Genomic DNA, 144,179 nt, shown 5'->3' with positions numbered 1-144,179 from the left:
GAAGGTAGAGGAAATGCAAATTTCCATCTTACATGATAGAAATTTAATAATATCTAAATCAAATATAAAAATAATATAATAATATTATAAACATGCTCTTTAGAAATAGGAAGAAACTGTAAGAGGAAGTAGCTGAAAGAATTGAAATTGGTTGTCTCTGGGGAACAGAAATCAGGGTAAGCAGATGACTATACTTTTTGATTGTATGTATTGTGATAGTATTTAGATTTTAAAACCAGTTTGGCTTATTACATTAATGGAAGCAAAAAATACAGATAGACATGGATAAGTAGGTATTATAGATATATAACAATAGTACTAACATTCTAGGGCTGCCATGTGTATCTTAATGGGAACATATTTTCTCATAGTTCTAGAGGACAGGAGCCCAATATCAACATGCTGGCTGGTGTGTTCTCCTCTGGACTGTCTCTCTTTGCTTGCAGATGCACCTTTATCTTGTCCTTGTATATGGTTTTTTCTCTGTGTGCCCATTCCTGGCATTCCTGGTGTCTCCCTCAATGTCCTAAGATCCTCTTCTTAAAAGACAAGAGTCATGTTAAATTTGGATCCACTCTAATGTCCTCATTTTAACTTTCTCTTGACTGATCTTACTTCCAAATTTAGTCATGTTCTGAGGCACTGGAGTTTAAGGCATCAAAATAGAAATTTGGAGAACACAATTAAGTCTGTAATGTGACATCCACATATATTTTATATAATTATACAATTACATAATTATGATCTATATTATACATACAAGATTTATATGTATATATAAATATAATTTGTATATATTTTAAACTGTATAATGCTTGTTTTCCCTCAAGTCTTACAGCTTTAAATTATGGCACCCTTCATTACCAATCTAAGTTGACATTTTTATAGGAAAGCTGTTTCTGATTTTCAAATATTTGTTTCTTGGCTAATAAAACAATTTTGTGTGGCTTGTATTATATATATATATATATATATATATATATATATATATATATATATATATATATATATATATATATATATATTTTGTGTGTGTGTGTGTGTGTATGAAGTACGTAGCCTAGGAATTCTACATAGTAAGTCATCTGGGCACTCATTGGCTCTTGCACATAACTGGTAGCCATAATAATGATATTTATATCATTATTTATATTTATATCATGGTATAAACATACATAAATTTATTCATAATAGCACCCATTTCGAACTTAATTATTGTACCATTAATTATATTTCTGACACTCCCCTTAGAATTAAATATGAATAAAAATATTTCTAAATTAATATTCAATGAAGGATAGAAGATACAGACTGAAAGAAAAACACACATTTATGGTTGCTGTAACAGAAAACTCAGCAATACTCTCAGGATATAAAGAGTGACAGGAATGAATCTACCTATTGGGAGAATGAGGACAGGAGGTGGGACCAATAAAGGCTTTATAACAGAGATGATAGGAAACTTAGGACTGAATTGTTAAATATTATTTCACAGAAGGAAATAAATAAAATTTAAGTAGTGCAAATAGGAAAGCAAAACAAACCAGAAATAATGATAAAAGTTTACCCATTTAGAGAAATAAAGAGAATAATTGGAATAGATAGCAGAGGGTGAGTGTCAAAGAACAGTTTTTCTTGGCATTATTTTACTTAGTATTGATAGAAACACAATGAAATAAGTATTTTTTTCACCATGTTATGAGTTAGGAAAATAAATTGATAAAGATTAAAGTCCATTGCTGGATATCACCCTTCCAGCAAGGGATAGACTCCTGAATGGATCCAAGAACCTTGTTCTTAGTCATTACTGATAAATTCATGCTTATTGAATGAAGCTTTGCATAAAAGAATGGCTGATTAATGAATGCCATGTTCATATGTTGAGGCCATGTCTACCTGGAAGTGAAAAGACATTTTAACAGTAGAAATCATTCAAGGTTTGTCTTTATGTATTTGACTTATTTCACTTAATATAGTATCTTCCAGATCCATCTGTGTTATCACAGATGACAGAAATTTATGATTTTTGTGGCTTCAAAGTATTCCATTGTGAATATATACCATATCCAGTGATGGACTTTCAGGATGATTCCACATCTTGGTTATTGTGAAGAGCATAGTAATAAACATTGGAGTGTATGTGTCATGCTAATTACCCTAATTTGATTATTGCCTACATGTACATGAATCAAAACATCACATTGGGCCTGGGGATCAAGATTAATGGGAGAGCACTTGCCTAGTATGTTCAGATCCCTCAGTTCAATCCCAGGCACTAAACAAACAAACAGACAGCACATTCTACCTCATTAATATGTATAATTATGTGTCAATCAAAAACAAACAAGCAAGCAAACAAAGAAGCTAAGGTTTAACTAGCAAATTGAAAGTGATGTTTGATTTGCACTGTTAAAAATATGTTTTGGAGAAAACAATCAGTCTGATTTGACATAATTATTATGTTTTTGTTTGTTTTCCTTCTTTAGGTCAAAGTATTGTGCTTAAAGTGATTAGGTATTATTAGGACTTAGTGATCATATTCTCATCATATTAACTGGACAGGATGATAAAAAATGAAATACACTTCATAGATGGGATTATTCATTTTTTCCTGCAATCATTAATTGAGATAGATGTGTCAAATTATTTTAAGTTATTATGCACACAAGAGGAAAATCAAACTAAATTCATAAAACTTGGTTTCAGGCATTACAGACTATTAATTATGTTTAAAAAATATACTTTAAACAAATATAATCACAATTATTTAATTTGAATGATATGTCTTCTCTAACGCTTGAAAGAAATATCCCATTTCATTGTTGTGTCTCTTTCTTATATAAATTAGATGGAATATCTGATTATTCTATATTTTTCTCTTTCCAAAAGAAGTATATGTAACTGATGCCTGTGTCGTCTTTATATTCCCTGGTTCTCAGAACCTGTGCAGAAGAGTGAAAGCTGCACTTCAGGACCCCCAGTGTTGTTCCACTCTGGGGGCATCATGCCACTTCAGAGGTGCCAGGGCAGAGTGGCGTGAGAGTTCCACTGAACAGGTAATAAATTAAATCACTATGCAGATTTTCTATATAAAAGTGCCAAATGATCAGCTTTTATATGACAGTAATGTCTTTGCTTATTAATGGTGATTACTTCTCATTTTTTTTGCAAAAGACTATAGTTTTACAGTTTACAAATGATTTGTGGCACCAAAAATATAATTGGACCAAAAAAGAGAATGATGTGTGTGCTAAGGTCTAGAAGTTTGGAAATTAACCATTAGAATCTCTTTCTCAATCTCTTAATTATATTTTTAACTTCAACTCCATTGTCATTGTCGAGGTACTTTGAAGAAGTTCTATGAGTTTTAAGCTTGAAATTAATAACATTTCAGATAATTAACAGAAGAATAGAGAAGCTTAAAAGCTAGGAAGCATGAAGTCTATAGAAAGAAAGAAAAAAAAAACTTTAGCTGAAGTTGCCTTGGGGTCACATTAGTATTTAATTGGCATGTGAGGGTTAATGGTAATTTAGTAAGGCTGATTGGTTCCACAGTCATGGAAATTATGCATTAGAAGTTCATATTTCAATGGCAGATAATGCTTTAAAAGTTCAATAACACTTTCCAGGAGTTTCTTTTATTTTGAAATTAGAGGCATAGATTATAACATAGTGGAAATTAGTCCTACCCTAATGAACCTACAGTAACAGTCCATTAAATTCAGAATCCTGAGCTCTGTAATTGATAATTTAGCAAACTTTAACCATCTAGATGTGTAATTCTATAAACTTTGGTTTTATTATGAAAGTAAAGCAAAACTCCTCTTTGAAGCAGTAAATCAAGTGTGCTGTGCTGTCCCTAAGGGGAGGGAAGTGGGATTCACTGTCACATCCCTGCATCAGTACCTTTATTGCTTCAGAAATGACAGAGATGCTGGCATGCTGATATGCAAATAACATCCCCTTCCTGCTCTGCAAGTGACTTCATGACATTGTGGTTTATTCTGTAACCTTTAAAGACCTTTCCTTCTATCCATCCCTCTTGCCAACCAGTTCAGAATTATGCACTCTCTTCTCTACTTTCTTGTTCACATCTACATTTTGGCCTAGGAATATGCAAAAAGAGGGTTGGTACTGTATTCATTATTTGATTACTATGTTCCAAAACACTTCTGGCCAATGATTCATTATTTATTTAATGTGCTTACTCTATTTGTTTACTATTGATCCTCTCCACAAAAATGCAAGCCCCCTAAATGTTTCTTTCATTGTTCATTTGCTTGCTTATCTGTTTTTGTACTATTGTATCCCTAGCATCTAGAACAGTGCCAGGAATATATTAAGATCCTACTACATATTTGTAGAAGGAATAAATAGATGAATGAATAAATAAGTGAATGGATTTATATTCTTGTTCTGCCCGACTTTTACAAATACCATGGTTACTAAAGTGCATCCATCCTTCCTTTGTTGTGTTAGAGTTGATATTTCTTTTGTGTGATTCTTTGACCTAAAGATACCCTGTCTGCTCATGTGCTATATCAGCAGCATCCTAAGTCTCATCAGAGCATCACATGATATCCATCCTACTCTTTCTCAATGCTTCAAAGTCAGTCTCCTCTAACTCCATGAGTCAGTTTGATGCAGCCTTATGCTTCTTAGTGCCTTTGCCAACTTCCCATCACTCCTCCTTCCTACTCATATGCACATTCAAAAGAGACAGAGCCTGGAACTCAAACTAAATCCCAACCAATATCCTGGGGCATATGATGCTCTCACTTGGTTCCTGGAATCCTGGATCTCCCAAGGATGCTTTTACTTTTTGCCTTATAGTAAAAAGCACTCCTGGTGATGACCTGACCTCTCACTTGATGCTAAAGGTAACCCTTTCCCAGAAATCTCAACATTGAACATTTTGGTCACTGATGTCCCACCATATTAAATTTACCATTGACACAGAGGCAGGTTTGCATTTGGTTGATGGACAGTCATGTCTGTAGCCAGGTGTTGATCCTATGGGAAAGCACAAGTGGCATCATGCTATTTATCAACTGTTTTAGCATTAGATAAATTTATCTGATGGTTAAGAAGAATAGGCTTTAGGTAAAGATTAATTGGCAATATTGAACTGCTTCTATTTGGTCTAATTTAAAATTAGATCAATTGGATGTTAGTTTGATTCTCAAACTTATATCATTAAAAACACAGTGATCAAAATAGTAAAAACTATGTGTTTCTGTGGTTCATGCACAGAAACTCTGTTATGAAAATCAGAGAATTAAGCTTATTAAAACCCAGCTTTGAAGATATATTTCTTTGGTTAAAGCCTTCTGACACTCCATTACTCACCAATTGAACTCCAGATGTTTTAGACACCAGTACAGTGTTCTGCCAATTCACCTCTCCCTCCTGTTCTACGTTTTCCAGACACCCCAGTGGAACTTCCACACACCATCCCCCATATGCAGTTGGTGTCTCACTACTTTTGCCCTATGCTATTCTCTACTTGCTAATCTCAACTTTTCCTTTCATATGCCAAAAAGAAACTGGGTAAATTGGAAAAGATTTTATTTTACCTAATGTTTCTTGAAGAGAATAATAACACCTCTATAAGGTTAGTGAGAATACATTGGCAGATAAATAGGTAGCTCTATCCCTAATATAAATGATATTTATTACTTAGCTTCCTAAATAAATTGAACTCCTAAGCATTTTTGATTTAAGTAAGGCTGAGCAAAGAGGACAGGCTACAGATGTGGAACTGATACTTAAAATTTTTGCTTTGGAATTCACCTACTGGAAATCTCAGACACATACTTAACTATTTAACTTATTTACTTATCTACAGAAAGTCAGAGTCAGTAACAACACTGTCATGAAATAATATGCAAAAATGACTGCCACACAATTCTTTTTCTCTCCTTTGAATATTTATACAGCATTGTATATAGATCTCTTATGACAGTTGAAAAGTTCTACTTTGTGTACTTGTCTTATTATCTAAATAGTTTACCTTTCATTTGCATATTTTTATTTTAATGCTTTACTTTAAATATATATGTTACATAAATTTTGGATCAACTGTAAAAGTTTGAGAAGGGTGGTAACAATTATGAATAAACCCTTTCTAAAATTATTTAGTCAGATCAGGGGATAATTTCCAAAACTCTGGGAACTAGCAAATTGAACAGAAATGGTCTAATGGAAAGATGAGCAGGAATAAAATGAACAAAAACATCTATTTCTGTTCCTGTTGCTATAACAAAATACATTAGTGTAAGTAATTTTTCCAAAACAGAAATTTCTTTCTCATTGTTCTGGAGGTTGGTATGTCCAAGATCAAGTCACCAGCAAAGTTGGACTCTCATGAGGGCTTATTCTACTTCAGAGCTTGCTCCTTATGGCTATATCCTCACCTGATGGAGGAGGGGAAACTCACTTCCCTTTGCTAGTTAACAAGGGCACTAATCCTGTGATGGAGGAGCCCCTAGGAGCTGATCATCTCCCAAAGGCCCTTCTTAATGCTTTAGCTTTGGAGAATAGGTTTCAACTAATGAATTACAGAAGGACACATTCAGACCACAGCAGGTGGCATTCAAATAAAGGAACTCCAGCTGAAGTTCAAAGGCATAGTGAACAAAAAAGTGCAAGGGCAAAGATAACAAAGGATAAGTTACAGGATAGTAAATAGTAGATTGCTTGTTTTACTTTAGTTAATGAAACACTGATCTTTTTCCTTGTCTAACTCACCAAATGTTCTTTTTTTCAGTGTGGCTCAGCCTGCAGATTGAGAATTGAGGACCCCCCCCCCCGCCCAACACACACACCAGAACCAGCTTCTAAGATATGAATTCACAAGCAAGGCTCTATTAAGAGCTGGAAAGGAACTGGGGAAGCAGAACATGAAATGTGTAAAAAATGGGAAAAGTTAAGTGAAGTCCTGCCAAGGGTGATTAACAAGGATTTTCTAGAATGTTCTGAACTGAGATGGATATGTAAATTCCTAAAGGCTTCCTGATTGCTGTACAAGGCAGCAAAGGGGGTTCTAGTAGCCTAAGGAGAATCCTCTGAAGAAGAATTGTATATGTTGATTATTGGTAGTAAAAGCACAAAATGTGGCTCCCTCCCATCTGCCCCACATCTCTGGCCAGTATCAAACTCTCTGGCAATAGCGCATCCATTGTCCAAAACATCAACAGAAATGGGTGGAAATTCTGATATCATGACCATTCAGCACTTTCAGTGGGAATATACAATTCTGGGGTGCTTGCCTTTTGTTCCTGTTTTATCACTACTCCATAGACAATAGTCTGAAATATCAATGCAACTTTCAAAGTTATTTGATTAACTTCAAGGGGCACAGGACTCAGTACTTGTCAATTTCTAATATCGATTCCTATGCGATTACTCCATTATTATGCCATAGTTTTCTGTGTGCAGAAGTGTGAGAAAACTATGTTAGTGCCCTCTGCAGCAGAATGTGCCCTTGTGAGTTAACACTGGCAGGAATGAGAGACACCAAAGAAGTTAGCACCGGTATTGCAAGCTTTTTCTCTGTGCTTTAATTTTGAAGCAGAGCATTAGCTTTGACATTTTTCAGTTGATAGGCTTTTTTTCTAGATGTTCTTTGGGGATTTCAAAGTAGGCCTAAAAGGCTTTTTGAAAAACGAGGAAATGAAGCTTTTATATTTGTTATTTCCATTGCAGCTATTATTGAGAAAATTAGCTCTATGGAAAGAGAACAGAACAAACAACACAAGATTACTTTTCAGTGTCTCAAACAAGACTTCTGAGAATGTGTTGTGCTCTTTGCATCATTCCAAAAAAAAAAAAAAAGAAAGAAAAGAAAGGAAAAGAAAATATGGGAGGAGATGATTCATTTTTCCCCCAAAACAGCATTAGCCAAAGCCAAAATTATCTAGAAGGGTAAATTAAGAACATTAGCTTTCATGAAAATATCTGATGTTAAAGATGAGCTAAACATATACTTTCATCTGGGAACGCAGAGCCCAAAATGACTTAGCTTACAACTCTCTAAAGCTGGATCTTTACATGGTATCAAATTCCAGAATAAGCTCCTTGTGAGTAACCTGTGATAAACCCACCATGGCAACATTCTTGGGACAGTTCAGACTCAACCTAAGTGAAGTGAATCCTCCTCACACCTGAAAAAACAAGAGGTAAGATCACGCAAGAAAAAATTTTTTAAAAAGTGCTTTAATCACTGGCTTAACATCTTATGCAAAATAGCTAGTCATGTTGGTAGATGCCTATAATCCTAGCAGCTAGATGCTCATCCTAGAGAATCACAAATTCAAGGCCTACCTACGTATCTTAGCAAGAAACTGTCTCAAGATAAAAATAAATAAATAAAAAATGCATGCAGCTCAGTGGAAAAGTATCCTTGGATTCTATCCCAGTAACCCTCCACATACAAATTATATAAAATAAAGTGAGCTAGCTATTTCCAAATGTAAGAGGAAATAATTTCTTCCTTTGCATTTGTAAATTCTGGACACAGTTCTGTTATTGAGCTCTCTCTCTATCTCCTTCTTAGCAACTTTCTTGCAAAATCACATTTGTCACACATTAACAAAGGGAAATATTTCCATTTGCAGCAAAGAACAGGTGACACAAAAGCGATATTGGTAGAAAGATTATAGAATTCATCTCTTATAATATCCAAGTAAGGAGTATTTTAGTGTGAATATGTTTATAATTCTTACAAGTTTTATGTGCATACACGTTATCATATATTGTTAGATTAATCCTGTTATTTATGAAATATCCCTTCTTGTCTAGGAATATTTTTATATTAAGTTCTAACTTCAGTGATATTTATATGGTAATTCCAATTCTTTTCCTGCATTTGTTTGTATAGTATATTTTTTTTATCTTTTCATCATATTTTACTCCTTCAACTTACAGTATGACTTTTTAAGTAGCATTGAGGAATTGTCATGATTTCCATTGAGTCTAACAATTTCTGCCTTTTGATTGAAGTATCTACCCCATTCAAATTTATTGTGATTATGGATAAGATTGGGTTTACATCTAATGTTTTGGTATTTGTTTTCTGTTTTCTATTGTGTATTTTTTATTAATTACTCTACAAATATTTCTGAATGTACAAGATTTATTCCTCTGATGATTTTAACTACATTGGTTTGCTATGTAATTAATTCTAATACAGATCGTAGTAGAAATATTTGATTCTTGTGTTTCCTTTTTTGTTTTTCTGTCAGCTTCTGCTGGTGGGTGATTTTTTTTTGATGTGCATGTGCATTAAACAAAGAAATTTGAGCTCCACTTTAGCTTCTCTGCTGATTTTAAAGTATTTTTGAAATACTTAAAAACAGAGAAATAAAAGCTATATAAAAGTATTCAATAGAAATTGTAGAACATTAAGGTGTTATAGTCAAAATAAAAAAATCTGCAAGAGAAGCTGATCAATAGATGTAAGAAATTGGGGTAATAATAAATGAATTAATTCTAAGTTTGAACAATACATTTTGTCCAATCTGAAGAAAAGAGAAAAATATTTAAATTAAAACATAGCAACATCAAACATTTCCATATAATGAAAACACGGTAACAAAAGAAAGGGGAAAAGGACTTTAAAAAATGATGGCTAACAATTTTATGAATTTGATGAAAAAATTAATCTAGAGATACACAAATCTTCACAAACTCCAAGCAATATAAATCTAAAAAGAATCACATTCAAGTTCATTATTTGGGAGATTGCTTTTTTTTATGAGTTTTGCACCTCTTAAATTTATTCCTAAGTGATTTATTCTTGACTAAATGGGATTAATTTCTTAATTTTGCTTTTAAAGTTTTCATTATAAGTATGTTAAATACAAAATTTTTGTACATTTTTCTTTTATCCACAACTTTACTAAATTGAAATATTTCTTCTAATAGTTTTTAGTGAATTTCTTACAATTTGTATTAATATATATATACAGGGTATCTATGAAAAGAGAAAAGAGATAATTTAAGTTGCTCCATTTTTACGTCGAGGTCTTTTATTTATTTTTGATGATCAACCTGACATTTTATTTTTCTTATTCTATCTAACATTTTTTTCATTTCTCCCTTGCTGCTTTTATGGTCTCTTTGGAAATATTTTTTAATTGCAACATTTTCTTTAATGATTTTTACTGTATTTTTTCAATTAACTTTTTACTAGTTTCTCTAAACTTTATGGTATGCATCTGAATTTATAGGACTTGACTTCATATTTATATTAAATTGATTCAAGTGCGTATAAAAATGTTGCTTCAGTATATCTCTCTTCTCCCTTTTCTATTTTAGTGCTATTACCACCCATAATGCATTCATTTACATTAGAAACACTAAGATGAACTATTATAATTATTAATTTACATAATTTTATGTATTTTTAAAGATGTGAGAACAACAGATCTGTACACAATTATCGAGGTTGTTATATCTCTCTTTTTTGGTATTGTGGATTAAACTAAGGGCCCCTTAACCATTGAGTCATATCCCCAGATCTTTCTTGTGTTTTTATTTAAAGACAGGGTCTCATTGAGTTGCTTAGGGCCTTGCTAATTTGCTGAGGCTGGCTTTGAACTCAATAATTCTCTTGCCTCAGCCTCCTGAGCCTCCAGGATTACAGGTGTGTGCCACTGTGCCCGCTTAATCATCATTGCTACCTCACCTCATTTGCTTCTGTGCATTTAAATTACTACCTTGTGTACTTTTTTACTCCATTGAACCTTTGCTCCTACCCACATCATTGTTTAATTTTAAGATAAAAAAAATCACTACATAATGAAAAATTGAACTCACTTACCTGTAGGGTTTTTGAAATAGTATGATTTTGTTTAAAACACCTAACATGATTTTTCTTCTATTCACTTGGGCTAGATCACTGAAAGAAAGTCTGGTGGCATGCAATACTTAATAATCTCATTTTTATTTATACTTGATTGTTAAACATGAAGCATGATACTAAATTCTGTACCTTTCACTTTTATAGTACTAATATTAAAGATTATTGCAAAAGATTGGTAAAGATATGAGTCATGCCATAGGAGAAAGTGTTCTAGGGACTAATATGAAACTAATACAGAAAAGATAATCGGTTCAATAATTCAAAAAAATGGCAGTGAAGATTTAGACCTCCTTTTATGTACAAAGGGGGTAGAAGTAGGAGTAATAGATAACTACAGGCTTAAGTTTCAGTTCAGGAAAGGTATTTTTAACTTATAAAGATAAATATGAGATGTAGTAATTGGTTTCTATTTCTAGTGGTATTTAAGCACATACTAATTAAACAAATGAATTAAAATGCATAGAGTAATTACACCGTTAAAGCAATAGCCAAACAATTCAGCTTTGGAAAAAGCTAAAAAAAGAACAGGTAGAAGAATCCAGGTAGCTGTCCTTTCAGGGATTCTTTTACACTAGGCACAAAGATCAAGATAAAAAGTTTCAGTGAGACAAGAGGAATAACTTGTGGCGACCTGTTACACAGTGTGGTGCCTATGATGAGTCATGATGAATGATGTATTTCAAAATGGCTAACAGTAGATTTCTCATTACCAAGAATGAAAAGAAAGAAACCTGATGAAAGTGCTAAATAGCCTGATTAAATTATTTCACAATGTATAGGCATATCACAACATCAAATTGTGCCCCATATATAAAATGATTATTTGTCAATTAGGATAAAGTTAAATTTTAAAAGATCAAATGTCTTTAAGAACAAGTTTGTTTTTTTTTTTTTGCAACTGATTTACATAATTAATATCTTGGTCATTTTAATTAACATTCCCTGAGATTCCAGACCCTCAGGGAAAGAGATTTTCTCTAGGGAGTGAATTGTCTTCAAGGAGGAAACACTCCTTTCTTCTTCTAATATTTTAGTGTCAGGTGTTTGTACAGTTCAGACATCAGGAATTATACAGACTACACAGTTCTTGGGTGTTCTTAGCCATATCTAAGTTCTAAAAGGGGGAAAAAAGTTTATGGCCCTTATCATCTATATGAGGCCTTGAAATCTCTTTCTATCTGACCTGGATGGAGAGGGAACATCTTTGAGGGAACAAACAAACAAACAAAAACCCTGACGTAGCTACATTGCATTCAGATAAAGCAGGTGGTATTACAGTTTGGATAAGTATGCCTCCCAAGACCCCTGTGTTGAAGTTTTCCCAAAACTCATGTGTTACAGTTTTGATCCCCAAAGCAGTAATATTCAGAGGTGGGGATTTGAAAATAGATTATCAAATCCTTTGTCTTCTGACATTGTTGGTGGATTAATCCATTTGATGGATTAGTAATTTAAAGGGACTACTGGAAGTTGATGGCAACTGTTGGAGGTGAGAACTAAATGGAAGAAGTAGACCACCTGGGGACATGCCCTAGAAGGATATTTTTTTATATTTGCCACTTCCACTTTTTTTTTTCTCTCTGTTTCTGCTTTCCTGACAGCCATAAGCAGAGCAGCTGCCCTCTGCCATGGCCTTCCATTATGATGTTCTGCCTGACCTCAGGCTCAGTGCAGTGGAGACAGCTGAGAATGGACTGAGATTTCTGAAACCATGAGCTACAATAAACTTGTTCTTTTTTCCATTGTTCATGTCAGGTATTTTGATCATAGTGATAGAAGTCTTCATATCAAGACACAAAGAGGGGAATTACATAATTGATAAATGGAATCAGTTCACTAAGAAGACAGAAAATCTTTAACATGTATGAGATTAACAACTGAAAGTCAGAGTTATTTGTTGTTATGGCTACTTAATCTTATCCTTTGGTTAAAATCTGAGAACTTAATATATGCTAATTATGTCTCCTTAAAATTGATATCGCTCTTTCCTCTCTACCCACCCAAAATAAAAGAAAGAAAATAGAATTAGATAAAGGAATTGGTGTTCCAGCGTACTATTACTTGAATCCTGGGGAACTACTGATTCAGGTGATAGCCAGCTCTTCTTGAGCACATGCTAACCTCACACTGTTTCAGGCAAAGTTGAAGAAGAGTTGATCCCATGTGGGCATCATGACTCTTGCTAAAACTAAAAACATGAAGAACCTTAAGTTGAACACACCCACAAAATCCAATACTTTATATTCTCATTTGCTTTAACTTGAACTCACAAAGGACAGATAATTGATTATTTTTGGATCTTTAATTCTTTCAGACATAAAAATATCTTTGGATTTATTACAAGTGTATTAGACATTTGTATGTTATCACATTACTGGTTTGATCGTACTATGAGAACTGCATGCACATTTGTAAAATTTGTGTTTTGCCTGTTTATATGATTAGTACAGCTTTTGTGATGTTATTTAAGATGAGTGCTAATTTTTAAGGGGGAATTGAATAGGAAATTGTGATAAACAGAATAATGAATTTCTAAAGATGTCCCTGTCCTAATCTTTGGAACCTAAGAATGTGTCACTTGACATAGCAAAGAGGTTTTTATTTATAGATGGATTTTAGTAGGGACATTGAGATCTTAAGATTGTATTGGATTCTGTGGGTGGACTCAGTGTCATTACAGAGATCTTTGTAAAAAAAAAAGGTGAGGGAGAAGCTGATGTAAAGTTGACAATAGAAACAGAGTCAGAATAGACAAGATAGAGGAGGTCAGAGTGATGTGAAGAAGGGATGTGGGCATTTTCTGGAAGCCCACATAAGAAGGAAATGGATGGTTTTCTAGATTTAAGGTGCTTTTATTTTAGTGCATTAAGACACCTGCTTTCCAAAAGTGTATAATAATCCATAAAATAACACATTTATTATTTTAAAGCCAGTAACTGTACAATAATTTCTTAAAATAGCAATAGAAATTGGCTCAGAAATGAAATTTAAGCCTTAGATACATTATGTCTCTGAACTAGATAATCCTCTGCTCCAACTCATTTGAGACATTCCTTAGAGCACAGTTGATATTAGAAAATGACCAAAGAAACAGGGGTTGATATTGTTACCATGGGAATCACTTAACAAGGTGAGTGCAGGAGAGTGAGGAGAAATTGATGATTTCCTTCGGGCACTGGGAAAGTCAAACACCAAGTTGATTGAGTGCAAAGGTTAAGCCCAATTAGTTACAAGAAGAAACACTTGTAAGTTACTAAAGAGAACATTTCTAGTTTCCTAATGATGCTTTCCAGATGGAGGATCTCCACCACTATACAAGTTGTAACAATCCTGACTTTGCACAACTCCCTGATCCTGATTACTGAATTGAAGTACATGTGACACTCAGAACCTACCTACTTTTTCTTTGTCCCTTTTAGGTATAAACCCTGCAGGAAGTGTGGGGTCTGCTTTCCTATAGGGCAGGCTTTGTTGTCACACAGAAAAACTGTCCTTTTCCAACAAAACCTGGAACTGACTGGGAAACTGGAATTCTGACTTTGAGAATCAGGAAATCCATTTGACTCCCACACTGTCAAAATCCTCCAAAAAGATTTCATCAGAAATATAGAAAATATTGCAATTTTCATTTTCCTTACACTTTTGTCTTTTTTTCTTAACTTGAAGAATTTAAGTAGGGAAAAGCAACACTAGCATGTGACCTGCAAAAGAAACCAGTAAGACTTACAGTTTAATGACATTAAAGTACATCATATAATTGGCTGATGTACTGAGATGTAGAGCATGTGCTTTGCATGCACCTTGCCCTGGGTTCAATCCAAAGCATCAAGAAGAAAATTGATCATTGAAATCCTGGAGGTATAGGCCAAAGCTGATGTCATTCTAGTTATTTTATCATGACTATACTCTGGGTGAAATTTTTCCCAAATATTTTTAATATATTTTGTTTTTTTAAAATTTGATTTACTTGATTAATTGAATTCTGTAGCATCTTTTCAAATATCATGCTCACTTAGCATTTTATTATATCCCCAATATGGTCAAACAAAACAAAACAAAAAACCCTATGCATAAAAACACCAGTCCATCTGTTTTATTAGCTCAATTAGATTACAAGAAATAAAGGATTTGAGAGAAAAGTTGTATGACCATATAACACATTCTAGGAAGTGAGAAGCAGAATTAATTATGAAGGAAACAAACAAATCAGAAAAACTCATAATACTTTTTCATCATATTTTATTACTTCCTGGCTGTTTGTGAGTGTATGTATTTTAACACTGAGATGTGGATACCATCTTACAGTTACTTTTGGCCAGGGAGCACTTGTGATATATTTGCATTGTTTGTATGTGAACAGGTTTGGCCATAGCTATTCACTCTTCTTCCTTTTAACAGAATTATGTGTTTGTTGTTATAATGCATGCTAAGTTTAATTGCTATTTAAAATGTACTTAAAGGATTACAACATGATTTGACATTACATTAAAAGTTACTGTGTATGCAGGAGAGCATGGGAAAAGACCAATTGGAGGTAAATTTGATATTCATGAAGCAGATATTCATCATTAGAGGACCGTAATTTCTTATTTTCTTGCAAGCAACTACTAAGTATTTATAGGCCCTCAGAAAGAAAGATGCCCTTAAGAAAGTGTTTAATTTTTTGCTTAGATTGATAGTAGAGCAGATTTCTCGCCACAATGCATCATCTGGAGACATTGCCCAAACCCAGAATAGATTAGAGACATACATACATCATACATACATCATAGATTAGTGACTGAGACATACATCAAGTATGATTATTGTTGAGACACTGAATGGTCATTGATAGCATCTTTTCCTTAATATGACATACTGGGTACATATTACAAGTAATGGCTTAGGACAGATGAAATACATTGCAATAAAACCTATCACAGCATTGCATAATTTAAAATTTACCCATTCTCTGATGGTTTCTTGTATATTATTTGTGAATGTATTATTTTTTATCCTTTTCAGAGATACTCTTCTTGTCAAGAGCTTTGGTCTTTGGCTTATTTTAAAATTACTTAGTTACATGTATTCCTCATGTGGGAAAAATAATGACAACAACAACAACAAAAATTAAAACAAAAACAAAACCTCCTAAGAACAATCAGTTAAATTTTGTAATATTAAATTGTTATGGTTTGGATTTAGAATGTCTCCTAAAAACTGTGTTGAAGACACAGTCCCCAGTGCAGCTATGCTCAGAAGTGGGACTTTTGGGTAATGATTGGATGGTGAAGGCTCTGACATCATCAATGGATTAATTCATGGAGGAATTCATGGCTAAATGGATTACTAAAAGGTAGAAAAAACTGTAAGAGGTGAAACCTAGTAAAAGGGAATGAGTTCTAGAGGATGTTCCCTTGGAACTATATCTGGTCCCCTATCCTTCCTCCTTTTCTGTTTCCTGGCCACCATGAGATGAGCAGCCTTGCTCCATCACATCTTCCCCTGCCATGACATTCTGCTCCACTATAGGCCAGAAGTCAATAGAGACCAGTCAACGAAGAACTGAAACTTCTGAAACCTTGAGCTAAAAGAAATCTTTCCACCTTGAAATTGTTTTTCTCATGTATTTGTCACAGCGACAAAAAAAGCTTACTAAAAAATAAGTGCAATGTTGAAACACTGTATAACTGATTTTGTACTTTCTTCATTCAAAAATATCCCTGGATAATTTCTTACTTGAATTGGTTTCATACATATAATTGTCATAAAATAGGGTCATAGTTACTACTACTCCAAGGAGTCAAATGTGCCATTTATTGTGCAAACTCAGTGTCTAATCCATCTCTGTTGTACGGCCCATTCAATCATATGCTCCTTTAGGAGTCTGGGAATTTTATTCCAGTATTTCTTAAGCTGAGGTGACAGGAAGGAAATCGAACTTGGCATTGAAAGATAATCAAAAGATACCCCATCTGCTAGTCACACTGGTATGGGATTGGGATTATCTAAAGCTGTCTTCCTTCTACTTCTACAATAAAGATAAAAGAGAAGACCTTTTTTTCTCTTCTTCCTTCTCCTTTTCCTTTTATTAATATATGGAGAATACAAACTAATCATTTATGTCAACTTAAGAATTAATTTGTTTCAATTATGTCATCTTCCTTCAGCCTTCCATTTGAGTCAACCTGTAAAGCACAATCTTAGTTGAGATTTGAAATTTTAATGACTTAGAATATACTAAGAAGCAGGAATGTTACCTTAGGTGGACTTTTCCCTTATAAAACATAAAGAAGAATATGTGGCAGTCAGCTCAGGCTTTGATTAATTACAGTTCGGATTCAATAGGAAATAAAGGCTTTGCTCAATGGGATTGTCCTATAAAGGTTATTTTCTTCCTCATATTACTAAATAATTGTGATTTTATTTTTTCAACCTTGTAGTTAAGATATAATTTGATCTCTTTGAAAACCCCTGAGATCCTCTTGGAAAACTAAATTTCCTTAGAAAGTGAAGGTGAAACAAAATAACTAATCAATGGATTATATATGTCTTGGCCAAATGAATTTTCAAGGGTAAAACTTCCTTTTAATTTTTATTTTTCTCAAATATTTTCATAAAAATCCTACATGCGGTTTTATAAAGCTGAGTGCGTAATTACTCATTTGGACTTAATTTAGTCAAAGAATTTATGGATTTGTTTATAGAAAATATAATGTAAAGAAGTATATACTGTGTATATCATGGTGAACTTAGCATATAAAATTATAATAAAAGAAAATTCTTCTCTAGTAGTTAACTGAGAATCTGCCTGAAGATCACCATAACCTGGCAATGACCAAGGCCAACCCCAGAAAAACCCAGATAGCTATAGGAGAGGCAGTTCTCATACAAAAAGAAATACCTTTCCCTGAATTTTAGCTTTGTCAATCCAACATTTTGTGCAATTTCAAAGCTCAGAGTAGTAAGGCACTTTCTTCATGGCCATCAGCTCCTCACCACTTCCAGAGCATTTTAACCTACAATTCATCTCAGAGCCTGCTTCCCTCCTCCTATCATGGTACTTAGGCCTCCAATGCTTGTTAGTTTTCCGGCATCAACTGCCAGTCTTTAATATGTGTTAAAGCAAAGAGTACGTCCACTCCGCTTGACATTCTAAGTACCCCACTCTCTCGCTTTTAGGTATCCTACTTTTTAAAATTTCCAATAAACTTTCATGATATTATTTGGCCACCTCCTTTCAATAATTTTTCACATTTGTCTCTTACAAATGCTACATTTACACCTTATTCCTTCATACCTGAATATCTGCAGAGTTGTGAAGGGCTGTGCCAGCCTGTATTCCATGGATCAATTTGCGCTGCATGATTGTCACCAGTGTGATATTATTAAAAAGCCTGTTTAATCATGTTGCTTCCTTGCTCATAAAGCTAGTCAGAGTTCTGGTTGCTTAAATAATAATAATCAGATTATTATGTCTATAATTTCAAAGCTTTTATAATATAGTTTCTCCTCCTCTTCCAAATTTGTGTAAAATTTTTCAGAACTTACAATACAACTTGTAACTTATTGCAATTACACTGAATTGATCTTCTGTTTTTTATACATTGACTTGGATTATAGCATGATTTATAGGTGAGAGGCCTTTCTGTCTCATAGCAAACTTTTCTCCTTCTTCCAAAATCCATTCCAAATCCTGGGTAATCCAATATAGTCTTTCATAAATATTTTGGATGAAATGATAGGGTTTTTTTGGTCAAATATTCAATTTTTTTAAAAAAATTTATTCATCATTTTAATTATACATGACAGTCAAATCTATTTTGATATATTTATATGAGCACAGACTACTTCTTATTCTAATTAGGAACCCAATTTTGTGAATGTATATGTTGGTAAGAGTCACTGTGGTGTATTCATATATGTACATAGGAAAGATATTTTTTTAAAAAGCAAATTGTTTTACACAAACTTGGCCCCTTAGTTCTAAAATTTTATGTTAGATTTCAGGGAATGTGATTTTTCATCAGGGAATTTGATATCTTTCTTTACGTAGTTGAATCAAAAAGTAATTAGAGGAAGTTGAGGGATAGTAGAAACAATATTTCTTTAGAATCCAAAAGTAAATTTTTCTGTTATTTATGAATATGAAATCAGTTGATTAGAATTGACAGAATGATTATTGGTGACAGAGGTCAGTGTCAGGTGGGTACTCAGGCTGAACATCTCTCTTTTCTGCGGAAAGAGATCCCTCATGTCAGCATTAAAGATCAGAGGCAGTAATGGAGATGTCTAACCTACATGTTTTGCCTACATGGACAACACCCATGCTGATGTTCAGAGTAAGTTCCTTGTCAGAAAGCTTAAACATGGTGCAACACCAGTGGCAGTAAAAGGACACCCTAAATGACTTCATTTAAATCACAAAAATATTTGCTTTTTCATGATAACGCTAAAAAAATAAAATAACAGAACCTGCTTCAGATCAAATACTTCCAGCCCACCACCCTAAAATTTACTTTGCTGAAATGGAAAGGCACTCCATGCCCTCAAATTCAAGAGCAAAATATTAAATTTTTAAGAGAAACTTGTTTTGAATGTTTCAGAGAAAATATTATTACTCTATAAGATTTATCAACTCATATATACATTTATACATACACATCTATTCATACATTTTAATCCAATTGATACCAATCAAGATTTATATATAGATTCTTCTACATAGTATCATTTTTCCAAAATTGACCAGAAATGTATCTTAAGTTGAAATCTGAAAAATGGAAACCATCCGTTTCTTCAATAAGCTCTTCATCTCCACTGCTACTGTCTTGTATGTATACTTTTCATTTTTTTTTCAGCTTCAGTAATGTCATAAAATTTCCACTGCCTGCTCTCTTGGTCCCTATACTTTTCATCTTTTCAACTTCAGTAATGTCATATAACAAAGTTTCCTTTCTCCCAGTTTTGCTGCTTTCCAATCTTTATTTTACACTGATACAGGAGAATTTTTCTAAAGGGCAAATCTTGTTATTTTACTTTCCACTAAATAGCTTTCATTTGACTAGGGGAGAAAGTCAAACCCCCTACGTTGGTGTACAAGGCATTTCAAGAACTGGCTTTTGCAATCCTTTCACCCTTTATTCCTCACCCTGTTCAGAACTGCATTTCATGTGGTAACTATTTAAAGCTCTCCTAAGTTACCACACCAGTCCTCACTGTTGCCTCCTTCTATGGAATGTGCAAGCTCCCGTCTCTTTCTTTTTCTGACCTATGAGTCTGGAAAGAATCTACTAATCTTTCTCATTTCAGTACATGCACCACAATTCAGACAGATATATGATTTTGGGGGGGTTATTTTTACTTCCAAAGGAAAATGAGCTACAGTTTTCTCTATAGATCTGATCTATACTGTTTACCACACACTTTATAATATGTTCTCTATTCCCCATTGTTCTTTGAGGACAATAGCTTTATCTTATTTTTATCTTATCTTCATGATGTACAATCCATGATATAGCACAATGATGATCAATAAAAATTACTGGTGAATAAATATATTAATTCATTTTAGAAAGTTCACACATGGAGATGGCAATTATGATTCCTGTGGAACACTTGTAAATGTCTTGATGATTAGTGTATGTTTATCAAATATCAACAAAATTTTAAAAATGCACATACATTATGAATAAAATCAACACAGGCATCAAACATCCATGTAGCATGTATAATATTAGTCACAATCATATGCACTTAAGGTATATTGACTCATCGAGATCTCTGAACATAATCAGCTCCTTGGGTTTAAAATCTATGTTCTTCACCTAAAACCTAGTATTTAGCATAGTGCTTGACTGTAGTATATGTTGGCCATACAAGTAAACCCTATTAGCATGTTTGGAGCAAAAAAAAATTATACTACTCAAGTTTTTAATATTGCTAAAAGTTACATGTTGTCCTATTAAAGTTTAATGCCTACATTCTTAATCTAGTTTAGCCAAATTTGAAGTATTTTAAAATATTTTAGAGAAAGATGCTGGGAGCCATCAGCCAAGTAGGTATGACAATCTCCTTGCCAGCTTACTTCCATGCTTTCTGTGGAAGGACTTCTGAAAGGTGACCTTGCTCAAGGACTAGGGCAGTTTAGCATAATAGGAGAGTAGGGTGTTCCCCCTTTAGAATAGGGCAGTTTAGCATAATAGGAGAGTAGGGTGTTCCCCCTTTAGAATAGGGCAGTTTAGCATAATAGGAGATTAGGGTGTTCCCCCTTTAGAATAGGGCGTATCCTGCTGCTGAGTTCCTCTTGAGTTCTTAAGGTCAGACAGTATATTTTGGGAGACAGAAGCCCAGGAGAAGTGGATTTGGGCAGAGAGTGGATTTGGGAGAAGTGGATTTGGGCAGAGAACGTGGATTCCCCCAGAACGTGCTTGTAGACTGCCGGTGTGAGTTCGGGAATAAAGAATTGCTGTTTGAATCTACAAGCTGTGTGGAGACTCGTGATTTGTGCCCAGCCAGAGACTGCGGCACCTGGTGGCTTGTACGCAGAACGCCTGAAGCTTGGGGGTAAGTGAAATTACTCGGCCCTGAAGGAGAGCGAAAGAATGGGTGAGCATTTCAAAAAACAGTATGTTCTTGTTTTGGTTTATTTTGTTTTTATTTCAAGTTGCCTGTTCCTATAACTTTCTCAGGCAAACTGGGGAAAATGGTTAACTCAAGGTTTGAAGTTGTTCACCAGCGAGGGAGAGAAATTGTTAGAGAAAAAAGGCACCCCAGTAAGACCAAGAACAGCTAGGGCGTATGTTGATACAATACAAAAATGCAGCCCATGGCTTTTAAACGAGAAGTTGGAAAATATATCAATGGGACCATAATGGTATCCTGTAGAAGAATTTTTCTTCAACAAGAAAGAGATGGCTAGTTCTGTTTACTACGCTTGTCTAAGATCTTGGTTTTTACAGACATCTGATTAATTTACAAAACTAGAGTGTTAAAATATCAACCACTAAATATAAAATCAAGTACTCTTTACTTATTAAGTTCCATAAGGTAATATATTTAAACATTATGTGTGTCTTCATAAATTGGTGAATGGAAAAAAGTTTAATATTGCTTTGGTCTGTGTCTTTGCTAAAACAAGGTTACTAAGTGTTAAGATTCTATCAGGTATAATTTATATACAAAGAGTATAAGAAGTTTCAGTTGGGTTTCAATTACAGTATTATAGTACCATAAAAAACATGAAAGTATTTCATCTTATTAAAGTGGAGTAATTTGTCTAATTCAGAAATTTTATAAGGGTTATTTCAGAATGTGAATTTATAAAAAGGGTTAACGGCTAGAAAAGAGATATTAAAAGATTCAATGTGGAAATATATTTTAATATGGAAGTTTAAAAGAAAAAGAAATGTTTCTAGATGAGATAATCTCTGTGTGGTAAAGTAGTACTTTAAAAGCTTGAGAAAGGAATAAAGAAAAAAAAAAAGGTATTTGTACATGGCAGATTGAGACAAAGCTTCTTAATTGAGTAAAAAAGGCCCTTGGTTGAAGGGCAGCCATGTAAACTACATTGAAGCGATTTAAACAGAATCTAAGCCTCATTTAAAAGAGTGAAGCTGTAGGTGGTGAAAAAGTATATTTAAAAGTACAGTAGAGATGATAATTGGAAGGCTTTAAAAGGTTAATTTGAAGGTGGTTAAGATGCCTTCATGACGGAGGAAAGATTGGGTCATTCGAAGCCTAGTTAATCTTAAAAATTGGAAAGGGGTATATATCCCCCAAAGATAAACTTAAAATAACCCTTTTTACTCTAAACTTTTTAAATTTGGATTCATCAGGACTTAGTGCTGCAGAAAGACATATGTATCCAAAAAATGTACATAAGCCTAAAGTACTTTGGAAAGATATTCTAACAGGACAATGGAAAGATCCTGATCCAGTGATTTTCTGGAGTCAGGGTTCTGTTTTTGTTTTTCCACAGGAAGAACAGCAGCCGATTTGGATTCCAGAAAGACTAACTAAAGCAATTTCTACAGATCAAAAAGAAGATGATTTGACTCAAACCCATAACAGCTGATATCCAGAACTCCAGCTTGGCCATTCTTACATCTGCGACTGTGATTAACCAGGATGCTTTTTTCAATATCTATTTTATTATTGCATTTTTCCACATCATAAGGTTCTATTTTTATTTTTTGAGCTCATACAAACCTAGGTTAATGTTTTTTTTTTATCAGTTTTATTTTTTGACTCTAGAGTTTTTAAACATTGCAATGGAGATTTCACCTAGGTAAAGCTACAAGGTCTTTATTATTATCTTATGTGTTGTACGTTTGTTTGCACAAGCTGATATCCAGAACTCCAGCTTGGCCATTCTTACATCTGTGACTGTGATTAACCAGGATGCTTTTTTCAATATCTATTTTATTATTGCATTTTTCCACATCATAAGGTTCTATTTTTATTTTTTGAGCTCATACAAACCTAGGTTAATGTTTGTTTTTTTTTATCAGTTTTATTTTTTGACTATAGAGTTTTTAAACATTGCAATGGAGATTTCACCTAGGTAAAGCTACAAGGCCTTTATTATTATCTTATGTGTTGTACATTTGTTTGCACATTTGTGTTTTGTGTTGTATGTCTGTGTGTGCATATTTCATATATGAGGAGCACTCATGAGAAAATGGATCTGAATTATTTTTTTTATTCACGTGATTTAAATGGCTTAATTTAAATTAGATAAACAGCTGTTAAAGATTGTTTTTAAAGGTGGTTAACAGATCTGCTTGTTTACTAATTTAAATCAGGTAAACAGCTGTTAAGGATTGCTTTTTAAGGAGGTTAACAGATCTGTTTGTTTACTTTCACCTTTCCTTTTCATTATATTTAATAATTCTTTTCAGGATAATGTCTTTTTAGCATCATTGCCAGAATTCCAATCTTCACCCCAATGAATATAACTCAACAAGTATGCTCAATCAAGGAGCCAACTTACTTTGGGAGGCAACGGACTTTGGGAGGAGATGGACGTATTGATAGATTCCTCCACTTTGAACTGCTTACAGAACTTGCCTAGACTATGTAACTATCGTTTGGTACAGCGAATTGTGGTAATGCTGGCATATCTTTGCTGATGGTGTCACCAGTGATCTTTGCTGATGGTGTCACCAATGATGCAATTTTTCCAAAGGAACTGTCAATTGGCTTGGTGTCGTGGCATTTCTGTATCCTCCTCCCTTCTGCTAGTGATGGTCTAAATTTGGGGGCCAATGGCTATATGCTGGACCGGTAGTCAGTGACGGGTATGATCCAATTGCAGTGGTATCAACCTAAGACAGGAGGCTGACGCCTAAAGGTCAGTTGCCTAAAGGTCAGTTTTCCGATGACGGGTAGGAACCATATGTTGAATTGGACAACCTACCAGGCACGGTCCTTAAGCCACATTAACCTCACTCCCCCACTGGCACCAAGGCCAAATTTGGGGGCCAACAGAGGTGAGGCAAGAACCTCACCCCCCCCACTGGTGCATAGACCTATCCACAAGTATGGCTGTATGCTGGACCGGTAGTCAGTGACGGGTATGATCCAGTTGCAGTGGTATCAACCTAAGACAGGAGGCTGACACCTAAAGGTCAGTATTCCAATGATGGGTAAGAGCCATATGTTGAACTGGACAACCTACCAGGCACGGTCCTTAAGCCACATTACTTGTTGTTTAATTAATCAGAAGGGGGGAGATGCTGGGAGCCATCAGCCAAGTAGGTATGACAATCTCCTTGCCAGCTTACTTCCATGCTGTCTGTGGAAGGACTTCTGAAAGGTGACCTTGCTCAAGGACTAGGGCAGTTTAGCATAATAGGAGAGTAGGGTGTTCCCCCTTTAGAATAGGGCAGTTTAGCATAATAGGAGAGTAGGGTGTTCCCCCTTTAGAATAGGGCGGTTTAGCATAATAGGAGATTAGGGTGTTCCCCCTTTAGAATAGGGCAGTTTAGCATAACAGGAGATTAGGGTGTTCCACCTTTAGAATAGGGCGTATCCTGCTGCTGAGTTCCTCTTGAGTTCTTAAGGTCAGACAGTATATTTTGGGAGACAGAAGCCCATGTGGAGTGGATTTGGGCAGAGAGTGGATTTGGGAGAGAGTGGATTTGGGCAGAGAACGTGGATTCCCCCAGAACGTGTTTGTAGACGGCCGGTGTGAGTTCGGGAATAAAGAATTGCTGTTTGAATCTACAAGCTGTGTGGAGACTCGTGATTTGTGCCCAGCCAGAGACTGCAGCATCTGGTGGCTCGTACGTGGAACGCCTGAAGCTAGGGGGGAAAGTGAAATTACTCGGGCTGAAGGAGAGCGAAAGAATGGGTGAGCATTTCAAAAAACAGTATGTTCTTGATCTGAATATATTATCTCTTATTATAAAGATAAGCCTAGTTCAAAAGACATGTCCTGCATTGAACATCCTGTCTTTCACAAATGGGGATTCATTAACTTTTCTTTGTTCTAACATTCTATGAAGTCATTGTTTATTTTTTTTTCAATGGTTTGCTCTATTCTTAATTATTTGCATAGAGATTTACTTATTAGATTTTGGTTCCTTGTGGGCTAGAGTCTAGCTGCAAGAATATGTTTCATCCACCTTCTCATCTCTCCATAGTAGGCAGTTTTGTGGGTAGTGTAAAGAAGAGAGACCTTCAAGAGAGGAGAATGGATACAGTCCCAGTTCTGCCAAAAATAGTCTAGTAACCTCCAATAACTTGCTCCCCGCCACCACACGCAGTATATACTTTATTCTTATGTGAAGAAAGGGTTGGGCTTCAATCATTTCATGGTCTTGCTCTTATTTCTAATATTCTACAACTCAATAAGATAACTTTATATTAAACAGTATTGTATCTATGAATGGATCCTGGGTATTTGAACAGGAAGTTAGAATGCATTTATATTTCCATATAAAATTAATTAAATATTATCCTATAATTCATTTATCCATTTTTCATTAACAACAGATTCCTAAAGCTTGAGTCATTGAGGTCAAGTTTGTAACCCAGCCTCCCATGCAATTTCTGATTCTGGCATAGTAAGTAAGTTTTAGTCAGTGGGATATTAATATAATATTAACAAAAGCAATGCTATTTCCCAGATTGTCCCACTAAAGCTATGCTCTTCATTTTCTTTTTACACTTTCTTCCTGGATAAGATACAGACTTACTAACATAAGAACAGTGCCCAATACCCAAGATGAGTTCATTAGCAAAATTGGGAGACCTGGGTTCCCTACCCTAATTAACTACTACATCACACTTGGATGTCTTATGTTACCTACTGCTCTACACATACACATAAAATTTTATCATGCATATTCCTTGGATTTTTATTGTAACAGCTAAACCAATATTATAACCAATATTTGAAAATCAGTTTCAATGGAATTATTATTGGATATGGTATAAATAAAGTATCTTAAACTGGATGTTTTGCATTTATTATACAAAATCTATACTCCACAATTGTCCAATGTATTGTGTAGGAGGTTCACCAGTGGAGTGTCTTGCTCTTTGAATTCTGAGTGAATTCGTCAAATAAAAAGTACTGGTAAGGAATTGAAGGCACACAGCAGTTTGAGACTGGAATGTTAATTATTTTGTCTGCTTCTCTACCAGTTTTTCCTAGGATTGCCTGCTTCTGTTGGAGCACAGCTCCTGCTGGGCACAGAGTCACTCAGTTGTAATCTCGGAGGCTTGGGTGGCTGAGGCAGGAAAATTACAATTTTGAGGACAGTTTTAGAAATTTAGAAAGATTTTTGTCTTAAAATAAAGAATAAAAGGGACTGGGGATGTAGCTCTGTGGTAGAGCTCTCTTGGGGTCCATTCCCAGCTCTGCAGGGAAACAAAACAAAACAAACAAACAAAAAATCAAAACCAAAAAACTCCTGCAGGCAGCCTTTTCCTTTGGGTGGAGTTTTGCCATTTCTTAGTTTCCCTCAACTCTCTCTAAATTTTTTTGAATGTTCTTCTTATTAAACTCCCCTTAATTTTGTCATTTGCATGTGCATTGAATGTTTTCTGGTAGGACTTTGACTAAATAAGTTATACAGAAGTGTAAGTGGGAAACAAATTCTTTTGGATTGGTTATTCAAACATTTGATATGTATATGTACAACAGTCTAGCTAGTGGAAATATGTCCCTGGCAATCCAGTTGTATGCCTGCCATTATACTTATTCAAATAACCCATAAAGCAGGGAATAATGGACAGTAGAGGACAAGGTAATGAATGACCAAATGATAGGGGTATGCAGTGGCTATGGAAATTACAGTGATTATAATGACCATAAGGTCAGCTATTGCTTTAATGTCCCTCAAAATCATACACAAAGTAAATGCAAATTAGAGACCAATTCAGAACACTCATGGATGATCAGAGAGTCTTTCTGGCATCTTGTATAGAAGCTCTCCTAAAAAGAAAGGTAGGGGTAAGGAGGCAGTTCAGATCCTAATTGTAAGGGTTCCAGAGTATGCGGCTCTATGTACTAAATCCTTTCAGCTCTCTTATGTTAATGTGCTGATGGGAAGAGTGGCACCTTAAGTTGTAGTTGGATGTTTTTAGGAAGATATCAATGAGCCTTGGAAATCTGAACTGCAAATTCTCCTAAAGTTACTTGTTGCTACAGTTAGCCTCTCTTGCATTCTCCATGATGCAATTCCACTGAGTTACTTCTTGGCTGTAGAAATGGAGAACATGCACTTTGATTGAAGGTGATGTTGTGTGGAAGTTCCCAAATAGTGTTTCTGGCAGAAGTGCTATAGACAGTAAGGCATAATTGCATCCCAGATAAGTATCTATCCCTGGTTCACTCTGCCTGATAAACAACTATATCCAGTTTAGATGAAAGCATATGGTAAGATGAAGATGAAGTGAGTGTTGAAAAATGGAAATGAAAGAAAGTATACTTTGAGAGTAAGGTTTTATATTGTTTCTTTTCATTCCATGGTAATAAAAGGAATGGTAGTGACTAAAGTTTTACTTGGGAGAAAATTTGTAGCACTATCAGTCCATGATTCCTATTTTGAATAGGAAATTTTTTTCCTTAAGATAAAGAAGAAGAGTAAATATTGAGAATGACAATGATGAATACTTTTATTTGCTTCTCTTCACCCTTTCCCACCCTTCTGTATTCTCATGAGTTTGGCCAAGTTGGCTACATCCATGAACTCCTTGGCACTAGAGTTGGATTAGATCAACAAAAAGTACCCACAGAAGGTTTGACAGAAGGAAGAGATTGAGCTTCAGGTACATATTCCTCCGATTCTTAATGGGTCTACTAGAGGTCCTGATTTCTGTTATAACCATAGTTATATTTCCCAGGTCATTGTAACTGTTCCAAAATCTTAACTGTTCCAAAACACAGAGTTCTAACAGCTCATAGCTCTCAGTAACCCTGAGGTGCTTCATCCAACCATGCTGGTCTTCCTTAATTACTCATATTTTGCAACTAATATTTCATTTAAATGTCCTCAGGTGTACTTCAAACACATTCTGTTTGACTGTACACTCCATTTCCTGTGAAGAACCTTAATGACACAAACACAGGGCAGGCAATATATTGCATGTCAGATATTATATTTATTTGCTCTCTTACACTCAAAATATTAAAAATGTCAAGAAAATAGATGTTATTATCTTAGAAAATGCCACCAATACCATATTTCCCTGTGGCAATTCAGTCCTAGTTTCAATGAGAGGTTAATATGAAAATATAAATGGATCTCCTTGCTTTTTGTCTCTTTGTGTACGCTTTAGAAAAATGACCTTTAGAAGAAGCATGTAGAAAACTAGCTTTAAACATTTTTGACAAGTTTAGTGCACTCAGAGACAGTAGTGTAAAGAACAAGTTTGTTAAATAATTTCTAATAGTCACTTATAATTACAGTGGACTTTATATTTTTTTAGTTCTAATCACTTGGTATATTTTTATCATACTTGTGAAGAAATTTAAACACATTTCTCAAATAATGAAATTGTATGTAGATGAGAAATTTACGATGTGGTAAACTAAAAATATATATTCTAAGTTTAATTACAAATTTGGATTATCCTGTTTAGTTTTTATCCACAAAACAGACTAGAAGACAAAGAAACATAACCAGTAAGTACATCCAAGTAATAGTTGGCAAATAATATAATAATGAATTTCATAGTAATTTGTGTCAAAATTTACCATTTTATGACAACTATGTACATGTAGAATTTTGTGAAACTTTTTGTTTCTTCATTGTTTTGCTTTGTTCTTACATCTCTATTAATGTTATGAGCAATTTTAAGTTGGTGTAGATATAGACATATTTACATAAATAACACTTTGCACAAAATGGTTTCAAGTGTTGAAGAATTTGCCCATAATCAAAATAATTTTTACTTTACGTGTATGAATTAAGCCTAAGTTTTAAATGTATATGTTTATGTGCACTTGAACATGTTAATTGGTAAGCATGTGTGGGTTGTTTTCTAAGGAATAATTACATTTATAAAAATTAAATATGTTGATAAATAATCATTAAACTGTTCTCAGAATCTTTTGGTATTGTGTATTAAGGTACATTCAAGGATGTACTGGCATCTGCAAGTAGAAGTTATGTGAGGATTTACTTCTATGAAATACAGGATAATGCTAGAAGAATCTTCTAATATAGGTAGGCAAAGAGAGATAGTAAAGCTCAATTAATTTGTCAAAGTAGGAAACCTAATCAACATACACTTTCAGAGAAAGAAATGCTATTATAAATTCTTCTTATGCAATTTAGATTTTATGTAAAACTTTCTGTCAACTTGTTCTGTCCCCCGCACCTCCTACCACTGGCTCTTGCCACCTCCCGGCATCCCATCTCTTCTTTGGATATCTAAAATTGTTATATCAGAAAAGAGAAAGACAGGCTACTTTATGGTAGTCTTTATTTTCCCTGTCATTCTGAGATCTCTTTCTGTTGAACTAATTCAGTATCTGAATCATTTTGTGAGCTGTTTTTACTGCTAATGTTGCCATATTTAGCAGATAAATATATAAAATTTACAGTTAAATTAGAATTTCAGATAAAAAAATTTTAGCATAAATATTTCCCAAGCAATATATTGGACATAGCTATACAAAATAACAATCCAATTTATTTGTTGCTTATTTAACTGTTTAATAGTCACATTTCACAAGGTGTTTTGTATTTTATATGCCATCTTATTTATTGCATATAAAATTAGTTTTTTATGTAATTAAATCTTTTTCATGAGTTCTGTCACCCTCTCTATTCCATAATTCATCAAAATTGTTTTTTATAAAAGCTTTTATGAAGTTTTGGAAGAGACAAAGGAGAAACACAAGCAGTAAGAGATGTTTTAAAATATAATTAAATTTCCCCATTAAATAAAATTTGAATTCGCTGTTTTTTGTCCCCAACATACATATTTTTTATTGATAATATTTTAGTCAGCTTTTTCAGTGCTGTGAGTAAAAGACCGGACTAGAACAATTTTAGAGGAGGAAAAGTTTATTTGAGGGCTCACAGTTTCAGAGATCTCAATCCACAGACATCTGGCTTCATTCCTCTGGGATCAAGGTGAGGCAGAACAATATGGTGGAAGAGTGTGGTGGAGTGAAGTGGCTAACATGATGATCAGTAAGCAGAGAGAATGAGAGAGCGAGAGAGAAAGAGACCCACTCACCAGACACAAATATATACTCCAGAGATACCCTCCAGGGACCCACCTCCTTCAGCCATATCCTACTTTCATTCAGTCTCAGGGGATTAATTCACTGATTGGGTTAAAACTCACATAACTCAATCATTTCTTCTCTAAAGCTTCTTAGATTGTCTCATACATGAGCTTTTGGGATGTGTTATGTGTTATGGTGTAGAGATGCCTAATCTCTACACCTTAACACATAATGAATTTTGATTATAAGGACAGAGAGGGGCTTATTCAGTATAACTTTGAATAAACATAAAATGTCTCTTTGTTTCCTCATATATAACACAAAAGATTATTGAAGGCAGATTATCATCTATCAATCACAATCTCTCTCTCATACACACACACACACACACGCACACACACGACTAAGACTTCAGAATTTCATTAAGACAAGATTTTTCAGATATCTTACATATGTTGATTTTGAAGAATAATATTTTTTTGCTATCTTGCTCTTTAGAATTAAGAAGACTGTATAAGATAAGGAAATAAGGAGTCATTTGTTAATATAACATTTTATAACTTTGAAAAGTTAACATTTCTTCAAGGCTGATTTGTTTTCCTCCAATATCCCCTTCTTTGGGAATTTCTAACTCTGTGGACTAGTGCAATTTTCTTAGACATTATAATGGGGACACTGTTTCCACATTTCATTAATTTAATAAATTTTTGATAACTTTTAACTTTTCTGAGCCCTAAGTTTTCTGATTTTTAGAACCCAATGTTTTCTTTGGATATTTACTCAAGTCAAGGTTTTGGCACTAAGACCACCTCTTACCATTTTACATAAAATTGCAGGGCAAGTACAAATTTATTTTTCTGCAGAGTACTGATCCTCATTTCTCACATCATGTGACCATTCATATATTTGCTTGTTTATTTTTGCTGCCTGTCTCCTTACAATGAGGGTTGTTATCACAATGATGAGGATTCTCCTTTTCATATAATCCCAGTACTTCAAACTAACACAGAAGGAAATTTAATACACATTTGCTGACTGAAAGGTGTTCTTTACCTATTTCTATATAGGTACCAGGGTTAATACAAATTACAGAAGCCTTAGAGGTTTATTGAATATAAAGAATTCCATGGAATGTCGAAAATGAATGATTAATTTCATTGTTATTAACACAGTACTGGCTAGCTAACATAGAGCAATAAATCAATGAATTTTAATACTCTTTCCTTTTCCTTCTCAATTCCTTTGATTTATATCCAATGTTGATTTCCTAGCTTTTTTCATCTTGAACAGAATCATGGAGAGGCAAGTAAAAAGAAAGAAAAATGAAAAGATTAAGTAGAGAAGTCAGCATTAATAATATGTGTTACTTGAATTATATATATATATATATATATATATATATATATATATATATATATATATATATAATTACATCAAATGCTTGGCAATGATTTGACAAAAATCAGAAGCATAATAGAAATAACACATGTCATGTTATTTTAAAATGTTAACATTTGCAGTAAAGTGAAAAAATACTCATTCAAATTGAATCCTATTGTCAAGGATTTATTTTGTAATTTTTTGATTGATCAATAAGAGGTAAAGTGAGTACTAAAAATCTCATAGAGATAAAAAATAAAGTAATTAAAAGTAACTTGATCATTTCAAACACAGACAAGTGAGGGGAAAATAGTAGAAGAAAATCATTCTTGTTTGTTTTAACAGGTTCTAAATATAAGTTGCTTTAGAAAAGACACACCTGTAATGAAAAAACAAACAAATAAACATCAACAAAAGCAAAACCCAGAAGACTTTATTATAAAAATGTGTGGAAAATATATAAGTGAAAAACTAAACAACAGCAAGAAATGACTTTAGAGAAGAAGAATTATTAGAGCTAAAAAAGGGGTTTATAACATGCTAGTAAGGTCAATATTTTAAGGAGGATCATCAATTTTAAATTTTTATGTATATAATAACAGGTTCATACCATGTACAGTAAAATTTTGTAGATATTAAAAATAAATAAACACTAACACAAAAATGTTGGGAAACTTTATTTATTTATTTATTAGTACCCATGATTGAGCCCAACCGTGCTTAACCACTGAGCTACGTCTCCATCCATTATATTTATTTTTATTTTTTATTTTTAATTATACAGGACAATAGAGTGTATTTTGACATATTTTTACAAACATGGAATACATCTTATTTTAATTAGAATCCCAGTCTTGTGGTTGTGCATGTTGTGGATATTCACTGTGGTGTTATTATATGTGTAAATAAGAAAGTTAAGTCAGATTTGTTCCACTGTCTTTCTTGTGTTGTGAAACTTTTAATACATCTATCTTAGTAATAGAAAAGGCTGGCAGAATATCAGTAAATACACAGAGAATAAAACAAAATGACTTTCAAAAAATGTACCTAACTGACATGCAGGTACCAAAAATAATGACCACAGAATGTGTATTACTTCCAAGTGTGCTTGAAACATTTACCAAACCTGATATTGGCAGAGCATCAAAACATGTATCAGCAGATTTAAGAGATCTGATATAACACTGAATAAATACTTTGAAATCCAGTTTCTTGAGTTGGAATATAGATCAATAGAACTAATATTTAGTTATTTATTGAGTAGATAAACAGAGAACACTTTCTATCTTATGAGGCCAGCAAAACCTTAAAACCAAAATCAGATAAATTCTTCTAAATAAAATTTGATTTAAATCTCTCTCATGAATAAAAATTAAAAAAAGCAAATGGAATCTAGTAATATATAAAATATGTTCACACAGCATAACTTCTTCAGATGTATTACATCAAAGAATATGTTGAGTAAGTGATCAAAAATTAACAACAATGGTACAAGTATTGGAGGAAAAATATGACATCTCTATATATAAGAAAATATAATGCAATAGTATTCATATTTTAAAAATAAATAGTATATTGGACCTAACAAATGACTTAACCTGGTTAGTGTATTTATCAAAATTAAGAAAAATATAATTGTTTATTGGACTTTAACACATTTTTCCTGTGAGATTGGACAAAAACAAATTAACTATGCCTACTCTCACCACTGTTATTAAATGATTTATAGATGATTTTATCCAGAGTGGACATAAATACAAGGTACAAGAATTGAAAAAGAAGAAACAATTGTCAATATTCATATATGACATGATTGTGTTCTTAGAAAGCAGAGAATATACTGATAAACTGTAAGCATTTATCAGGGAATTTAGCAAAATATTTGGATACAAGGGGAATAGAGAACAAAAGCTCAAATAAAAAACTATCATTTGGAACATTATTAAAAATCATGAATATTTAAGAATATATCTCAAAAATTATTTGCAAAATATCAGCATAGGAATCCACAAATTTTCTTAGGGAAAATTTAAAAGACATTAATAAATGGAAGCATGCACCACATACTAGTTTTAAAGATTTGATATTGTAAAGTCATTAATAGTGAGGGAAAAACAAAATAAAATGTAATAAAATGTATTCCCATATATTCATATAATTGGATACAATTTTAAAAAATAAAATCACTAATTTTTGCTAAGAATTCTCATAATCTTCTAGTTTATGGATAAAGTGATATATTTTGGAGAGTTATTTATATATGTTAGTCTAAACATACACATATATTATGATTAGAAATATATTCCTTAGAATGGAGGAACTTTGATTAAGCAAAGGTGGGGAGAAGAGGGGCCACAGGGGCAGGAAAGATGGTGGAATGTGATGGACATCATTACCCTAGGTATATGTATGAGTGCACATATGGTGCGATGCTACATCATGTAAAACCAGAGAAATAAGAAGTTGTGTTCCATTTGTGTACAGTGAACCAAAATACACCCTGTTTTTATATAGACATAATTAGAACAAATTTAAAAAAAAGAAATCTATTCCTAAATATGCTTCTCAAGAGCTAGGCATATATGTTCATCACAAACGATGTATAAGAATATTTATGGCTGTACTCTTGGAATGTTCACAAATTGGAAACAATCCTAATTATTATGAATAAGAATGAATAATGATATTACATATTCATTTAGTTAAATATTACAAGACAGTGAAAAGGGAAACTACTGCATAATAACACGGATTAATCGCTAAATAGAATTTTAAGCCATTGAAGCCTAAATAAATGAAACAAACTATACAATGTTATTTAAAAGAAGATGAAAAACTGGCAATATTAAGTGAAAATAGAGGTTAAAATGGTGTGTTTTGGTGGAGAAAATGCATCTGAGGAGGTAATGTAGGATTTGATAATGTTGCATTTCTTGATCTATCAGTACACAGGTCTGTTTAGTTTTAAAAATCCATTGATGTATACAGTTGTTACTTTTCACATACACATATATTTCAATAAATTTTACTTTAAAATGGTAAGACCAATGTTTATCTCTTCAGTCAGTCTCATTTCCTTTAATAATTGATAATGCTCCCAAATTCTCCTCTAATGAATTCATTGCCATTTCCATCTTTTTCTAATGCTTTCTGCTTCAAATATTGTTAAAAATTCATAGGGTTGCCTATATAGTTCTCTAAATCAGTGCTCTTTCTTAATGCAGGAACTCATTATAATCATTGTTTTGCTCCTAAATCATAGAGAGCACATAACTACATCTTTTTCTCTGGATCCAGATGTGCAGAGGAAAAAGTGGAAAATTATGAAAAAAAAAATTCACGCTCTAAATTTCTTAGCACGTGTGTATTTTAGGACCTGAGGTACTGCAAACTGGCAGCTTTCTGAGAAAATACCACTGTAGCAAATGGATTGCAAAATGGACATTTTAGTTTTACCTGTGTGTTACTTCAGGTTACTACAAAAGAATACCATAAACAGAGTAGCTTATAAAAAGCAGAAATTGATTCTCAAAATTCTGGAGGCTACCAAGTTCAAGGTCAAAGCTCTAATGTATTCAGCATCTGGTCAGGACCTGCTTCAGGTTCTTAGACCTTCCTCTGCTCAGAGTGTTTTCACAGTGGAGAGATGAGGATGTTCTCTAGGACTCCTCTACTACCATCACATTGGAGATTAGGCTTTCAACATATGCATTTGGGAGAACACACACACTCAATCCATAACACTCTGCTAATCCATAAAAAGTAGGGATAATTCTCACAGATGTTTCAACACCCAACCCAGTAGTTCACTTTTCTCCATTTAGGAAAAATAGAAGCCTAGCTACCACTGGGGAATTGGTTTGGCCTCTCTCTATAGATATGAGAATATACCTAATGTCTTTGTGAGAGTTGAAAAATTTTGAGACAATTTCACAAATGAGTAAATGGCATTTGTGTCATTTTTTCACTCAAAATAACACCATCACCTTTCTCTCACTTTGGTTTGAAAGCAGACTCAAATTTAGGTTCTGTCTTACAAAGTACTTATCAACAGCGGTAGGAAAATATTATGGAATCTGACTATGAATTTCAACAATCACTTGTTCTTTCCCAGAGGAAGTGAAAGAAATTAGAGAAAATTAGATTTTATTGAACTAATGAGGCATACTGGAAAAGGTTTAATTTTGCTTTCGCTTTTTCACTGAAGCAAGCAATATGAGATTGTAGCTAATTTTGCATTTACTTTCATCTATTTAAGTCATAAATCAGATAAATGTAAAAGTTCAATTGAAAATCCTGTAAATTAAAGAGGATGGGTGGATGGATCTAGCATTTACTGGACACTAATTATTTATATGTCATATTAAATTCTCATAAGAATTTTAAAGATTAAGTGTTATTGAAATTTTACAGATGAGTAAACTACATTCAGGGGACTCAAATACTACCCCCATGTTCACAAAGCTGGTGCTTTACAGAGATAGCAATAAAAGCCTATAGTCCGAACTATGCTGCTACTGCAATGGTAAAATTAGCTGAGTTTAACAAGTGGTCATTTTTTAAATTCATTCATTTTAGGTATAAACAATGGTAGAGTGTATTTTGACATACATACATGGAATATAACATTATAATTAGTATCATTTTGATTCTATCTTTTGTGTGGCCTTTTTCTATGATGTGTGCTTGAACCTTGTGTATATAAGTGTACACACATCTTGTTTTGTCTCTGGCCAATTAAGTCTTCCTGTCTGAAAAATGTGTGGAATATTATCAATTTTTTTCATGATTTTATATTTTCTAAATAGCAAAATATACATTTTAAGAAAGCAACTTTTGTCAACACTGGGAGTGCAATTGGAAAAGATAATGTTCATGCTTTTCCAGGTCAAATGTTGAACAAGAAAGAAGAGGGCTGGAAGTGGATCAAGCGGTAGCGCGCTCGCCTGGCATGCGTGCGCCCTGGGTTGGATCCTCAGCACCACATACAAACAAAGATGTTGTGTCCGCCGAAAACTAAAAAAAATAAATATTAAAAAATTCTCTCTCACTCTCTCTTAAAAAAAAAAAGGAAGAAACACTCCGAAATGAAGCTTGGCAATAACTTATAATACCATGAACGATGTTATTTTGTACAATTTAGTCCATTATTGAAAGGGATGGATAATATATGTCGCAAAAGAATTATGGATTTAGAAATCAAGATGACCTGTGGGTTGCCATATTTCATCATTTCTAAGACACTATTCAATATGATAACTAAGATTACTTTTTAATGAAGAAAGAAAGTGCTAATAGTTACTGTTCAGACACTATTGATGGAATGATTCCTAATTTCAAAGTTTGAAACTTAAAAAAAAAAGAGCAAGGTATATTTTAGAATTGATGAAACAACAAGCTATACTATAAAAATTGTCATAGTGTTTCTAATAGATGTTCCTCATTGTAGCAACATCCTCTAAGAAGTGAATCAGGGAACTACACTTTTTCCATATTGGGTCCAGTCCATGTTTACCATATGGATGAGTCCCCATTGATGATGGTAGAAGGGTAAAGAACCTGGGTACTATGTTTTGACCTAGATTTTCCCCCAAAGGCTCATGTGCTGAAGGTTTGGTCTCAAAAATAGTGTTTAGAGGTGGGGCTTTGGAGAAGTGATTAGATCATGAGAACTCTGACCTCATTATTGGATTAATCCGTTGATAGCTGAATAGACAACTGGGAGGGGCTGTGGAAGGTGGTAGCTGTTGAAGGAAGTGGGTCCTTGTGAGTGCCCTTGAGGACTGTATGTTGTCCTGGTCCCTGTATCCTTCTCTTTCTCTGCCTCCCCCTGTCACGAGCAGCTTTACTCTGCCTTACCCTTCCACCATGATGTTTCAGCCTTGCGGCCATCTGACCATGGGCTAAAACCTCTGAAACCATGGAGCTAAAATAAATCTTTTCTTTTAAATTGTTTTTCTAAGATATTTTGTTCACCATGACACAAAACTGACTAACATGCTGGGGAATTATGTATGGGAATATTCTATGGCCTAAGGCTGAGAATAAAACCGATCACCATGAGTCAAATATTGTTGTTGAAATCTATTCACAAGGCAACAAAGAGAGTTGGGAAATTTTATCAAGCTGTGTGTTTAGTAAGAAAAGGAACAGGTTTGCTGACGAGAAAAGCAGGCCATGCTACAACCAACTACGTTAGGCTAATTGTGCCCCTCAGTGCTGTAAGCTTTCATTCACTCAGAACACTTGCAAGACTGTGCCAAAGGAGTTGCTTTAAAAAGACATTAAATCCACAGTGGAAATTTTGTGTGCAAGAAGTAAGCATTTATCATCTTAATCTTCTTAAATTTGGGCCACTTTTGTTTGCTTATTACTGCATCATAATTTAGGCTAATATGATTGGTAACCATTTATTAAGACAGCAATGATTACCTCATGGAGAAGCTACAGAAGCTACAGGAATCATATGCCTTAAAACAGGACAGTACCTGGGATATGGCAACTAAATTATCAATAAAACAAAATTTATTATTATTTTTGTCATAAAATCATTATGCACTTTTGAATGAGGAATTTTTATCATGGTATGACATACATTCATGTGTAACTATTTAAATAATTATGCTCAGATCATATTTGGAAATAAATTTATACTTAAATTATTTATTTTTAAAAAATTGTCTAGAAAAATCCCCCTAACATACACCTTAGGTAGGATTAGAAGGGACAGAATCTCTCCTATGTTCCCTTCATATATATATATATATATATATATATATATATATATATATTGAAATATATACAAAGATGACCTATTTATACCAGGAAGAATGTTGGTAATTGGGACCTCTCTACCAGTGATTCAGTAAGAGGCCCATTGTTATTTGAATTAGAATGGGCACAAATTGATGAAAAGTACAATTTGGGGTTAGTTCAAAGAGTTAATTTTAAACATCAAGGCTTTGTAAAATTTTCAGGACCCATGAGAAAGCAGCAAATTCATTTGAGAAAGATGTCAAATAACCTTAGGCTGAAGTAGTTCTTATTTCCACACTCCATTCCATTGTGAGATCAATAGCCTCTTTTTATTTCCAGCGTAAAACAGGCCTTTTATTTTATATATGATGATAAGAATTTATGCCAATGTGAACTTGGGGGTAATGACTGTTCTATGCATTGAGAGTAATTATCTCATCATACATGAAAGTGAAGGGAAAGCATATCTTATGACAAGTTGAAAAATGTCTGCTTTTCAAGAAAAAAGTAAAAGGTTAAACCAGAACACATTTTTTTTGTTACTATGGACAAGGTAAAATTCTAAATGTTGAAATACAATAAATAGAACAAAATGAAAATTTAGGGTCAAGATATGTTTCTGCCTAAGATTTAGTTATTAAGTCAAAATCATAGATGAAGTTTTAAAGTTCTAAATGTGCACAACAGACATCATTCAAAGTTCAATTGTTATACAAAAGTAATTTCAGCTTATAAAATTCATTGTATCGCCAGGTATAATTTTAGGTGAATGTTTATAAACACAGGTGACTATCTGCCTTTGAAAAATTCATTGCTATTTATTCTGATTTTCTTTCTTCTTTGCTCTTGTGCTACCAACTTCAAAGTTGGTAATGATATTCAGAGGATGTGGAAGTTGATGTGACTCAGGCCCAGCATGGGTTGATTTCCAAATAGCGGTTATTTGCTTTAATAATACACAGGCATTGCACTATTGTATTTTTCTAAATGAAATTATGAAATTTAGAAATATAATTGATTGCTCTAACATTGTTCAAAACATGCTTGCCTTGTCTATGATTTTAGTATTTTACGGGAGGGAGGAGGTTTGATTAGAGTAAAATATTTCTCACTTTACAAAATACTCAGTGTTTAGGCTGGGCGCTTTAGTGCAACTTGTAATCCTAACAGCTCAGGAGGCTGAGGCAGGAGGGTTACAAAGATTCTGGCCAGCCTCATCAACTTAGTGAGGCCATAAGTAATTTAGTGAGACCCTGTCTTGAAATAAAAATAAAAAGAACTGGTGATGTAGCTCATTGGCAAAGCACTCCTGGATTCAATCCCCTGTATCTAAAACCAACAAACAAAAATGTACTCAGCATTTGGTTCAAATAACTAAACTATGTATATTCTTGATACTGACTCCTGAAAGATAAATTTATCTTACTCTTTACTTTGTAATAATTTTCTATAAGAGTATTATTTTTAGATTTCTAAAAGTTAGTCACTAGTATTGTAAGGATAAAGTGTTAACGTTGTAATTTTTATAAAGTTGTTACTTTTCTGTACATAGCAAATATAAAATATCTAAAAGAGAAAAATGACACATTTCATATATATTTTCATTTTTTATCATTGGATGTTTTAAAAGTTATTCTTGAAGCTTGTCATCTCAGACATGTAGGCATGAAATTGGTAATTGCAGATATACAATTTTGACATGAAAATGTAACTTCTGTCTTAAAACTAGTTCTTTATGTGATTATGACAAAATGTGATAAATTCATATAAAATTTAGTTTTTGAAGCTCTTCCTAAAGCTAATGACTAAAATCACATTGAAATAATGACATGAAAAGGCGTTTATTCTTTTTCATGTAAGAGTGATCTGTTGAGCTCCTATTGCTAAAATCTTCCCATTCTGGCTTACATTTATTACTTTCTTTCTGAATGTCAAATAATAATTAGCACCATTTTTAGTAACTAGAGATAAAATGATAAAATTCAAATCTGTATCCACTCTGAATAGTTTGTAAAACCATTAGAAATTGTTTAGTGAACTAATAAAACCTCAATTTCTGAGGTGATATACCAGTTAAAAGACTTCTCTGGACCCATCATCATAGGACAAACTGACTGTAAAGATTTCATCAAATATTTGTATTTTAATTTACTTGATGACTAATGATCATTAAGTACAATACTAGTTATCCTTTCCAATTTCTTTTTTTCATTAATTTTTAAAATTCTCTTTCTTCACCTATTCAAATTTCTGTTATATTTCAGAAAATAAATATTTAATCCAAAGGACAAATAGTGAGCTGTCCTTTTCCCATGAACTCCATAAATTTTCCAGGGAGAAAAAGTTATTCTATTTAATAATTTAAAACAAAACCAAGTAAAAATAGTAAAATCAACATTGAAATCAATATTGCCGAAATTAATTATTTGGTAAGTTTCCTTAAAGATCCTTTACTTATCTTTAGAATGGTGACCTTAAAAACAATTACACATTTTTGTTTTTACTCCCAAGGGCTACATGCCAACCACATTATGTTTTCCAAGTGGAGTCTCATTTTGTGGTTGCCCTTTAATCACTGAAGGTCTCTTTTTATCATTTCTGTACTAATTGGTGCTAAAACACTTGACAATTTATTGTGATTTAAGTTTCATTAGCTTGCATCTCTTTCCTCACTAGATGATTTATAGAGATGTTAAGGAAGATTACAACGTAATAACAATGCCCTCCCTATTCTGCCTGTATCTCTTCACAACTAAGTAGTAATGTGTTCTCTTGATGGAAGCAAAATGTAGTTTCAGTCTATGTCCTGTGAAGAATTAGGCTACTTATCATTGATAATTTGAGGAGTCAAAAGTTTTCCCTTCAGTTTATGGTTTATGTGAATTGAGAAAAAAATTCATCTTATTTAGTTGATATAAATCTGTTAGTATTTGCATGAAATCAAATAATAAATAATTTTCTCAATAATTTTACATTTTAAATATGAACAAAAATGCCATGTATAGGAATTTCACACCCACACCATCTTAAGACTAATTTGCAATTTTTAACTTATGCTTTTTAACTTCTTGACAATATCTTAGAGTAGAATTCACTGCAAAGTTTGGGCTTCCATTAAACTCATGTCAACTGACAATTTTTATATTATTTTAAAAACAGCTTTATTGAATTTGCATATTATAAAATTAATTATATAATATGTATAATTCAGTGATTTTTAGTATATTTATAGAGTTGGATAACCCTTTGCTTCATCATTTTCCTTAGCTACATAACATACAATACATACTCTGTCCTTGAAACATTTTTGTATAGTAGTTGGCTATATTACTGATTATAACTTATGTGTTTACTTACATCATAGTCATTTTATACAGATTTGTTTTCTCAATATGGTTGCAAATTTATTATTAGGTAGGCGTATATGCTTGTACTGGGATATTTAATAGGAGGCTTTTAAGGTAGCAATAAAGTAAATAAATGTGAACACTTCAAATCAAATATGAGATAATATTAAGCTAATTCTTATGAAGGAAATACCTCCCAAACTCCTTAGTAGAATTCATTTTGCCATGACCATGTACATGTTGTTAGGTAGAGACTTTATCTGTGACACTATGCCTGAGGGAGAACTATACTATGTTGAATTGTGTCGCTTCAAATTTGATATCTCCCCAGAATCTTAGAATGTGACCTTATTTATATCATTTTTGCTGGTGCCATCTAATCAATATGAATTCATAATGGATTATGGTGAACACTAAATCCAACAGGACTGGTTTTATTGTAAGAAAAGGAAATTTGAACACAGAGACTAGGAGAGGAGAAGGCTATGTGAAATCACAGACAGAAATTGATGTAATGCATCTAGAAGCCAAGTCACATCAAGAATTACTTGAAATCTCCAGAAGCCAGAAGAGGCAAGAAGAAACTCTTTCCAGATCCTTCAGATCATGTTGTCATGGTCTGGCCAACACTTTGATTTCAGGCCTCTTGCTTCCAACTGTGGAAGAAGTAGTTTCTGTCTTTTTAAATTACTGTGTGCGGTGAATTTTCATAGCAGTCTCAGGGAAATAATATAAAAAATCAACACTTCGGAACGCATACTTATTCTCTTTCCAGGGTCTAGGCACATCTGGGCTAGGCATGTAATCTAGACAGAATTTTCTAAGTTTATTTATTTCAAGTTCACACCGGGTAATGCTTGCATTAGTGGTCAGCAAGACAGAGTAACCACCCTTCAGACAAGTATTTGAACTAAATATTGCTGGGCAGAAGAATTGGTGATATAACATACATGATAATTTAATTACAATTAAGTATATGGTATTAGGCAACTTTAGAGTCAAGAAACTATTGTTTTAATTTAAACCTTGTCCAAAGAACCACTTCATTGTCTGGAATATTGTTACTACCTTTGTCTTTGTGGGAAGATGTGACATCTCCATACACATCAAATTCTATCTTGTTAGGAAAATATAGTCATACTTAGGGTGCTCATTATTTGCTGAACTGAGGCTTTGACTTAAAAGAAGAATCTTGTTTTGTTCTCTGATAATGATTAGCAATGTTCAGGGATTCCAAGAAAAGTAAGAGAGACAGATTGCTCTTCATGGTAATATTTTAAGGAGGTGTGGAAATGAAAAACAAAATCCATTTTGGTTATAGTCCATAATTTTGTTACTTAAAGATAGCTGTCAAAATTTGTTATAACAACATGGTGAACTGTACATTATGTTAAATGAAATAAACCAGGCACAGAAGACAAAGCCACATAATGCCTCAGTCTGGCTGGGCACAAAAATCCCGAGCCACTCAAGCAGGAACAAACTTTATTTCCAAATCTCTCATGAACCACGCACGCAGCGTTCTCCCAGGACATACACACCAACAGGAAATCCCTCCTACCGCACTTCCCCAACCAATGAGAACTCTCTGGGAGTCCCAAGAGCTCCAAAGTAGCAGGCTAAGGCGACAGCAGGGGTCTAATATCCAATTGAAAGCAGATCTTAACATAATCATTATCATCTCAATGGCTTGCTGGCATCACCTTTCAACCAAAGATGCCATGCATCATTCCTACTGGGCTATGGCTCTTAGCAACATAATCATGATTATATGTGGAATTTTTAAAAATTGAACTTATAGAAGCAGAAAGTAGCATGGTGGATAGACTAGAATAGTAGAATTTGAGATGGGTGCGAGATGTTGGTCAAGGGATAGAAAACTTTAGTTAGATGGGAGGAATAAGTTCAAAAGATCTATCCTGCAATATAGAAACTATAATTAATAAAGTATTACATTCTTTAAAACCACAAAGATAATGTATTTTGCATGCTTTCAGCAGATTATCACCAAAACAAACAAACAACAAAAATAAATGGTGAGTAGAATAAGGCATGCATCAATTAGCTCAAGTAGCTATTCCACAATGTACTTCTAAACATCATGTTTCACACAATAAATACATAATCTTAACCTGCCATTAAAAAGTTAATTATTTAAAACATTTTTCTACCTAATATAACACAGGCAATGCTATGATGATACATATCTTGATTTGGGTTATGCTATCAAGAGCTAAAAGGAAGGAAGATGCATTTTTCTGTAGTTTTTGGATTGCATTTTTTTTCTTTCTGTCTTATATTTCACAGTTGCATACTTCAAGTTTTCTCTCCCTGAAGAAATTCTAAACAACCTTGACCTTGTCTTTTCATCCCACCTGTCCTGCAAGCATCTATCCTTGAATAAATCCTGCTGCCTGTGTTCTCTTTGTCTGTACATGGACTTCTGAGACTGCTGAAAAAAAATCACACAACTGAGCCAACTGGTGACACTACACATTCATGGTCACCTGTTTGATTGGTGTTCTAACAGTGATTTCAATTGAATTGTGTTTCACTAAGCAATGTTCTTTCTCATTCCCTACAAGTGGTATTTTATCTTCTGCACTTACTTCCCTTTTTTTCACAATCCCCTTTATTCTCAATAAATCATGTAGCCCTTGACTTCACAAAGAGAATCCATCAAGAAGTAAAGTCCAATTTCAGCTTCCGTGAACCAACAAATCTATCTGCATCTATATACATCTGTTCTTTCCCTTAAAATAGAAAAGTTCTTTTATGAGTGTCAGACCTATGTTTGCTTCTCCATTCATGAGTAGTGATCTCAAATTTTGAGGACTTCACATTATTAATGAGCTCATATTCTTCTAGACTATCCAGGCTCTTAACCAGGAACCTTTTCTATCTGTGCGTGAACTTGTTCAAATCTCTTTTATCTAATATAACAACAACCACAGAAAATAGCAAAAAGCAAAAATAAGGACTTCCATAGAAAAGCAATAATAAACACTTATGCCAGAAAAAGACAACAGAAATAAAAATAAAAATTCAGTGGATACCCATTTATTATTTATAGTGTGAAATGATTAAACCTCCATTGGGAGGTATTTTTGGTGATTTCTACTAAATTTACAAAAGCATAATCCTTTTTCCTAGAAGTGTAAGTATGGAATTACAAAGATTCTAGTATACACACGAAGGGGAAATGCACAAATTTATTTATTATAACATCATTGGTGATAAAAATCAAATTTAAATCAACTTGGTCCTTTAAAATCTACAGTTCTGCAGTGGTTGCTGTATAATCTAGTCTTCATCATGGACAATTGTGCCTTCTTCTGCTGTGCTTTGGGCTCCCTGGCTTCTTATCTGTTCTTCAATTGTGCCAGGCATATGCTGGAATAATGCCTCTCCCCCATTTGTCATGCCTGCAATGGAATTTAGGTTTCCTCTACATGGGGTGAGCTGGCTGTGAAATTAAGCTAAGGAAAAGAAACATTGAAGAAACCACACTACCCAGAGAGTAATTTTGGAAAGTGGGAGGTAGATGTCTCTAAGACCTTAGGGGTCCAGTTTCCACAGTGGGAAGAGAGAGAGAGCAGGAACCTGTGTTTGCTTTATTATGTATGTATGGGGAAACTTCAAAGATTATCCATAGAATGTTCTTTGCCAAATAAGGCACGAGGTGGGCTGTCCAGGCCCAATGGGTCATGCCCAATTCTGGACCTACTAGAGCAGCCCCAGTGAAGACTGAGGTCAAGTGCATTGCATAATCCATTAAGTGGGATGGGCCACAAAATAGTATGCAATGCCAGACCAAAATCTCCTTGGCTCAACATTGAGGGATGATGCTAAATAGCTCAGGAGTGGCTGCCCACAAATGCCCTTCCCTTTGATGGGAACATTTTTCCCATATTATCTTCCTCTTCCATCTGGAATATAAATTCTATGAAGGTTTTGATCTTTCTTTCTTTTATTCACTAATAAATGTCTGAAATAATCTTGGTACATAGTAGGACTTAATATGGTTTGTTGAATTCATGAAGGAACCCAGATACTCTCTCTCTCTCCCCTCCCCCCCTCTCTCTCTAGGTATAGATATTGATATAGACACACATATATATTTAATAATTTAATTACCATATTCATACGTTGTTTTGCCCTTAATAATATGACAACATATAAGTGCCAGAAAACTGGAAAACATAGGCTATGTACAATTTTAGCTCTTCATTACAAGGGAAGAAGACAAAAATGAGATTTTATGGACAGCTAGAAGTTACTATGGTCTCTAAGAAAATCCCATGTGTCACAGAATACAGATATCCTGATTTCTCCCAGAATTTCTGAACATAGATTTTTTTTTGTAGTCTTATATTACTGAATGGCAACTGTTGCTTAAACCTTTAAATAATGCTCACTGCTGAAAGTTTCTGCTTGTCTCTTCCTTTGAATTATTTATAGCAATCTGCAAAGGTGCTGCTGTGGTTAAAATTCCAAAGTGTCTGCCCCAGGCATTTTGTAATCCTTTCCACAATTTTCACCCTCAACTTTTAAGTTTCCTGGCCTGTGAACCCTTGTATTTCAATAGCATTCAAATTCTGTATCTTGCTGCATTTGTCTGAACTGTAGGATCCGTGCTTTTGGGCGTGTCATTTCCTTCTGTTGTTTTTCAGTCACTTATAGCCATAATTTAAGCCTGGCTGCTTTTTTGAGGACACCTCTTCGTGTCCATGACTCTCAAGAAATATCGGAACAGGAGACAAATAGGTGATCTCACCTCAGGGTTTGACTTTCATGTCATCTCTTCTCAATTCTCTTTTCTAGAAACTTAGATCCTTTGCCACCTTGACAAAATCATCTCATCAATCTGCATCCTGTTTCCGTAACTATTCAGTGAAGATCTGAGCTCCAATCCATTGTTTTTCTCCACGACTCTTATTCATGTATGGATGTCCCTTTTGGCAGCTCAACATTTCAGTGTTTCTATAGGCTTATGGATTTGAGTCCATAGAGGAAACATTCACCCTTTATGCTCCATAAAAAGACATTTTATGGAAAGTACAATTTACAAAAGGGAAGACGGCTAAGGGTAATGGTGAACTAATCTGATAAAATATCAAATAAAAACAAAAGAGATACAGAAAGAACCATATAGACAGGCAAGAATGCAATAACCAAGAAAAGATGAAACAGGGAAAGAAGAAGGAGAGAAAGAGAGAGGGAGGGAGGGAGATAAAGACAGAGAGGGAAAGGAGAGGAGAGGAGAGGAAAGGAGAGGGGAGGGGAGGAAGAAAGAAAGAGGGTAAGGGAAGTGAAGAGAGGGGAGAGAAGAAAAGGGCTTTTATGTACCAGGAGTCAGAGATCAGATCTGCTGTTTTTTCAGCTATGGACTATTACTGTACCCTAAGCCTTGCTCTCTGCAGTTAGCCTTCTAGGCCCCAGTCCCCCAGTCCAGCTCTTCCTTGTCAATCTTGATGCCTCAGTAGCTCTTCTGGTAATGGGCTCTTTACCTGTGTCCCTACTTGCAGGCAGAAAAGGGGTCTGACGAACAGGTATGCATTTAATATTAGAGAATGATTAACTGAATGACTGCATGCACCTAGTCAGCTTGACTCACTTGTTGTAAACTTGTAGTTCATAGAGCATTTCAGACAGGAAGATTTTAAGGATATTGCCACACATCTGTCAGGGCCATGCTGCTGGTCACATGGTTCCAAACTGAGATAAATATTTATGTCCTCGCATACTCTCAAACCAGATGTCACAGACCCCACTGCTCTGTGATCATAAAATAATATTGTGTTCCCTTTTAATTACTGAGCTATGATTCATTCAGACTCTTTTATCCTTTTGTAAGAAATTGCCTCTCCAAGTAAAACAATGACAAAGCACTTTTTCTCCTCCTTTAGCTCGCACTGACCCACTTTGGCAACCTTAGTCTTTGCAGACACTCAGGCCACTCCTGAACTTTCTCTCCTGCAGGCTTTTTGAATCCGGTTATCACTCATTTTGGGGGTCACAGTTGGAATATCATCTTCTCAGTAAGGAGTCTCTGCCTATCCTTACTAAATTAGCTCCCTGTTATCCTGTCACACTGTAGAAGATCAAAGTAACAATGTTTAATTGAATTTGTAATTTGAAATAGTCGATTTTCTCTTTGCCTATTTTTTTTAATTTAGTTATCTAATGGTCTTCTCTTTACAAACTATAAGTTTTGTTTTGTTTACAGTGAAATTACAAGACTTACCATGTTAAACATTCTGTGTAGGTTTTTCCTATCATCTAGGTTGTTCTTGTCAGACACATGATCTAAGTTCTAAAATTATAAAATTCATCACTATTCTCTTCTATTAAATACACGTTTATACTTAGAAATTAGAAATACAAATTTTATATGCTCCTTACTTGGAAAAAAGTTTTGCTAATGTTTTAAAAGCATTCAAAGCAGCTAATACAGGTGAACTTGATGCATCTTCAACTTTTACTTGCTGAGTTCTGACTGAATTTGAGTTTTCAAACCCATCACTCCATCAGATATGAGACAAAGAAATTCTTGTTTTAATTCTCAGGGCTTGAAGAGTGGATATTTAGCTATTAAAATGTATAATATTATTTGGATGAAAAAGCAGCAAGTTGTGTTAATCTTCTTAAAAGCCTTGTGCTTTTAATAGGAAAGCACAGCAGCCTAACAGCACAATAAAAATTAGTGCCCTACTGATTTTCTGGCATCAAACATTTGCATTTTGTGTCATTTCCATTTTCTTATACTTGGCATAATAATGTCTGTTTATTCATTTACTCTATGACAAATTCCAGGGAATTATAACTTTTTTTTTTTTCAGCTGAGCTGTTCAAGTTGTTGTGGCTGGGAACACATAATATCTTCAATTGCTGTAATGTAGTCATTTCATGCCCTTGTCTCTGAAGAATTTGCCCCTAACACCTTGTAATCCGTGAAGGACTCTCATATAGCATCATAGAGATTTTAGGTCCTGAATATCAATAAAATCTCAAAAGGGGAATGTATGTTTGCTTTATGTCTCGGCTTTCTGATATGTCCCATCAGACCTATTTTATATTCTCTCTTCATAGGACTATATAACACTTTTCCTCCAATGCTACCTGCAATATTCATGCCATATTTCTCCTTAAATTTTTACTAACCTAAAGATTTAAGAAGGGAAATAAACTAGTAAAAACTGGCCTTCTGGTCGATGTCCATCTCTCTGTAATAAGATTTGACAAAGGCAATTTTATGATATCAGAATACAGCACAAATTGTCAACTACTGAAAAAGAAATACAAATAACTATAAACTGATAGGAAATCTCCCTGTGATAATATTAAATGAATCCTTTTAGCATAGATGCAGATGTTTATTTATGTTTAGCATCTTGCTAGTTTTTCTGCTCTGAATTTAAAAATTTATGGGAAAATATCAATATTTTAGTTGTGCTGCAATTAACTCTCTAACATCTACAAGGCAGATTTTCTATTGTAAAATCCAAGCTGCCCAGATGAGTTGAGTTTGACTGTGCAGAAAACCATTCCATTGGAAAGATTCAAGCAACTTCTTTTTAAGACGGATGAGGCGGTACCATCATTACTGACAGAATTACAGTCCAGTGTATTACATAAGTTGTTTGAATTAGACCACAAAGTTTCATTCTGTCTCTGATAGTGTATGGACTGTGCATAATATCACAAATACTCCGTGGCATTTTTTTGGGAGGCGTACTGGGTGTTGAACTCAGGGGCACTTGACCACTGAGCTATACCCCCAGCCCTATTTTGTATTTTATTTAGAGTCAGGGTCTCCCTGAGTTGCTTAGTGTCCCACTTTTGCTGAGGCTGACTTTGAACTTGTGATTCTCCTGCCTCAGCTTCCTGAGCTGCTAGGATTATAAGTGTGTGCCATTGCATCCAGGACCCTGTGACTTTTTATAAAACATGCTATTAATAGAGGCTAAAAACTAATGCCATTTAAGGATTGAACAGAGAGTATGTCAATACATTATTTCAGGCTTGTAAAAACATGCAACTATTGGTAAACTTTTAATAAAAATTCGAAAATTACTAAGGGCTTGAATATATGTTGCAACTTTTTAATATATTTTTCCTTTCTTTCCCCTGGATAAGTCCTTATGGGAATTTTGCTTATAGCCAGTAAATTGTAAGTCTAAGAAAACAAAAAAGAAAATGCTAAGTCAGGAAGTATTTTTTTTTAACACAAGGAGAAATGCTCTTATTTAGAGGAATACTGTAAGCTATTACCCTGAAAACGGATTTAGTGAGTGTCTACTTTCATTCAATAGAAAGCTTATTGAAACAATGGAACACACCGAAAGTCAAGTTCTGAAGCCTACAGATTATCCTTCCAGGCAATATGCAACCCAGTACTTGCAAATAATTATTAAGCATTTTTGGCTAAATTCCTGCTAAGAAAAGCATGCCTTTTTTGGACTGGTTTTGATTAAGCATATATAAAAAATTTGGTGTATGTTTAATATGGAAAAATTACCTAAAAGAACAAAGTTTCTTGCTTTTAAATAAACATGGCACAGAACATTTGAAAGTAAAGTTAGTTTGCATCAAATAGCATTGATTTACATACAAAAATTACTAGGATTTACAATGGCTTTGACTGTGACATCTTATAATTAGGGAACCATGCAAGTTTGGAGGTTAAGAATGTATCATGGCCTTCCTTTCTTTTTTCTTTTTATTGAGAGAGGATCAGTTCATATAATTGTAGTACCAGAGAATTCTAAGTTACCTAGTGATATGTAACACCATCCCCTAATTTAGGGGTATAAAACCACAATCATTTTACTATGCTTAGAGATCCTGTAAGCCAAGAGTTTAGGCTTGTGCAGTGGGGGTGACTTATTTCCATTTAAGATTTTAGAGTCTCAGCTTGAAAATCTGACTATCTAGTGGTCATTCAAGGGACTCGAATCATTTTGAGGCTCTTTCACTTGCATGTTTGGCACCTTGTCTTGGGTAACCCAGAGCTTGGGTCTCATTGATCTGGACTCCTAAGTCCTCTCCATGTGGCTTGGGCTTCCTCAAACTATGCTACCCCAAGGACAGTAAAATTTCTTGCATCATGTACCAGTACTTCAGAGAAAGCATTCAGAAGACATATAACATTGACAAAAAATTTTGACTTCATCTTTAAAAATCTCATTCATCTACTCTCTTTTCTTAGTCAAAACATTTTTAAGTCCACCCAGTTAAAGAGAGAGGGGACCCCCTCACAGTAGGAAGAGTCTCAAAAAATTTTCTGCCATATTTTTTAAAAAAACACCCTCTAATATCTAAGCTATTATGTCTATTAATTGATTTTTAATAAAGGCACATATGTTTCTACTAACTCATTAATAATGAACATATATTTAAAATTAATGGAAGGCTTTTTAATCACAATCTATTTCCATTATTTAATTTAACTAACTCAAGCAGTGCATCTTGAGAAGAAGATCTTTCTCATTAGTTGTCCTCATGGGTGAAATGCTCTAGAGTTATGAAAAAGTCTCTTGGTATCTTCCCATTATCTTCTCTTCCAGAGGGCTCTTAGGATCCATAATGTTTCTTTCTTTTCAAACTTTTGAAAATTTAGTAGTCTATGAAGAACTTTATAGACAGTGACAACTCTCATATACTCCAATTCATAATTTCTAATGATCACAGAGACATGTAAGACCTTCAAAATTAAAGATATTTACTTTCATACTGCGTTCTTGAAAATTAAATATCCCTTTAATTTCCAAGAAGATAACTTCAAAAGTCTCAAATCACATAACATGCTTTGCATTGTTTTGTATGATCCATGTCATTTGTGTGCATCAGACACATTTATTAGGGACATTGAATTAAGAAGTACAAAAGGCACTAAAATGAGCAGTAAAATAATAGTAATTTTACTAGATAAAAGGGAGTAGATCACACTCCGAATTCATCTTAAAATTTGGCCTCAACTAAAAAGCTACATTGATTGAAAAAGTATGAACTTATAATGTGATTTTTATACAATTCTTTATTGTTCAGTCCACTATAAGAAACCTCTCTTAATCCACAGTTTGTTAAATTAGACTACAATAACTTAAAAAATGATTCAAAGTTTTCACATCCAATTGTGATGTGATTCATTGTAGGAACTGGATGCATTAACTATAATATGTATATTTCTACCTAGTACTTAATTCTATATACTATATGCCAAATTTTGGTATCACAATTCTACATAAGTTAAATACACTGTCAATGAAGAATGAAATTTGTAATCTATGGTACACATGGTAGTATATTGTCCAGCTCCTGATTCAAGGAGGGATTTGATGAGCAAATGCCTTCCCAGAACACTCATGTCCAGTGTCTTATGGAGTTAGAGTATAAAGTCCTAGCTATTTTGGACAATCATGACAGGTAATCTGCACCAGTTTAGTCATGTAGGTTCAGTCAAGAATGTTGCAAGACCTGGATTTGAGCCTCTGCCCATTCATGCCTTTACCTTCTGGTGGGGTTGATACTAGCTTAGGTTACTCCCTAATAAATAGCTAGTATGTTTAACTACACCACAGATTCTGCTTCTAGAAAACACGACATATAATAAACTAAAAAAAGACTAAGGTTAATCAAAGCTGAATGGAAGGCATCAGATTACACTTAAACTTTTAAGATATGCAGGAACACATTCTACTAGGAAAGGAGTAACTTATTTTCTGTGTACAAGAAGTTCTTCTCCAATTGATTATGTCATTTTGAATTAAAATAACTCTCTTGCTGATAATAGAAAGTGTCAGTGTCATGTCAGAGCTTATTTGGAAAGCATGCTTAGACTAGTGTATTGAGTAGAGGCTTGATAGATGCAGATTGACTTGCTAGGATATCCTACTGCCGTATAATATACTGCTAAACAAAATGGTTAAAAATGTCATAAAGTATATAATAGTTTTCCTTTATGCAAGGTGAAAGAAACAACAGAAACACTCTTAAAAACCTTCTTTAAGGTGTACAGATTTCTATTCTAATAACGACAGCTAGTGAGTTACAGATTCTTTTCAGTGACTTAAAAATGAAATAGAAAAGAACAATCTGGGACTTAGAATTGGAATAATTGGCTAAAACAAACAGAAAGGAAATTATTTCTTTTTGTGCACTAAAAAAATGTCAAGTTTATGGGTTTTTTTCTCCTTCTCTCTTTCTTCTTAGTTAGGTATTATGTTGTTGAGTGTATGTGGATGTTGGGTAGATTTTTGGCTTGTCCAGCCTTTATTTTTAGAACAACAGAGTTCATATTTCATTCCCAAAACATTTATGTGTTTTATTCAGTTATTCACTTTTGACCTTCTATATTAAAGTGTAAATATACTCTGCAACACATAAAGACTTCATCATATCTAAAGAATTCTACAAAATTCGAAGTTATTAAATAAAAAATGCAAACTGTTTTCCTTTTTATAGTAATTAATGTATGCATTTTAGTGTGCAAAATGTCTCAAGGAGCACCCTTATTATTTTACTAAAAATAAACACCACTTAACACATTGAAGCTACAAATCTTTATGTTCTTTCTATACACTCTGGACTGTTTTAGCTGAGGATATAGCTGAGTTGGTAGAGTGCTTGCCTCACATTCACAGGGCTATGGATTCAATCCCAGCACCAAAAACAAATTCTAAGAGAAAAAAGCACCCTCTTCTTCTCCTGGGGTTGTGTTAAACTTGAAATATTTAGAAGGGAACTGGTCTATGTGTACTCATATTGCAGCATATTGGAAGTCATATCACCTGATTTCCAATGTTTAGTGGTCAGTTGAATAAGATGTGGACCTCAGATGACCCCTTTCAAAATGTATGATTTTCTTTTTTAATCTACAAATTATCAGTGGGATAACATTCTAGCATCATGGGAATGTATGCTTCCCCTCAAATCTTTCACTTAATAGTTTTAGCAAATATTAATGATCATAATTCTGAATTAAACATTTCATTACACTTTCCAAAGGGTAAATTCCTAACTCCATCATTCTTTACCTAAAATATGAAATTCTTCTGTAAGAGTTTCTGTTTCTCATTTGGGAAACACTATATTTCCCCATCTGAATGTATTATCAAAACTTAACTCTCACTAATATTCAGAGTAGGGAGTTGATGGAATAATAACTTCTAGTAGATCCAAGTTGAATGTTTTCCCAAGTTTTTAAACAAAGATTCAATCAATTACATTCAAAAGATCTTACAGCACTGAAATCGTCTCTTTTTCCAAGGAACCCTAACCTTATTGGTTAAAAACATTACTTAAAAATGAGGATCTGGGTCCTTGCTTGCAGTTTTTGTTTCTATGAGATGATTAGTGAACTATTTCATGGACAAAAGTAGAAGATAAGGGGAAATCATTTGTATCTTAAAAGAATTATTTGTTTTCATGTAGAGAATAGAAACAGAATAGAGAAATAAAAAATTTGTACAAATTTATTGCCAGTGAGGATGGAAAGAAATAGACAGATTGGACATATGTGAAAATGGAGAATTTACCACTTTTTTTGTCGTTCACTGGTTTGAGACAATGAAATTCTTGGAATACTCAAGGATTTTTTTCCAGAAAACTAGTTAATGAATCTAGGTGAATAGTGTTGTCATAGTGAAATTGGATGTCTTTAAGGTATATTACTATTGAGTTTCACAAAATCTGTATCAATTAGTAGTCCACTACGCATACAAATAATACACATTTGAATCTAATGAAATAAGAATATTAATTTACATTACAGTATTTAAGACTATGTTTATACTTAATCATGCTCCAAAAATCCTCCTTAATCATATCAGATTGAAAGTGAATATTTTAAGTGTTTGGTGGCATAATTTGTATGTCAGTACAGGGAAAGTTTAAACTTTTTTGTCCAATCAAATCTTTCATTGCTTAGAGAAAGCTCGTGTTCAGACACACATTTTAATATGATAAAATCCTTTTTAGAGGACATTTAGAGTACATCTAACTATGCTCAGTTCAGCCTGTTCTGTTCTATTATGGTTTTGACATGCTTTACTTGTAGAAATGATTGCTAGTTTATGAAGTAATTCCTTACAAATAAATTATACAGAATTTAAAGAGTATGAACATTTATAAATCAGAACTCTAATGTGAATTAAAATGTTACTAAAATTACAAAATTGTCTTTAAACAAAATAAATAAAACCTGTGAATATTTTTAAAATGTATACTCTACTAATATGTGAAGCATATCAAAAGGAATCATTTGGGAAGTATATGCCAAAACTACTTATGTTAGATTGAGAAATGAGATGAAAACACAATTTATTTTATATTTTTGCATACAACTAAGTAAATTATTCTATATTTTTTTGCTGACAGGTTAGTAGTTCTCTTATTTAATGTATTGACTTCATATATCTTCCTAAGGTATTAATTTATGTATCTCTTTGTCCATTAATATATCTTATACACTGCAAATGAAAAGATGTGCAATACTCAAGGAGTATTCTTCAAGACATTATTCTAAAGGAGAAAGATATGCATAGACAAAATATAACAGAGAGCTATGGGGGACAGTGAAAGAAAATATCAGGAGCTTAGGAGAGTCAGAAAAGTCTTAAAAGTAAGGTGTTGAATAATAAATAAGGCTTGAGTGACTGTGACAGAGACAGATAGTTCCCACAATTTTTCATTACCCATTCTCTTTTTATTCTTTGGTAAAACAAGTTTAAGCTTATTATATGGTTGTTCAGTTACAGATTGTTTGGGGGCTCTCTTGCAGCCCACTGTAGCCATATTTTAGGTACAGGCCAGTAGACTTGAGGTTAGTACTGTGGCAACCTCCAGGCTGTGCCTGTCAGAACTGGTCATGCCTTCCACTACTTTCCCTGTGCAGCAGATATGATGGAAGAAACCACAGTAGTCACTGTGCTCTGTCTACCCAGTGACAGTAAGGCACAAAAGAGCAGAATCTAGGCAATGAGTCTGGGTTCCAGTCTTCATCTAGTTGCCATAACAAGACAAATGCAACTTCAATATGTGTTTGTGAAATGAATATCTACCTTGTATGGCCCACTATATATGTTTTTTCTTCTTTTAGTTATAGGAGCTAACTCTATGTCATTTCTCTTGGAAAGATGGAAAGACTTTTTAACACCAAACACTTTAATGAAGGAAAAACATAAAAATTTGGAAGTATGATAAATAATGCTAGTAATTTTTCACTATCTCAGAGCACAAGAATTTATTAGAGAAGTATTAAATAAAATAGGAAAAAGTTAAATTTATCATATATGAATAAAATCCATGATTCAATTAATGAAAATAGTTACCTATAAATTCTCAAGAAAATAAATTTGCGACATGACTAGCAAGTTGTTATTAAATTCCACAGATCGTTGCTTAGAACATGTAAAGAATGACACCAGAAGAATTTTAGTCACAATGCAGGCTGCATTTGGCTTTTATGACATATTTAAGGAGATATATAAATTCAAAATATTTTGTTTTCTGAAAAGCATATGAGTTTTAGGTGTTTATTAATCTAGAACACAGAATCTTCCAATGCTATTTGTTATTCCCTGTAAAATTTATATTAATTTTTAAAATCTGAATTTATACGTACAAATCTTTGAAACTAAGTAAGTCAATGTCTTATTAAAATCACATTTAATTTAGCTTCTTGGATTTTTGTATAGGACTAAAGTATTATATTTTCTCAATTACAACATTACATTTAATGGTAATAGAATAAATGTATTTTTGTGTAGTCAGTCCTTTTAGAGTGCACATGTGTCTGATCAACAACAGGAAATTCCTATTCAAAATTAGGAATCAATTTCCATGATAAATAAGCAGGATGAAAACAGTAGTACTATTCAAAAGAAAAGAAGGAAAAATAAAATTAATGAAATCAGAGATCATTATGTCATTTCATTCATAAATGTAAGCTATTGGAGAAAAACATAAGTAAGTTTTCATCAGTATTTTACATTAAGTTTTTCCTATACTACTGGCATAGCATCAATGATTCAAGGAGCTCGAAGTAATAAAGACATTACTTTGAGTGAACCCGTCACTTCAGTGTCAGAAGCCAAGATCCATATAGGATAACTGATTAGGCCAAGATCATGTTGCCAAAATACTGAGATTAGGAAAGGCTTTTGAAGTTATCTTGTTTAAATTAACAACCTGGGATAAAATTCTCTCCCCAGCATTTCAAAAGATTCATGAATACTTTGTGCTGTTGGAATTTTCCTTGGGTGCAGGGTAAAGTGTTACCCAATATGGTTATTTCACAGATATTTAACACCTACAGTGTACCAGGGACTATGCTAAGCTGTAATGATATGGAAATAATACAAACAAGCCATACAGAAACTGGTCCCTACATTCATGGAATTTATAATCAAGATGCAGAAAACAGATATAAAGCAATAGTAAAAGAAAATAATTATAAACTGTGCTGAGTGCTATAATAGGCAAGGGTAGGTAATATCAGAGTATGTAATAGGATGACCTGGTTTGTGTAATTAATCATGGGGGTCTACCTTGTGATGTTTGACACAATTTGAAATCTAAACTTGAATGATAAAAGAAACAAAATATTTTAATTAAATGGATCAGTATTTAAAAACTATTGAGCCAGGAAAGAATATTACAAAAACAAATCTGAAATGGAAAAATGAACATGGTTTTAGGGCAGAATAGAAGATGAATGGCTTCAAAAGAAGCTTTGAATCAGCCTCTCCTATTTCACTTTTCTCAATAATGCCCTCATGCACTGAAATATCCTATTATATCTTCTCTATTTGTTGTCTGTATTTTCTTCCCAAAATACAGTCTTTGTGAAATACCACTTTTTGTTTGTTTCTAGTATTATATTTCAGAGTTCAAACAGGACCTGGTAAAAAATACTGGTTAATCCACACCTGTAGAATGAAGGATGGTAAATATTTTATAGTGAATAAAACAAACTACATATCTGCAGAAGAATATTCAGCAAGAAACCAAACTCATTCCAAGGATCCTAAAATCTGTGAGGAATTTGAGGTGATACCACAGAAGATGGGAATGAGCAGAATATGAAAATTTGCTTTGCTGGTGGATAGTCAAAGGCCATTGTAAGGTTTACACCAGAGAAGAGGAAAGAAGACCTACATCTGGATGATGATGACCATGCCTAACACATTGATTTCCTGTCCCATTACCCCTCTGTGTCCCTTTTATTCTATAAAGCTGTTTATGTTCCTAACATAGAGATTTGAGATTACAAAAATGTCTCCTCTATTTTCCTCTTGGCCAGTTTTAGTAAGCCTGTTTCCATCCAGGAACTCTTGTCTCCTAAGTTTTCAGTTGAGTGGTAAGCAAGCACAAACTTCTAATTCTGGTTGTTTCCAGAATCATACTGGTCATAGTTTTGAAAATAAGAGATCTTTTATTCACAGAAAAGTTAATGCAAAAAGAAAAAAAAAACATAGAACAAGAAAGAACTCTGGAAATGAAAAACATAATAAATAAAATATCAATAACAGCTATATCAGTTAGAGGAAGCAAAGAACAAATACAGGACAAAATCAAAAAGGAGAAAATGTTTTTTTAAGTTCACCACAGGAATTTCAAAAAGAATAAGAGAAGTAAATAGTCAAAATATCACAAATATAATATAAAAAATTCCCTAGAACTTAAGGTTCTCTAAATTGATAAGTTGCAACCAGTATTCACATCAGGGAACCTCTTAAACTTTCAGACTAACAGAGAAAAAATAATTTTTTAAAAAGGCTTAAAAGAGAAAAATGATAGGGTATTATACCTGTGAGTAGAATATGATGATTATTTGACTTTTCAACAATAATGGAAGGTAGAAGAAATTACAGAAATGCTTTCAAACTTTGTAGAGATAATTATTCTCATCCAATATTTCTTTATTTGGCAAAACTATAAACCAAGAGAAGGATAAAAGTATTTTTAAATGCATGATGTCTTGGTCTCTTACCTTCCATATCTCCTTTCTCCAGGAAGTTACTTGATAAAACTGCTACCAGATAAAGGCAATAAAGCAGACTAGAGAAAGAAATGAAATACATGGGACAGGTGATCCTGAGATAGGAATTAGGGAATAAAAGGAAAGATACCCATAAACCAGTAAATATGCAGAAAGCACAAAGGAAAAATTGTACCTCCTTAGCAACATGCCCTCAACCTGTGCTCTTGACTCATCCCCTTGTAAAATGAAGGCAATGCATAAGTACAGGGAAAATTTTTCATGAAATTTTCTGGGCCTACCTGGATCTACCTCCAGACTGGTGTGTATGTGTGTGTGTGTGTGTGTGTGTGTGTGTGTGTGTGTGTGTATTGAAAATGTATCTACTTCATAAGTAAACCTCTGTTTATGCCTTTGGTGCATGGTGAAATTCTTTTCCTTCCTGTTTGCCAAGAACCCCACTGGTTCTGAGTTAAATTCCTCTTCCCCTCTGGGAATATATCAGACACTTCTCTGGAGGCATCTCTCCTCCTGTGACAATCCCACAGAGGGGTTGGAATTTCCTCAAGAATAGTGGAAAGATGTCACAGGACAGAAGTTATAGAACAGATGTTGAAAAAGGTAACTAGCCCACATTGATAAAAAGATAATAGGTTTTGTAAACAATATCTCCAGGTTAAAAGAAAAACAACAAACCACAACATCAACACCACCAACAAAAAGATTGTGGATGTTTAGATGGTTTAAAAAGTTGATTGGAAGCCAGGGTGCATGCCTGTAATCCCAGGGGTTGGGGAGACTAAGACAGGAGAATCAAAAGTTCAAAGCCAGTCTCAGCAATGGCAAGGCATTAAGCAACTCAGTGAGACCCTGTCTCTAAACAAAATACAAATAGGGCTGGGGATGTGACTCAGTGGTCGAGCATACCTAAGTCCGATCCTCAGTACCTAAATAAATAAATAAATAAATAAATAAAATGATTGGAGAGGCTAAAAGCATATTGGGGAAAATTTAATATATTTAGGTAAAAAGCTAAATAAATTAAGAAAAAGACAGTATTAAATCTAAAAAATAAGACATTATAAAAGGATATGTAATTGTATTTTTTATTGTGTGTAGCAGGGTACTATTCATAATAATGCAAAGATTTGATGAGTTTCTTATTTACAATAAAAGAAACATTATTGGAATTTTAGGCCAGAGGCCTGATTCTGGGGTGTTTTAACAAATCAGGTCCAGACATTCCCTCAGAGCCCAAACAAGGAAAGTAATGATGGCATAAAGGATCTTAAATCAGTAAAGCTACACCAGGAGTCCAAAGGATTCATGTTTTCAGCCCTGTCTTTGGGGATACTGGCATGAGGTTCATGATTATACACATAAAGGGGACCAAAAAATGTGTATTCCGGCAGTCTCAGTCTAACTATAATCTAGTCATTATCTCAGGATTGGTCAGCAAGGTTTTGATGAATATGAGCAAGCTACCATGGCCTCAGGGATAGTTTGAATTCTGAACAAGGTGCTTATCCACCAGATCTGTGGTTCCTGGAACCAGAGGTGACTCTGATAAAAGACTTCCTTTTGGTTACTCATTGGTTAAATAACAGGCCTAAAAGAAGAGTGTAACACCTTGTTACAGAAATGCTGAATATTTACTTAAATGAGAGTAGGTATGGATACATTAAGAAACTGATTATAAGGAATTTTACAATACAAATATTCTATCTACAATAAAAAAAAGTCAATGAGTAGCCAAAAAATTTTTGCACAACCAAGACATATAACCAGAAATACGACCATATTTGGATACTTATATTTACTCTCAGACATCCCTGTTGTATCATGCACTATTATTTTTATGGTCCAGTAAGAAAGAAAAAAAAAGTAATGATTTAATTGCCTTTAATTGTATTATTGACCTATTATATCCCAATTTTTAATCCTGCAACTATTTCAACAAAATTGATGCAAAGGAATTAAAATAGGTTGAAAATCATAAATAGGAGTTTATATATTATTATATTAATTAATTTTATTACAATTATAGTAAAATTGCATTATCATGATATAATTATATTACATATAATATAATTATAGTATTTAATTTTCTATAGGTGTTTCCCACCTGGAACATTAAGACAAAATGGGTTAAGAAATTGTACTTGACCTGGGCAAGGTTGAACATGCCTTTTTTCCCAGTGCTTTGGGAGGCTGAGGCAGGAGAATGATAAGTTAAAAGCCAGCCTCAGCAATTTAGGAGGCCCTAAAGTAGCTTAGCAAGACCCTGCCTCAAAGTTTGAAAAATAAAAAATAAAAAGAGCTTGGGATGTGGCTCAGCCCCTGAGTTCATGTCCTGATACCCCGCCTCTCCCCCGCCACATACACACACAAATTACATTTAATAGTTTTTGAAAAAGTCCTTTATGAATTACTTAAAAAGAAATATTTCCTATATTTATATTGATAATGTATTCTTAGAAACATCTTTACAGTCAAAACTGATTCTCTTAAAACCATTTTATATTTCAGAGTTCTTGGTTTCTATATTTATTTTCCACACAATATGGAACTACATTATCAAGAATATTAGTGCTGTAATGTATCTAGAAAAGAATATTCTTCTGTTGTCTGGAATTTTCCCAAGTCAATAAAATTCCCTTCTACAAATTTTAGTTATCCTGAATATAACAAAAGAAAGTCCACGGAAATTTTTCGAAAAACAGTGAAGACATATGTCTTCTTCAAGTTGTCTTTTACATCATTTGTTCACTGAAATGTCTGCTGTCTGAAGTTAGAAATGATGTCTCCAGCAATAACAATAATGTCATCATCTGTAAAGCATTCTTATTTTGAAGCTGTTAAAATATGAAAACAAAATGTGCATATTACAGTTAGAACAGTATATTAGAGAACTGGTGACAAAACTACTGCCACGCTTAAAAGAAGTTGATTCTGATGACCAGAAACAGTGAGTGTGGAGAATGACTTGAAATAGATTTCTTAGAAAGCATCTCTCTTGTTTAAGTGACATAATCAAAGAGGGGTCTGAGGAGAAGGGAGTTGGGGAAACCTAAACAGAGCAGAGGAAGACATTTAAACCAGTTTCACCTTGATTCTAGAGAATTCTAAAACAAGCTGTAGCAGAACACGTCTTCTCTTGAGACAGGGGTTTGCACTCTGTATCAGGTGGTCATTAGGTAGAGAGATGTGAACTCTGGGGCAAGGCAGTTTTTATTAGGTCAAGGTCAGTTCCACTGTCAGCAACTGGGAGTGTGTTAACAGGCATAATGAAGAGGGCATTGTCAGGCAACAGAGCTTTTCAGTTTGTTGTTTGTTTCAATAAATATTTTAAAATATTTTGCTATTTTGAACTATATGCTTAAAATAGTGAAGTAAATGTTTTTAATACACTAAGGGAGAACAGAGGAAGGAATTTATGAATTTTATAAACTTAGGGAAGGTTTTATGAACAAGATATTTGAACTGGGACTGGAAAGCTGTGTCAGTATAATAATTTCTCTGCCTACATCATAAAGTTATAAGTAGCAAATGAAATCATGCAAAATAAAGTATTTTTAACTGATCAGAAATAGCTCTGGTCTGCTTTAATGAAGATAACTTGTGATGGCATTAGGAAAATCATCCTTTTTCCTAAGAATTATGTCTTAGTGTTAGCCAAGATAACTGCCTCCTGAGTTTTTATATTTCTGAATGATTTTAGGCCAAAGACATTGGGATTATTGTTATTATTTTTTAAAAAAGTTTTTGTTCACATCTTCTATCCAGACTAAGAGAAAAATAGACGTTTATACAAAACAAGTTGATCGATAAACATCAAAGTGTTCAGGGGAAAAAAAACTGGTTTAAAAAATTTTGTTTTAAATTTTTATAAATTAAAGTATTATTTTTATATATTATTTGTAAAATAATATGTAAAATATGCTAAAGAAGTTGGCCCCCTTTTAAAAAAAGCTTAAATTATCTCAGTATTTTAGAAAATGTGTTTGCTTAAGTACAATACTTTTAAAAAGGTATTTAAAAAATAATACTTTAAAAAAGTGCTGGCATTGATTCTTTATTTTTTACTTTTTTTCAGCACTACATATTGAGCCTATGGAAGCTGTGTCACTGATCTACATCCCTAATCCCCTTTTTTGGAAACAGTGTCTCACCAAGTTGCCCAGGATGACCTTGAACTTGTGATCCTCCTGCCTCAGCCCCCTGGGTACTGGGGATTACAAGTGTGGGTCACTGCACTCAATGGCATCATTTTTTTTCCCCTCAAAAGTAAAAAAAAGGTTTTTTTAGAAAATGATTTCTAACTAACATAGGCCCTCTTAATTGGGGTACATCTTCTCTTGAGGGTGGATGTTGAAGTGTTTGAATTGGTGTTCTCATGACTTGCCCCCAAATATTTCAATTCTTGCTCATGAATGTGATAAATGGCAACACACTAATTATCACATTTTTCTCTTGCAATCAAAGTCCTCATTTGTAAAAGCAAATGATCATTTGTGGTTTATTAAAAATTTCCCAAACTGTTAATATTTTGTAAAAACTTAAGCAAAAAAGAGAACACATTACAAAATACATATATTTCATTTTTCCTGACAACTACTGTCAATTTTAATGATTTATTATTGTATTTTAAAGTACACTGCTAAATGAGCTGTTACATTTATGTTTTGAAAAATATAAACTCTACATGATATCTGATCTCATTGCTGCTTACTATTAAAATAATAGTAAGATTTTTTAAATGTTATTATTTTCTGATAAATTTAAAGATATTTAACAAAAACTTTGATCAAGAATACATAATAAGGTAGAATAAAAGTGAACCCTTCTCCAGAAAAATTGATCTGTCTGGGTTCATTTAAATCCAAAAGATAATGTCCCTTCATTAAGAAGAAGTTGACTATTTGCCTTAACTTCCCACATTGACATTGTACAGTATTTTGACTCGCAAATGAGTATATTAAAAAAAAAAAAAACTGAAAACCTTCCATCTATAAAGCTAAAAAAAGTATGGACTTGATTTTATAAAGGATGCTTTTGGATACATATTTATTTAAAAATGACACATTAACAGGTGCAATAGAAGAGAGAATTAAAACCTGGAGGAACATGTAGAAAACAATTAAACTAGCATTGTAGCCATCCTTGGGATACGGTAGGCTTTGTCTAGTGGCTTGTTTTCTTTAATGTTAAGTCATAGTAGTGGTAAGACTCCACATTGTGAGGACTGGGTCTGGGATAATATGTAAATTTTTAATCACCTAACTTTAAAACGTTCAATAAAAAGGAGAAGATGAAGCATTTCTCCTTTGGACCAAGGTATAAATAAAATATTTAGATCATCTATGTGATTTCTAATTAGCGTATAGAGAAGTAGACTTCTTCAGTGCTCATAACCAGTGGCTTTCCCTTGCATTAATTTGAATGTTTATATTTATATTAGCCATGTGGTTGAACAACCAACAAACTGAAATATTTAACCCCTTTGTTTTAGTTCTCAGATATTATCCTTGAGATAGCCCATAGGAAAAAAGCAAAATCTCTAAGGAGTGATACTCCCTAAACTCAATTCCTATAAGATTTTACTGTATTAATGCCCTACTGTAATACACATGATTTCTAGTTAATACAGATGGAGAATCAGTAATCTGAAAGTTTACAATTGAATTGCTCTAAATTCAAAACTTTTTGAGAGCCAATAGGATTTCACAAGTGGAATATTTTACAGCTAGCCTCATGGAATGGGTCATTGGCAAAACACAAGCACACAAAACTATAAAATTACCTTCAGACTATGTGCAAAGTGCATGTGGATTTTCTGTTTAGACTTGGACCCCATAATCAAGACCTATCATCATGCATGTGCAAATATTCCAAAATCTTAGAAATTAAAAAATATGAAACATTTCTGGTCCCAAGCATTTTGGATTCCATATGGTAAAATAAAGTAGTCCACAATGCTAAGAATTAAGACACTATAAATATAAGCTAATATGCTGAGAAATTTTAGGTAATAAAACTCCCTTTGGTACCATCTTTAAAACTGCAAAGAAATATGTAAAATATGAGAAAATAATAAGATATATCAGCAAGATGCATGTTTTTTGCAAAATACATATTGAAATAAAAATGATTATTGAAATCAAAACTAAGTGGGAATATGGGTTAAACAGCAGATCTGATACAGCTGAATAGAAAATCAGTGAACTTGAAAATGGGAAAGGGAATTTACCATAAATCCAAAAAGAAACATAAAGATATTGAGTATTTGACATAGAGTGTAATGACAATAGTTAAAATAATGTATTATATGATTGAAGTTTGCTAAGAAAGTAGATGCCAAGTGTTCTTAACCACCTCCCCCCCATCACACATACACAGACATGTGAATTGACAGATGTGCTTACCATGTTGATAATGGTTATCACTTCACAATAAGCAAACTACTACTAAAATAGTACATTGTGCTCTTTAACATACATAATTTATATTTGTCAATAACACTTCAAATAATGCTGAAAAAACAGGATAAGTAGGTCCAACAAATAGTATAAGAAATTGAAGAAGGATAGAACAAAGAAAATAGGAGCAGAAAATGTGAGATTATACATGAAGATTCTTTATATTCATATATTTTATAATTAAAAATAAAGTCATCTCCAGGCTAGGCACAACAATTATAGAACCATAAAGACAAAATTTAAAACAATCACTCAAAATTAAAGATGAAATAAATGTTGTGTTCAGGAAAACAAATAAATTTATCATTGAAAAAAATGATGAAAAGTATATTTAAGAAAGAAGGGAATTGATACTAGAAGAAAGAAATAAGGTATCAGAGACAATAGAGGCTAAAGACATTAGCTAACAAGTGGGCAGATGTGAATGGAATTTTGTTATTGCAAATGAATAATAAAATTACTCCTTTGAGGATAAAAGTTGAATTGATTCAAAACATGAATAATAATGACTATTTTTGAAAAATGACAGTATAATTATGAATGAATAGAATCTCAGAAACACTAAAATACTAAGGAACAATTAACATGTAAAAGAAGAAATGAGATTATTTGGCATTGGGGAGATTCACAAATTCCTTAGTTTTGTGAAAATGAAGTGAAAAATCCTAAGAGTAGATTTAATAATTAAACTATGCACATATTCATTCAAATAATGGAAAATTATTTATAAGCAGTAGAAGAAAAAATTAAATAGTGACATTTAACAAATTTGAATAAAAATGTGGCTGTATAACAAATGTGATCCTGCAATCTGTACACATGGAAAAATAAGATTATGTGCCCCATTTGAATCAAATGTATGATATGTCAAGATCATTGTAATATTTTGAGCAACTAATAAAAATTTTTTTAAAAAAGATAAAAGAAAAACAAAAAGAAATGGTATCCAAACCTATTATATATTTGAAAGTCTTCCAAATTAATCAACAAAAAATTTGTTTCTATATTTGGTTTGCAGAAGACAAAACTAAAATTTAAGAGCAAAGAAAATTTGACAGTGAAGTGTTAGAGAAATATCTATATAAAAAATAAAGTGAAAATGTGTATGTATTATGGAAAATAGATATTATAGCAACAAAGGTTTATTAAGAATTAATAAAGAATATTAATACACATTTTTTGATTTTTGAATACAGTGGGAAATTATAGAATTACAGTGAAGAAACGGACACATCCATGATCCTAAAGGCAAATTATAACAACTTCTCCCAGTAATTTACATATTAGAAAGAACAAGAATTTCTAAGAATATTGTTGAGGACACTGTATTTTTACCCTGACATTTGTAGCCTATTCGTAATTCTCTTCTCCCTACCTTTTAGTTTAAACAGGCGTGCTGAGCCTTTTAACTTCTCGTCTTCAAAAAGGTGGATTTTCTCAATAAGGCTTTAGAGACTGAAGCTTATAGTCTAAATTCTAAGACTTAGCTTATGAGGCCAATGTAAGAGATACTGAGATACATGAAGTATGTATTAATTATTGATCAGGGGAAGAGTTTGTGGGCTATCTAAGGCCAATGAATATGTTCAAGTCTAGGTGGAACTGAACTGGTCAAGAGTGGGCACATCAGTGCCATGATCTCTGATCAAACTTTTGTACAGAGTTCTGTTGCTTTCAAAGCTCTTGGCAAGAATCAACCCATGGAGACCATATTTCTTGGCATACACTCAAAAATTATTTAATAGATGAATGAATAGATGAGTTCTTTCAATCTATCAGGGTGAAAGAAATCTGTTTCTTTCTGCATTAGCTCCTCACCAGCATTGAAGAAGAAAATGTAGAATAACAAGATTTCAAGTTGTTTTTGAACATAAATCAATGAAGGGTACTTTTTTTCTTTGACTTTGTTCTGCAAATTTACAAAATGGAAATTAGACCCCAAGGTCAGAATTTTCTAAGTAAAAATATAGAAAAAAAATATAGAAAACAAAAACAAGAGAAAAAAATATAGAAAACAAAAACAAGACCTACATGCTGGTTTTTCACCTTAAATAACAATGTTTCTTATGCTATAAAGAAAATAACTTCAATAAATAGCTAAACATAATTTCCTAAACACAACAAGGTTTAAATATTTATATGACTACACTGCTATATTTATTACTCTTTATCTCTTTTCATCAACGAATAAAAGACTAGGAAAAATTTTGTATCCTGGGTAGAAAATATTGTGAAGAATTCCACTCCATTTATTAAGAATGTCTTTCCCCCTGAGGTGACTGAAATATGGAAATTGTCTAACATTTCTTTAATCTTGATGAGGCAGCCTCACAGGGCTTGTTTTACAGTAAATCTGGAGCTTACAGTTCTATATCTTTGCATATCATTGTTAAAAGTTATTTTCTGTTATTTTCAAAACAGACACATAAACATTTTTCTTCTTCTCCCCTCTCAGCACCTCCCAAACTGATTCTCACACACAAAAAGATACAAATGGTCAGTATTAAAAAAAAAAAAACCCAAAACTTGTTGTGTCTTCTTCCTTTAAAAAATTCAGACATTTGAAAGAAACTATTGGGGAAATATATACTAGTATGGCATTATGTAAAAATGTGGATGTGTAACCCATGTGATTCTGCAATCTGTACTTGGGGTAAAAAAGGAAGTTCATAACTCACTTGAAGCTAATGTATGCTAATGTATGAAATATGATATGTCAAGAGCTTTGTACGGTTTTGAACAACCAATAAAAAAGAAAAAAAAGGAAAAAAAAGTGAATCAATGAGGTTGAAAAAGATAGGAGGGAAAAAGTAAAGCTGAATTTTTAATTGCAGGCTTCATGCATGTGTTGAAATTTTACACTGAACCCCATTAATAAGTGTAAATGATGTATGATAATAAAAATTAAGTAAAATATTAAAAACAATTACTTCCAATATCTAAGAAAGCCAGCATTCCTAACCATAAATTAATATAATAAAGGATAATGCTTACATTAAAACAAACAAGGAGGACTAGGGCTATATAGCTCAGTTGGTAGAGTGCTTGCCTACCCTGCAAAAGGGCTTAAGTTCAATCCCCAGCACCATCAAACAAACCAACAAGGCCAAGTGGAACAAAAAGCTCTAAAAAGATGAATAAAATCTCTGAGTCAATACTCATTATCAAACAACTTCTGTGCCATATAAAACTCCTACACACATCATGTATACCTGACTCCTGCTCACATTTTATAGAAAATTTCCATACATACTGTAGTTGTCTACTGGCTTAAACAACTTTATAAGAATCAGAGTACAAAAATCATAATGAAAAAAAAGAAGCTAGCAATATTTCTAATTATCAACACATTTATAAAAAAATCTTTTAAAAGGAGGAATCGTATTTCCTATCTTTAAACAAAACAATTCTTATAACTTGTGAACATATTCATATTCTTTCATGGGCTGCGATTTGGCACGTAGCACATTAGAGGAAATTCTAACACATAATTAAGAGATCTGGAATCAGACAAGTTTGAAGATAGCATTGTTTCTCACTATTTTTATACTTTTGAGTAAAGTATTTGAACTTGTTTATGTTCAGTTTCTTTCCTGAAAACTGAGGATTAGTATACCCCATATGGGGTATAAATATGATATAAAAATAAAATGACATAAAACATGTAAATCTGCTTCATAAAATATCTGCTCAGAGTCATTGCTTAGTAACAGAAATGCTCTTTAAATTTTGTGTTTAATAAAATGGCATGTATTATATTCGGGGTTCATTTTGAAATAATCATACATGCATGGAATATACTTTGCTCCACTTAGGTCCCCAGTACTTCCTTTTCCCTCCCCTTTTCCCATACTTTGTTCCACTTCCTCTACTGATCTTCCTTCCATTTTATTTATAGTTTTGTTTAACTGGTGTTTTACAGATATACATAAAGGTGAAAATCACTATGGTACAATCATATTTATAAATGATATAAATTTATCAGTTTTACTCCACTGTTCCATTTCCTGTCCTCCCTCCTTCCTTCTCTATCTCCTTCCTCTATACTACTGATCTTCATTCTAATGTCATGGGATCCTTCATTGCTTTTTTTCCCCCTTACTTTGGTCTAGCTTCCACATATGACAGAAAGCATTCAACTTTGATTTTCTGAGTCCGACTTATTTCACTTAACATGATGTTCTCTAGTTCCATCTAATAGCCAAAAAATGCCATTTCATTTTTCTTAATGTCTGAATACAACTCCATTGTGTACATATAACACATTTTCTTCATCTAGTCTTCTGTCAACGGGTACCTGGACTAGTTCCATAACTTGGCTGTTGTGAATAGCACTGCTACAAACATCAATGTGCCTGTATAATTATAGTATGCTCCTTTAGTTTTTTAGGATAAGTATCTAGAAATTAGATCAGAAACTTTGCAACTGCTAGGAAAAAAAAACATAGGGTCAACATGCAACATATTGGCATTGACACCAGCTTCCTTGATATGACTCCTAAAACTCAAGAAATAAAACTAAGAATTAATAAGTGGGTTGGTATTAAATTAAAAAGTTTTTGCACAGCAAAGGAAACAAAAGCATGAAGACAGAACCTACACAATGGGAGAAATTTTTTACCAGCTGCTATCTGATACAGAATTATTATCAAGAATATAAAGAACTCAAAAAATTTAATGTCAAAGAAACAAATAATCCTATCAATAAATGGGGCAAATGAGCTAAACAGACACTTCTCAAAAGAAATACAAATGGCCAGCAAAGACGTGAAAACATGTTCAACAACCCTAGTAATTAGGGAAAAGCAAAAAATCAAAATTACTTTGAGATTCCATTTCTGCAGCTAGAATGTAAACATTAAGAATACAACTCATGGACTGGTAGAGCACTTGCCTGTCATGTGTTAAGCACTGGGTTTGATCCTCAGCACAGTATAAAATTAAATTTAAAAAATAAAGCTATTGTGTCCATAAAAACAAAACAAAACAAGAATACAATTCATGATAAATGCTAGTAAGCATGTTAGAGAAAATTTACACTTATACATGTTGATGGGACTGCAAATTACTACAATCAGTCTGAAAAGTAGTATGGAGATTCTATCCTTCTTTAGGTATTTATCGTAAAGTAACAGTAACTCTTTGAATTCATTTTTTTTACTGAAAATATATTTATAAATGAAAAATATTTCAAATGATGTCTTTTTGAACATATCAGTTCTATAGTACAGTGTAAGCCATTTTCTTTTTCTATACGAGTTTAATTCTCAGTGGGCCTATGTTTGGAGTTTAGATGTTAATTTGAACTTCTAGTATTCATAAAAGTCCAGAGTTACATAGGAGGTATCTGTTGTATTCATCTTAGTAGACAATCCATCAGGAAATTCCATCTCATTTTTTGTAGCAGAACTTTTTAAATTTTATTTTTGGTAATAATCAGCCCATCTCTAACCCAGAGAATTAAATAACATTGTTAAAATCAATCTAGAAAATCTCATTTCCCTTTTTAGTAATTGATTTAAATATTTACTAAATGTTGTTAGAGAATTAAGGGAAAGAGTTGAACTGTGGTTGCTTGGGGAGGGTCTTTCAGTAAAAGAGATTTATAAGACAAGACATCATGGGACTTGCTATCTGTGGGTGAGGTTGCATGTGAGAACTATGCTTGAAGATGCAACCATGCAGACAAGTCAAGAGAGGTAGAAATGAAGAGAATATAACATCTCAGACCAAGTACATCCAATCTGGTACAGCCCCACTCCAGAATTGTCATCATGATATAATCAAAGCATAACCCGTGCAAAGCAGTGCTTGTGATATTTTCCGTAACTTGCATTCAAAAGCAATGCTAAAGGTGTGTCACTATCCCTGAAAGACATAAGCATGTGAGTTATTTTAAAACCAAATATTTTACAACTGTGTACAGCAGAAGGAAAGAAGCAGAAAAGTTCTGTCTAGTTTTATTGAAAATTTTATGGACAAATAAGTTACAAAAGGTCCCAGATATTTGGTTTTCTAATTCTTTAAAAAATTATCACAACCTTGGAAGACTTGCTCATGGTGATATGAAATCAGATGTTGATGTTTGATTTATCATAATGCTCTATCGAATTTAAATATCTATGCCTACATATAAAGTTTTAAAGTTGTTTTAAATTTTAATTTAAGCATGACATGAGCTAAGCAGGCATTCTACCACTGAGCCACAATCCCAACCCCAAGAGTTGAAAGACCTCTACAATAAAAATTACAACATGCTAAAAAAAAATTAAATAAAAGTTATACTTATATGCATTGATGGGACTACAGATTGCTACAACCACTCTAGAAAGTAGTATGGAGATTCCTCAGAAAACTGGGAATGGAACCACCATATGATCAGCTATCCCTCTTTAGGTAATTATCCTAAAGTAACAGCTTTTATAAATTCTGTTGTAGAGGATGGAATGATCTACTTTGTTCTTGGATAGGCAGAATTAATATTGTCAAAATTACCATACTACAAAAAGCAGTATACAGATTCAATGCAATCCCAATCAAAATCACAATGACAATCCTTATAGAAATAGAAAAAGCAATCATGAAATTCATCTGGAAAAATAAGAGATTGAGAACGGCCAAAGCAATCTTTGGTAAAGAAGAGTAAAATAGGTTGCATTATTCTAGGAGACCTTAAACTATACTACAGAACAATAGTAACAAAAACAGCATAGTATTGGCACAAAAACAGACTGGTAGATCAATTGTACAGAATAGAGGACACAGAGACAAACACATAATTACAGTTACCTTATATTAGACAAAGGTGCCAAAAAGATACATTGAAGAAAAGATAGTCTCTTCAACAAATGGTGCTGGGAAAACTGGAAATCCACATGTAACAAAATGAAAATAAACCCCTATCTCTTACCATGCACAAAATTCAACTCAAAGTGGATTAAGGACCTAGGAATTAAACCAGAGACCTTGTGCCTAATGGAAGAAAAAGCAGACCCAAATCTCCACCATGTCTGATTAGGCCCAACTTTCTTAATAAGACTCGTATAGCATAAGACTTAAAACCAAGAATCAATAAATGGGATGGATTCAAATTAAAAAGCTTCTTGCTTCTTCTCAGCAAAAGAAACAATAAATGAGGTGAATAGAGAGCCTACAGAATGGGAGCAAATATTTACCACAAGCACCTCAGATAGAGCACTAATCTTTAGAATGTATAAAACATTCAAAAACCTTAACACCAAAAAAAAAAATAATAATCCAATCAATAAATGGATTAAGGAATTGAACAGGCACTTCTCAGAAGAGGACATGCAATCAATCAACAAACATATAAAATAATGTTCAACATCTCTAGCAATTAGAGAAATGCAAATCAAAACTACTCTAAGATTTCATCTCACTCTAGTTAGAATGGCAGCTATCAAGAATACAAACAACGAGGGGTGGGCTGGGGTTGTGGCTTAGTGGTAGACTGCTCACCTAGCATGTGTCAGGTGCTGGGTTCGATCCTCAGCACCACATAAAAATAAACAAATAAAATAAAGATATTGTGTCCTAAAAAAATACAAACAACAATAAATGTTGGCAAGTATGTGGGGGGAAAAGGCACACTCATACATTGCTGGTGGGACTGCAAATTGATGCAGCCAATCTGGAAAGCAATATGGAGACTCCTTGGAAAATGTGTAATGGAATCACCATTTGACCCAGCTATCTCACTCCTCAGTTTATACCCAGAGAATTTAAAAACAACATATACTACAGGGACACAACCATATCAATGTTTATAGCAGCACAATTCACAATAGCTAAATAATGGAACCAATCCAGATGGCCTTCAATAGATGAATGAATAGGGAAGTTTTGGTATATATACACAATGGAGCATTACTCAGCATTAAAAAAGAATAAAACCATGGCATTTCCAGGTAAATGGATGGAGTTGGAGAATATAATGCTAAGTGAAGCAAGATAATCCTCCAAAAACAATAGAATGTTTTCTTTTATATGAGGATGCTGACTCATAATGGTGATGGGAGGAACATGAGAGGAATGGAGAAACTTTAGATAAGGCAAATGGGAGGGAGGGGAAGGGAGGGAGTAAGGGGATAGGAATGATGGTGGAATGAGTCAGACATCATTACCCTAAGTACATGTATGAAGACACCAATGGTGTGAAAATACTTATTATACAACCAGTGAAACTTGAAAAATTGTGTTGTACATATGTAATATAAAATGAACTGAATTCTGCCACATGTATAACAAATTAGAATAAATAAATAATTTTAAAAAGTTTTAAAATTGCTTTTAATAAGCTGTGGAGTATTCTATGATAGTAAGGGAAGTATGAGTGATCCAATAAGAAACTGTAAGAGAAATATGTAAAATAAAGAATGATTTTTTTTTTCTACTGCCCATGTCATAGTGGAAGTTTCTCATTTGGGGTATTATTCCTCCAAATGACTCTTGAAATCATATACTTTCCAGGTAAACCCTGCCTTCCTTTCTAGAAGAGCAAAAGGGCCAGCTCTTCACTCTTCCACTGTCTGGCACCTAGCATGTTCATCTATGACAGGGCTCTGCAAACTGGATCCATGCACTAGGACTTGAATTCTTTCAAAGCAAAGTAAAAACCACAGTGGGTCATCAGAGATGACTAGATTTGACTGTCTAGGTCAAAGTCTGGCAATCCAAAGCAAGTGTCTAGAAGCAAAGGCAACAGTCTTGTCTGTAGCCACTGGTCATAACTTCTATTCTATCTGCCCTTGTAGATTCTGAAAAAGAATTTGTTTCCTTTTGTGTAAGAGAGCCACAGAGGTTTCTGCTACCTGCAGTCACGAAGACTGTCACATAAGATCATGGAAGAATATTTCTGAATGCATAATTAGTTTAAAGTTTCAGGTGATGGGCTGGGGATGTGGCTCAAGTGGTTGCGCACTCGCCTGGCATGCGTGCAGCCCGGGTTCAATCCTCAGCCCCACATACAAACAAAGATGTTGTGTCTGCCGAATACTAAAAAATAAATATTAAAATTCTCTCTCTCTCTCTCTCTCTCTCTCTCTCTCTCTCTCTCTTTCTCTCTCTCTCTCTCTCTCTCTCTCTCTCTCTCTCTTTCTCTCTCTTTTAAAAAAAATCCTTTAAAAAATAAAATAAAATTTCAGGTGAATTAGAAGTCTTATTTGTAAAAACCTTGCTTTAGACTATTGACTATGTTACATTTCTCTAAGTCTATTGTCCATAGAAATCTTCACAGTCATCTGGAAAAAAACTCATAATACTATCAAGGAGAAAGTTTAAAATTGTGTCTATGAGTATGGTTTTATAATTTGCATTCATTTAAGTCAATTTTTGCAGAGAAAATTGGCTACTTTACTAGCAATGATGTTACTATTGTATAAATTGATTAAAATTTGCTAGATTAAAAAGAGATTAGAGTTTTAGTTGTCTATCAATTTGAATGCATTTTCCTAAATGTTTACATGTACTCACCTAAAGTGGTGTTAAAATTTAATCTTTCTTAACACCTGAAAAAATGAAAGAATAAAAACCAAATTTAATAGTAAAATCTTAAGCAGTTTTAATACTATTTTGTAGGCAGATTGGATGTGGTTGCATTATATACTATTTATTTTATTATGTTTATTGGGAGTAGTTGGATTAAAGACTATAGCTAGTTCTCAAAGTGTGGTCTAATGGCAATGCCTAGACCAACTGGATTCAAAACCCTGAAGGTGAGCCCTAGTGACCTCTGATATAACAAACACTCTAAGTTGTTCTACTGCATGTTAAATTGGACTGAACAATTAGGTCAAAGAGCCCATAATAGTGGAAATAAGTCCCTCAACTCTGTTTCTAATGCTATGGTTTACATTCTAGTATAATTTATTTGGTTATAGGCTCATCTTCCCTAATTCATTATAGATATATATAAGCAATCCTGTCTTCATGTCAGTGAACCTGTTCCACATGCTGGAATATATCCACTGATAGAAAATATTAGACTAAAGATTTCAGATGAAGTGCACAAAAGAAAATAAACTGACAAGTACATGAAAAAGATTAACGGAATTGCAAAATAATTATTGTCATATTTTCCTTCTCACTTCCTATATGAAAGGTGAGTGTGGTGGAGCATACCTGCAATCCCAGCTCTTCACAAAGCTGAAGCATGAGACTCACATGTTTGAAGGCCGCCTGAACAGCTTGGAGGGACCTGTTCAATCACCAGTATCAAAAAGACCAAAAAAGAAGAAGGATGGAGAGAAGGAAAAGAAAAACAGGGTGAGAAAAAGGAAAAACAGTTTATCCCTGATTATATCTCTTTGAAAGAGTTGTGTGTTAATGGAAGCTCTCTGACTTTAATGTTATAAAATAAAAACTTGCATGTTCATCCAATCATATTATATATACAATATTATTTTTAAATTAAAAAATTTTAAAGGAAAAAATGACAGCAGTATTTCAACCTAACATTAGTAGTGATGTAGCTTCACCACATTATTGTGAAAAACGTTGTTCTATTTTTTCTGAAACAATTTGAATTCATAAGGAAAAATATAAATCTGATTCAGGCTAAGGAAGGTAGTTATTTCTTTAATTGTTCATTTTGCTCTTGAATAGGTTTGGTTTTGATTTCACATTGAAGGAAGAGAGGAACATAGCAATTTAATTAATAAAGTGTTTCTGCACACAAATCTTTTTTTCATTATGATAAATAAAGGAAAATAAAAGTATAATTGCTACTTCAAGGTACCAGTTTGATAATTCATATATAACTTTAAAAACTCCTCAAGTATATTATTTCTTACAGATATTCAAATAACTATTAATGCTCTTTGAAATAAAACTTAGTAATAGGAACTTTTCAGCATTAATAGATATGAGTGAGGGAAATTAGGTAGTTCCATAGTAAGAAATATACATATTATTGATCAAATATGATATGTTTGTATTTTATGGATTGTAACACAAACTACTTTATTTTCCACATTGGTAAATGTGTAAATTCAGAAATTTTATTAGTAAAATTTTATTAATATTTTATTACAGTTAAAATTAGATAATTATAAACTGTTAATTTGAGGAACATGCTTCCAACACAGATTTCCATCAAGGCCTATGCTTCTGATGCCCATCATGGCATTCAAATTTGATTAAAGTTCAAAAGAATGAATAGCTTTTGGGAACATCAGATGTAAGAAAATTAATTATTAAGTTTTACCAACATTCATTAAAAGAGTTTATTTTTGTCCCAAATATTCGTTTTAAAAACTTTACATAATTACAGAAGAAATCATTAATTTCAAAGAAAAACTAAAACTATCATGCACACAAATAAAAAAACATAAAATATATCTGTATTTCATGTCTTTCTGTATAAATTTCTAATTTTGCTTATGTATATGTTCACAAATATTTTTTAAAAAACATTGGTCAAGATTTAAACCTACATCAACTATTCTTTGGTAAAATATGTCAGTGACATCCTCCCATGTGCTATAAATGCACACATCTAATTTGTTTTTTCTAAGGCTAAATAGTATTTTATGCAAATATTATGTCATAAATTGCTTAGTAAATCCTAAACTGATAAACAGTGACATTTTTTTCTATTTTACATTAAACCTTCATGTATATTTTCTTATGTAAAGGTATGTACATTTCCTTATAATGCACTCTTAGAAATAGTTTCCATTCTTTAAATAGAATGGTTGAAGTTAATTACAAATCTGATCATTAATTTAATTATAGCAATTTTATAGAAACATTTTATAGAGCATAGATTATGCTTTATAGATTTGAATATTAACAGCATTAAACCTAACTGGCTTGAAAATATAATATTTCTTTAAGAGCTCAACAATTCTCTGAGAGCTTCAAATTAGTCCTGTTATAGTTATTATTATCATTTACAAATATGAGAATGTCAATTCTCCCAAATAAAACTATCAGGCAGGAATTAGAATGTAGAACTAAGGTCAATATAGCAATATAGCACAGCACTTTCCAGATATTAGAAATATAATAAATATTTGCCATCAACACAAATGTGTTGGATCTATCTATGGAAACGTGTTAGTGCCACTTCAAATCAGCACAATTATTTTAATCACTGTAAGGCTGTAATACCTTGACACTGATATTTATTTCTGAAGAATAATGTTATCTCATCCCTACCTGTCTTACTCTCTTGACTGAATAAAACATAATGAAAGAAATAAGTGGAAATGATTTGTTGAAGTTGCCACCATTGTTGTTCCCAATGAAGAACATTATATTTATTTATTTTCTGAGTAGAATAATAATGGTACATACTGAAGTCCTACTCAGTCTGACTCCAATCAAACCACCTATGCTCACTACAGGAACTGCTATTATTAGGTTTATTTGTATATAGCTTAAAGGATATTTTATAAAATATAACCAAATTTATAAATATATTTTCTTCTTAAAGCTAAAAATGTTATTCATCACTATATCAAAATAACTGAGAGAATTAATTTATAAAGTAAAAGATTTACTTTGGCTCACAGTTTTGGATTTTCCAGTTTACATTTGGTTGGCTCTGGTGTTTTAGACTATGTCAGGCAACACATCATGGCAAGGTAAGGAGTGTGTGGAAAAGCACAACTGTTCATATCATGAGCCAGGGAGCAAAGTAGAAAGGGAAAGGAGCTGGGGCCCCTTATTTTTCTTCAATGGCACCATCCCAATGACCTAAGGGCCTCTTACTAGGCTTCCCTTCTTAAAGGTTCTACCACTTTCCAATGGGGACCAATCCCTCAAGAGGGACTATGGGGAACATTCAAGATACAAAGTATAGGTATTACCTATTGTTTTTAAAATGTAAACAAAAGGGATCACATCTGTCTGTCTCTTTTCACCAGCTGAACATACTCATGCTTTTGAGATGAATCATGCTACTGACTACAGGTATGATTTATCTTTGGTATTAATGCTTAGTAATTCGTTATATGCATGCACCATTATTTATTTATTTAATAATAAAATTTGGGATGATTTTGTTTGTTTGTTTGTTTGTTAGTTTTCAGAGGATTAGTATTGCAGAACTGTGTGAAGATTCTAGCACATATTCTTTGGGAAATATGTGCACACTTTTTTTTTCTATTTTGTATTTTTGTGGTACTGAGGGTTAAACCACAGTCTTCAAGTATAATAGACAAGCACTCTGCCACTGAGATGTTTTTGTTTTGTTTTGTTTTAAGACAGGATCTTGTAAAATGACAAAGCCGGTCTTGAACTTACAATCCTCCTGCTTAAACCTCATGGATAGCAGGATCACAGGCATACCTAGAAGTGTGTGTGTGTGTGTGTGTGTGTGTGTGTGTGTGTGTGTCTTTGTGTGTGTGTCTGTGTGTATTCAAATTAGAAGTTGAAATTTTGGGTCACAAGAATGTATATGCTCAGCTTTATTATTTACTGGTGAATAATTTCAAATAAAATAACTGCAGAAAATTCGCATTATCAATGTTTCTTGCTTCAGCTTTTTTCATTTCATTCACTTAATATAATTTCTATAAAATTCCAATAATGATTTTTTGAGATTGGCAAACTAAATTTTAAAAAATGAACAAGAGTAAAATATCTATCAATTAAAAAAAAGCCTAAGAAACAAAAACCTAGTAATGTAAAATATACATCCCAAGCAGAATACTTGAAATAGGAATTCTGAACCATATTGCCAAGCTATAGTTACCAGTCTGGTATGGATTTAGAAAGACACAAATAAATTAATATATAAACCAGAGATCACAGAATCAGATTCCTACCACACAGATACAATATATGAAAACCAAAGGTTGTGGCAGATATCAATGAAGAGAGAGATTTAACTTGTAAGTGGATTATTTGGCAGATGATTCATCTGAGAAAAAAACATGAATGAATCCCAGCTGTACACCATAGCAAATGAAATGGTAAAATTAATTAAAATCCTAATATATAAAATAAAAAGGTTCATGAAATCACCCAGCATGGGTGGCACACTCCTGTAATTCCACCTACTTAGGAGTCTAAGGCAGGAGGATTGCAAGTTCAAGCCCAGTCTCAGCAAAAGCAAGGCACTAAGCTACTCAGTGAGACCCTGTATCTAAATAAAATACAAAATAGGGCTAAGGACGTGACTCAGTAGTCAAGTGCTCCTGAGTTCAATCCCTGGTACCCACCTCCCCAAAAATAATTCCATGAAACCATGAAGAAAATTCAAAAGTATTTTAATTAATTTGGTGTAGACATAGATTTCTTAAATTAGAGAATAAAAAGATAAACCATTAATGGAAGGAAAAAAACTATTACATTTGAATAAATCAAAATTAAATAATCTGGTACATAATCTGATTATTTAATTTTTTGCTATCATAAAATAGCAAAAAAGTTAAAATATATGTAACAAATTGTATGAAAACAATTTTGTCATAAAGTAGAAAGTTATATTTCAAGAATTCTCTGTCAATAATAAAAGCAAATATAAGAACTAATAAAAAGTTGACAAAAATATACAAAACAAGTGACAGAGGATTAAGTCAAAAGTGGCCCATAAACCTATAAAGATATGCTCAACTTGCTATTAAACCTCCACTGTTTTGGCCAGTACTAAAATCTCTGAAAAAGAAAAAGATAAAAACAAAACTATGGAGTATAAAAAATGATCATATATCTTTGCTTTAATCATTCTTCAGATTATAAGTAAAAATATCTAAGAAAGTTGCAAGTATACAGAAAGTATAACCTAACTCTATCTCTATGTCTAACTCTGAAATAAATTTTACATGTTCATAAGGAAATTTATGTACATATTTTAGACAAAATCATTTATAATGAAGGCACATTAATAAATACATTCTAGTATAACAAAATAAAAAACTGTAAAGACTTTTAAAATCTCTCTTTTTATATTGATATAACTAATAAAAAACTTGGGTGGTAATAGCAAGTGGACTAACTGTGCATATCCGATGATCACATTAAACTAAACAATCCTTAAATTTTTATAGATATATGAACATTTCAAATAAAAATTGACAAACGAGGTGCTGGGGTTGTGGCTCAGCGGTAGAGCACTCACCTAGCAAAATCGAGGCCCTGGGTTCAATCCTCAGCACCACATAAAAATAAATAAACTAATTAAATGTATAAAAAATGACAAACATGGAAGGGAAATTATACAATTTTTAGAGTGGAAAGAAAGCAATTAGAAAAAGGCATAAAATGGGTTAAGCTATATAGTGATGTTTCATGTTAAAAAATAAGACTACAAACTGATTAATTTGGTGTAGTAGTTAAATGAGTGTTTAATGTATTTCACTCTGCTTTACTTCCCAGTTCATATAAAAATTTCCAGCATGTCAAAGGAAAAAACAGAACACTTGGCTTCTATTGTCTTGCTTTTATACAATTCCAGGGTCCTTTGTCCTCTCTAGCCTCATAAAACAATTTAGTGTAGCTTAACCAAAGATGGATTCTAGTACTATAATTCAGAAGAAGTTACAGAAAAGTTTTTGGGACTCCCAAATGAAATATCCCTTTCTGATTCATAGTGGGGTAGAGACAGAGAGAGAGATCATGGGAGGAATAGAAGAACTCTAGACAGGGCAGAAGGGTGGGAGGGGAAGGGAGGGGCCATAGAGTTAGAAATGATGGTGGATTGTGATGGATATTGTTATTCAAAGTACATATATAAAGACATGAATTGGTGTGAATATACTATTATACGCAACAAGAGATATGAAAAATTATGCTCTATATGTATAATAAGAATTCATTACGTTCCACTGTCACATATAAATAAAAAAATTATAAAATGAAACAATAAACAAACAAACAAACAAACAAATAAATAAATAAAACTCCTTTCTTTCACTCATGGAAAGAATATTTCCTACCAGATACAAAGATCTGATTAGGAGATCAATTTATAAAATAATATGTTCCATGGTGAACAAAAATTGGGTAGAAGAAGGTGGATACATTTCTCAATCTTTTTCTACGCCTCAGGTTCTCTAATGAATTAGCCTTTCCACTTCAGTGATGTTCGGATTCAAGGAATTAGTGCTTGTCATTTGAAATCAGGCCATTTGCTGCCTTACACTTTTGGGTAGATATATTGATGAATTCTTGTTCTATTATTTTTTTTTCTGTTCCCAGTGTTGTGATGACAATCTAAATCCCTTCATGTTATTTTGAGGAAGGTTTCAAGGGTAGTAATGAATCACACTCTTTTCTTCTTCTCCCTTTTCCAAGAAGACCTCCAATGTGATCAAAACAGAGACCTGGGAATCAAACACTGAATTCAATGATGAGGCTTTTGGTTTCATTGCTGATCTGGCTGGACTGAGAGCTATGGGTAGGATAGAAAGGCAACATCCCACTTCCTCTTTGTGACCCTGACCTAGCACTTGGGAAAGCAGCAGTGTGTCCACACGGTAGAGATATCGCACAGTCTCACAGTCATAGCTGGTGAGGACTTAGAGAAAAGTCTGAGACGGCAGTGTGCCCAAATCTGGCACAAGAATGTAGGGTGGACCTTGACTTAGGGTTCATCTATGTGGGAGCAGCAGCAGAATCTTCAAGAAAAGGAAAATGCTACGAGACATTAGAAAGTGCAAAACCACAGATGCTCAGTTTCTTCTCCTGAAGCCTACCAATTATCTACTCACTGTTCTTCCTTAAACTTCTAAAGGAAGAATCAGATTTGTTGGACCATACTAAAACAATACAGAGGGAGAAAAGAATTCCTCTTTTTCCCTGTTCCTTTTCATGAAAATCACACATATTTCATCAAAGCACACCTAGATGCTAAATCTCCTAGTACTCAACACAGACTGTATGTTGAAATGACTGCTTTCTTGTCACATCTGTGACGGGAGTAAGAAATTTTCCTGGTTTTGAACATTTTGTGGATTGATTTCTCTTACTGAGGGCATTTATTGAAGGCAGGGACCTTATCTGTTCTTCATGGAATTCCTTACATATTAATTGTACCTTGCTAGAGTAATCCTTTAGGTGAGTCAATAGTTCTAACCAGTGCATTTTCTCCCAAATATATTGTTGAGTGAGTTACTTTGAGGAAGGATTCCTGTGGACAGTTCACAATCCATGCATGATATGTTTTTTTTTTTTAGCTAAAATTAGGAGACAGAAAAGGATCACTCATATTACTTCCACTATTTTCTGAAGATACCTCAAGTGTCTTTTGTAGGAATCAATGCACCTTGATCCTGGAAGCACTTTGAGACTTCTGAAAATTACCTATGCCTAGGCCTCACCCCAAATTCTGATTAGTTTGGATAGTTCTTGGACATTAAATGTTTTTTGTAAGCCCTTCTGAAGATTGTAATGTGAACTCAGGACTAAAAATTGCTATCAGAAATCTTGAAGTTGTCTTTGATATATATATATATATATATATATATATATATATATATATATATATATATATATATTATGCAAGTTGATGATAATTAGTATATTATTGAAAAAATGACAATTTATGTAAAAAAGACAATGTAAGTATGGGGGAAGTTCTAAATATGTCCACATGTTGTTAGTTTAATAACAGAATGATTTTGTTCTTATATTGTTTATTCGGGGACCTGAAGGTTACCAGGAAAACTTTTCCTCTAGGGAAAGCAAAGTTAATTTCAAATTAAACTATTTTATCAATAACTGATTTATTTCCCTTGGACTCAGAGGATTAAAATTTATAATTTAATTTTTCCTATTTGCCTGAGAATTTCATTTAGATTCTATACTTAGTAAATGTTTAAACATGTTTTGGGCTAATAGTTTTTTTTTTTTTCCATTTGTGTTTAACCATCACTTCATTATCACATTTTATGGCACTCTATTTTTGGATATTTCATTTACTATTTCTCATATATTTTGGTTTTATAATTGTAACAATCCATGCACTTTATAGATTTTGGTTGAAGGAGTAGTAACTATTTAATGAAAATATCTAAAATGTCTAGAAAATATTTTCACTATATATTAAAATATTATTAACCTATATCCATTCACAAAATACAAAAATACACATATTTTTTTTTAGGACCTTTGACTTATTTGTGGATGTTAAAATGTTCATGTTTTGGTGACATTGAAAGTGAGTTTTAAAGTGTTTTTATCAGTTTTGGGCATCTTTGTTTAACTTGAGATTTATGCTACTTTTATGTCTGAACCATAAATTTTTATTGTCCAATCAATTTAATTAAAATTTCCCCTGAATTTCGTATCTTGTGCTTTTTAATGCAATAAAGACTGCATGACAGCTCAACTCGATTTTATTTAAACCCAGAACAACAACAAAAATATTTGGTATTTTCCAATGCAAACCGAAAGACTAGCTATTTTCAACCCTTTCCTCAAACCTGGAAATTCTGACTTTTGTGTTGATTGGATATAGTATTTAGCTTTACCTGTACACGGAGGGTTGATCTGCTTAATGAAGAAATGATTTGAATTTTGGTCTCTCTGCCCTTTTTCATTAATATACCATGTAGCCATTTATTTAAAAATAATTAGTTTTCAAGACTATAAAAACCACATGACTAGACATTAGAGTTGCAATAATCCCTCTCTTTTTTGAGTTTGACAAAAACTTTTCATTGGCTACTAATTTATTATTTCTCAAATAGGTGAAGATATGAAGCAGGTTGTGGGAGAGGGCTAGTAAATAGTAAAAAATAATAATTTTTCAATGCACTGCATGAGGAAAACATACAAGACTAAAACAACGGGCTGGGGTTGTGACTCAGTGGTAGAGAGCTTGCTTAGCATGTGTGAGGCACTGGAGGTTCAATCCCCAGCACCACATAAATAAATAAATAAATAAATAAATAAATAAATAAATAAATAGATAGATAGATAAATAAATAAATAAACAAATAAATAAATAAATGTATTGAATCAATCTACAACTAAAAATATTTTTTTTAAAAAAGACTAAAACTATTCAGGAAGACATAAAGTAGTAAGTGACACCTTATAATATGTATCAAAAGGACTTAAAATTATTAACTGTGTTCATAGATTGGAAGGTTTACTATGGTAAAAGTGATGTTTCCCCCAAATTAATACATACATTTTAAATACATACAGTTAAAAAAGTTTATTTTAAAGTATGAGTTTATGAAAATAGACAAAAAGATTTTAATGGAAAGTTCAGAGCCTGGATGATCAGATATCAAAATATGCTTTAAATGATACCAATTGAAACAGAGTTGCTCTTTTAAAAATGGCAAACATATTAATAAAATAGAATATATAGGAGATAAATAGAGGAAAATTTTATTAAATAAAATTATGTTAGTGCTGACAAAACATTTGGAAACAACATACGTAATAAAGTGCAATTTATTCCTCCTTCCAAAATATCTACTGAAAGTCAACTAAGAGTAGAAAGAACCCTTGAAGATGCAGCTAAACAACAAAAAGCTGGTGTGAAAAAAAATATGCTTAAACATATTGTCAATTTAATGTAATTCAAAAATTTATTATATGTATGTGAAATGAAATGAAACATCTTTAATGTTGATATACTCATTCTTACCTATTAAAAAAGTGTGTCAATTGACATTATCCATGAGAATCTTGCCCTTAAAAGGAGGAACATTTAGTCTGTATTTAAATGTCTGTCTACATATTAATGAGGTGGGAACATGATCTTAATAAATAATCTTTCATTTTTGTTGAAAGAAACCATTAACTATGATCCTAGTACTATTTTAGTTTCTGGAATAAACAAAAAAAATAAAGCACACTGTCTTAATCTGTCTTAATAATGTAATAATCACTCTAACTTATTTATTTATTGAATAAATAGCCTCCTAGGCTTTTCACATTCTCAGGAAAGACATGGCAGGAACAGAACTAAGCATGTGGGAGTTAACTCAGAGTCCTCAGGAAAAACCTCAGTGATTATGGGTAGGACATAGCCAAGTGCACCCTGAGAGTGTCCTAGTGGATGGAAAAGCAGTGCAGGAACCTGAGAGAACAGTCCTTGTGTATGAATCAGGAGCAGAGGGAGGAAAGAAGGAACAGACGGAATGGAATCAGAGATTAATTTTTAGGGCTTCATGGGCCATTGTAAGAGATTTCTCTTAATTTATGAGATGAGAAATCAATAGAGATTTTGAAACAGGGAACTATATGATCTACACAAATTCAAGGGGATCACTGTATTGTCAGCTTTCCATTACTGTAACAAATACCTGAGACAATTAAGAGAAAAGGTTTATTTTGCCTCACAGTTTTAGAGGTCTAAACCTCTAAATCAGTCTATGACCTGTTGACTCCGTTGCTTTGTCAAGACAGCATATCACAGCAGGGTGTAACTAGTGGAGCAAAACTGTTCACCTCATAGCCAGGGTATAGAAAAGAAGAAGTGGAGAGGCTTCAAAGTCATAACCCCAGTGATCAGAAGTCCTCCCAAGAAGCCCCACCTGTTAAAAGTTTCTGTCACATCAGAGTAACAGGAAATTAGGGAATAACAATTTAACACATGGAACATTCAAGATCCAAACTATAGTAATTCCTTTAGTTGCTTTGTTGAGAATATAATGGCAAAAAGGTGAAAGTTAAAATCTAGTTAGAAGACAATTAAAACGAGCCAGGTGAATAATGATAGTACTTGCATTAAAGAAGTTAGCAGTAGAGGTGGTAAGAGATAAGATTTGAAATATATCTGAAATCAGGCCTAATAAGATTTTCTGATGCAAAGCTATAAAGAAAAGATAATTATAGCAGACTCAAAAATACTCATAATAAGAAAACTGCAAATTAAAACTATATCATATAGCATCTCCCAGTAGCCAGATGAGAAATATATATGTCATACTGTGGGTAGGATACATAGTGGTATACATAACTTGTAGGCATACAAAATGGCTCAATTTGGAAACAGCTCAGAATACTACATAGGCAAATTCAGCAACTTTAGGCCTAAAAATTTTCTCATGGAGAAATATCACCCACAACATAAAATACATTTTTGCACATGTATATTTTGACATTATTTTACATTGCAAAACATTATAGGAAATCTGAAACCCATACCTACAATATTGATTAACTATGAAGCCATTCAAACTGTGAAGCCCATATGTATTACTCAACAGTATAATGATTCGTGAAAATTTAAAAAAAAAGAGCAGGCAGAATCCTTTATTTTATATAAGAAAGATAAGAAAGGCAAATATGTATATATATATATATATATACGTATGCATGTGTGTGTGTTCACATATATATGTATCACATGTATGTTTATCATTCTTGCTTTTGCAAATGAAACATAAAAATTTAACAAGAACATTATGAAATTGGTTACTAACAAAGAGTATAAGTAAGGTCAAAGGAATAGGGAACCAAATAACATTTCATTTTGTTCACCCTTTTATGCAATTTGGATTTTGGAATTTGTCCATGTGCACACTTTTAAAAGAAACAAAGTTAACATGATGGAGAAAATTTAACAGAAATGGGAAAAATTATCCTGTGTTTCCAATGAAGAAAAAGATGAATTTGAATAACCTTTGAATGCCATACTTAGGTTATATTAGTGCAGGATAAATGGCAATGAAACCCACTCAAAGCAGTTTTCATTACTCAAATCTGTGGCAATTTAATGACCAAACTAAGTATTGGCAGTAATAAAAACCCAAGGGAATAAAATAAGAATCACACAATATGAATTAGTAAACAAATGAATTAGCTAATTAACATGAAAGAAGAGAAAGCTTTTCCTTATAGTGGAATGAAAATGACTAAATGTAGAAAAACAAAAGAATAAAAACTCCTTTATGGATATATCATAGTTATAATTAGTTTAGCCAAGAATCTATCAATAGATCCAAAAAGTGCTGCTTGAAAATTTAGATACGAAGTCTAAAGTTAATTTTTTTCTTACATTAAAAATGAAAAGTGGTAACATTATGATTGAAAAAACCAGCCAACACTACCTTTACATGTGAGCAAAATTAACATCACTGATTTGGGGTACAAGCTGACATGATGTACCTCCTAACCTGGCACTCTGAGAACATAGCACCACTCATGTAGTGTTCTTGCCAAAGAGGCATAACCTGAGTTATCACGAATAAATACTAGACTACCTTGTCCATAAAAGAACAAACCAGTAACTTTAAGGACAGTAATCTCATGAAACAAAAGACTATTTCCAGTTTGAAGGAGAACAAAGAGATCTGATAGCTAAATGTAAAGGGTGATTTGGGTTTAGATGCTGCTTGGAACAAAAGACTATATATAGAGAAAAATTATTAGACAGCAGAAAAAATGTTAATAAAGGCTATTAATAATACAATGTACACATTTTAAATTTCATGAATTTTTGTGATCACACTGACATAAGCGAGGGTCATTATTTTTAAGAGCTATATGCTCCAGTTACTCTTTAATAGTTCAGTGAAAATTGTAACTGCAATAATGATAATTTATTTCTCGATTTCAAAGAAAAAGCAAATATGACAAAATCCTAACAACTTATGAATATAGATGACGGGTGTAAGTCAGTTGTTTGTAAGATGTTTTCAACTGTTCTGTAAACTTGAAATTACTTAAAAGAAACATTACTATAAACGAGCAGTACTCTAATGTAAAATCTATTGACCTTGTCAGCAGACAGATCTTGAGATTTGTTTGAATTATGTCAGAAACTTCACCAATGTTTGTGCATTACTACTTTTTCCACTTGTACTTCTACTTACTAAATTATTGGTTAAGTATTGCTATATCATTAGTTTGCTATTAATATATGGGTGTCTTTGGCATTTTTGTTTGTATCAGTAGCACTTATGACATTTTGCCTTATGTTCTGAGTAATTATGTAGAACATGTGACCCCCAAATACAGCATGGGTGATCACTGAAAATTATATTTGAATACTATATTGTCTTTCCTGGAGCAATTTAATATCTTAAAGGGAATGCTAACATTAAACAGATATGTTTAATATGATTTACAAAAAGATACAAAGGACTTATACAGCGTATACTCCAGGCACCAAAGTTGAGTGTTGACTTAAATTCCAAAAGGGACAGGTGAGGATAGAAAAGGTTTCCAGATTGTCTCAGGGGTAAATATGATGGAGGTGGAAAAATTAAGTAGGCAACTGTGTGGGTTCTCCTTAACATGTACAAATAAAGACTGAAAGCAACAATTAGGTTTATTTGGAAAATGGCAGGTGAATGCATAAATGAAGGAAGGAGTTGTTGGCTAGTGATAAGAGTTGAGGTTGGTTATGAAAGAATATCCATTTCATTGTTCTAATGTTTCAATGATGCACTTTGGTATAAATTACATTAGGCACTTGGAATATATGTGATTAGATATGTTTATTAATATTCAAGAAGAATATTATTATTGTTATACTGCATAATAGTTTTTTCTACCCAGGAAAATTATGAATTATTTAAGATGAACCTCCCTTTTAGATGTTAAGCTCACTGAAGAACAGGCCAGAGCTCACCTTCAGTGCTATATAAATCTGCCTCCAGGTTTAGTCTCATTGTGCACCATTCTGCTTGCACGCTATTCTTTCTATTGCCCCCTTTTTTTTCCTTTATAAATGCATTCTTCAACAGGGATGGTAGTGATAAATTCTATGAGTTATTGTGGGTCTACAACAATAATAATAATTTACTTTATTCTTTGTTACTTAGGCATGTAATTGGTTCTCATTTAACTAATTGTAGTTCAGTTGGTTTCTGTTTTCATTTATGACAATAGAAAAAATTTCATATTCTAAATATGTGTTTTTGAACTATCTCTTCACTTTTTAAAAATACTATTCCATGGCCAAGTGGCTGTTACTATCATTGTGTAGAAATTAGATATGATTTGCCCAGGAAATGGATGAAACTGTTGAGGCTCAGGAAGTTCATGATCATGGAGCTAAAATTGAGTGCTCCTTTTAAAGCCAGTACATTTACAAAGCCTCTCTTTTTGCAGATTATGCCTCTTCTCCTTGTGTTACACGAGAGATCACAAAAGGTTGAGGTCAGTGAATTGATGCAGTGGCCTTCCCAAATTCCTGAGGACTGTTTCCAATTCTTTGTATTTCATTGGGCATAATAGGTAGAGTAGGTTGGAGTGGTTACAATGACAAAAACACTTCAAGGGAGCTTCTCCTGGAAAGTCTCCTCATTTTACTAATATAGACTTCACTGCCAATTATAAAACTCATTCCAGTTAAAATATCATTAACTTTAGTTTTAATTCAAAATATATGCCTACAATAGAATATAGAGTACAGAATTTCACAGGATTAATTGGAAGATTATATGTACAAGTTCAACATTTCTCTGAATCCCCTGTCAGTGTATACAGCTTTTCTGGAATGTATAGAAATGACAATGAAAATAAGAAGCTTCAATTTAAAATGGGCAGGTTCCCCTAAACAAGGTTAATTATTTTGCAAAGATAAAATAATACCAATTCCTACAGCTCTGTGGAGAAAAAAAAGGTTTTTTCTCCCTCTTTTTATATCTCCAAATAAAGCAAGAAAGTTAAAGAAAGTTGAGAAAATAACAAAAGTTAACTTGCATGTCACCTACAAAATGTCCATGGATTACCCTATTACCAAATTGTTCTACCTACATCAAAATGATATCTATATCAACTCAGCCCAGATGAATGGAATCAATAAGAAACAAAGCAAATGTAAAATTAGCTAGTTCATGAATAAATAGAAAATCATTTAATGGGCCTTCCCCTATTTCCCTATTTCCATTTAGATCTCAAAATTACACCCTGCAAAAAAGTATGTTTGTAAGTGTATAGTGTAAACATGACACATTGTAAGGTTTTACCTCTAATATTCTGGGGTTAAAAAATAAAAAGTAGAGGTTGTCAGGGTAAACCCATATAGGTAAGTAACAAACCACATCTTTTAGTTCTGTGGAATTGCTACCATATCCCAGCGAAATTTGCAACATGAACTACAGAACTCCAGTTCTGCACCTTTCTTCATGGTTGACTGCATTTTCAGAAACTATAAATTTAGTTATTTTCTACTGTTGCATTTATAGAACTGCTCAGTGATAATTCTGCTAACAGTCATGTCTAAATCACCAATCCTGTATGAAGTTGCTCTAAAATTAATGATATACTCAACCACTGTTCCTAGATTTTCTGGCAGCATTTCAACCATTTAAAGAGAACATATTTGAGAAAATGATAGGTATTCTGTTTCTGATGAACCTAACAATCAATTACTCTTCCCAAGACACTTAACTATAACCCCAAACAAGTAAAAGTTCTTGTCTTTTTCATTATAGGTATGAGTAACATTAATAGCTTTAAAATATAACATGATAGTGAAATGACTGCTCCATCACCATTAGACGGCCATAAACTAAAGAAAGGGCAACCCAAGACTTAACCTCATGTGTATTTCAACTCCAATGAGAATCTTACTGATTGTCCAAGGCCATTAACAAAGCACTGATGTTATAATACTTAGAGCTCTGCCGGATTCTGGAGAAAATGGAAAATTTATGGCCGATGCAACAGAGCAGGCTTTGGGATAAAGAAATGATAGGGGAGTGATGGACTCCAAGGTAATTTTAACAGTTAAATTCAAATGTGATCCTGTACTAATCTCTTTAGCAGTTTACTGATTACAGTTAAATTAACCTAGAAAATTAGCTATTAAATGAAGCCACTGAAAGGTACATAAGTTGGTGGTGATCCAATTTGCCAATGTCCCCCCCCTTTTTTTTTTAATTTACTTTGCATCTGTTTTTCTCAGTACATTTGTCTAATACACAGGGAAAATAATAGTATTTCTAAAAGCATTTTTACATGACAGGATTGCAAACTGGGTGATTTCTCAGGACTTTAAAGTAGTGGGGTGAAAGGGGATAGGAATACCATAAAGAGAGAAAGGAATTGCTCTACCTAGAGCCTTGGTTTTTTCCCCACCCCCCCCCCTTGGTGAGGTGGAGGAATAGATTGAATTCAGGAGCACTCAACCACTGAGCCATATCCCAGCCCTTTTTTTTGTATTTTATTTAGAGTCAGGGTCTCACTGAGTTGCTTAGTGCCTTGCTGTTGCTGAGGCTGGCTTTGAACTCTCAATCCTCCTGCCTCAGCCTCCTGAGCCACTGGAAACTTTGGTTCTTCATGCCTATATTTCTTCAGGTCCAGAGGCTGGAGCTACTAGTAGACCTCATTTTCTTTGCCCTTTAGTGACTTTTTTCCCCCCTTTAGTGACTAAGCAAGGAAAGTCTGCAGGATATACTTTAGGGAATTTGAAAATTGAAAATAGGGGAGGTAAATCTTAAGAAGAATGCACTATAAATATCCTCTCAAGATTTGTCAATCCTGTAAATAAATGCAGAGACTATTGAAATTTGTAAATTCTTGATATTTGGCACCTTTTTATAGTGAAAGTATTTACATAATACTGTTACGTAATTTCTCCCTAAGGCTCCTCTAATTATAAGATTTTTAGAATAAGGGTATTACATATGATTCAATTTTTCCCATTTAAAAGTTCCAGTTATGTGTTGTTTATGTGTGTATGTGTGTAAGAGAAGTGAAACAAGAAGAAAAATGAACAGAAAAAAAAAACTGGAGAACATACTGCATTCTCTCAGTGATTATGACTTCAGAAACAGAGAGAAAGTGTCAAGATTTAGCTTTATCATCAAAATAAAAAAGAGACTTTTTGGTAAAGTCTTTAGTTTTTCAAGTTCCAAGAACATAGACCTTCAGAGTGTCAGAGACTAGCTTTTGTTATGAATGCAGGCAGAGGTGAATGAGATATTGATTAGTAAGTTATATTCCAGGCACATGAAACTTGTAAAACTGTTGTGGACTGGGGAGGTAGATAAAGAGTCAAAGAGAGGATGACACAAAAGCAGCACTGGTTTTTACATAGCTAGCATGAGCTCTGCAGAATATGCATACACATTCAAGGGTTAGACTTATCCACAGATAATGTTTGAGGAGAATTGTTTCTTCCATGGAAAGAATTCACCAGAAGCAGTGACAAGAGAGTCCTCATAAGAAGAACAGTCAGTCTCCTCCACTCTCCAGGGCCCTTGGCTGAGAGTCAAGGGTAGGGCACTGAGAGTTGGTGAGCCTCTGTGACTTCCAAAGTTTATAAAGAGATGACTTGGTGGAGGGGAGACTTGGCTCAAGCTAATGAGAAAGAGGTTGAAGAGGATTTGTAAGGTGATGGAAGGAAGGTGTTCCAGAATAATGCAGGATTCAGGAAGTTTCTTCATTTCATTTTTTTTGCTTGAATTTCAAAATAATATGGAGTATTGAACTAAGTAAATTATGTTTTCTCCAGCCAAGTCAAACAGAAATGTTCATATGGGTTTTAAACAGTTAGCATTTAGTACACTTGAGTCAGAGCTTGAACCTGTGTTCTTACTATACACCCTCTCTTTTTGTGTGTTGTCAATCGTTTCCTTATGGTGTATTTCACAAACCCTAGCCTAGTCCCTACTCTCCACCTTATTCAATTTACCTGTCCTTGTTAGGACTCTAATGCCTTGAATTGTGCCTGTTGTATTGTTAGCATCAAACAAACACATCTGAAGGAAAGAAGGAAGAAAAAGGGGAGGTAGGGAGGAATCCTTGATTATTCTACTTTAAACTGATCTTCCTAAAATAAGAAAAACCATGGTTTTAATCTCAGCTCTGCCAGTTAAATTACTTTACCTCTCTAAAGCTTATTTTCTTACCTGTACAATGAAGATAATGACAGCTCATTCACTGAATTTTTATGAGAATTCAGATAACGCTTATAGAGGTTTAGTGGAGTGTAAATGCAAAATCATCTTTCAATAGCCAGTGGTTGCTATTACTACTGTTGTTGCCAATAGTACATACTGTTTATATTTCGCCACATTGTACCTATTATTTTCTAATTATTACACATGATTTAGTCACTAGTTTAGCATGTATATGCCAGATGCATTCCAAACATATTAAAAATTAAACACATTCAATACTTACAATAACTTAAGGTTAATAACTTAATAACATAAGGTAAATGCTGTTATTATTCCCATTTTACAGATAAGAACACTAAGTCAAAATTTAATCACTTATTCAGTGTTATACAGTATATGAGTGACAGAGCCAGGATTCAAATCTGTGAAAGTTGAAGTATTTACATAACACTGTTACCTAACCTCTCCCTAAGGTTCCTTTGACTAATTATAAGATCTTTAGAAAAATTCAAATCCAAGCATTTGGATTCCACAAACAATAACTGTCATACTATTTAATAATTCTGAAAACTTATTTGTGTGATATTTTATTTGACTGAGGCTTTTCTTTTAATTAATTAAAATAATATTTTAAGTGAACTCAACTAAATTCTAAATCAATTTGTTATGACAATAAAATTGATATTCTATCTAGTGGAGTTGGGTCCCTCTCTGCACCTCCTGGCAACCCAGGCCAGCCCCTGCCTTCTTGGACACCTCTTTCTAGGGCCCTCAGGAGCGGGCCTAAGGGCCTGTGATATTGTTTAGAGACACTTTTGGTTGTTAAAATGGCAGGTGTTGTCTACATCCTTTCATGCCCAGGTCAGCTCCCACCCTAAGGACTGTTCTGGCTCAGAAGTTCAGTTGTGCTGATGTTGATAAAGAAAACTTGCCCTGTCCAAAGCAGGGCCCTTCCCCTTCAGGTTGCTCTGACACACCTCTCATCTTGCTCTCCTCAGAACACTGTTGTCACCTGACTCCATTTTGTTTCTTTGTTTATGTATTTTCTAATTCCACAATGATAAAGATCTTTTTCAATTGTATTGTGTGAATTATTCCTCCTTCAAATGATACCTTTTCTCTGGGGTCATTTTGCTTTATTCAGATGTATTATTTTTTGTACTGGGGACTGAATCCAGGGTTGCCACATCCCAAGCCCTTTTTTTTATATTTTACTTACAGACAGCATCTCCCTGAATTCCTTAAAACCTCACTAAGTTCCTGAGATTGTCCTTGAACTTGCGATCCTCTGCTATCAGCCTCCAGAGCTGCTTGGATTACTGGTGTGCACCAAAATATGTGGTTTAATTGTTTAAAAACAGCTTAATAGTTTTTATTTCAGGGAGAAAGCTGTCCTTTCCTGCCCCTACTTTAGTTATAGTTTAACTAGTCATAAATCTCTAGAATGACAGGTTGTTGTTGTTGTTGTTGTTGTTCAGTCCTTTGGAAATCTCTTTTATCTGCTTGTGTCTGCAGCAGTTGTTAAATCTTCTGTTAATCTGATTATTGATCTTTGATGCATAATGTTCTTTTGGGTTTCTTTTACATGTTCTCTTTTTTATTTATATTTTAATTATTGTTATTTTATTTTTGGTTTTTGGTACTGGGGATTGAACCCAGGGACATTCTAACCCTGAGCTACATTTCCAGAATTTTTATTTTTTATATGGATTCAGGTTCTCACTAGGTTGGTTAGGGCCTTACTAAGCTGCTGAAGCAGGCTTTGATCTCCATATCTTCTTGCCTCACTCTGAGTCATTGGGATTACAGGCATTCACCACCACACTCAACTTAGACTATAACTTTTAAAAATTGGTATATTGTAAATATACATAATCATAGGATTCATTATGCCACATCTGTGCATGCCCATAATTTGGTCAATCTTGTATATAATATTCTTAACTTGGGATTTTTTCTCCCTGGGTTTAATGTAGATTTCAGTCCTATAACTCCAAGTTGATAAGTCAGTGTGTCTGATTTTGTGAGGGAGTTTCTGCTGCTTTTATTGTCTTTGTACATCGATTCAAATGGTCCCTTTTCTCACTTTTATGTTTTGTTCATTTGTTACCTTATCAGGGAGGCCATCCCTGCCCACTGCATTATAGCCCTTCACTGACTTCAGAGCACCTAGCACCACCATAATATATACATACACACACACACACAGTTTATGCACACAGATATATTTCAGACTAAGCATATATTTATGTATAAGATACACACATATGCATTATTCTTACCTTTCCATAAGCTCCATGTAAGCTCCATATAGTATCATGCTGGTCTGTAATCTCAGTGACTCCAGAGTCTCAGTGGGAAGATTGCATGCTCCAAGACAACTTGGACAATTTAGTGAGGCCCTGTCTCACAAAATAAAAAGGGCTGAGGAGTAGTTCAGTAAAAGCACACCCCAGAGTTTATTACATTAAACAAGTTTCTTTAATTTTTCAAATGATTATTTGCCTAAATCTACGAGTTGGAGGTAAATATTGATATTTAGTATTTTATACTCATTTGGGAAGATAATTCTTGACTCTTATTTTATAAGTCAGAAGAAAGAAACCAAGCTTAGCTTTTCAAAAATGGGTTACCCTGACAAAAATAAAATTCTAAACTTGCACTTGCTTCCATTCCCCGAATAATATAAAAGAATTGATTTTACAAGAACTACAAGAAACCTGAAATTCCTTGAAGCACCAGTTTAACAAATTGATCCCCACAATAATTCTGAAAATATTAATTTAATTAAGGCAAATAATTGTGTCTTGTCAAATGGGAATATTGGGCCTCTGTTTGTTTATTGTTTTATATTCCAAGGGGCTTCCCAGAAATGTACCAATTTAAAATCTTGTTAATTAGCCATTATTTAATGAGATTAAGTATCATTATTTTGGAATACTAAGTATAGTGAAAATAATAGCTGAAGAATATAACTATGCTAAGCAATCAATAACTTGGTTTATTTAACCTAACAACAATGCAAATTTTATAAAGAAAGACAAGAATTAAAAAAAAAAAAAAAAACAATGTTTGTCTGTTTGTTTTCCACAGATACATCACCATGTATCTGTGGAACACAATGCTGGTTAGTGTTCAAAACATTTATTGAATGATTGATTGATGGATATAAAACCAATCTAATCATATGGAGGACCTATTTCCTCAACATTATTGTTAATTTCCTCCAGGTTCCATTGGGAACATAGGTGCTGCTCGTTATTCCTAAAGAAATTGAGATAGAGAACTGGTTAGAAGAGGATATTCATATCTTCTGAATTTACTGCAAAATAGTTTCACTGATTTACAATATCTATATAGTGGATGAATAAAGGTATGGAAAGAAATGTTACTTGCTGAGAATGAATAATTCAAGGTGCCTTTCTTTGTTTGGGGCCAAGCTCCAGATACGACATTTACTTTCCTCAACTAAAAGTACCATGAGTTTTTTCCAAAAATATAATTTATGAAGTGAATAACTTAAAATTTATCAGAGTTCATATTTATCTTAAATATATGTTCAAATTTACTTCAGTCCAATCAGTATGAAACAACTAAAACTTCCACTAATTATGTGCAGATAAAATAGCCAACCAGTTGATATTTTTAATCAATAAACTCCTTGGGGATAGTTACCTATTCTTTGTAAATTTTTATTTCAATGAAAAAATTATTATTTCAAATAATAATTTCAATAAAATAATTTACCCAAAAAAGTACATACAGATCCGAAATCACTTATACTAAATAAACATTGGAAACAAGATATACTCCATAACTTTGTGTCGAAACACAAGTGATACCAAATTGACCTGAAGCAATTTACAGTTCTTATATAACTCATTTTCAACCCCCAGCCCTGTGTTGCAGCTTCACCTACTGGAGTGTGTCTTCCCCACCCCACTGGGCAGGAGCTAGTGCTGACAGTTAGGGCACCATCATATTTGCAGAATGCTTTATACCTGATCTGCCTCCACTCATGTGTTTCATGCCTTTTCCCTGTCCCCACAGAAACTGCAGGTCAAGGAAGAGTATAGAGCCACATTCAGTGAGATCAGTAAATCAGGGTACTGGCTGCTGTCAGAGATGGAACTGCAGGTGTTACTCATCATTACCAAGTGCTTTGAGGACATGAAGGTGGCTGCTTAAACTGTGGATACCAAGAATGTGGGTGCCTGAGTAGGCCAATGAGTGGGCACTGTGGCAATCTCCCAAACTAGGTAGGGCCTTGCCCCTGACTGCCCACCCACTGTTCCTTCCCCCAGGACACCCAGATTCTCATTGAGGTGCACAAGTCAGGTTATGCCCACCCTGGTGATGTGGAATTTGAGGACTTCAGCCAGCCTGTGATCTGTGCACACTCAGAAAATGGCCTGGACACCTGCTCAGATGGAGAGCCTAAGTTCCAGGGCCCTGGCCATAGTTGTGCCAAGCGCTGGCCTTTTGGCAAGAAGAGCAAGGTGGGGGCCCAGAATGTTGTGTGAGAAGACAGTGAGTGGGGCCAGCTGAGGCCCTAATGAGTTGATCCCAGCCACAGGAATGCTGAGTCCTGGGCCATACTTTTCCTCTTTGCTATGTTCCTGGGCTGGAGGGAAGGAAGGCAAGTCAGCAGCACATTGTCCTGGGAGTCTCCTGAGGCTGAGGAGGGCAGGATGTTGTCCTGTGGCATCTGTCTGCTGATGCTCAGGATGCTGGGAGAAGATCTGCTGGTGGAATTCGTGCTGGACTGACAGTTTGTTTTCCTGTCTTTTAGGAGTGCCCCTCACCCCAGTTCTCTATCCATCTGATGGATCCTTATGCTCTATAGTTTTGGTATTTTTTGTTTGTTTGTGTGTTTTCAGCATCAGATGTAAACCCTAACACCACTGGTTTATATCTTGGACAGCTCCTGACTCCCTAGTATGCCTTAGACACCTCTCACTGACACCAGCCATTCTGGTCTTCAGCCCTCTCCTCCTAAGCTGTTACCCCTGACCTTTCCTGCCTTCCACAGGCCTCTATGAGTGGCATGCCACTTTGGCCTGTGTCTGAAGACTTTCTTCATGAAAATGCCTCCTGTACCTCCTTCTAAACTGAGTCCAGAAAACCCAGTGGATTATAGCATCCCTGTTCCAGCCCCTAGACCTAATAGTCAAGGGATGTAGGAGATGGGGTAGAGAGAGGTGTGACCTCTTTCTCTGAGTCTAATGTCCTCCTTGTTACCTATCAGATTTTGTGTTGCCCTCACATGTACTTTCTGTGTGATTATGCATCTTGATTTGGGATATTATTACTATTTTTTATTTCTTTTTTGCTTTTGCTTCTCTGCATCCATACTTATGTTCATCCTTCTGTCCATCTTCATTTTCTGCCCTTGCCTCCTTCTTGCCTGTCCCTTCCTGGACCCAGCTGGTAGTCACGCCCCCCCCAACCCTCTTCCCCCTAGAGGGTGTCATGTCCTTGGCCTTGCCTAATGGGTTCCCTTACCAGCTATGTCTATGATCCCTTGGTCTTACTGAGTGAGATCAGTAAGTCAGTCAATCTGTGGCTATCATCCTTCCAGATCCTTCCAGGAGGCCATGGGGGTAAGTGAGGACTTTCGGAGGAGGGATGGCACTGGCCCTCCCATCAGCAAGGTGGTGGACCCTAGGCTTGCTTCCTGCAGCCAGCTGGGTCCCACTCCTTCTTCACTCTGTCTATGACCTTGCTCCCAAGATATTTGGAAGGGGAGGAAGGTGGACTTGAATCTTCAGGAGTGTGCAGCACCTGGAAGCTTCAGCTTCAGAATCCCAGACTCAACCCTCTCTTTCCTTTGCAGACTGTGGCTTCAGAGGATTTTAGCCACTTGTCCCTAGAGCAGCAGAGAAAGCAGCTCCAGTACCAGTTAGAAGAACACAACCAGGAGCTGAAAAAGAGGTGAATCAGAGGTAGGGCCTGGCAGAGCGGCCAGGCAGGGGACTGAAGAGTGCCATTGGGTTATATTTAAAAGAATGGTGTGCTCAACAATAGAGTGCTTGCCTAGCACAGACAAAAAGTAACCATAAAATATTTACACTCAAATGCACCCAAAAATGTCACAGAGACACCAGCAGGGAGGTTTTATAGGTGATTCTTCATGTGCCTGGAGGAAACTGTTGCTTTCACTCCCATGCAAGGATTTCTAGAAAACAGAGTGAAAGCTGCCAGCTTATTTAGAAGGCTAGGAAACCTGGGTTCCCAAATCAGTGAGCAAGAATTCAAGTCAATGAAATTATGGTCTCATTTTTCCTCACTTCTGGTTTTAGATACAAAATCCTGACAAGAAAATTTAATGATGTACTACAAAACAATACATGGCATGGTGGTGTTAGTTGGGTGCCACAGAACTGTATGCTTCATAGTAATCACAAGAGGAAATTTTGTGTTATGTCTCCTTCACCAGAATAGGAAAAGGTTGTTTTTTAAAGAAAAAAATACATAATCAATTGGGCATTATCCCAACAATGCAAACATGGTTCAACATCAAGAAGCCTTACAGTCTAATCCATCACATTAGAGAGCTAAAAGGAAATAAAAGCATATAGCTAACTTTTTAATAATTCAAACATTTAAATATTAAAAATAAAAATCTGCCAGGTTAAAAAGAAAATCTATCTATTTTGGATATTGAAAAACTATCTATTTAGATAGAAAAACTATCTATTTTGGATATTGATTATATCAGTATAATTTCAAGGACTATAACACACACACACTCATAACAAATGTTAATATATTATTAGTGGCACAGAATGTTAACTTGAGGCAGCTCTGCTCATGTGGGGCAAGGAGTATATAAAAAGTCTCTGTAACTTCCCTCAATTTTTCTATGAATCTAATTTTTTCTCTTAAAATTAAAAAAGAGAGATCCATATATCTCAAGACATAAAATAAATAGTATCTACATCTTGCTCAGAAAATCTTTAAATATATGAATACTCTAAATTTATGTATACAAAATTAATACTTAAATGAAAATTTAGATCATTGAATTATTCTGACTATGAATGAAGTTAAATGTAATATATCCTTTGTTCCAGTTATTTTACTCATAGATTTAAGTTTAGAGCAATTTTTTAAAAAAGTTTGGAAAAAAACATAGACATGATTGCTTTATTTTGGCATTGTTCACAGAAATGCCAGAATTAGAGATAATCAGGAGAAGTTGGAGACAATGTTAAGATAATTATACTGCATTTGTACAATTTCAAATGTATAAAATTGAATTATAGCTATATGAATTAAGCACAGAAGACTTATTTAGTGAGACATATTTATATTTATCCAAGTACATACATAAAACTCATTAGAAATCTGCATAAACAGAGAAGTGGGCATTAGGGATGAAGGATAAGAAAAAGGTGAGTTAGGAGAATAGCATGAGACAAAATGCAGAAATTCATGAGATGACCCCTGTGCACCTGAGATGAACACAAAAGAGAAACAACTAAAAATTTATTTACCTAAATAAAAATCATTTCACCATTTATCAATCATTTTATCCTATTAGGAAAATAAAGTATACACATTTATTTGTTTATTATTATTTTTGTACTTAAGCTGGAGAAAGAAAATAATGAAAAGACTCTTTCTCAAGGTAACTCAGAGAGTGGAAAAGTATAAATAAAGCAATGATCATGGATGATTTCTTGAGTAATGGTTCATCACCATTTTCTCTCATTAGAGTAAATACAAGAGGAAAAATGTTAGGAAATTAAGAAAAGTATAAAATCACCCCAGAGGAATAATATGCAGTGAAAATAATTCTTCTATTTATCTCTAGTGGCAAATGTCAAAGAATTATTTTACAAAGAAGCAAAAAGGAGGAGAAATATCTGAATTTTCTTTGACGGATTTCTTTTTCTATTTTAACTTGATTATGCAGCAGAAATGGATTTCTCATTTTGAAACCAACAAAGGGTGGCATTTTGGCCTTCTCACTATGACCTTGTGTGGATTTTCTATTTGCATATTCCATCTCAAGTGCAGTATTTCTCAGTATCAAGGACTAGATACACAGCAGAGCTGTGCTGCTCAATGTATCATCTGTTCACAATGGTTTTGCATAATGGCTCTATGTTGCTTGGAGATGTGCACTTAATTGCAGCAATCCATAAAATACTCTGTAATGCTCCGCACCTTAATTAGCTCTTCCACATATTAAGGGGATGCAAGGAGAGGGAAAATTCATCTAGATGTTAAAGGAGAATTCACATAGTTTTTCCTCAACTGATATGTCATAAAATATTAAATGACATTTCCTTTACTCTTAAGAACTTTTTGAAGAGTAAAGTATGAATAAATTCTACACATCTTTTGCCACAGTGGGAGGGGAATAGTTAATTTAAAACAAGGGCAAACTGAGGAAAAATTATCCTATCCTAATGTCAAATTTAATGCATGTGCTCTTTACCTTGGCTTTCAAAATTGAAAATTAGCATAGATATCTGGACATACTATCTTAATAAGAACATCATTAATTATAATATTCTTTAAAGATCACTGTAGAGCCACAGTTGGTTTTAATTTCATATTTAGAAATATCAATTTTAGCTGTTTAATTTGATAAGGTAAAACATATAGAGAAAAAAACCTATAATGATAACACAGGAATTTTTATTAAAAATTTCAAATTTATTAAAATTTGTCTATGCTCAATCTTTGTCAGTGCTAGATTTTTTTCTATTTTATAAAAATAAATTTTGAAACATATTTCTGATAGGATTTAAAATGCAAACAAGTAATATTAAAGATACACCAAGATATTATTGACATATAGTGTTAGCATCTCTTTGAGGCACTATATATTCTAAATAATTTTTTATTTTATCTAAGTCTCAAAACTTTATGATGTAAATATTTTTAAGCAAAATTCATAGAAAGAATCTATGGCATCAAAAAGGTTAAGAAACTTGATAGGGCATAAATACTAAATGGCACAAATACTAAATCTGGCACTGACAAAGACTGAGCAGAGATATTTAGTTTGATTCTGAGTACTGAAAGGAGAATAGCAATAAGGATGGTCAGAATCGAGAAGGACATAGATAAGTTTATATAACTTCCTGTTTTACACTAAAATGCATACTTCAAGTGAACTTCTCAAGTACATTTAGTTTGAAATATGTTAGAACTTCATACATGTCCATTGATAAATGAAATTGATAACTGAATTATAACAGAATGAAAGGTTCAGAAAAAATGGAAAAAATAGCAGAAAAGAAGTATTCAGACCATTCTTTTAGTTATTTTCCTGACATCAAATTTCTTTGTATATCATGAAGTTATGATATGATTATGGTAAAATTATGATATGATTCAATCTGTTATACTAACCAAGATATAATTGCATGGATTTTATGACCTATATAAAAAAGAATTAAACTTTAATCATTTATTTCATCATGACAACAATCTTTAATATAACTTATAAAAATAGAATAAATATACTTTTGGTTCATAAGTGTGATGATTATTGGGTGTTCATGTGGCTGGTGTGGGAGATGTGCCTTGCTCTACATCTTGTCACTACATCTGCACATTACTTATCTGTTGTCAAAAAAAGGCTAAGGAAGGTATTTTATTAGGTAAATTTAAACTCCTTCCTTCTCTCTTGAGTTCTTATTTCTTTTTAATAAGTGATATAATTCCACCTTACTCTGATCTCTCTGCCTGGGGCCCATGAGCCACCCTAGAAATTGTCTAAAAAGAACAAAAAGAATTATCTTTCTTATTACCTTCCAATACATATCACATACTGTCCTGTTCAATTTTCAATTTAACATACTGTCTTGTTCAATTTTCAATTTTTTTATTTTTTATTTTTTTTACAATTCTAAACCAACTAAAGGATGAAGTCTAACTCTAAATAATGACATATCTGAACTTTCTTGATCTCTTTACCCTCTTCACATAATTCCAGTATATTATATTTTCACTTCCCTAAACACAGTTGCTTCAAAATATGTTCAGGCCTCATATCCTGGATAAAAATTTACAGAATAGCCCTGAAAAACTACCCTAAACTGTTTAATTATTGTATTTTGCACATAAAAGTGAACACAAATTTTTCATTATGTGGATTTACCATTTTCAGAATGTTAATAGTATTTGTATGAATGTCAATGTTAATTTTTTCTTACAAGCATAAATACCAAAAGAAATTGATAAAAAAATCTTTAAAATTATTAAGGTACCAAGTAATTATAACAAAACTAATGTTTCATTTACACTATTTTTATTAAACAGATGGAAGTCTGATGGCTTTGACAAATAGATAACATAGAAATCAAGATTCAGTGAGGGAAGGAGAGAAAGAGAGAAGCACACAGGCAACTTCACATAAAAAGTAGCTTTGAGGGCTGGGATTTGCTCGCCTAGTGTGGGTGGGACCTGGGTTCGATCCTCAGCACCACATAAAAATAAAGGCATTGTGTTCTGTCAATGTACACCTAAAAAGTATATATTAAAAAAAGAGTAGCTTTGAGTACTAAAAAGTTACGCTGTCTGGCTGTTACGCAGTCAGTTACGCAGACTGGCTGGGCACAATTCAGGAGCCACTTGTCAAAAGAAACTAACTTTATTTTTAGAACTACACACGCCAAACAAAACAGCTCCTCAGGAAAAAACCCTCAGAGCCCAACTGCCACCACCGGCTTCCCACAAGCCACACACACCAACCCAGCCTCTTCCTCCCACAATCCTCCTGCTCTTGAGGCTGATTGGCTGGGTCGCATGAGCGGAGCCAAAAAAGTCCCCCAATGAGCAGCTCCGTGGTCTGAAAGGGCAGGGAAACAGCCCAATGAGCATCACCGCAGAGGAGCCAATCAGCTAGATGTTGCTAGATGTTGCTGGGGCTGCTGTGAGCCAATCATCAGCTGGTAGTCTGAAAGGGCCAGGAAACAGCTCAATGAGCATCTCCAATGAGCATCACCGCAGATGAGCCAATCAGCTAGATGTTGCTGGGGCCACTGTGAGCCAATCATCAGCCGGCAGTCTGGAAGTTTGCTGGCAGCTGGAAGTTTGCTGGGGCCCCTTTGGCTGTGGCTCTCAACAAAATTTTAACCAATAAATCTCTAAGACAACATGGATCTGAAAGTTTTTATAATTCTTACACTTTTTAAAAAAAATTCTAAGTCAAGAACTTTAACACACACAAAAAGAATTCTGAGCTAGAACAACCACAGGAAAAAAACTTAAAAAAAAAATGTTTAGGAAAACTGAGAGCTACCAAAGGTTTATATTGCACCAGAGCCAGTATAAATGTGTTTAGGATAGCAAATATTTTAGTATATGAGAAGATAAATCTATACACAACATACAGAATGAACTTCAGTTTCACATAATTCACATTTTGTTATTGTTTATTGTGAGGCTTTTAAGAAATACAAATATCTTAAAAGAAACAACTGAACCTTGCCAATATAGTAAGAATTCTTGCCAAAAATGAACATATGTAGTTCTAACTCTTTAAGTATATTCTTTGCCAAAAAGAAAAGATGTATACTAAATAAGATTTATTTAAATTTTCTAAAGTTAAATAGCAAAAATGCAATTGAATAAGTGATATTCTAAAATTGTTGGCTCTTGAAATATGCATGTTTTTTAACAAATTGAATTAGGAATGATGAGATTTTAGAAAAATCTTATCAATTTTAAGGAAGCTAGCTACTTTAATTTAAGTACCTTTTAACTCAAAAACTTGGCAACTCAGAGATGTCACATGACTCAATTATATGCATGTTTAAGAACTGTATCAATTCAACACACACTCATTCAAATGCACATTTTACTGAGCACTATACCAATATCAATGGAGGTCATAAAAGCATTAAAATACTGTTGCTATCATGGAGGATTTTATAGTCTAGTTGGAAATTCAAGACCCTAGAAATAACAGCAAACAAAAGGAAGTGCATAAAAATGTAGCTTAAAAGGGAGTCACAATATTGGTGGGTGCTTAAACAACATTTTTGGCTATGAATTAGCTTGAGTATGGCTTCATTATTGCATTAGCATTCTTCAAATATAACACCATGCATAAAAAGAGCATAATTTTATTTGGAAAAACAACAACAATAACAAAATAATGGAAAATAACTTTATTCCCAGAGAGTGTTATTAAAGTCAAAACACTAAATAAATGAATCTATACAAAGTATTCTTTCATGTAAATGCTAAAATTAATTAAAACAAAATAGTCATGTTTAGTAAGGGGAAAGACACCAATAAGTTGTAAAAGCATTAAAACTAACATGAATAGAGAAAATCATCAAAGAGCAGCATTTGTTTTAATAAAAAAACAGTTTCTCCAATTAATAATTATTTTGAATTTTGGTGAGTGGGAAAAAGTTCCAAATATCAGAGCTAAGGAAGAACTTTTTGAAAGTGTCATCATTAGAGAGAAATGAGGAAATCACAATATGCGACTCTTTCGTTAGAAAGGCCTGGGGACTCATCCAACCTGAAGGCAATGGAGGAGCCTCTGCCCTGCTAAATAAAACTCTCACAGCATTCAGATATCACAGATCTTCTCTTTTCATTTTCATCCATTTTGCATCTTCTTTTTCTTTCTAATCTTATTTCTACTAGAATTTTAGCTTTTCCAATGAATTGTCTTACTCTTTTCATCTTACATATATGGTTTGGTTTCTTCACTGGAATTTTGGTTTTGCTTTTATTCTAAGATGCATTTCACTCAAATTTATTTCTTAGCTCTAAATACTACTCTCAGATTTTAAGCCCAGTTGAGCTAATTTTCTTTTTCTTTTTTTGCTTTTGATTTCTATATCTCCTATCAATATATTTCTTCTGAATTTAAGGTCAGAAAAGTTAGGGGGTAGCCTCCATTCTGCTTAGTCTGAAATATTGACATTTCCTTTTGCAAGCTTGTGTTTTGCTAGTGATCAATATAAAAGAGAAAAAAACAGCAGAAATAATAAATTGATAACTCATTGCTATAAAATTTAAGTTCAGTCTTAAAACCAGTTCCAAAATAAAAATATAGTGACATAAATATGTACAAAAGATTTGATTTTATTATCATATTTTAACTGACTCATGTTTTCATCTAAAATATTTTGAGAGGTCTCCAAAAAAATCAATCAAAGTATACATTTATATTAACATCAGAAAACTCTTTCTCTCTATTTAAAAAGATGTCATCCACTCAAACTCATTTCTACCTCTAGTGTGGTGCCTTAAGGCCATCATATTCTATAGTCCTAAGAATAAATTTGGGATGCTTTCTTGGGAATTTTTAAATACTAGTGATATATAGAAATAATTTTGGCTTTGAGCAAAGAAGCCTATTCTTTATTTTACTCTTTAGAGAGTACAATTAGTCTACATTGCTTTTCTCCTAGGATACTATAATTTTGGCAACTTTTCCATTCATTGTTCTTACCCAAGGTACACGTGGGCCACAAACTTTGAAATAAAAACACATGCTCCATTTGAAGGACAAAGGTTTATCCTAGTCTAGCCTCAGTGAAATTTACAAATGTGGGGGCTGCTTCAAGAAAATTGGGCAAAAAGACGTGAAAGAAAATAAAAACCATTCTCAGCTCACTAATGGAATGAAGAAATATATTTTTGTGTTTTATTTTTAAAATGGGGACTATCTCATAATCTCTGAAAACCAGCACAATGTCAGAAAAAAATTATTGCTTAAAAAAACCACAGCAACAATCACAGCTTACCAACAATAACTCTGAGGTTTATTTTTGCCCTTCTCTAATCCAAAGAGTCTCTCTTATTTTTGGAGCATAGTGCTGTCTCTGTCTAATACAAGTTTCCCAGTGTCTCTCACAGGCAGGTAATCTAAGAATGGCAGAAGGCATGAAGACTGTCATTGTAGGTTCTTTGCATGGCTTCCCATTATACAGGAAAGTACCTCTTATCTTCTCTGGGACTCATTTTTTTCTCCTCTTAAATTACAATAATAATTAAACTTACTTTCTAGGGTTTCTTGGGAAATTAAAATAACTAATAGAAAGAGTGATCCATGCACTTGTTAAATTAGTTTTCTTACTTCCCTCTATTCTCTCTGTATTAGTCAAGGTTCATTAGAAAAACAGATTCAATAGATTGTTTGCATGTGTGTGTGTGTGTGTGTGTGTGTGTGTGTGTGTGTGTGTGTGTGTTTGTGTGTGTGTGTGAGAGAGAGAGAGAGAAGAAGAAGAAGAAGAAGAAGAAGAAGAAGAAGAAGAAGAAGAAGAAGAAGAAGAAGAGGAGGAGGAGGAGGAGGAGGAGGAGGAGGAGGAGGAGGAGAGGAGGGGTAGCGGGAGGAGAGGGGATACAGCTTTAGTTTTAGGCATTTGCTGAGATTGATAATTCTAAAATCTGCAGAGCACTCCTGTGGGCTAGAAAAGAGATGATGATGTAGTTTCAGTCTAAAGGAAGTCTGGCAGCAGAATCATGCTTCTTTAGAAGAACTCAGTCTTTTCTCATAAAGCCTTCAGATGATTGGATCAAATTATGACAGGTATTTTGTCTTACTGAAAATCTATTTAAATATCAGACACATCTAAAGAAATTTTCATAGCAACCTCTGTAAGGGAATTTCATCAAAATTTTGAGACTTATTCAAGCCAAGTTGACACATAATGTTAAGCATCACACTTCAATGTAGCAAGCAGTAACCACATTTTAAGGCAAATGCAATCCATATATTCTATACTCTTGTATAGCAGAAAGTCTATTCCATTTTCTCAAAAGTAGGTGGGAAAATTCAAATCATAGGATAATGAAACCACCTTATCTTAATGTAACTAAATTTGATTAAACATTTTTATTGAACATTTTGGTAGATATTCCCCTCCTAAAGTTAATTGGTGCATCCTTTATTACCAGAAAATAGGAGGAAGTATTACAATAGTTTTCCTTATTTCTGTAATAAGCTTTCTTTATCTTAACAGAACCAGATAAAGTTTGGGAAGTCAGGAAATGTCTCACTCAGAAGATCCTATTTAAGATTGGGAATCACATAAGGCTATATGTTCATTACACTTTGGAGGTGGGTTGACAGAAACTAATATCCAAGTAAAGGAAAAGCTTATACATAGAATCTGAGCCAATTGTGAGCCAGCAGGAGATGGGGATAAAGAGAAAAAAAAAGAGACTTTCCACCACTCCAATATTAAGAAAAGGAGTCAGAGCAGTGGGAGGTGCTCTGGGAAAAGCTACCAAAACCTGGATTTTCATGAGGTTTCCTTCTTTGAGGAACCAAATGTCTTTTAGGACCTGTCTGCTTTGAGCATCACTTCAGTGACTTCAGATCATTACCCCTGCCCCAGGGTTTACAATTGTTACCTGCAGATAATATCATAACTAGAATTACAATGAACAACGTTCCTTTTTTGAGAGAGAGAGAGAGAGAGAGAGAGAGAGAGAGAGAGAGAGAGAGAATTGAGATAATTTTTAATATTTATTTTGAGATTTTGGTGAACATAACATCTTCATTTTATTTTTCTGTGGTGCTGAGGAACAAACCCAGCACCCTGTGCATGCCAGTGGAGTGCTCTACCACTTGAGCCACATCCCCAGCCCACCAATATTCTTTTTTTACATTTTTTAATATAAAATGTTTAAATAATTGGAAAAGTAGGAATAATATGTTTACAAATACCTGTGTTCTTGCTTCTTGGCATTTAGGATATTAAAATTTAGGGCAACATTGCTTCTAAGCCTTTTCATTAGGCAGAACAAGGAAATACCTTTGAAAAGTCATGAATTCTTAGAATGTCAATTCAAATTTATTTTTTTTATATTTTTATTTTGTCTCTAACAATGAAATCTGGGTTTCTAATAACAATAACATGTAAGATCTACTAAGAATCACTTTCTGGCCAGTGTTCCCATCTAAGTTGGCCTACTTACCCTGACAACTGACCTCACTCTCATTTGGGTAATTGGGATCAAGATAAAAGAATTCAAATAAGAAGAGCATTTGATCAAGTTGAACACCACTTCTACTTTGAAAATGTTTTCTTCACCTGTTTTGGTTTTCTTCTCTGCTTCCTCTCATCATCTTTATCTATTTAAGGTTTGAATACCCAAGAACTCAATCCAAAGGCTTTACTTTCTTCTCTAGCTCCACTCATGTCCTTGGTGAGCTTACCCAAGCTAATGACTGTAAACAATGTCTATAACTTAATGATTTCCGTATACTTTATCAATGGTATAGAGTTTTTTTTTTCCTGAGGTGCATTTTCATGTAACAACTTCTAATTATTATGTCACTGGAATGCCTTCTAGCTATCTCCACCTTCATGTACTCGACATGAATCTCTAGTCTTTTACAATGTTCCTCCCAGGTCTTCTCCATCTCATCAATGTCACTTTGTCCTTCTAGTCTACACAAAATAATTAAAACAAATAAAATAATGTCATTCTACAATCCACCCTCTTTATGGTGCCTCACTTCTAGCCTTCAAGTTCTTGTAGGTGTAATTTCACCTTCATTGCTACGATGCTTGTAATTCAACTATCATGTGTCCCCTAATTTCTTAGGGAAAGTGTCCTAAAAATTTTGATTATAGTCTTTTTTTTTTCATCAAGGAAATGAAATAAATCTCTTTAAAATTGAATCAGCGTATGTGTCTCTTTTGCTCAAACTTCAAGTGGCTCTCTATTTCACTTGGAGGAAAGCAAAAGTCATTAGATGACTTGTGTATTCATTTTCTTTGTGATTTTATATCTTTACACTCCAGGTTTATGATTTTCATGTCATGTGGGTTGCTGAATGACCCCTGAATAATTCAGGCCCTCCTTGCCTTAAGGACTTTATTCTTCTTCCTTTCTTTTCTTGGAATTCTTCTCCTTATACATGGCTTGCTCTCTCTCTCTATTAATTCCCAGATCAAATATTCAATTTTTTTGGTCTCCATATTCAAAATTAAAACCACTGCCTCCTCTCCCTTGTCCAAGAATGCTTGTCTTTCTTCATAGTCTATCACATTGCAATATACTATGGTTTAGAACTTTTTTCCATTAATAAATTTCCAGCAATTCTGGAAATGAATGAATTAGTGATCAAACTCATCAAAGCTTTATGAAATAAAAATTAGGGGAAAAATATCTCCCTGTAATATCGTAACATAGTGCTACATGTGAATATTTGTGTCCTGAAAAATTTATATTTTGAAACCTAATCCCCAAAGTATTGGTATTTGATGATGGTCCACTGGGAAGCTGTTAGGCCATAAAAGTGGAGTATTACACATGAAATCAGTACCCTTATAGAAGAAGCCCCAGAGAGCTATGTCATAAAGACACAGCAAAAAGGTGCCATCTATGAACCACAAAGCAGGCCCTCTTCAGACATAGAATCTGCCTTGATATTTTACTTCCTAGGTTCTATAACTGGGAAAAATAAATTTTGTTTTTTCATAAGTCACCTAATTTATGGTATTTTTGTATTACAGCTTGGAAAGACTAAAACACAGGTTACAGAAGTTTAATATAGATTTAGCCAGTGAAGTAATAGGCTTGCTTTAATTCATTTCCAAGGGTATTTAGTAATAAAAACTATTAAAAAGTTTTCAGTATTACAAGAACATTCATGCATGGATCTTTGGCATGGGCTCAGTATAAGGGCCACATTTAATTCATCACTCAATTTGAAGTTCCTGTATCTGATTATGGCTTATTTAATGAGGAGCTACTTACATCTGAATACAATTGGCTGTTTTAAATGTGTTTTGAAATATTCTTTTTGATCATTATAACTCTGTGAGGTAGGTAGTGTAGACATTTTTATCATCATTTTATAGATGACTAAAGAAAAAATAAAAATAGAGCAAATGCTAGAACTTAAGTACTCAAATACCCTTCTAAAAAGCTTTTAAGAGTGCACTTTGCTAATAATAAAAATTTTAGATTAGGATGTTAAGTCAAGGGATTTTTTTCCACTAATATATGACCATAACATCATTTTATTTGAAAAATAGAGTTACATTTATTTTTAGTGTAATTTAATATTTGTCCTTATAACATGTTTTCAAAATGCTCCTAAAGGCCCAACTAACTGGTATACATTGATCACTGTATTTCCCTTATTATAAGTTTGTTCTGTTTAAAAATCTGAAAAAAACACAAACCTTGAGATTTTAATTACACACTTTCTAAACCCCCACACAGCAGCTGTAGAGGAAGCAAATATCAGTTTTATTAGCATAATGGAACGACATGAGCCAAGTGAATGAATTAAATTCCAGAAGATCATGCCTTTTGGATGAGATGTGCTTAAATAGAATAAAAAAAACTATTCTGATGATTTATTTATGGTAGAAATAAGAATATAAACTTAAAGTAGCAATGCTTAAACTAATTTCTAATTGCTGTACAAAGCTGTGACCTGTTTTGCTGTCAAATGAGTTGCATTCATCCACATTCCCACAATAAAGTGCAAGCCTGTGTTTGCATTTCACAAAGAAAGCAAAGACAGGGAAAATGCAGCTCCATTAACTCAAGTGAAAAATAATATTCTCTTAGACTTAAGAATGGAATATCTAGAGCGGTCTTTCTATCATGACTCAGGCTTGATTGTACTGAGAAACATGAAGGGAGATAGTTATACAACGTAAAGTAATGAGATAATCCAGAGAGAAAATCCATGTCAAAATCGCTACACACTGAGAAATAAAAAACAGAAACCACACCCAAGGAAGCTGTACTTTAAAAATATTAAATTATCCATATCTTGACCCATTGCGTCATCTTACAGTAAAATTTTCATGAGCACCTGCCTTAACCCTGTTTTCTTCTTCTGAGCTCAGTATTTCACATTATCTATCCCCCAAAATTTTCTAGAACATTACTAAAGAAACTAATTACTTCTCACTTTTCCAAGAGGGAGTGAGGTTAACATAAGGTGAAAGAGTGAAAGATCTAGAAGAAAGAGAACAAGGGCAGAATAAGAAATGAAAGGTCTGCTTAAGAGTCACTTTCTGGCCAATATTTCTGTCTAAGTTGGCCTACTGCATAACTTGTTGAACATCATTCCCTTTTGAGTAAATAGGATCAAGAAAAAGCATTTAAATAAATAAGGTTCAGGTAAACTATAAATTCGACTAAGCCAGTCTCTTCAAAGGCATTAATAGATTCAGTAGTCAGTATGTCTGGTTTAGAATTTTTGCACTGCCTCTCACTCATTATGTGAACTTAAATATGTTATTTTTTCTTCATTTTCCACATTTTAAAAATGAGGATAATAATAATACCCATATAATAATACCCATCTCAACAAACTAATATAAAATGTTTAGGTTATGGTGTGACCCATAATAATGTACAGGAAAGATTAATTGTTGAAATTATCATTTTTATTCATATATCTAAATTGGAAAACAGCTGGAATAATACATTAGAATTTTATAAACATTATTCCACTAGTATATATAGCAATGCCTTCATTGTGATTTTACTAGAGAAGTGAGTTCAACTAGAGTGTGGATTAAGAAAGCATTCCTCTAAAAGGTACCACTGGAGAGCCTTTTATCTGGAGCCCTTGGTGACTGTGTTATAGGAACATAACATGTTTTAAAATTCATTTACATAATCCTAGCATCCTAAACATATTCCTTTAGATCAGTTTTATGCAGGATAAATGTAAGCTTTAGTAGTCATTTCTTGATTAGCAATTTTTCATGAATATTTTATAGCTGTAATATAAAAATTTGAAGAATTTCTTATATTTTTAAGTTAAAATCTAAACAAAATCTTCAATAAAAAATATCTGATATTTTCAAGAAAAATAGTATGGTCTTATTTTTCAATTTTTTTCACTCAGAATGAAAACAACTTTAAAATTAAATATCCTACAGACCTCTCTATGAAATAATTTTCTTGTTTTCTTTTCACTTTGAGTTAAAATTCTTTAATGATGTTTTTCATTAACTTTGGTTTTTAATAACAAAATTGAAGAAAGGTAAAAACTACCTACTAGATCACTCATATATTTTATGTGTTTATTTTAATTTTATAATGAATATAAATATATGAACATCATCATGAAAATGAAATTTAGTTAACACTTCTAGAAAAGCATTGAGTACATAGACTTGTCTTGGACTATATGTTTTCATATTTTTTTTCCCTACAGATATCATATAACTGGTATTGATGATTATAATGTAATATTCAAAACTACAGTGTGCAAAATTTACTGAAAGCTTATTATGGGCCAGCCCTGGGATAATTCATTTTTATGCATCATCCTATATAATTTTCACAACAACTGAATGTTGTATCAACTTTAGTGAAGCTAGTCAAATGTCCAAATACTGAAATCTAGTGAGTCCCCAAATCAAGATTCAACCTATGTTTAAACACAAAATGAATGACTCAATGTGTGAAATACATTACATAGTGCAAACTAAAAACAGGTGCCACACCTAAAATAAAAATCTCAAAATAGTTTGAAACAACATTCCAATTTTATTTTCTTATATTCTTTTCAACTCCACCCTAAATATTATATTTTATATTACATCAGATTTGTATATAGTCTCACATGAATATTTTATTTAATGATATTCCTTATGACTTTTCCTTAATAAATCAAGTAAATTAAAATATTGTGTTTTTTTGAACTACATGTGTATCTCAATTTATATAGCTGAGCACTTGCATTATCTTTGAATTCTTAGGCACTGTCAGAATAAGTATGCTAATTTCTATTTGAGCACTGGATAATGATAATATAATTGTTAAGACTTAAAGACTTTGAAAATAGTAGCTAAAAGCTGGTGTTCTAGAAATGGCATCAAATGTTATCCTTACTATTGTTGCAGAATTTTGAAATAACTTAAAAATCAGGATTAGAGAATAAAATATTTCTACTGAGTTAAAACTGCTTAAAATTTGTAAGATCTTGGAGCAATATTAAGCAGTGTAATACATTTGTTATATTTTTATAAATTTATTATAGAATGAAACAAAATTATTTTACACAAAGACATTTTAAGAAAACTCTCAGATGCCCATTTCTTCTAAGTGGCAAAACATTGATGATGTTATTTAAATTTCAGCTAGATATACAGATGTAAAATAGTGTGTAGAGTATGGAGAACTAAAGCGGGAAACAAGTTAGAAAAGACTCCAGACAAGCTCTGAGGAATGAGTGACTTGAGGAAGAGGATACAATGGGAATGCAATCCAACCAGGACTATTTGGTACCTAACCAAATGTGAGAGCTATTAGTGAGTAGAAATGAAAGAAGTTCCCAATCTTATAAACCTAGAAAATCAGAGAAATTTGGTGTTATGAGAAGATAGCAAATCCAGACCATTCAGATTTGCAAAGCAAAATAAGCACAATGCTTTTAATATTGAAGGGGAAGTGTTCTGCACAATGAGGGAATAGCAGGCAAAAGCTCAGTAGGTGACATCAAGCCAAGAAAAGTAATCATCAAAACCAACAAAGTAAACTTGTTGTAGAGAAAGAAGACAACTATACCAACTGGTTCTCTTTGGATTGTTTGAAAGAGAAATCCGTCTAGAAAGCTTAGCTAAAATAAAGCTGTTTCTTAGACCCAAAATGCAGGGATAAAACAGAGCCAAGACATACTTTAGAACAAGGGGATTGGGCACAATTAGGGTATTCTTTCCTCTTTCTTTTTATACAACCTTGCTTCATTCCTCTCTCTTAGATTTAGTTTATCTTTTTAAGTCCACACACAGAATTCATGGCCATGGAGAATAACCTATCTGATCAACTGTCTCTCCTTCACCCTACTGTCTTTTTCACCTTTCCCCTCTCTCCTTTCCTTTTCTCAGACTTAAGATTTCAGAGAAGCAGTGTGATTGGGTAATTTATTCTTGGCTTGCCAGTCAGCAGTGGGGAGGGGTTGCTGGTGGGTAGACAACCATCTAGAAAATGGCTGCTTCCTTTATTTTGTATGAAATGAAGTGCATTTTTGAAAGGAGTTGTGGAGATCTGAGCCAACACTGCAATGGATGATCTCCTCAAGGATCAGAGATGTAGTCTCAATGATGCCTCTGCTTCAGAATAAAATGGAGAAGAGAGAAAGAGTCAAAAATATTTTTTTAAAAATCTAATGTGTACAGAGACACTGAGATCAGGGGTAATGAAAATCAAAAGAAGCAATATATATTCAGCAGAAAAGAAATAAGTAATATGCTGATTGTCAATCCACCATTGGATTTGACCAATGAAGATAATCAGTTGCTACATAATTTGATAAAATTTACATATGCAATGTCTATATTATTGTGCGCCAATATTGTGCAATAGTTGTAACCAGTATTAAAAAAAAGGAGGAAAATTAAGGTAGTCTTTTATGCCATTACTAGTAACTATTAGCTGACTCCTAGTGAACTCTGTTTTAATCTAAGCACCCACAAATAACTACTATAGGAGCCTTATTTAAAATTCCTTACTGGGATGTTGATTTTGAATTCACTAGTCTAGGGTTTATGGAATGACACCACATTTCTATTTTGTAAAAAATGAGAATACATTTCTTTCTCCATTCTGTCAGAATCTCCCCACCTTTCCAAGACTTTATAAAGTGAATGAGATGTGATCCTCCCCAGAACTTCCCTTGATTTGCTGGGAAGTAAGTTGTCTGGGTCAGAGGAAAGAACTATTTTTAAGCAACCATCCACTTTTACATTACTTGGGTTCTATTTTCAGCATCCAAATTTTATTCCTGTTTAAAGACAATTTACCTTGACACAGAAATTAGACAATAAAAGTATTGCAAAGTTCAATCTATTACCTTTGAATAATTTATATCTTTCTCAAACAATGGTTAGAAATAAAATTTAAATTTCTGATTGAGGTGCAGTTAATTCTAGAAAGTGTTATTCTTGCTTTATAATAACTGGCACATGCAAAAAGACAGGCATGGGATAAACTATGTCTGAAAGCCCTCTGAATGAAAGTAAGAAGAGATAAAAAGACAATAAAAATATGTGTAAGGGTAGGAAAAAAGATGTAGGAAGTATTAATCTATGTACAAAAATATATTTGCATTGCAAAATTCTAGCCAGCAGAAGACATGGAACCTCTAGAATAATTTATGGTATCATCATCCAATGGAAAAAAAATTTTCCTGTATTTAAAACTTTGCAACCTCTATAATTTAAATTTATAATTATATTTTAATTATATTTTTAATTAGTTGCAATTATATTTGAGAATTATTAAGTGAACGTAGTTTTGATTATTGCTAGAGGTTTATGGAATCAATGCAGCAATGACTCATGCTCACTCCATTCCTTATTGTTTTAAAAACTCAGGGCTCATTCAAAATGTCTTCTCACTTTACTGAAATAGACTGCAATCACCCCTGCTTCCTTAGCTTTATATATGTTTTCTTACTCCTTTTTTTGTTGCTGGTACCAGATATTGAACACACAGGCACTTAGCCACTGAGCCATATCCCTGGGCCTTCTCATATTTTATTTTGAAACAGGGTTCTCACTGAGTTGCTTAGGAACTTGCTAAATTGCTGAGGCTAGTCTCAAACTTGTAATTCAACTGCCTCAGCCTCCCTAATCACTGGGATTACAGGGGTACACAACTGTACCTGGCTCTAATCTTCTTTGTTTTTTACTACATTTTTCTATATACATTCTAATCATCTTTTAAGATCAAGTTAACATTCAACCTTATTCATAAAGTATTACCCAGATTTTAGTAAGAATCTCTGTCTCTCTATGTATGGGTTTACCCACCATTGACACATTATTGTTACATTTTTCTTAATGCCTCATTTCTGAAACAACACTTCTTAACCTTTTATTATATGAATTCATTATGTTTATTAATTTATAAACATACATTAATTGTTCTATGAATTTTTTTTTCAAATTCAGACAGAAAATTACTACAGTAAAGATTGGCTAATATTTCTATCAAATTTTCTGATACAAGAACCTACACAAGGCACGGAGGTGACAATAATTTGCCAACCCCTCTTTTACACTTAGTATTCTATTGACAAATACATTGCTAGGAAACTATGGGTTCTAAAGTAAATACTAAGCTTTATCAAGAGGAGGAAGTTAACACTTCAAAAGTAGGCCTAACTTACTATATTAAAACTAAGCATAAAACTAGAACTTGGACCTAAAAGTCAAAAAGTAAAATAAAATAATGCTTTTTGGCTAATTGAGAAACATAAACAGAAAAAAAAAACTTTACAAACAGTGAATAGATTACTATGGGAAATATAAATTGAATCATATGAACTATGAATCTAGTACATACTATCATAAGTAGATACACGGATTATATAGATAGATAATTTGAATTTTTTCCAAATTCAAAAAAGCTTAGACACCTTATGACAGATTTTTCGCTTTTAGGAAGATATTTTGGTTTTTAGACAAGTGCATATTTTTTAATGAAAATATGTTTTCAGGTTACTATCAAACAAATGTAATACTATCTCAAAATAGAAGAAAAATAATAAATAACTCGAACTGTTTATAATATTCATCTTTTAGAGGATTTAATTTCCTTTTCAAATAGTTATATGAAGGCATACAGAATTTTGTGACTTTCCTCAAGCTTTAATTATGACATTTTTTTTAATTCTCAATTTTATTAAGGAAGCTAAGGTCAACAGGCAAAATATTAGCACATGAAAGCACATTTCAGAATGAAATAAAATGAAAAACAAAACTAGAAAACAAACTTAAAAACAACCATGCAAACAGACATATATCAAAAACCGAATGGTTGAAATACATGCATTTTGGGTAACTTATAAATAGTATTCATACACTGAAATAGCATTGACACCAACAGAATAGATTTCATGATTTAAGAGAACTTGGAATAAGCAGAAAAGTGAATCACCATAACCATGCAAAATGGACATGGGCTCACCTTTAACTTTATTCTTTGAAGCAGCAGCTAGTACCAAGGAAAGGTTGCACAAGAAGAAGAAACAAATATTAGATATTAGACAGACTTTCTAGTTAGCAAGAAAACAGAGACGCTATTAGTACTAAGTTGAAAAGTACATTTATATTGCCCACATACTTTATATCAAGAGAACCTATAACAAAGAAAATGACAATTGTTATACTTCATTAGTATATGATTGAAACACAGGAGTAAGAAGGTAAGACAGGAGGGCCAATAGTGAGGTGCAACTTGAAACACCACAAGACACCAAACTCAAGGATCACACTTCTTTCTCTATGTTTTTCTTAGTTCTAAGACTTAAACGATAATCAATAAAAAGTTATTCATATATAGCTATTATTTTGCAGAGGAGTGTACTGGGGAATGAATCCAAATGTGCTCTACTACTGAGCTACATCCCTACTCCTTTTTATTTTTTATTTTGTGACAGGGTCTTTGAAAGTTGGCATAGGCTGGGCCCAAACTAAGGATCCTCTGCACTCAGCCTCTAGATTCATTGTTATTACAGGCATGCTTCACACTTTAAATATGTTTAATACCATTTAACAATTAAATTGTAAACCAAAAAGTATGAATTAATCACAAGGGCAGGTCATTTTATTTACTGAATGCTTTACTAAATGCTGAGCCTGATGTCTCACACTTTCCCTACATCTTCCACATGATGATGACAACTTGGAGAGTTAAGTTTTGATGTTTGTGCCTCATAGGTGTGGAAAATGAAAGTTAGAATTGTCTAGTTACCTGCTGAAGGTGACAGAGCACAAAGAAAGCAAGTTTTGAATTCTAGCCTAGGTTTATCAAATTCCAGAATCTGTGCACGAAGATTCCACCCTGTGGTGTTTGAATAAATTCTTTTTTAAAAAAATATTTATTTATTTTAGTTTTCGGCAGAGACAACATCTTTATTTGTATGTGGTGCTGAGGACCTATCCCAGGCCGCACGCATGCCAGGCGAGCACCCTACCGCTTGAGCCACATCCCCAGCCCTAACAAATTCTTATAATTGGGTAATGATTTCCAGGATTAGAAAAGAAATAACGAACACCTATGCTTTCTCATAGAAAAACATTACCCACTTAAGTGATTTTGCCAAAATTAACAAACCTGGATAGAATCATGTCTCTGTATTAAACTTCAGTTTTCCAATAAATGCAGGGTCAAAAAATATGTCAAATCAATGTAATTAGTTAGATATTTAATTTTGAAGCCACATAAAATTTTGGCTATTTTTTCACTTATTAAATACATTCCAGGGAAAAATATCAATTGAAGGAAGAACCTGCAAACTGGGGAAGCTGCTCAAGGGTAGAGTCATGCACAAAACCTGAGTTCATTTTCTAGCCATGCCAAAAGAAAAGAAGAAAGATGAATCAACCAATTGTCACATGTGGACTTCTTTGGATCCTGATTTGAACACTGGATATTATATTAGGTTAGTGTATTACTAACATTTAGATGAGATAATATTGTAACTGCATTTTTAAAGCCATTATCTGTTTATAAAATTAAATAATTATAACACGTTATGTGTTATTTCATATTTGTTTCAAAATAATTTTAGAATTTGTAATATTTATTACTTCTTCATATTTATTTAAATGTTTTACATTTTTGATAATAAAAACTGTTTAAAATACTCTACAAATTCAAATAAAAATCTAGGTATATTTTATTTGTAAGTATTATCATTTTCCCTTAATATGATTTAATATGATAATGTGTATTAAACAAAATAGTATTTGTTATCTACATATATTTATATAGAATGCGATCAATTTATCTTGTGAGTAAATTATTTACAGTATGAATAAGTCAAATAGGTAACACTGAAGTAATTTTATTAAATTATCTTAAAACCATGAAATCTTAGTAATTCATTCTCTCATATAATCATTTTACTTCCAGAAAGATGCAATATAAAAGCATTGTAAACTTTTAACTACTTTATTCATGTGTATTTTGAGAATTAAATAAAATATATATTTTTTTCTTTTCGATGCTCCTGCAGTCTATAAATTCAAAATTAATTATATGTATCAAAAATATTATTCAGCATTAATATTTTTCTCTCCACTATTTCTATGCTTCCAACACTGAGTTTACTACTATCTTTTTCTATATTTATTTTTTTTTTGCTGTGAAAAATCTCTTTAAATGTCATGAGTCACTGCAACTTCTAAGTCTCTTTCTTACAATTCATACTTCCCTACAGCATATGGCTTTTGCCCCAGTAAGTATAGATACAGATTTTCAAGTCAAAAATAGGATTCAAACTGATGCCTTTAGAGGATACTATAAAAATAAATGAAAAACCTTAGATATTTCAGCTATATAATATTATGGAAGCCTGGAGAAACTACAAACATAAAAGGGTCTCAATACATAGAGTACATGGAAAACCTTTGACGTGTATTTTATTTAAGAGTTCACTCTTGCAAGTGTACATTTTATGGGTTTACAGTTAAATGAAAATGCTTGTAACTAAAAATGCTTGTTTGAACAATTTTTGAGCCACCAAAAATCTTTTATTGAAATGTAGAATCAGTGGTGAGATGGTACCCAATACTACTAAACCAAGAAACTGTTTTAGAAATATCTAAAACCTATAACTAAACAAAATATATTATTGAAAATTTACTTTATTTCATGTTATTCCCCAGATCCTCAGCAGCCAAATTTAATTGAAAGATTTAATATATGTACTTAATTACATGTTGCCATTTATAGGTACACTATTAGATGAAAGAAGTGTTGATAAACATATCCTTAAAAATAACTCCCCAAATCAGTGAGGTTGGTCACATTTTCTATTTGGGGGCTATAATACCTTGAGAATTTTCTGCTGAATTAGTACCATAATTAAAATTTTTATTCCCTACTTTATTTCAAAATACATTCCATTTTACTAATTTAAGCGCATGCAAAGTAAATAATATTTCTGTGCCCATATTAGCGGTGGTGGAACAGTAAAGCAATTATATATGTTCACTTGAATACTTTTTTATAAGACTGTTTTACTGAGTTATTTTGGATTTATAGCAAAACTAAGAGGAAAGTACAGGGATTTCCCATATGCTCCCAGTCTCCACAAGTGCATAGCCAAACCTGTCAACTCCCCCAGTGGAGTGGAACATTTCTTACAATGGATGATCCTACATTGACACATCATGATCACCCAAAGTCTGTAGTTTATGTGAGTTCACTCTTGCAAGTGTACATTCTATGGGTTTATAATTGTATCCTGGTAACTGAAAATGCTTCTTTGAACAGTTTTTGAGCCATCAAAATTCTTTTATTGTCATGTAGAATCAGTGGTGAGTTGGTACCCAATAGTAAGAGTTCCCAATCTATGGTTGAAGGTAGTATGAAAAAATATATATAGCATAATGTTCTCTCTATGTGTACTGTTGCTTTTGTATGTGTGGATAGGGAACACTATTTTGTGTAACCATATGCACATATAAGTTTTCTGAGTTCTTACTATATCATCGATAATTTAGTACTTTTAATTTTTTTCTAGAAAGAATAATTGCTGGACTCTGTATTAGTGATGACAATTATTTTCAATGAGAGAACCAAAGTATCACCCATTAAAGGTATTTATTGACTGGTACACTGGTATAAAGTGAGATAGTTCCATATGCAGCTAATATAGACTCTAGGGAAATATGTAAAATTCACTAAATTCTATTTAGTGAAGAAATATCACTAAATATAAATAAGTATGAAACTCAGGACCATATGCTATTGATTTGTCTTATCATGCTCAAGCAAATTATCATTAATGAAATATAAAGTAAATGTTCTTACATTCCTAATTACTACATAATGGGTTAAATCTGGAAAAGTTGTGCAAAGAGAGAATGTTGGTAGGAATAATTTTCAAGAGTCTGTCTAATCTTCAATGTGTCTTCAGGTAACACGTTTAAATCCCAGGACATCAAAAGGTAATCATTTTATCTGGCAAGGTCAAGCTCCTCCATGCATAAGCATATATACCTTAAGAAATGCTTGGTTTTGCCCTCTAGCATATATCTGCAGTGAGGAGCTCGAGCAAGATGAAAGGTGACCTCCAGGATGTTGTGCATCAGCCACCATGTCCAATTCTCTACTGCTACTTCTCTGATCTTGTTGTGACTTTCACTTCAGGTAAAATGATTCCTTAAAACACTATAAGGGCTCGGGCACAGCATACTCTAAGGAATGCTGATCCTAGGATCACTTAAATTCTTATTTATTTCACACAACTTTTAGAAACCAAATGGAGAGGAATGCACTCATTTAGAAATGTCATTTTTCAAATCCTTTAGACAAGATGGTCAATTATTTTATTGTAATATATTATGATTAGGTTTCATAACATATAGATGCACTATTCATGTCTTTATAGGTGACAAAACAAGAAATGAGATTATTAATTCAACTATGAACAGATGAATAATTATTAATATTTTGGTAGCAGTGAAAATTTTGTTATGGAGAACATCAGAGGCATCTCCTTTTGGTACAGTCTGCTTTCTACTTAACATCTTTATTTCATATTCATATAGTCAGTGATTTTTGTATAATTTATTTTATTAAGTTAATTAGTTCTGGGACACTAGGAATTATTCTATCTTGATTGATACAGTAATGCTAATCATAAGGTGAATTTTAGGTTATAGACTATGGTTAAACAATATAATCAATATTTTACTGAAGGCATATTGGATGTTGGGCAATTGAGAATCCCCTATAACTACATCTCAATTTGAAATCCACAAAAACAAGCAACACATGTGACATTTTTTAGCAGTATAATACAGTTGTCACAAATGTATTTCAAGACAATTAAAAAGCATGTATTTAGTATGTCATAGTTTGGCCCATCTTATGATCATATGAAAATTTAAAAATACATATTATAAAAATCATGTTAAAAGCTATGTGTAAATTATATATATATATATATATATATATATATATATATATATATATATATATATATATATAATCTTATATATAAATATGTTATATATGTGTTTTATATATATATATATATATATATATATATATATATAATTAAATTTCTGTGTCAAATACAATGTTAATTAACAAGAATAATTTTTGGAGAACATAATTTTATGGTCTGAACTTTTTATCTGAGTCAAACATTCTCTGAGTGGAACTTTATTTATGTGGTTATTTCAATATTGTGAGGGAAGGGGTGACCTAATGTAGTCTGCCCTTTATGGTAAAATGCCTATAGGTAACATTATTTGGGTCATATGGAAATATAATGGAAAATGGTCTTAAAAGTTCATTTTCAGAAAATCTATTTGGTGCACTAGCAAAATCTTCTGCACAGTAACTTCATGGAAAATTTTCTGGAAAATTTATCACAAACTTTGCCTAAAAGAGCACTTGGGGAAAAATTATTTCAAACAGTGTCCATTATTAAAATATAATGTCAAAATGACATAGGAATTTGCAGACACATGAAAACAATTGTAATTACAAACTACATAATTACAGTGTATTAAACAAGCCACTTCATATTTTATATGTGGAAGCCAATTAGGTTACAGATATGTTGGAATGTCATGAACTGTCTCCTCTGTAGAACAGGGTAAATATTTTAGAAGAAACTCTAAATGAAAGCAATTATGAACACAAAACAATTATGTTTCACTCATGAACACAAGTATCACTATTTTATATTAATATTGGATTCAAGTAGTCTGAAATTATCGTCAAAATGAAATTTGAAGTGAACTTTGCCACTGAAAGTAGAAAAAAATGTATGGAGAGAGAGAGAGAGAGAGAGAGAGAGAGAGAGAGAGAGAGAGAGAGCAAGAAAGAGAGAGAGAGAGAGATCAGGATATGTAAATGATGCAGAAGTATATTCTGTGTGCTCAATTTCTGAGCATCTCTAAATGTTACTCCATGTATACAGATTCCTCAGAAAAACTGGAATGAAAGAAACCCCCATTTGACCCAGTTAGCCCACTCCTCTGTTTAGATCTAACGGACTTAAAATAGCATACTAGTAATGCAGCCACATCAATGTTTATATCAGCTCAATTCACAATAGCCAAACTATGGAACCAACCAGATGACTAAAGAAAATGTGGTATATACAACCAATTGGATATTAGCCATATTGAAGAATGAAATTTTGACCATCACCAGTAACTGGATGAAACTGGAAAATATCATATTAAGTGAAATACGCCAATCCCCAAAAAAACAAAAGCCAGACATTTTCTCTGATTTGCAGATACTAACTCATAATGGTGGGAGAGGTGGTTAGGGAAGAACAGAAGTATTTTGAATTACACAAAGGGGGAATGAAAGGAAGGGAGGTGGAATGGGAATAGGAAAGACAATGGAATGAGTCTGACATTATTATCCTATATACATATATGATTACATGACCAATGTAATTTTACATCACATCAACCAGAAGAATGAGGTATTATACTCCATATATGTATAACTTCAAAATACATTCTACTGCCACATATAAAAAATATAAAAATAATAATTAGAAATTTTAAAAATGTTATGGCAACCAAGTGGGGAGATGGGGAGATGGCATCATATTGTGCTACAGGTAAAATTGATTCTATTTTTGCTTCTAATATCATCATGACATTTTATATATCAAATACTACATAGAATTATCAGATTACAAACATATACTTTTAAAGATAATGATTATGATATACAATAGTTCATAGTTTAATAAAATACCCAATCATGAAGAAGTTAGATGGTTATCCTTTTGTTTGTTACTGTTGTTTAAACTGATACCTTCCACTTTGAGGGTTTTTTTTTTTTTTTTTTGGTAATAGGGTTTGAACCCAGAGGCACTTAACAATTGAGCCATACCCCCAGCCCTTTTTTAATATTTTAATTAGAGATAGGGTCTCACTGAGTTACTTAGGTCCTTGCTAAATTGCTGAGGCTGCCTTTGATTCCATGATCCTCCTGCTTCAGGCTCCCATCTGAGCCACTGGGATTATAGGCATGCACCACCATGCCCCGCTGCTTTGAGTTTTAATGTCTGTAACAGCTACATTCATAATGAAACCTAACAATAACTTTGTAGGCCATTACCTTGAAAGACCTATTTAAGCATACCAAAGATATCTAGAAATGTGCATTTGTTAAAAGTAAATAGCCTACAACAATTAACAACTTCATTAAATCAAACTAAAAATACATTCTTTTAATAAGTAACCTTCCTTTACAGAAAATGATCTACCATAAATTTTGTAGAGTTAATTAATATTATTAAATCTCACAATTTGACAAGCAATGTAATGCTTTTAAATAAAATGTTTACACATCTATGATTGCATAAGGAGTCACAAAAAATTCTAAGATCTGGCACTGTTAATTCCAAACTGAATATGGGGAAACTTAGGCTGGAGGGACAGTAAGAAATTTTCTCAGTAATACCAAGTCACTGACAATAAGATTAAGAAGTTTCGAAAGCTTCCAAGTCCCAACACAGGAATCTTCCCCTTATACCATAACTCTTGATTTTCAGTAGCCATTGTTCTGGCTTATCTCATCTATAGAATTACATAGTATATCTATCTTGAAAAGTAAATATTGTGTCACAATGTCATTTTATAATTTTACAAACCAGTTTATGTATGCATATTTATAAATATGTTGACAAATCCCACAAATCTACAGAAAATTATATTTATGAGAGAAAAGTTATCAGGATTTTTAAATAGTCAAACTGTAACTAAATTTATTCAGGTTGTTTACATTTTAATCTACTATTAAGCCTAAAATCCCACCTGGGATAATTTCAGATAATCAGAGAATCCTAAGAGTGGGAAGATACTGTTAAATATTATGTACTCTAAGTCTCTTCCTTCCCAGCATTGTTAAATACTGTGAACTCTAAATTGAAAGGCTGAGATAGTTATTTAGAATCACAAACTGCAACTGTTCATTAGTTTTAAAATGTAGATAATATCGCTTAAAAATTAAAGTGAGCAAACTATAAATTCTGATTCACACTTTCAAAACAAGGCCTGAACATGAGTCACATGCTGTGCTAGCCAAAAGCCAATGCAAGATCAATGAATGGAAGATTTTTTTCCCCCACAGTACTACCTAATATTAAACTTCTCACAATGGCTCAGATGTGAAAATAATTTTGAAGTTATAGTTCTTTGTATAAACTGAAAACAAAATATATCATTTTTTTTCCATTTTGGAGATATAATTTGAATATAATTCAAGTTAAGATAATCTAAGAGCCACTTATTGAATGTGCAGTATAAATTATAGGAATAATGATGTACTTGGACAAAGAATGTGATTACTTCTAGTTCCTGTCATGGGAGATTTTATTCTGTAGAAAAGAAAACAACTATCTAGAGAAGTAATTAAAATAGAACTTAATTGTAAAACTTGGGCTAGGTCAACAGTGTGGGATTAAATTTTGAAAAAATCAATTCCCCAGCTAGATGAAGCTGGTTGGAAATCTGGGGCAAGAGATGCCTGTACAGACAGCAACTTCAATGCAAAGGTTCAGAGGAAAGGGGATTCATGGTGTTGGGAGGAAGGAGTGAGTTCAGATTGCTCTGCTGTGAAGCTGAAATAGAAAATGTGTTTTGTGGAAAAGTCTACTTCTACATATACTCAGCACGAAATGCTCCAAATTATACTTATTTCACTTTTCTATAGTAATAGATCCTGGTAGATGAAGTAAAGATGGAATGGGCATGTGATTCCGTTTCCTAAGAGCTACAAGATTTACTTGCTAGTGTACTAGAGTAACACACTTTCCTGACTAGGGAAGACTTAGTGTTTAAAGAAAGTGCTCCTATGCAGGCAGGCACTTACAGCATACATTTAAACTGGCAACAAAATTAAGACAACTCCTCCTTAAAACCTCATAAAACCTCCTCTTCAAAGAGATTTATGAATAATGTGAACTAAATAATTCATGGGATTGCAGATGCCAGTCCAAATAGCCTCTTCTTTTTCAAGATTTCAGTGTGTAGAACTGTGATCAAAAGCCTTCATCAGTCATGATAGTCGCATTTGTCCTCACTCCAAACAAACCGTATTTGCATGTGAATGTTTTTCATTGAAATGAGATATATGCCAGCCAAGGCCCAACTAAAAGGCATTTTATGCCATTTAAATTCAGTCAAATTAAAAGCTGAATGCAACCTAAAAGGTCTACTCTCAGAACAGTAATTTGACACATCATAAATAAGAACCATTTTTTGTTAGCGTAGGTTCAGCACTTGTCAGAAAATTGTACATAGCCGTATTAACAAAGTGCCGCCTCTTAGGGAGAAATAAACTATAAGGAAAACCTTGTATGTAAAGCAACAAAACATACAAACAAAGAGTGTAATATAATGTTGCTGGCTCACGTTGACATTTTTCACTGACGGGTACAGAAAAGTATAGAAAATGCTTTCACTTGCTTAAAGACTAAAAGAAACAGTCACAATTGTTTTTAGTTGTTGTTTAAAATTTAAACAGAATATTATGTTAGGGAACAGGTCAATACATTGATCACTATTTAGTACAGGACAGTGGTTTTAACTGATCAGCTTAATGCTTGGTTTTGAAAACTGAGAACCAGAAGCATTGGTAAAATTATAAACTTAATGGTCAAAATTAAATTGAAAAATATCAAGTATTTGTAAAGGTTACAATATGTTTTTGAAAACTTTAGTGATTTAGAAATGATCTTCTTACTGAAAAGTATGAAAAGATCTTACAACTAGTTTTTTTTAAATTCTCATTGATTAAAAATAAATACCATAGGATTACTTAAACTGAGATACATGAAAATTGATAATTGAATTAGGAAAAACACTAGATTCCAAAAGATAGAGAGGATTGTAGTAAAACAGGAACAATATAAAGACAATATAGACTCTTCATATCAAAACTGTCCTACATATTCAACCTCATTTTCTCAAATTTTTCTACATTCAACCTCTGTATATATTTTAAGTAGGTCTATTTAATTTTCCCCTGAAACACAGTTTCCTTGTCACTTTTGTATTGTCAATAATATTAAGAAAAACATCATAAGATTGTGCTTTCATGATGAAATGTTTTTTGTGGTGATTGTTAAAAATAGCTTTGTTTTTATATCTGGATTCTTCTTATATATTAAAAAATTAAGATTCCTATAGTATAGGAAATATTTAATACTCTAGGTACTGTAAAGAAAAGTCTCAGGACATCAAACGTCAACTTCTAAGTCCTCTTCACAGGCTTGGATTTCTTAGGCTGTCCCAAATCAAGGCTCAAAACATTCTACTTACTATCTCAGCTCCCTACTAGCAGGCGATTGGAGCATTAAAGTTTTAAGAAATTATTTTCCCACCTCTCCCTTTTGTAAAATAGAAAATCTTTCCAAGAAACTCTTCACATCTGGTAATAGGAATTCCTGTGATATTATTCCACATGGTAAAAAGAGTTGGCATGTAAGAGGAAAATCTGGATTACTGATACTTAAAATCTAATTCCTTCAAGTACATATTATTAGAGAGTTATTTAAAAGAATGAAGAAAGTCTTATTCTTGAAAAGGCAAAATATACTAATACACATTTTTAAAGAAGCTAAACTAAAGGGAGTTAGGTTTTTTGCTTAGTAAAAATTGTGGGAAAAGGTTGAGGGTTGGGTGCTTCCAAGAAATTGTTTTTATATTTCTAGGTAGCATTAAATTAATCTGCACAATCTTAAAGCACACTTTCTTAACTTCCAGGAATATGGATTTTTCAGTATAGATGTTACTATTTTGGTAACTATACAATTAGGTAGGAAAGTTGTGAAACAACGAAGTGATCCAAGAATTATAAGAAGATAGTGACTTTTAGAGAAATTTCCTACCTGCATTAACTATATATTCCAATTCCTATTTCACAATAAAACTATTAATGACATAGTCTTCCTGAGAAATTTACATATTTATCATCCAGAAAATAATGGTATTTTATTAAAGGAGATTAATAAAACCCAAGAAACTCATACCAGACACATTAGTTCTAAATCTACATACAGAAAACTAGTGATTCTACATATTCTTCAAAAATTCTATTACTTGATTTTGTCATATAAGACATACATATTTGGTAAAAAAAAATCTTAAGTAATTAAGTATTAAAATTAAGTATTTAAGAGTATAAACCCAAAGTCATATCAAATTTAAAGTATACCTATACCTGCATAGGTACATATTCAGATACATATGTATAATTATAAGTATATAATTCTAAAAGTAAACCTCTGTTTGAATATATTGAATATGATAATTTTCTAAACCACTTTCCCTTTGTTCTGATTTAACAAATAATGTATAAATTTTCTAGTTTCCATCATGAAAATAACAGAGAAACAATCAGGGATTTTTGTGTGATGACCTACATTTTCTTCTCTCCCTATATTCACTTGCAAATTGCTTATTCTGATATTGAGAATATATATATATATATATATATATATATATATATATATATATATATATATATTCATATTTCAGTAAAAGGTGTAATCAGTTCTGAAGCAGATGCATTCATATGTAAATAATCATCATAAACAAGTCAATAGTGAAAATATCTAATATGCTAGGGAAATTAGGACAATTCTGATACAAAGGTATTGACTTTATAGGAAAGCAACAAGGAATGGCTTGTGGCAGAGAAACATAATATATCAGTAGGAATGTGAATGCTAATGAGCAGAAGCCAAGGGGTGGGGATATAGCAACATATATTGCAAGCAGACACTGATGAGGGCAGATGTAGAAAAATCATTATCAACTTTAGACCCCTAGAGCAACATGAATGAAATCACATCCTTGTGTTCTGGGAAATAAAACAGGCAACTTAGATAGAAATAAAGAGAGGCTTTAATTATCTAAATGTAAATTGGGAGCAACCCATGGTAATACTGAAGTGGGGTTATTAGAGAACACAATGTAGAGTTAATTCAGAAATCAGTTTGTTCAAAAACATCAACAGCTGGGTTTAATAATAGACACAATGAATCAGAAATGAATAAAACCTTGAGATGGAAGATTATCTGAGCAACTCTAATCATATTATTAGATTTACTAAAGAAAATAAAATGACAAAGAATCTAAAAAGGAGCTTATTGGTGTGAATATAGTTTGGAGGAATATTTTCTGAGTAATAAATCTTGTGGCATACTAAGAGTTAGTGTGCATATTTTTTGGATGCTCTCTAGGTTTTATGACACAATGAGTGAATTATATGAATGAGAAGGAATTCGCTAAACATAATGAAGGATAAACTGTGAGGGGAGAAATCCATATGTTACCATTGAATGCGTTTTTCAGAATTTAAATTAGATTCCAATTAGCTTCTTCATTCCTAAGTCTTTGGAATGCAAAGTTTGGAAGGTCAGATACTAGACTTCTCAGTCAGTCCTTTAACAAATATTTAATGAGCTAAGCTCACAAATGGCAGGAGATTCTGTGCAGCAAGGTCTAGTTAAAAATGTCTCAACTTGCAGAGTTCAAAAAAATATATAACGAAGGCACCATGAAGCTTATAATCAGGAGCTGACTCCTTGTACATATATTACAAATTGAAGAATCTTAATAGAAACAATGTAGATGCAGGAAAAAGCTTATGCCAGATAACCTAGTTACTTTCATTAAAATCATCCATATACTGCTCCTTGTCAGGCTCATGTAAATTATCTACTCAGTATAAGCATTTGATACCAAGTTCAGAACAGCAGTCTTTATCATGTACTGAGGTAAACAAGTGATGCCATTTCTCTGTGCTGGTAATTCTTCATCTTTAATCGGGTAATGATAATAACTGAACCTGACTTGCAGAATTATAATAAAATATAGATGAATCAGTATACAGATAGTACTCTGAATAGGGGCTGGTATACAGTAAGGTGCTTTGGACTGAATGTTTATATTCCCCCAAAATTCATATGTTAAATCCTGAATCCTACCTGTGATAGTGTTAGCAGAAGGAAAAATCTGGGAGGTAATCATCTTATAGGGTGAAATCCTCATGAATGGGAGGAGGGCCTTCAGAAAAAAAGACAATAGGGAGCTTCTCTCACTCTTGTCTCTGCCAGAATGTATATATTCCAATATAACCACAGTTGGTCCATTTGTAAACCAGGAAGTAGGTCTTCATCAAGAACTGGACCACACTGCTACCAGGAACTTGGACTTCTCTTTGCTAGAATTGTAAAAAACAAATTTTTGTTGTTTAACACACTCAGTTGATGGTTCTTTGTTTTAACATCTTAAACTAAGATGAGGGCACAGAAAATGTCCTGTATTTATATTAAAATTCATCACCTTATGTTGGATTGTCTGTTTCCTTCCTGTCTTCTCTTTGAGGACTTGATTTTCTCTGGTAATTATGGGGAAGCCATTACCTCCTAAAGAACTTTACATTTTATAGGCATTCTGAAGTTTATTTTAATTTTTAAAAAATGCATGTTGTTTATTCTAAGAAACAAAAGACAAAAAGTAATTTTTTTCAGTTTTTTAAACTACACAATGATATTATTATTTGCATGTCCCTTGTCCTTTTTACCTGGCTAGAAGGCATTCACAATTTTTTAGCATGGGTTAGGGATGTGGCTCAAGCGGTAACGCACTCACCTGGCATGCGTGGGGCACTGGGTTCGATCCTCAGCACCACATAAAATAAAATAAAGTTGAAACTGGTATTAATTCTATATTCTTTTTCTATTTACAATTTTAATTTATTTTTCAACATTACTTTTATCACTATAATCCCTTTGCTTTTCCCATCTCATATACGTATACAAATACCAAGCTAAGTAAGTTTACTAATAATTATAAATGAAAGTAATGGTGATTAGTTATAGTTTACTCATAATGGGATTATTTCAAATTTCCTGATCATATTTTAATTTTGAATGTTCTATTCAATAGGTAAGTGCTCCTAATGAATGAGTTTAAAATTGTGTTGACCTATTAAAGGTAATTTTAAATATTTAAATTTTTATGACTTGCAAAACAATTATATTTGGTTGAGAAGTACTGGAAATAATACAAAATTTCAAATAGATATTTGATGTAAATTTTCTAAATAAACATTTTTGCATCATATTAGATAATAAAAAGTAGATAGAAGTTATTTATAAATAATTAAATATTTTACATAATTAAGTAGTATGTCCATTAGCAATTTTAAGGAAAACTACTAATATTTCTTACCTAATATTAATTCTTCATATAGAGATCAGTGTTCATCATCTAAAATAGTGTCAAATTACATAAAATTGAAAGATTATTATTCAAAATCTTTATCTACATACTTAATTAAAACTTTCATTAAAACTTTTTGGGTATCAACTAGTGTTATTATTTTTAAAACAAAATTCATTTAAGCAACTGAGATGACAAATATGCATTTTTTTTCAATATGTACATGATTAACACTGACAGTAAGTGAAGGCAGACAGAAATAAAAAGGACTAATAATAAAACTTTAACTGTAGTTGTAAGTATTAGGTATACAATTAGATGATAAACAGAAGGAACTGTGTTTTAGCCTGTGAGTTCATGCAGCTGGCATTGGGGCTATGATAAACAGCTGCCTGTACTCTTCAAGTATCTAAATATATGTATTTTCATGAACAGAACAGAACTTGAGCTTGTGCCCTGAAGTAGAAACAAATAGTTGTAAATTTGTTTAAAAATCTCCATAAAATCATTTGATTGTTTAAATTGAACTTCCCACTACAATCATTATTTCCTATAAGTATGAGATAGAAGGTTTTTGTATTCAAATTATTTTATGAGAGTATTTCCTTTATTAAAGAAAATTTTAGAGCAATTTTAAGTCCACAGAAAATGGAGAAGAAGACATAGAGATTTCTTATTATAGCCTCAACTCCCAGATATGTGTAGTCTCTCTGATTATCCATTACTTCCATGAGAAGTAACAAATCTTTGGCCTGTATTTTCATCCATAGTGACTAAATATTAAATAAGAAAATGTCCTTACAGATTTTACAGTCTAGATTTGGAAGGTAGGTAGATCACATTGCCAAAAGTCTGAGCCACCAAGGAAATTACCAACAGAGTATCTGTGACTCCCATAACTCTATCTTAAACCAATGGGCCTCAAACCACTGTGAGGTTTTTTTTTTTTTTTTTTTTTTTTCAAATGCAAATTTTGATTGGGAAGTTCTGGAATGTGGTTAGATATTCTAATAAGATTGTAGATTTTACCGGGGTAGCCAGCTGGGGGCTCTACTGTAAGTTCACAAGACCTTAGAACGCTATTTGAATGATTTTAAACTAGTTTGAGTCCACCTGGGTCTCTTTTCTGGGGGGAACCAGTTTGCCTCTGTTAAACCAATAGGCAGTTATTTATAGAGATACAGACACTGTATTGACATAAGATCTGAGGTATCCATACTTGCAAGCAAAGGATCTTCTAACATAAAATGAAGTCTGGGAGGCAAGGGGAAATAGATAGGAAGCAGTGGCCAAATTTATCTGTGGTAAGGAGAAATTTAAAGGAATCCATTGAATTGTAAATTCAAATTGGTTATTCCTGGTTATATAGAGACATACTTGTCAGTGTAAGGGAGTCAAACAATTTATTGGTATAAGAATGATTTATAGTTATTAAATATTAAGAGATATCATTTATGTGTTCCCATTTGTTTTCTTGTTCCACATCTTTGCAACTGATAACCCTAATCTCCTTATCAGTGTGACTATGTTATATTATTTTGCTCCAGCAGGGTATAGAACAAATGATTCCTAAGGATTGCTTAGGAGGGTGGATCTCTGGTATAGCACTACAGATACTTAAGTCTATACCAAAGCAAATAGATCTCAGCCAACAAATATTTTCACACCTTGAGTGGTAACAGTGATTACTTATTATCCTCTAAGAGTCATATTTTTGTCATATTTAAGGAACGGAAGAAAAAGATGAAAAATTAAGGTTCCTGCTAACTCTTCCAGTGTTTTCTACATGCCTGAAGATAGAAAGAAGACAGTTTCAAGTACAAAAGACAGTTTTCCTACTGGCACCAAGTAGGTTCATTATAATTCCAGGTATTTGAACACTTTGTATGTTAAATGCTACTATAATGATTCAGCAAAACAAAGCTGACCTTCAACATTACAAAGGAAAAGTCAGTGATACTTTGGAAAGCAAACTTCAACGTTATATTTTGCTTTTCATGTAATTTTGAAAACATAAGATTCTTTAATATTAAAAGAATTCACAAGAATAAGTAGAAAGGGATCAATATTTTATGTTTGAAGTTATTAGATTTCCACTAGGGGTTCTATTCAGCCAAAAGGACTCACACAGCTCTATTGCATTCGTTCTGCTTTTAACCTGTTAAGATGGGGAGAGCATCCTATAAGCAAATCAGACAACCATAAAGAACAATATCCCATTAGGGTAGTTCTGAATAAACACATTAGGGAATTTTGAGGCTTTTAGATAAAACAGTGAACTACTGCATCTATTCCCCTCCCCCACCCTTTTCTCCCTGGGGAAAAAAGAGAATGATTTTGTGTTTTACTCTATTTAAAATACACTTTTGTATGCACATATACTTATTATCCAGGTGGCACTCACAGTAAAAATATTTTTGTTCTGTTCATATTATTTCACTCACACTGCATAAGAATGCTGGGATAATAAACCTTGCAGCTCTTTTGAAATAACTTCCTTGCTTAATCATAAAGGGGAAAAAGTGTTGGCACATATTCAATAAGACATGAGATTAGTTTTACCTTTGGGCATGTTATTCACACTCATTAAAATCTTCTCAATGCTGAAGATACCTTTATTTCCTTATAATTCCACCCTGAATGGACATTTGAAATAAAGAACACCAGAGTCATTATATCGTCCTCTTGAAACAGTATAAAGGGGGAGACATACAAAAATGCCTATAATTCAGTGAAATTCGGGACCCACTTTGTATTCAATAGAGAATGCTACTTTGGCTTTTATTTTTAAATAAAAGCTTTGGAGTCCATCTCATGACAGAAATTATTATCAGACATCTAATAAAAATTAGAATATTTTATGTTCTTGTAATTTTTATCACATGAGTGGTTACTTTCATGTACACTATTCATTTAATCTTATTTTTATCCATGTATATGCAATGCCACCTGATAATACATAATTCAAACATTCTTCAGGTCTGATTTCAGTTTGGTGAGACACATTCATGTACCACTCTAAAGGAAACTAGCTTCTTTTAATGGCCAACAGTTTACCTAAGAATATATGAGAAAGTGCCATTAAAGAATTCAATCATTAAAAACATGTGGGCAGATAACCTCCCAGAACTTGAAAAGGACTGGACTTCTCTGTGCTTGGAAAGACCAAAAATTTAGATATGAGAGATTTATAAAAAATGTTTTCCCGGCTTTGGTCAGTCAAGTCTGATCAGATTATTGATTTATTCCCCACCTCTTTTTCTCACAAATATTTCACCACTCTATTATTCTGGGTTTTTCAGTGCTCACTCACTCCTATAATGCCAAGTGGCTAGTCAGGCCAACTATGACTTTTAGCAGTGTCATTTAATTTTTCAGCTGAGCTTTACATAATAAATCTGCTGTCATCCTGTCTATTTGTGTCACTCTGAGACACATGAGAAATGAAGCTGTGAGAAAAGCAAAACAAAGTACATTCTTTCCATTGTGGCAAAAAGCAACAGATCAACAGCTAACTAACAATGCCTTTCTTTTGCACACCGCAAGACACATATTGAGCCATTTAGCACCTTTTCATCTACCTCCCAAACAAGCTACAGGTACGAAATAGGTCAAGCATTTGCTTAAACCAATTGTTTTGCTTCTGCAATGATTTTAACCTAGAAAGTACTCACTAAATAATTAGAAACAAGGAATGAATCCAAATTTAATTTTTGAGTTCTGTGGGTAAAAATATGATACTTAACTTTTCTTCTTGGTAATAAGAACCTAAGTGGGGTTGTGGAGTAGCAAAACTAGCATGAAAACCTTTCAGAAATTTATCATGAAAATTTGAGAAATCATTTGACTCCACTGGTGTCAGTTTCATCACCTGCAAAATGAAGCAGACAGTTTTAGATGATTTCTAAGGTCACTTTCAACTCTAACATGTTATGCCTCCCTAGTATCATAAATCATGCAGTGCCTCTCATTCACATATATATGACTTAAAGATGATTATCATTCGAAGAAAGGTGAATATTTAGGGCCTGCCACTAACTCTGCACTGCAATTCAACATGTTCATTATGTCTTCTTGTAGATGGAAAATTTTCTTAACCTCTGCTACAACACTTAGCTTAGAGATTAAGCAGAAAGTGCTTTCCAAAATATACTTGCAAAACTGATATTCTTCTTATCTCTCTACATTAATATAATGCTGGATGTAATCAGCATGCCTAATGAACTGTAAATCTCACACCTGCCTCTGTACCCTATATGCTAAAGTCATCTCATGATGCATCTTATCTTCCACGCATTTTGTCATTAATATAGATTGTTTATTAATAGTGGCCAGTCATGAAAATCACTGCCTACATTTAGGCCCCCATGTGACAAAGTCTATTCTTGTATGCAGAGTTAGGATTTTTCATGACATGCTGAGCATTTATTTAGAGAGGCTGTCCAGCATCTAAAAGAGCTCTGTTAACACATACAAGACTTCAGGTTCTTCTCATTTACTGTCTGATGAAAATTGAAGAACAGTATGCATGTCAATGAAGGACCATGAATTTTTCATATATTTTGTTCTTTTTCAATCCTCCAAACACCAATATTCTCTACAGTGATTACACAATCTTCTATCAGGAAATTTATCACCTGGTGGCAAGAGGCCAAAAGAACATCAGCTTAAACTGACCTTTGAATAAGTTTGATTGTACCTTCTTTTGCAACCTTAGAGAAAGTATGTCTGCCTAATTTCAGAAAGTAAGCAATTTGTAAATCAAGAGAACAAGAAAGAGCAAAGTGCCAATTAGAGAGGTATTTTGAATTCTCCTAAATTTAAATATTGCCTAAAGCAAAGTTCTATTGGAGTTATATAAATAGGCTCTGTATGTGTATATACATATGTATACACACTCAATTTGTCAATTTTTATTGCAAGGCACATGACAAAAATTAGTTTTATAAATAAGTGTTTATTTGCCCTGATATTCAATAATCATTAATGAAGCACATCATATGCTGAACATACTAAGAAACATTGAAGAAAGCCATCTAACACTGTGTTAAGCTCACATATTTAACTGGAGACCCATTACATGGGAATATAATTGTTCATAGAAGGTATTTTGTTTTTCTAGTACAGTAGAAATATTTTATTGCTTTCATATAATTTTAAAGATCAGTTCTTTATTTTTTTCTGTAGAGTAAGCATCATCAAAATTTCAACAATTCAGACCAAGACAATTCTCTTAACTTCCATTTAAAATGGCAGTTATATGTGTATAAATATATTATATATGTAATACATTTACTTTATGAATATAATATAATTTATAGAGTATTTGGAATGAATCAAAATATTTTTATGTGTCCTTGGGCCTAACAGGACCTTTTTAAAATTCATTCTCTTAATAATAATTGAAATGTTTTCCAAAGAATATATCAGGTTCCAAAGGGCTTTTCTCTCTATGTTAAAATATTTTGTGAGTATTTATATTGGATTATTCTTGATATTAAATGGATTGTAGTAATTTAGGTTATTACAAATAATCTGAATTCTTCCTATAGCAAAGCACTACAAAGCAATTATTTGCCCTAGTATTTAAACAATTTACAAATACCTAATAGAGAGGAAAATGGTATTTAGCATGAATTCTCCAGGAAGAATAATATCTATGGTTTTTATTCAGATTCCAAAGTAAGGCCAGCTGACAAAAAGTGATTTGCTAATAGTTGTTACATAAAATGCTCAGTGCAGCCCTGGGCAGCCTGCAGACACGGTGGCTGCCTGACAAATGGAAATGCTCAGGTTGTGTCTACGATTGAAAACAATCCCTGAATTAATCTGAATGATTGTCAAACACACTAGCATTCCCCAAAAGTGGAAACAGGCATAATACAATCTAGAAACTGGATTCCTAGAAAAAAACGCACAAATCAAGTTAGCAAGAAGTTACTCTGTACCTATTATGTCCCAATATTATTCAAAGTGCTCTATGGGATAGAAAATAAATACTGTATTTGTCATGTTGTCCTCATGGGAGTCTGCAATCTTATTAGAGAGAAAAGACTTATATACATAAGACAATCAGAGACCAGGCTCATCTCTCACCCCCACACACTCCAGTTCATCCTGGTCTGTTCTCACTGGCTTTTCTCCTACTCTTTGAATGTATAATGCTCTTACCTTCCCCAGATCTTCTGCACATATTTAGCCTTCTGAACTCCTATTTTTTTTATTAGATTGCATTTCAAATACTGTTTTCACAAAGAGACCTCCTTCCCAGCTATTTCCCTCCAACAGAATCTAAATGAATTTCTCCAATTTTATTCTTTCTAGCACCGTTTATTTTAACTTCCTGCAGTTTATCACACATAATACCTATGTATTTAATTTTATGGTTATTGATTTTATATCAGTTTTCCTTACTAAAGACAGGAGCTCTACCAGGGCTGAGGCTGTCTGATTTGTTAGGTATTAGAACCCTTAACCTTATCTAATGGTTCTCAACCTCAGCCCTATTGACGTGAATGTCAGATGATCATTTATTGTGCGGAGTTGCTCTATAAATTGTAAGATGTTTAATGCAATTCATGTCATCTTCCCAACAAAGGCCAGTAGAAACCTAACTCAGCTATAACAAACAAAAATGTCTCCAGATATTACCAAATGTCACTTAGAGGGTAACATTTTCTCTGGTTGAGTTCAATCACCCTAGAATAGCTGCAAACACAAATATGCATTTAATGAATAAATGAATAGATAAAATGTCTCACATGTTCAAGATGTATAAGTCAATATTAGATTATCTGGAGTAATGCTGTCAATTTCATAATTTTATTAGAATTAAATGAGAACATACATGAAAAGCATTTGGCTGAATCTTTAGTGGATGGTATGTAAAATCTTCAATGAATACTTGTTAGCAATTACTGCCATGGATGAACAGTACTAGAAGGCTATATGTTACAGACATGGACTATTGGCCATCACTATAGGTTCTTAAATATATGAAATGCATGTGAAACAAATAATTTTAAGACTGACAAGGTATGAAGAATGACTAGAGGAAAGAAAAAGAAATATTGATATTAATTGGAGACTAAAGGTATCAAAACCTGTTAACAAGCAGCATAAAATTGGAACTATGATTCAGTACTCATTAAAAGCCACTTCTCTAAAAATAGCCTAGGACCCTAACAATTTCTAGGATGGCCAAGCATGTTATGAAGGATCAGGTCCTGAACTAGAATAAAATGCAAGTTTCCACAGCTCACTGCTTACTAAAAGTCTCTCCTATTAAATCTATCTCACTCTTCTTTGCCTACAAACCAAAACTCAATTCCCAACTTTGAAGAAGTTTGATCCAAAAAACATGCTTGGCCCACCTGGATCTCTTATCAACTGGACTTCTTGCTTATTGATCCTACATAGTTTAGCAGAACATTGTCTAACATGGTATTGTACCATTATTCTTTCAGTTTGGGTAAGCCAGTATGAATTTAGACTCTGTTTTCTATTTATTTTATATCGCTCAATGACAGTTGGTGATAAGCATAGAAAGTAATGATATTTTTTTTTACTTTATTCTTTACTTTCTGAAACATAGAATATTAAATTTAGAAATAATTAAAAGGTCTCATTGTTGAGCTGTCAGAAAAATTCATAAACACCTACTATAATTGCCAGAAATACAATTTTTAGATAATGCTTATTTAATATTTAGTGATGGGAAGATCACTATTTCATCTCGTCACTTTTTTAAAACGTTATCACTAAAAATATTTTCCAAGTTACAAAAAAATAACTTCAAAACTGCTTTGTGGATCCACTCAACTATCCTCAAAATGTCTCCTTAGTTCCTGTTCCTCACCATTCAACTCTACTTGCCCTCATTATCCACAGTTGCACTTTATGCTGCTTTGGTTACCTGCAGGTCACCACAATCTTAACATATTAAAAGAAAAATTTCAAAACATTTAATATGTTTTAAGTTTTGCTGCATTTTGAGTAGCAGAATGAAATTGTGCACCATCTACCTCCATCCTGCCCAGAGTACAAATTATTCCTTTGTTCAGTTATACATGTTCTATATGCTACCTACCTGTTAGTCACACAAGAGCCATCTTGGTGATGAGATCAAGCTACTTAATCATGACCACAATGTTATAGCAATTCAAATATGCCAAAAAGAAGTCATGTAGTGCTTCCTTTAAGTGAAAAGATGAATGTTCTCAACTTAATAAAGAGAGAAAAGAAATACGTACCAAGGTTTCTAAGCTCTATGGTAAGAACAAATATTCTTTTCATGAAATTATGAAGAAGGAAAGAGAAATTTACTTTTGTAGTTGTGCCTCAAACTTCAAAAATTGCAGTTATAGTCAAAGATAAATGCTTTGTTGAGATGAAAATGGTACAGATTGTGTGTTCATAAGCATAGAATAAAACAGCAAACATAGGATTGGTATCTGAGATTTCAGGCATCTACTGTGGGTCTTGAAACATATCCTCTACTGATAAGAGGGGACTATAATATATTTGCCCTTTTGATTTTGTTTCATGTTTTCTTAAAAACAGTTCCTTATTTTATGTATGGATTTAATTGTGATATGTATTGAGCATTTTAAGAAGCGATGTAGTGGGTATCTTTCAACTTTTAAAATTCCATTCACATATACTCTCTAGTATATAATAAAGTATGCAATAATAAATTCAAAGTACATTTTTGATTCAATAATTTAAGGCTGATACTCCAACCATACCCAGATAAAGTTGCTCTTCTATTTTGTTATTTTTCTCTATAAGCACTAACCTGTTCTCTGGATATTTGAATAAAATTATATAAAGAACATATGATTCAATACCGTGAATGACATAAAATTGAAATAATAAAAATCCAAGCTAAAAATATATTCAGGCTCCTGCCTTATCAAATATTTGATTGAATGATAATTGCCAAAATCTGCAAACTCATTCTTTCAATTAAAAAAAAGAACAGTATATAAATATGAACAGTGGGTAAAGGGCATGGTTGTTTTAATGTGCCACAAAGTTAAAACACTCATATGAATCATGTCAAGGGGCTGCGCAAAATTACTTCAATTAAGGTTACACTTGCAGAGGTATCCTATGTAAACCGGGCAGAGATAGTTCCATATCTCTGTCCACAGTAGAGAAAACACCTTTAAGTTCTATATAATTATTCCATATCACTGTCCACAGTACAGAAAACACCTTTAAGTTCTATATAATCTGGATATTAGTCTTTTTCAAAGGAATTAAAAAACAAAGTTGTGTATAATGGTGAGGGTAGTGTTCTAAGAATAAACAGGATGACAATAAAATGCTACTGCAAAATTGAGATCTAATTTGGAGAAAGAAATTGAATATAAAACAGTTTCATTTAGTGAAGGAATTTTTGTATGGAAGAAGTATTATTAAGTATGATTTTATAAATAGACTAAAATAGGTACTATTGTTTTCCAAGGGGTAAAGAAAACAATATGCTGATTTGATACGAAGAAGTTGCTTCCAACATTGAGTGACATCTCAAGATGGGAGACCCTACATGACCAGGAAATCACTTTGGATAATGCTAATCACTGACCTCTGAATTTCATACATCTATCTCCTGTTACAAGAATCAAAACCATATTTCAACAAATAAATAATTTTAAAAGAATTAAGCAAAAGGAGCAAACATTCCTACTTTTAAAATACAACCAGAGAGTATTACATTTTAAAATAATAGACTAGGAAAATTTTATCAACATTTTATGAATCACATTGATTTTGATAGCAGCTTGGCAGGGATTTTATGTCAGCTAGAACTCGAGCTTCCTGTTGGGTTTTTGGGTGGAAAGTAGACAAGATGATCATTAAATCACCAGAATATGGATTTCTGTGATATAAAGCTGATACAGTGAATTTAAGCCTATTTATTATAAAGGACAAAAGCTCCCTAGAATTAATGGGCCATGTTTCAATACTTAGGCATGGAGGCCTAATGTAACAGATTCTATCAGTGGGAATCAGGAAGACATCAAAGTGAGTTATCTGCTGTGGTGTCAATAGCCAGGAGTGGCCCAGTGTGTGCTGGCTACTTTTGTGCAGACAAATGCCAAAAGCCAAATGATAGGGCATAGTTTTTTCAAAAGGAGTCTTTCTAATTAGCCCACTGATGCTAAAAACCTGATAATATATAATATGCAGGATTTTATTTCTTTCAGTACAAAATCACAAGTTTTCAGTACAAGCCATATGCATTATTTCCTCTCCCTTCTAACTCCCAGCCTTCACCCCAGACAAACCAAGAAGAAATTTTCAAAAAGTGATTTTGACTGCAAAGTTGGATGATAATGTTTAATTTACATTTTGGTTAAAAGGTACATTCTCTGTGTTAATGGTCAATATCTGTGGGATGAACAATTCCTCCAACACTTCATATGAAATCCTTTGCTAACGTGTCTGATGAAAACCCTGTGACTTGAGCATTTCTATTCTCCAACCAGTTTTTTATTAACAAAATAACATTTGTTTTAGATACCTGAGGCTATAATATACTTGGGATGAGGCAGATTTTAAAAATAATTATGAAAATTTAATTTGAACTAATTTCAAATATTGAAATCTTTAGACTTTTTTGCAACCCACCTCAAGTTTTGGTAGGTAATCAGAAAGTAGGAGCTCCTCATATTGTGGCTGCTCTCCACCCTCATCTAGCCCTAGACCTCCATTCTTTTGGATCTAGGCCTGTTCTAATGTCATGGCCCATATTCTCCTAAGGCATTCTCTGTACTCTCTGCTCCTACTGCCTTCCACTGTTTATCTCCCATATACCTCTCTATTCCTCTCTACAAATGTCACATCTTCAGAAAAAATAGTTCTGCTATCTTTGAGACTAAGTAGATACTTGTCACCGGAGACCTCTTCTGTCACTCTTAATGCAGGTGCTTTTTACATTTAAATTTGTTTGCATGTTCTGTACATATTTACATTTATTTGATGCATTTTTGTGTGTGCTATGCTTGTATTAATATCTGTTTGTCTTAATAATATGTAATCTTCACAAAAGCAACAATCCTTTCTGGTTTTATGGACTACTGTATTAGAAGTTTAACAGAGTGCCTCCCTCCTACTGGAAGTTCATTAAATCAAGGGATGGCCCTGAGAAACAGACAATAGCAAATTGTGGTCAAATAAAAAATGCTCCCATAATTTATATGGGAAGCATCCCATGATCTTTTCATTTATAGATTTTCTAGGTAGAGGCTTTTAGTGAAAATCCTAATGCTTACTTAAAATATATTAAGAACCACTAATTTAGCAACCTCTTCCCCATATCCCACACATCCTAAAAGAATGTACAAAGATTTAGCAAAATTCATTTGAGTTAAAAAGAGCCAGTAACCTAAAGTAGGGACTATATTATTTTTCCCTTTTACTTTTTTGCTCTCTTTTTTCCCTTCCTTCCTTCTTCCCTCCCTTCTTCTTACCAACCTAAGTGTATGTTCTCAGAAACAACAGGCCTATCTTCATATTCAATAATTCTGAGGAGATGTTGATATTGGTGTGTTTTGTTTGTTTGTTTGGCACTTCCTTTCCATACCTAATGGAAAAGATTATTTTAGCTTTTGGGGAAGTATCTTTTTTTTTTTTTCTACAGCACTCTCTTGTTAGTAATCTAGATAAATTGCCAAGCAAGCACATTGTAACCTTGGTGAATTTATCTATGTGAACATTCACATAAGCTTGAAATTAGTATGCCCCTGGAGACTAGTGTATTTTTCCTTCTTAATCAGACCTTTGGGT

The 144,179-nt window shown here is 33.1% G+C and overlaps 1 pseudogene; it reads left to right on the top strand.

Annotated features, from left to right (window-relative positions):
• Positions 1 to 102,701: 102,701 nt before the first annotated feature.
• On the top strand, positions 102,702 to 102,810 carry LOC143387405 (small nucleolar RNA U13; annotated as a pseudogene).
• Positions 102,811 to 144,179: the final 41,369 nt, after the last annotated feature.

Source organism: Callospermophilus lateralis, unplaced genomic scaffold (genome assembly GCF_048772815.1).
Source record: "Callospermophilus lateralis isolate mCalLat2 unplaced genomic scaffold, mCalLat2.hap1 Scaffold_123, whole genome shotgun sequence".
Lineage (NCBI taxonomy): Eukaryota > Metazoa > Chordata > Mammalia > Rodentia > Sciuridae > Callospermophilus > Callospermophilus lateralis.
The sequence above is the reverse complement of the archived record's forward strand: the minus strand, read 5'-3'. Positions and strand labels throughout refer to the sequence as shown.